The sequence below is a fragment of the Carcharodon carcharias genome, chromosome 8 (genome assembly GCF_017639515.1).
Source record: "Carcharodon carcharias isolate sCarCar2 chromosome 8, sCarCar2.pri, whole genome shotgun sequence".
In the NCBI taxonomy this organism is placed as follows: domain Eukaryota; kingdom Metazoa; phylum Chordata; class Chondrichthyes; order Lamniformes; family Lamnidae; genus Carcharodon; species Carcharodon carcharias.
Window position 1 is genome coordinate 11,982,659 of NC_054474.1, and position 144,179 is coordinate 12,126,837.

Genomic DNA, 144,179 nt, shown 5'->3' on the forward strand with positions numbered 1-144,179 from the left:
TGGCGGAGAGAGGAAAAAGTTCCTAGATTGTGTACAGGAAAATTTTCTACAGCAGCATGTGTCCAATCTAACAAGAAAAGATGCATTATTGGACCTGGTTTCTGGAAATGACGTGGGTCAAATAGATCAAGTGTCAGTGGGGGAACATTTAGTAGACAACAATCACTGTATTGTACATTTTAGGATGATGATAGAAAAGGACAATAGGCAATCCAGAGTAAAAATAATTAACTAGACAAGAGCCAACTTCGATGGGAAAAGAATGGAGCTGGGCCAGATAGACTGTAACGAAAGATTGGCAGGAAAAACTGTAGCTGAACAATGTGCTACCTTCAAAAAAAAATTGGTTCGGGCAAAGTCAAGATATATATATTCCATCGAAAGGGAAAGGTAGGGCAAACAAATCCAGGGCTCCCTGGATGAAAAAGATGGAAATTAAGATAAAGAAGAAAAAATGCGCTTATGACAGCTGTCAGGGAGAAAATACATTTGAGAACCAAGAGGAATACAGAAAGGTCAGAGGGAAAGCGAAAAAGCGTATTAGAGGAGCGAAGAGGGATTATGAGAAAAGACTGGCAACCAACATAAAGGAGAATCCCAAAGTCTTCTATAGGCATATAAATGGTAAAAGGGTGGTAAAAGGAGGAACAGGGCTGATTAGGGACTTAAAAGGGAATTTACACATGGACGAAGGGGCCATGGCTGAGGTGTTAAACTTTGCATCCATCTTTACCAGGAAGGTAGATGCTAACTAGGCCATGGTGACAGACGAGGAAACTCTTGTCACTAGAAGGGTTCAAAATTGACAAGGAGGTAGTTTTGAATAGACTGTTGGTACTTAAATTCAACAAGGCACTGGGACCAGACGAGATGCATCTGAGGATACTGAAGGAAGAGAGTAGAAATTGCAGGGGTACTGGCCATAATCTGTCAGTCTTCCCTCGGCTCCAGGGGTGGTGCCAGAGGACTGGAGAATTGCAAACGTTACGCCCTTGTTCAAGAAAGGTTGTAAGGATAAGCCCAGCAATTAGACCAGTCAGTTTAACTTCAGTGGTGGGCGAGATTCTAGAAACAATTATTCGGGCTAGAATTAATCAGATGGAAAAATATGGGTTGATAAGGAAGAGCCAGCATGGATTTCTAAAGGGGAAATCATGTTTAACTAACTTGCTGGAGTTTTTTAAGTGGTAACAGAAAATGTTGATGAGGGTAATGCTGTTGATGTGGTGTACATGGACTTTCAAAAAGCATTTGACACAGTGCCACACAACTGACTTGTGAGAAAAGCTATTGCTCGTGGAATAAAAGGGACAGAAGCAATGTGGATACAAAATTGGCTTAAAAATAGAAAGCAGAGCGTAATGGTCAATGGATGATTTTTGGGTTGGAGTAAGGTTTGTAGTGGAGTTCCCCAGGGGCCGGTATTAGGATCCTTGCTTTTCCTGATATATATTAATGATCTTGGTGTGCATGGGACACTTTCAAAGTTTGCGAAATAATATGAAGTTTGGAAGTGTTGTGAACTATAAGGAGCGCGATGTGGAAATTCAAGAAGACCTGGACAAGTTGCTGGAGTGGGCAGATAGACAGCAGATGAAGTTCAATGCGGAGAAGTGTGAGGTGAAGCATTTTGGTAGAAAGAACATGGCCAGATAATGTAAGGGGTGGAATTTTGAAGGGGGGTGCAGGAGCAGAAAGAATTAGATGTATATGTGCATAGGTCATTGAAGGTGGCAGGACAGGTGGAGAGAGCAGTTAATAAAGCATATAGTATCCTGGGCTTTATAAATAGGGGCATAGAGTACAAGAGCGGGAGGTTATGCTGAACTTATATAAGATGCTCGTTAGACCTCAGCTAGAATATTGTGTATAGTTCTGGGCCATCATATTATTGGAAGGATGTGAACACATTGGAGAGAGTGCAGAAGAGGTTTACAAGAATGGTTCCAGGGATGAGAAACTTCAGCTATGAGGATAGATTGGAGAGATTGGGACTGTTTTCCTTGGAGAGAAGGCTGAAAGGAAACTTGATAGAAGTTTTCAAAATCATGAAGAGGCTGGACAGAGAAGATAGGGAGAAGATGACCCCACTCAAAAGGATCAAGAACGAGAGGGCACAGGTTTAAAGTGATTTGCAAAAGCATCAAATGTGATGTGAGAAAAAACTTTTTCACGAGTGGTTTGGGTCTGGAATGCACTGCTTGGAAGCATGGTTCAGGTAGGTTCTATTGAGGCATTCAAGAGGGCATTGGATGATTACTTGAATAGAAACAAGGTGCAGGGGTATGGGGAAAAGCAGGGCAATGGCACTAGGTCATAGTGCTTATTGGAGAGTCGGTGCAGACACAAAAATGGCCTCCTTCTGTGCCATTGAGATTCTGTGTGGCTTGGAGGGGAAATTGCAGGTGGTGGTGTTCCCATGTGCCTGCTGCCCTTGTCCTTCTAGATAGTAGTGGTTGTGGGTTTGGAAGGTGCTGTCTAAGGAATCTTGGGGAGTTTTTGCTGTGCATCTTGTAGATGGTACACACTGCTGCCACTGTGCGTCGGTGGTGGAGGGAGTGAAAGTTTGTGGAGGGGGCTGCTTTGTCCTGGGCGGTGTCGAGCTTGAGTGTTGTTGGAGCTGCACTCATCCAGGCAAATGGGAAGTATTGCACCACACTCTTGACTTGTGCCTTGTAGATGGTGGACAGGCTTTGGAGAGTCAGGAGGTGAGTTACTCGCTGCAGGGTTCCTAGCCTCTGACCTGCTCTTGTAGCCATGGTATTTATGTGGCTATGCACTAACTCTTGCATTGAAATTGCCATGAATGATTGACACAGTAGCAAAGTCAGACAAGCTATTCAAGAAGTTGGGTTTGTTATAGAATTTAGTCCCAACTTCATCAGGATCAGTCATGGTAGGGGGGTACACATTAATGAGAGTTGCTTGCATGTTGCTATGTAGCAGGTGCTTAAGCACGATCGGATAATCATTAACATCCTTGGGAAGGCAAATGATTTACTGATGAGATGGTACGTGACAGCAAAGACTACACCAGCTACAAGCCATTCTTCTTTTCCATGGCCACTCTTTGAACTTATCATCTTCAGGTACAGAAGTCTTACTGAGGGTGGCAATCCAGACATTATACCTACCCAGCTCTATACCGATAAGAACTCTTCTCTCAGGTCAGTGAGATGTGGCATTGTCTATGAGGGTGCGCACACTCCACGCGTCAAAGGTGACCAGTGTCACCTTTACTTATGACAGTGGTTGATGAGAACCCTGCCAGCTACGGCCTGCTGACCAGGGAGGTGAAATCAGACAATGTTTAGGAAACTTTTTACAGCCCCTTCCCCATACTAGGGAGGTGAGCAGTGCTGTCCTGAAAAGTGCTGCTTGGTCACTCAAGAGGCTGCTGAGTTCCATTTCTGCTTCATCCCAGTGCATAACCCTTTGGCTTGAGCTGCCGGTGTGCATGTTCCCAGCTACACTTCCAGTGAATCCATAATTGTAGCTATGTTGGCTCACCCATTGCCACAGGACCTGTGATAGATGATGGGTGACAGATGAGAGGAAGATGATGAATATGACTTGTGCGTGAATTGGATTATAAAGAGGGAGAGTTGCGTATGGTCAGCCTCACTCTCTCATCGTGACCTATCTTTGGTCCACTAGCAAGTTGAGTTTAAACAGCAGGAGATGGATCTGGATGCAGTGGGTGACCAGGATGTCATCTATGTCTCATGCTCTATGTGTTCCACAAAGCAGTACTGACCCACCTTCAAGACTGTTGGACCTTGGATCGGTCTCATCCACCCAGTGCACTGGCATCAGTCATCACATGCCAGTGTATGCAAATCCCCAAGTCACTGAGGGTAGGACACCCGTTGGCTACTCTGACCTGGTTTGGCCCGCCATTGAAGCGGTTTACTGGGGTGTGGCTGCTGTCACATGCTAACAACTACTTGGAGCCATAGGTGAGAGCTGGGCAAAGATGAGGACCAATACAGAATGAGCCCCTCCAAAGAGTGCAGCGAGCGTGCCTGAGAGAGGTGCTATCCCTCCCTTAGACCCTAAGGTTACAGACAAGCATACGGTTAATTAAACTGGCTGGGGAGACTAAAGGGGGTCAGCCTACGGTGAAACCCCTACCCAATAATTTGCACTGATCACATAAGAGAAGTTTCAGGATGGTTGGTGTGGAACATAAGAAACAAGAAAGGCCCCACTTTTACAGTAAAGTCGAGTTTGAGAGTGGGTCAGGGACACATTGTTGAGGTGGAGCTTTGCTCTGTGTTATAACTTGACCTGGGAATGTCGATGGCAACACTGTACCTGAAATGGGAACACAAATAACCCAGCAAAATCATTCCACAGTCAGATGAACTGGTTATTTCAGAAACCATCTATGTAATCTACTCAAAAAGAGCTATGGGGAAAGAGCACAGCAAGTGGGACTAATTGGACCGCTCTTTCAGAGAGCTGGTACAGGCGAGCTGGGCTGAATGGTCTCCTATGCTGTAAGATTTCAATCTTACAAAGGGGGAGCAAAATGAACATGTAAATCTGCAATTAAAAACGAAAACGTGGAGAATATACAGCAATTACATTAGCTTCTTGAAAGAGGCCATAGAAGTTTAAAGTTTTTGGTGAAGACTGATTATCAGAACCACTTACGGCCAAATGGTTAGTCTGTCTATTGTCTCAGGTGCTGATGATATGCTACGGTATTTCTGATCTTTTGTGCATTCCTTCTCCAATCTACGCCTGTGGTTTCAACCACTGGAGTCCAGGAGTCAGTGCCGTAGAACTGTGCTTTAAATGCTCTGTGAATTTAACCTCCAGCTAACAAGCGTAGCCTGTGGATCCTTGGAACACTGACTGGCTACAAACTACAGAAGACTCACACTTCAATCCATTAAACACCGCGAGAGATTTAATCTGTTAAGGTTTTCTACACACGAAGAACAGATGCAAATGTAAAGAGCTCAAACTCTACACCGACAAAACACACAGATTGCTGTAACAAGCCTTCTTTAAAATTTCCCCCTCCCAAATGGATTTCTATCAAGCATTAGAAAAATTCAACTGTTTCAAAATGAAAGTCATTGCAAATCACTCCTTGCTGCATATTTAATACCATAGGGTGATTAGGCTTTGTGAAGATTTTTTATTCGTTCGAAGTTGGGATGACTTTTGCTGCTCTTTCACTGATGTAGGTGGAGAAGGCATCAAAGAAGTGTTTCCGCAGGTCACAGACAAATCGCTGCCATTCAGTGATCAAAATCATGGAATGTAGGAACAGCAACACCACTCCAGCCTTAGTACTTGGGTCTCTTCACCTCAACACTGTCAAACAAAACAGATAGCAGGGTTAATCTTCCATATCTCAGCAACTGCAAGGCACAAGTTCCTGATCTCCAAAAATATAACTTGTTTCAGGAGTACATGGAATAGGTGGTCTTGAAATAAAGACAAGCATCAGGAGCAGGAGTTTAAATAAAAAAGCACCAGAGGCGGTTTGGGGGATGAGTGAAACCATAAAAATAGAAAACTAAGTTACTAAATATTTAGGTAAAAAATAATTTGAAGGGATTATCACAGTCAGGGAACTTGAGGGCAAATTCAGAGCAGGGAACAGGAGATGGAGAGTTACTGAAAGACAGGAGGAGCACAGGTTAAAAAGCGTACAGCGCAGGAATTTGGCAGTGTTAATATATGTAAATGCAAGGAGCATAGCAAATAAAGCAGATGAGCTGAGGGCACAGATAGACACATGGCAGCATGATATAATCGCCACAAAGGAAACTTGGCTTAAGGAGGGGCAAAAATGGCAACTCAACATCCCTGGATTATACAGTTTTCAGGCAGGACAGAGAGGGGGATATAAAAAAGGGTGGGGGAGTAGCAATATTGATTAAAGAATCAAATACAGCTGTGAGGAGGAATGATGTACTAAATGCAGCATCAAATGAGGCCATATGGGTTGAGTGCAGAAATAAAAGAAGGGGCAGCCACACTGCTAGAAGTGTACTATAGACCTCAAATAGTAGAAGGGAGTTAGAAGAGCAAATACGTAGACATATTTCTGAGTGTAAAAACAACAGGGCAGTAATCGTGGGGACTACAATTACCCTAATATCAATTGGGATATGAACAGCGTGAAGGGCACAGTAGGCCCAAAATTTTACAAAGCTGAGAGGCGAACTGGCGAGAGTGGACTGGATACAGCTGTTAGAAGGAAAAACTGTGTCAAATCAGTGGGGGGCGTTCGAAGGTGAGATTCTATGGGCACAGCGTAGACATGTCCCCACAAAGAAAGAGGGTGGTACTGCCAAATATAGGGCCCCCTGGTTATCCAGGAGCATACAGGCCAAGACAAAGCAGAAAAAGAAAGCTTATGACAGTCACAAAAGACTGAATACTGTAGAAAGCCTAGAGGAGTATAGAATGTACAGGCGTGAAGTAAAAATGGAAATTAGGTAAGCAGAGAGAGGATACAAAAAAAATTAGAGATAAAAACAAAAAAACTGCGGATGCTGGATTCTGTTGAAGAGTCATGGGGACTCGAAACGTCAACTCTTTTCTTCTCCGCCGATGCTGCCAGACCTGCTGAGTTTTTCCAGGTAATTCTGTTTTTGTTTTATAAAAAAACATTTTCAGGTAAAATCAAAGAAAATCCTAAGGTGTCTTACCAGTACATGAAGAGCAAGAGAATAACTAAGGAAAAGGTCGGGCCTATCAGGGATGTACATGGTAGCTTGTGGGTTGATGCAGAAGATGTGGCAGGGGGTTCTCAATGACTACTTTGTCCTGTCTTCACTAAAGAGAGGGATGATGCAGACATTCTAGTTAAAGAGGAGGAGTGTGAAATATTAGATGCAATAAGTATAGTGTGAGACGAGGGACTGGCATCCTTGAAGGTGGATAAATCACCAGGGCCAGATGGATTGTATCCCAGGCTACTAACGAAGCCCTTGAGGAAATAGCATATGCTCCGAGGATCATTTTCCAATCCTCACTAGATACAGGCCAGGTCCCAGAGGATTGGAGGTCTGTGAACCTTGTACCATTATTTAAAAAGGGTGTGAGGGATAGGCCAGAAAATTGTAGACGGGTCAGTTTGACTTCAGTGGTAAGCAAATTATTGGAAACAATTCTGAGAGACAGGATAAATTGTCACTTAGAAAGGCACATTGATCAGGGATAGTCAGCATGGTCTTGTTAGGGGAAGATCATGTCTTATTAATTTAAAGTAAAGTTTTGAGGAAGTAACAAGGAGGATTGATGAGGGTAGTGCAGTGGATGTTGTCTACATGGATTTCAGTAAGGCATTTGACAAGGTCCCACATGGCAGAGTGGTCAGGAAAGTGAGATCGCATGGGATACAGGGGAAAGTGGCAGATTGGATCCAAAATTGGATCACTGACAGGAAACAAAAGGTAATGGTTGATGGATGTTTTTGCGAATGGAAATTGGTTTCCTGTGGCATTCCACAGGGCTCAGGGTTGGGGGCCTTGCTGTTTGTTATAAATATTAATGAGTTAGACTTAAATGTAGGAGGCATGATTGGGAAATTTGCAGATGATACAAAAATTGGCCATGTAGTTGATAGTGAAGAGGATAGCTGTCAATTCCAGAATGATATCAATGGTTTGGTTGAGTGGGCAGAGAAGTAGCAAATGGAATTCACTCTGGAGAAGTGTGAAGTAATGCATTTGAGGAGGGCAAACAATGCAAGGGAATACTCAATAAACGGGAAGTTATTGAGAGGGGTTGAGAAAGTGAGAGACCTTAGAGTGCATGTCCACAGGTCCTTGAAGGTGGCAGGACAGGCGGCCAAAGTGGTCAATAAAGCATATGGAATGCTTTCCTTTAATGGGCAAGGTATTGAATACAAAAGCAGGGATGTAATGCTGGGACCGTATAAAACACTGGTTAGGCCACAGCTGGAATTTTATGTACAGTTCTGGTTACCACATTACAAGAAGGACATAATTGTTCTGGAGAGAGTGCAGAGAAGATTTAAAGAATGTTGCCAGGGCTTGAAAATTGCAGCTATGAGGAGAGGTTGGACAGGCTGGGGCTGTTTTCCTTAGAACAGAGGGGACTAAGGGGTGACCTGATTGAAGTGTACAAAATTATGAGAGTCCTGGATAGGAAAGACTTGTTTCCCCTCGTTGAGGAGTCAATTACTAGGGGGAATAGATTTAAGGTGGTGGGTAGAAGGATTAGAGGGGATATGAGAAAAAATAATTTTACCCATTGGGTGGTGGGCATCCGGAATTCACTGCCTAAGTTGGTGGTCGAAGCTGAAATGCTCAACTTATTTAAAAGGTACCTGGATCTGCATCTGAAGTGCTGTAACCTGCAAGGCTATGGACCAGGTGCTGGAAAGTGGGATTAAAATGAGCAGCTAGTTTCCTTTTTCCTCTTTTTTGGCTGGTGCAGACATGATAGGCTGAATGGCCTCTTTCTGCACCATAACTTTTCTATAGTTCTATGCTCAAGTGTTATAAAATCAGAACATTTGACAGCTGACAGAACTAGTAAGTGATAAAAGCACACCAGTGGATGTTGACTATTCAAGAGTAGGAGAAGTGAGCAGGATATTGGGAGTAGAGTAGGCAGCTTAAACGGTGAAAACTCAGGCACAGAATAGATGGGTTGAATGGCCTATCTACCCTAAAGTAATTCTAGAAATTGCGAAACATTAATATTTAACTGGCATTTCAGGGGAAACTAGATAAAGACACAAGAGAGAAAGGAATAGGAGGTTATGCTGACAGGATGAAATGAAGAGGGTTGGGCTCAGGTTCTTGAGGCACAGAAATACTGGCCTAGGCTACTTGGGGCAATTGGCCTTTTTTTCCTGTGCTGCACATTCTCTGCAAGTTTGTCATATTCTTGCTTTTATGTAACACCTTTTCATCTTGAAATGAATATCCATCAATTATAAATTAATATCCAGCAATTATGACTCACGCCGCTAACAGTGACCCACAAACAGCTATACAATGAATAACGTCAACTTATATTTAATAGTTGGTTAGGGGATGAATGTTGGCTAGGGCATAGTAAGAATTCCTACTCCAAATAATGCTGTGGGATTTTTAACTTACACCTGAAACAGGGAGATGAAATCTCACTTTAAAATTTCACTCAAAAAGTAGTGTTTTCAACTACACAGCAATACTCTAGTGCTGCAGTGGAGTCAGTGTAGATTAGGTGCTCTAGTCTGGCAGTGAGCTCAAACTCCCAAATTTCTGACTCACTGCTGGGAGTCAGAACTGAGCCAAAATCATAGCTTTGTCTTTCAGTTTTCCAGTGTTTGGGGCTTGGTGTCAGCCATGACACCAATCAGTGACTGGATAACACTGCTGTCTCGGAATCAAAGTCATGGGTTCAAATCCCACTCCATACTTCAGCACAACAATCTAGGCTGACATTCAGAGGTGCCATCTTTAGGATGAAGCACTAATCAGAGCCCCTTTTTGTCCTCTCAGATGAATGTAAAAGATCCCATAGCGCTGGGAGAAAAGCAGCAGACATCTCTCCTGTGTCCTCAACCAACGCCACCACAACAAATTATCTAGTCATTATTGCATTTTTGGGGGAGTTTGATGTACACAAATTGACACTTGCCTTCCCTACATTACAACAATGAATGTGCTTCAAAAGTACTTAATTAGCTGTAAAGTGCTTGGGGCATCCTGATGTTATGAGAGATGCTTTATCAATGCAATTCTATCATTACCAATTAACTCATTTGTTTAATGATTTCTCAGTGTTGTATTTCTGGTAAATTAAAGTGCCAATTTAAAACAAAAAAGTGTTTTACTTACACAAACACAAATATTTTTCATTCTTTGAAAGGGATTTTATAACCTACTTCAGGCAAAAGGAACACTACTAGCATCGTTAAATGACAAACACATTTAATCTTATTTTCAGGCTTTTGCTGATGCATCATATGTGGAGCCACACAGACCACAAAGATGGGAGAAAAAAATCTTCGGGCTTTGCTGAGATCGCCAGGGCAGCATTAAGGCTCAGGAATGACCACAAAACAGGTTCCTGCCTCTCATCATGATTTCAGTGACTGTTGCTGGACAGGGCTGTACTCACTATTTGAAGTAGACCAAGAATTTGAGGGGGAAGAGAGAGCGCAGGGCGCAGTGGAATTAGTTTTCAATTGCTTTGGCAAAGGGGCACCACAGACGCGAGCAGCCTCCGACTCCACCACAAACCTTATGGGTCTGTCTGAGAAGGCAAGCTGCTGTAAAGTGCATGTGCACTGAAGATGGGAAATCCGGCTGGGCATTAATGCCGCCTATTGCTGAAGGGGTTGTCAACATTCACACGCACAAATAGCCACTTGGGTGAACTGCAAAAGGGAGTCCAACAGCAGAACCCGGCAAGAATCAGCCGCTTAAAGGAATGAAATGTTGAAATGTAGAATCTTTTGAAGATGCCGGCACCACTTACCCATCCGCCTCCAACTTCTTTCTCTTTTCAATGATCTAAAAGTCAAACAGAAAGATGTTTGTAGCCTTTATTTTATTTTTGTACAGTTCTCTGTGATGATGTTATACTGTCAATTGGAAACAGAACAGCGGTGAACTGACCGGATGCCTGCACATCTATTATGAACCACAGAGTTTATTAGCATGATAACAGGAAGGAGGGATGTAGGAAGTTATACTAAAATCACTGGTTTGGTCTCAGCTGGAGTACTGTGCCCAATTCAGGGCATCCTGTTTTAGGAAGGATGCCAAGGCATTGGCCTCAGTGCAGAGATTTACTAGAATGCTACCAGGGATAAGAGACTTCGGTTATGTGGAGAGCCTGGGGAAACTGGAATCGTTCTCCATAGAATTGAGAAAGTTGAGAGGAGACTTCATAGAATCAAAGAATCTCACAGCACCGAAAAAGACCTTTTTGTCCATTGTCTGTGTGCTAGTTCTTTAAAACAGCAAATGCATTTGGTCCCACACCCCTGTATTTTGGCTGTAATCCTGTTTCTCATCCTCAAGTATCCGTCCAGCTCCCTTTTAAAATTACTTATGGTATCAACTTCCAATACCTTTTCAGGTAGATCATTCTTGACAACTCAGTGAAAAAGAGGTGTTCAAAATTATGCATTTTTTTGATAAAATAGGGAGAAACTGTTCCCACTAGCAGGAGAGTTAGGAACCAGAGCCAACAGATTTAAGGTACTGTAGGGGAGGAAACCAGATTTTTAAAAAAATTTCAGCCAGTTATTGTAATCTGAAATGTGCTGCCTGAGAGGCAAGTGGAAGCAGATTCAATAGTATCAGAAGTGAATTGGATAAATACTGGAAAAAGGAAAAAAATATATAGGGCTACGGGAAAAGAGCGGGGGTGAGTAGCAGGATGAGATGACTGGGGCTAAATGGATAGCTCTTTCAAAGAGCTGGCACAGGCACAATGGACTGAATGGTTCCCTTCTGTGCTGTAAGATTGATTATCCATTCATGCAGGGTGCAAGTGTCTCAGTTCTGCAGAGGATACTCGCGATTTCAATACAGCAGTCCTCAATGTATTGAAAACAAACTGGTTTCTGGAATTATGGTGTCTCAAAAATTTCGGTAATAGATGAAGCTGGATGTTTCATGCTGCTATACTATGCAGTAGCAACAGAAGTGGTATTCTCCACTTAACATGATCCTTGTCATCAAGCCAAAAAGATGTTCTGCCTATCACACAGCGCTGATGTGATGCCAAGTATGTAGGCTGTACATTCCAATGATGCGTGGATCATATCAAACAGCATGTTCCTTCGGCTCTTCGTAACAGGCAAAGCAGTGACTGTAGCCAATCAGCTCATACTTGCAAAACTCAAAACACAGTGTCCGACATTAGATGTGATTCCATGATTGGACAGCACTTGCTAAACAATATTGATTGTGCTAAAAATTACACTGACAACCAATTTAAGATCATTAGTTGTGGCTCATTTATGCATGCTAGAAACTATATATATTCATACACAGGGCCGGCCCTTTGCAGACAGAAGAAGTATGTCCACGCATTGGGCCTTTCTCAAATAAACAAAATCTTGGGGCAGCCATTCCCTGGTTCATTCCCCATAGCAATGCCTTGACCAGAGTCGATCTGCCTGGTTTGAATTTAAACGAAAGCTTGGCAGTTAACTGTTCCCTGGTGCATTCTACATGGCACTGCCTCTATCAATCAGAGTCCACTTGCCAACCAATCAGCACTTTCTTCTCATGCATATAAATTGCTGTTCCTTTTACAATTGGTATCCTTGCGAATCTGTCCTAATGCATGCAAGATGAAAAGCTTTAACAGCTTGTTTCTTTCTTCAGCAATGCTCAAGTTCTGTACTACCAAACAACAATTTTATTTCAGATTTCCAGTGTCTGCATTCTTGTTTTAGAATGCCGAGTGCCCTAGCCAAAGCAGCTGGGTGCAAACCTCATGCCATCAAGCTAGTGTTGTACTATACACAGGTCAGGCTACACTTGGAACACTCTGTTCAGTTCTGCTTCAAAGCACATTGGGTAGCAGCCAAGCCTAGAACGTGAGGAAATGGGGCCACAAAGCTGGTCCCCAATGTCTGAGGGCTGAAGTTGTACAAAAGGTTACATAGAGCCCCAAAGGCAGAGAATGTTTGGTAATATAAAGGGTTGAATCCTGAATGCTATTGCAAGTTAATCCAGAATTGTAGACAAAACGGTCACGTTTGCACAAATGGCAAGTTCAGTGCTACTGCTAGGAGAGTAAGAATGTTCTGTCATTAAATCCATTGAAGCAAATATGGACTGATAAAATACAGTGAATATGCACTAACTGTAGAACCCATGGTTGCTTCTTAAAACATGGCCAACTTTGTAATGCCCCACGTTTTACACTATTGGAAGAACTGGGAGACACATAGCAGCCCAATAACAACTGGTCACTTCAGAAACCAGATTCATATCAGCATCGCAATAAAAGACAGTTCATTAATGCACCACACTTTCTAGCCCTCCCCTTGTATTAAGTTATTGATCCTTGTAATTTTAGTAAAATATTTTATGCAGCGTTCATTTGAGCAGCTTCTTCAAGCCAACTGTGAACCAACTGTGAACAGAAAAGCAGAGTAGATGCTGTCTCCCTGTGTTCAGCAGACCCCAAAGTTATAGATTTGTACCACTGGAGAGTTTGAGGAGAATACATACTGCACTGATCTTCTTCCACTGACGATCCAGTTCTGCTTTCTCATTTGTTTCTTTGAAACGTCGCGTCTTGCGTCCCTCAGACATCTTGATACCATATTGGAAAGCAGCTCTGAAGGGAGAGGGGGAGAGAGAGAAATTTATTTTCAGTAAAGACAGCGTCAAGAAGTATAGTATGTCAGTTGCATGCATCCTTACTGACAGCAACTCACTAAGGCTCATTCAACAGCACCTTCCAAACCCGCAACCGCTACCATTTAGCAGCACAAGGGCAACAAATGCAAGGGAACAACTGCAAGTTCCCCTCCGAGCCATGCACCATCCTGACTTGGAAATATATCGCCGTTCCTTCACTGTCTCTGGGTCAAAATCCTGGAACTCCCTCCCTTACAGCACTGTGGGTGTACCTACACCACATGGACTGCAGCGGTTCAAGGCGGCAGCTCAACACCACCTTCTCAAGGGCAATTAGGGATGGGCAATAAATGCTTGTCTAGCCAGCGACGCCTGCATCCCGTGAATGAATAAATGTAAAAAGTACCAACATGGAGGACCGTCGTGATGCCAGAGGTGTCAGCTGTGGTTCAGTTGGTAACACTCTCACCTCAGCTGGAATGCCGTGGGATTAATTCCCACTCCAGGAGCAGAATCTTGCCGTTGGCGAGCAGGGGACGGGGCCCTCTCACTGACACGTAAAATGACGCGAGATGATGTCGGGCGAAACCCCCGACGTCATCCCGCCCCCTTTAACTTTTCAGGAAGGTGGGGGTGCAGCAAAATCAGCTGTGGGCCGGCCGACCTGTCAATGGCCACTTGAGGCCACTGACAGGATCACTGAAACAATTAAAGGGCCTAAGGTTGGCAGGCAGGCCAGGAGCCCCGGCGGCAAATAGAGAAAACATGAAACCCCATCCAGTGGCGGGATGAGGTTTCATGCACGGTTTTAAAAATTGCCATAAAGACGTTCTGTAAATTATGAACACGTCCCAACCCAGGTGACATTGTCACATGAGGGGACATGTAAGGAAATGTTTTTTTCTCTTTTTAATATTTTTCAAAGTCCAAGCGATCTCCCTGAGGCTAAGTGCAGCCTCAGGGAGATGTGCGCTCTTTCGTGTTCATGTGCGAAACAGCGCACTCTCAAATTCAGGGATACCCCGCCCCCGCCTGCACAGGGAGCGCATAGCGCTTCCCAGCAGACGTTACGCTGGGCGGACCAATTAAGGTACCAACATGGAGGATGTAAAATGGCAGCGCGGCCCGCTTCGCCAGTGGCAATTGGCTCCACGCCCGCCGGTCATTGTGTCGGGGCCGCCCGCCCAACAGGCTGAAAATTGTGCCCCAGATACTGGAGCACAAAATCCGACTGACACTCCAGTGCAGTATTCAGGGATTGCCGCACTGTCAGAGGTGACATCTTTTGGACAAGATATTAAACCAAAGCCCTGTGTGCCCTTTCAAGCAGAAAAGAAAAGATCATAGGCATTATTGGAAGAACAGCAGGAGAATTCTATTCTCAACCAAAATCCCTAAACAAATAACCTGGTCATTTATCTCACGGCTGTTTGCAGGAGTTTGCTGTGCTGTAAGAAACTGGGGCATTGAATAAACAAGTATATTCTATCTAGTATAAAACCTTTATGAGATTAGCTAAACAGCAAACAGGAAAGAGAATTTCTAAACACCTTGACCTCTGAACAGTCTTCAGAACCAGCAAGGTCATACGGTTCAGGCTGCCATGTTGAAATTCCTAAGCTGTTATGATAGTGTCCCGTGTACCCCCTTATCTATACAATTGTTTAAAAAGGACCAGGATATGACCCTCAGCAAGATGTAAGCTAAAAAGCTGACCTCAAGCAGGATGATGAATGGAGGCGGGGGTGTGGTGGTGATAACCACCCTGACAGTTTGGGTACACATCCTGTATCCATTGGTCAAAAGGGTTTGTATAAGTGATCGGCACTGGGTAAACCACAAGCCCCCAGAAAAAGGGTATATTAACAAGTGGTCAGGCACAGGGGCCATATCCTAATGAGGTGCTGTGAGGTGGCAGTGCTTGTTGGGCAGCTGCCTCCTTCAGAGGGAAGATGAACCAGAGGAGGAAGAGGAAGATCGTGGGAAGAGTTTCCTAACACTTCGACTAGAGAACAGATGCTGTTATCACAAGCAAGCTACTGACACCAACACACATTGTGCCAACCGTCTGTCCTCTGGGATCAGAGAACTACTTTCAACTGTAACGGGTTGTATACTTTTTCTGTCTAATTAGTTAATGTATCACTTAATAAACCATCTTAAAATTACTTATGACTAGCTGACTGCCTATTTAGCTTTCTGTGGGCCAGAATCCAAAAATCTTACAGTGTGCAAAAAATTGGTGTTTCCTACCTTACATCAGTGGCCAAACTTCAAAAATAGTTTCTTGGCTGTAAAAGGGATTTGGGACAAGCTGAGGTGATGACAGGTGCTAAGGAATCATTGAATGGTTACATCATGGCCATGCCAGCTCTCTGCAACAGCAACGAGACTAGTCCTACTTCCCGCCCTTTCCACATAACCCTGCAAATACTCTCTTCAGATGCTTATCCAATTCTGTTTTGAAAGCCTGAATGAACCAGTCTCCTCTACAATCTTAGGCAGTTCATTCCAGATCCTAACCACTTGCTGTATAAAAAGGTTTTTCCTCATGTCACTGTTTTGCCATTCACCTTAAATCAGTGTCCTCTGATTCTCACCCCTTCTGCCAATGGAAACTGTTTCTCTCTATCTACTCCGTCCAGGCTCCTCATGACTTTGAACACCTTTATCAAATCTTCTCTCAACCTTCTCTTCTCCAAGGAGAACAATCTCAGCTTCTCCAAATAAACCACATAACTGAAGTCCCTCATCCCTGGACTGGTTCTTGTAAATCTTTTCTGCATCCCGTCTAAAGCCTTCACATCCTTCCTAAGAATTGAACACAACATACGCCAGAACAGGGCAGGTGGAATATAATGTGGATAAGTGTGAAGTGATTCACTTTGGTAGAAACAACAAGAAAGCAGAGTGTTTCTTTAATGGTGAGAAGTTGGGAAATGTGGCTGTCCAAAGTGATCTGGGTGTCCTTGTTCATGAGGCACTAAAAGCCAACAGGCAAGTGCAGTAAGCAATTAGGAAGGCAAATGACATGTTGGCCTTCAGCACGAGGGGATCCGAATACAGGAGTAAGGATATCTTGCTGCAGTTATATAGGGCCTTGGTGAGACTTCACCTAGAGTATTGTGCACAGTTTTGGTCCCCTTATCCAAGGAAAGATATACTTGCCATAGAAGGGCAACAGAGGTTCATCAGATTAATCCATGGGATGGTGGGATTGTACTATGAGGGGAGATTGAGGAGACTGGGTCTGTATTCCATATACCTTCAAAGAATGAGGGGTGATCTCACGGAAACTTACAAAATTCTTACAGCATGTGACAGACTGAATGTAGATATGTTGTTTCCCCTGGCTGGTGAGTCTAAAACCAGGGGACATAATCTCAGGATAAGGGGTAGATTAGGATGAGGAGGAATTTCTCCACTCAGAGGGTGATGAATCTTTGGAATTCTCTACCCAGACGGCTGTGAAAGCTCAATCACTGAGCATGTTCAAGACAGAAATTGATAGATTTCTGGAGACTAATGACATCAAGGGATATGGGGATAGTGTGGGAAAGTGGCACTGAGGTAGATGATAAACCACAATCAAATCGCATGGTGGAGCAGGCTCAACAGGCTGAATGGCCTCCTCCCATTCCTATTATACTCCAGTTGAGGCTGAACCAACATTTGATAAAGGTTCACCATGACTTTCTTGCTTTTGTACACAATGCCTCTCTTTATAAAGCCCAGGATCTCATATGCCTTTTGATTCACTTTCTCAACTTGATCTGCCACTTTCAATGATTTGTGCACATATACCCCTGGTCTTCCTATTCTTGCACCCACTTCAGAATTGTACTCTTCATTTTATATTGCCTTTCGTTCTTCTGACCAAAACTTATCACTTCACATTTCTCTGCAAAAGTTTCATCTGCCACATCCATTCCACCAGCCTATGTTCTGTTGAAGTCTACCATTGCCCACCTCACAGTTCACAATACTTCCAAGCTTTGTATCATTTGAAAATTTTGAAATTGATCCCACACTGTTAGAAGAGGGCACTGGTATTCTATTGTTCTTTTATCATCGCCAGATAAATGATTTGCATGAAGGTAATCATATTCCTATCCACCTGCCCTTTTAGTTGGACGAGTTTGGGAGGTGCTGCTAAAGAAACCGTGGCGATTTGTTGCAGTAAGTCATGCAGATGGTACACACTACAGCCAAGGTGCACAGGTGGTGGAGGGAGTGAATGTTTAAGGTGTTGAATGAGGTCAATTGTCCTGGATCATGTTGAACTGATTGACTGTCATCGCAGCTGCTCTCACCCAGACATATGGAGAGCATTCTATCACACTCCTGACTTGAGCCTTGAATGTTGTGGAGAGACTTTGGGGAGGCAGGTGAGCCACCCACTACAAGGTACCCAGCCTCTGGCCTGCTGTACTCACAGCATTTAGGCAGCTGGCCCAGTTCAGTTTCCACGGAATGTTGATGGTGCAGGATTCAATGATGGCCACTGAATACCTAGAGGAAGTAATTAGGCCCTTTGTTGTTGGAGATGGCCAATGCTTGGCGCCAATGTTACTGGATACTTATCAGCGAAGGTTAAATGTCATCCAGGTTGGAGCAGAACATAAGAAACAAGGAAAACAGGGGATGGGCAATAAATGCTGGCCTAGCCAGTGAAGCCCACATCTTGTAAATCAATAAAAATTAGAGATGTATTCTGAAACAGAATAGACTTCAGGGCTGTCTGTGACCCACGGGCTGATATTTGACACCCTATAGCTACAGTGCTCAACTCAGTAATGTTCAGGGTTGCATCATAACTGATGGCAACCTGCCTTCAGCAATCAGTAAGATGATGGACCATCTAAAAGCACTGTGTACTTACTTGGGCAATGCCTCTTTGTTGTTCATGTATTCACTGTATTCCTCCTGTGTGTCAAAATCCCAGCGCCCAAGGGGCCCTTTTTTATTTCCCTACAGAAGAAAGGAATATAAATTAAGAGTTGTCTTGGGCATTTCCAAACAGCATGTTCTGCAAGCTCACTAGGTGGTGCAGTAGGTACACAGGGCAGGGAAGGTCACAGATTGATCCTGCACTGAATGGGTTAACCAGAGTTAAGAGTAGGTCTTAATGGTATGTTAATCATATTGTTAAGGCACACAGGTAAAGTGCATTGATTAATTAAGTACCTAGGGCACTTATAAAGAGAGACTGCTGGAATCACTGGGTGGTAGGTAGAATACGTAATGCTGCATTCGGTGAATAAACACATTATCAAGAAAAGAACTGGCATCTAGTTTCATTCTTCACCATCTGGCTTGGGATCCATTTAACAGTAGGGCTCAGCCAGCCTCAAGCAGCCAAGTTGGGAGATGATGGAATAAAGAAGAACAGCTGGTGGGGGTTGGTGCACCTTGACTACCATTCAGCAAACCCTGCTGGAAATATACATATTACTGAGCATTAAACAGGTTAATGCCTTCAATAAAACAGCAAAGGAATTTTAATCAAAGTAGAAGTTACATTTACATAGCATCTTTAATGTAGAAAAACATGCCAAGATGCTTCACAGGAGTGTAATTAGACACTGAGCCACACATGGAGATATTAGAACAAGTGAACATTAGATTGGTCAAAGATGTGGGTTTTAAAGACCTATTTAGTGCTCTGTGATTGTCTAGTTATTGATGTCTTGATAGTTGCTCCTGTGAAGCACCTTGAGGAATTAGCAACCTTAAAGGCACTATATAAATGAAATTAGTTATTGCTGTATTGATTGGTTACTTTTAAAGTCCTCACAATGGAAATTCATTTGCTGGAAATCCTACTGTGCAACATTACTGCAGAAACCTGTTAATCACCAGATCAAGTACCATTCAGTGACTTTAGAGCACAACCTTTGCCAACAGCATCTTACCTGATCCATTTTACTGTAATCCACCTCTTCGTCGCTGTCAACAGCCATATCATCCAGTCTGTAACAGGAGAGAAATATGAGAGAATATAGATGTCAATAAGACAAATGGTTTGACTGCATTAATTACATGGGAATCCTGTGACTTTAAGAAGCAGTGTTCAACACTATACAGGAGAAACTGCATGCACTGCATTATCATTTGATAAATTTATCCCATTCTGGAGTTACCAGGCTGGCCTGCACTAATCAAATTTCACAATTCAGGAAAGGGCCTGTGCCGACTCTGGAAAAGCTGCCCAATTTGTCCCACTACCCCTGCTCTTTCTCCATAGCCCTATAAACGTTATCCCTTCAAGAATTTGACCAATTTCCTTTTGAAGGTTATTACTAAATCTTTCAGGTAGTACATTCCAGATGACAACAAATCCTGTTCTCCCCTCTGGTTCTTTTGTCAATTCTCTTAACTCTAGGTCCTTTGGTTACCAACCCACCCACCAGCAGAAACAGTTTCTTGTTCCTTCTAGCAAATCCGATAATGCATGGTTATTTGGCGTTGCACATGCCGAAGTTTCCTCCAGAATTTGGAGCATCACTGGTCAATACTTTTAGGACAGGGATTTCCAACACTTACGTGGCAGGGTAGCACTCTGCATAGCTGTCGGATGTTCCAAAGAAATCTCCAAGGCGTTTCTTCTCCTCTTGTCTCTTTGCCTTGATACTCAGTTAAGGAAACACTGATTCTGTCACTTAGCCTGAACATATCCCTAGGGAGGCTAGATACTGAACAGTGCAATTCTACAGGAAAGAACTACAGCATTTACCTTAAGCGCAGCATAATTTCTTTTAAATAAAAATTTAAAGAAAAATCACTTTCATGTTCCATGATTCCACCAATCTATTTCTTTAGTTGGAAACCACCACTGCCCTGTAGTCCAACCAGGACGGAAATGAGAAAGGCCATTCAGCGCATCCCAGCCTTTTCATTCAAAAATAATCTAAAGCCTTCTCTATCCAAAACAACATTTATCTGCTTCTTAAATCACTCTTGGGTTTCCAGTTACACTATCCAGAAATTCATTCCATGTGTCGATCACTCTTTGTGCTAAGATCAGTGTCTTGGTGCCCAGGTCATCTCCAAGTCAAGGTACAGGAAAGTCATGCACATTGGTGCTCAACTCCTTGCAATGAGTTCCTACAGTCTGTAGCTTGGGAAGGATGCAGAGGAGCTGGGTGAAAATACCACACTCCATTCAGGTGAAACAGTAATGCCCTTGTACTTCTTTGTACACTGTATTTGCCAAGCATGGTGTGGTCTCCTCTACAGTGGGGAGACCAAATGCAGATTGGATAATCGTTTAGCTGGTCACCTCCATTCTGGTTGGTAGGCATGACCCTGCGCTTCCAGTCGCTAGCTATTTTAATTCTCCATCCCATCCACACTGTCCTCAGCCTCACACTGTCCCAATGAAGCTCAACAGAAGCTCGAGGAACAGCACCTCAGCTTTCAATTAAGAACTGTACAACCTTACGGATTCAACATTGTATTCAACAATTCCACATCATAACCTTTGCTCTCATTTTTTTCAAACAGCAGGTGCTGGTTGTGACTCTGCTGTTCAATTGATCTCTTCTGCCCTCCATCCTGTCACAGACCTTCCCTTTAGTTCTTCTTTCCTTCCCCTGCCTCTGTACTTGCTTAAAACCTGTCACATCTGTAACAGTTCTGCCAAAGGGTAGCCAGCCTGAAACATTAACTCTGCTTGTCTCTCTACCTGATCTGCTGAATATTTCCAGCATTTTCTGTTTATATTTCAGATTTCCAGTATCTGTAAAATTCTACCATTGAAATACCCAAGGACTCGGTCTGGAATTTCAAGGTCTATAAAAAGGAGGCCAAAAGGATGAATGTAGATAAGAAGCATGAGAAGGATCAATGGACAACATTTAGTCAAGATCTGGGACAGGGCAAATACCAAGCTGTCTGAGAGTCCTGTGATGGGTTAGGCATAAAGTGAACATTGATCATACAAATTTAAACCCAGCAACCATGGGACATTAGCTTACAATCACTAAACACCTTCCCCTCAAAGTCATCTGTCCACTGCTTTGTGCTAAATTAACATAGAGGAATTCCAAATTAACATGTTGCTATTATTGTATCCTGTGGTTTTATTCTCACTCCAGAGACTTGGAGCACATAATCCAGGCTGACACACAATACTGAGAAAGCACTGGGCTATTGGAAGTGCCATCTTTTGGGTGAAATATTAAAACTGAGGTCCTGTCTGCCCTCTCTCAAATGGCACAAATTTGACAGCAAGCAGGGGAGTTCTCCTCAGCGCTCTAGCCAACACCTATCCCTCAAGCAGATTTTCCTTTACTTTATTTAACTTCAAGTTCTGTTTAAGCATTGGCCCCTGCTACACAGAAAAGATATGATTCTGCCCCCTGCCATCCTCCAGCTCCTGCAAATTTTTCATTGATTGATTTAATCAGATCCTTTGCTGACCCAGGGCCTAGATAAAACAAAAAAACAGACACATTAGTCAAATCATAATACATTTTTGAGGACTCATTTCCTCTGGCCAGGTATTTGCAACAAGGTTCATGCAATAATAATTATTCTAACACAAAATGACAAAAATGCATTGTTCTGCTCTTAACTGTTCTAATTTTTTTCAGCCCCTGTAAATGTTGCGCCAGGGCAAATGAATTAGCACTGGAAATGGAACACACTCAATTTTCTGGCAGCTAACATTAGCATCAAGCACTCCTACACCAGGTACAGCAAGGGCTAGATGAGGAGTAATGCTGCTTTTATTCTGACTCCACAATGTGCCACAATCCCCATGTTGGAAGGGTGCTCCCTCCATCCATTACCACCCCCCCACCCCACCCCACCCCCATGGCAGCCCCTACTACTCTAGGAAAACAATTCTCCATTTCCCACACAAGCTGCACAGCGGTCTCTTTCTGAGCAGCTGACATATTTTGTTTGTTCATTCTCAGGACACGGGTGTTGCTGACAAAACATGGTATTTATTACCCATTCCCCGGAGAAGGTGGTGATGAGTCTTTTTCAGCTGAGATGTCACTTCAACGGGCAGTTAAGAAGCAACCACATTGGAGTGGGACTGGAGTCACATGTAAGCCAGAACAGGGTAAGGACAGCAGCTTTCATTCCCTAAACCAGCTGAGTTTCTCTGACAACGTCAACTTTATAATCACTTTTACTGAAACCAGGAATTTGAAAAATAGCAAGTTCAAATTCTCAATCTATCATAGTGGGGGAGGATCTGAGCTCACATTCTCTGATTAGTCCAGGCTTCAGGATTTATAGTCCAGTGACATCAGCGCCACTCATCCATTCCTACTGAACAATTTTCTGCTGTGTTTACATGGCCACATGGATCTGGATCAAGTGTGCTATAATTCATGTTGCAAAGAGTGTTACAGTCAGCAGACAGAGGGACATTCATTCTATGATCAGGCACAGTTGGATTTGAACCCAAAGATTACCCGATCTTTGATGAATAGAATCCTGTATACTATCAAATGCTAAGAACATGTCTCAGTGCTGCTGGGGCTATTTTATGAAATAATACATGAATTAGGTCATTATCTTGTTTATTTACACTGTAAAAAAACACACCCACAGTTAAGAGAAAATAATTTGCAATAAAACAGAAATGTTAAGTGTTCAACCAGTGATAGGGATGGCACAGGTGCAATGGGCTGAACGGCCTCTTGCTGTGTTATACTACTAAGATTCTAAACTATAACTCTATGGTCAAAGGGTGTGCCAGGGCAAAATAATAAGGGGAAAGGCGAAGGGAAACAATTAAGAGAGCTTCACACTGTAATCTAATGCCAAGCCAAGACACGAAGCTGTACTCTACCTATGAAATAATCCTGAGTCATGATAATTCATCCCTAAAAAACTACTCACCAGTCTCCAATTCTGCTGGCTATTTAAAGGAAAGAAAATGGAAATGAATTAGGATTATTACAGTCAGAATAATTATTGACATACTGCACACATGCTAACTAATCAACTACAATTATAGATTTAAAAAAAAACACAACACGATATGCAGTGAAAAGGCTGAATTTTGTGAAGAAGCTGTTGCTCTCTTATTCCCAAGTGCTTGGCACTTTGGAGGTTCAATTACACGTTCCTAAATTACAGAAAGGATTCAAATTATGCCTTCCAGCAAAAGCTCGAAACTAGAAGGGCACAATTTTATTCAAAACTTTTCAACACAGAGTCTAGCGGACCACCTGTATCTTACATTTAGTCATCTTTGCCCTTTTCTATTTTTATTTTGCAGCTTTTGTTTACTTTGAAATATTTCCAGACAGCTACAAAACTTTAAAACAAAAACAGAATTACCTGGAAAAACTCAGCAGGTCTGGCAGCATCGGCGGAGAAGAAAAGAGTTGACGTTTCGAGTCCTCATGACCCTTCAACAGAACTTGAGTGAATCCAAGAAAGGGGTGAAAAATAAATTTATTTTTCACCCCTTTCTTGGATTCACTCAAGTTTTGTTGAAGGGTCATGAGGACTTGAAACGTCAACTCTTTTCTTCTCCGCCGATGCTGCCAGACCTGCTGAGTTTTTCCAGGTAATTCTGTTTTTGTTTTGGATTTCCAGCATCCGCAGTTTTTTTGTTTTTATTACAAACCTTTAAAGTTGGTCAATTTTTGAAACTTCTGTTAGCAAAGACTCGAAAAGTATTAAAAATTGGTAGTTTATATCTGTTGTGCCTGGGTCAGAAACTGATACGAGGCCAACAGTGCAACCAGGATCCAAATAACAGTGGCATCAAATTAAGTCCTGTACTACGGCATATCTTTATAGATTGTAAACATTAAATAAGGAACCCACACTTGGATATTAGTCCTAAACAGAAATGTTAACGCCAATGTCAGGTCCCACACACTTACTGAGGTCTTCAAAGAAAACCTCCAATGTAGGACTAGAGACACATTTTACAGACATTATTTTCAGAATGGCTACACTCTCAACAACATTGGCAAATAGAGTATTTATTGGATCCACTTCTGTTTAGATTGCCAATTGCTTTCAATCAGTTTCCCTCCAAAGGTTTTCAGTTTTGCATGACACAGGAAGCTACGCTGGCTCTTTATCCCCAGGGACATCAATTTCAGAAACTTCAGCATTAAATAAGAACATAGGAACAGGAGTGGCCCGTTGAGCTTGCTCCGTCATTCAATTAGTTTATGGCTGATCATCTGCCTCAACACCATTTTCTTGTGCTGTCCCCATGTCCCTTGATGTCATTAGCATTGAGAAATCTATCAATGGCTTGAACATGTTCAATGATTGAAATTCCACAGCCCTCTTATGTAGAGAACTTCAAAGATTCACCAGCTTCTGAGTGAAGAAATTCCTCCTCATCTCAGTTCTAAATGGCTTGTCCCTTATTCTGAGACTGTGCCCTCTGGTTCTAGACTCAAAGCCAGGGGAAACATCTTATCCACATCTACCGTGTCACGTCCTGTAAGAATTTTTAAAGTTTCTAGGCTGACACACCAATACCAGGAGAGCGCTGCACTATTGGAGGTGCTGTCCTTTGGACAAGAAGTTAAACCGAGCCTGTGTCTCCCTGATCTCAGCTGGATGATTAAGATCCCTATTTACAGAAGAGCAGTGGAGTTCACCCAAGTGTCTTGGCCAATAATTTTTCCTCAATCAACAGGATTAAGAAATCAAGAAACTGATTATCTGGTGATTAATCCCATTGCTGTTCGAGAGTGTTTGCTGTGCAGAACCTAGTTGCTGTGTTTCTTACATACAACGGGACTACAATTCAAAAAGTACTTCATTTGCTGTAAAGCAACTTTGAGATGTTCTGTGGGGTTCTGAATGGTGCTAAACAGGTTCCTTCTTTCAAATTCATCTTTATTTACAAATCCTTCCATTGCCTCATTTCAGTCTACATCCCTTCACCCTGAAGTTTCTGCACTGTTAATTCGACTCTATTGCGATCTATCCTGCCCCCCCCACCCCCCGTTCTCCCTCCTTCCTCTGTTCCATCAGTGAGCCAGCCTCCACCCATCGCACTCCCATTGCGCTGAAACCTGTACGCCTCCAACTCAAAACCTAAAAAGGCACTATAGAAGTGCAAGATTTTCCCCTTTTTCTTCACAATGAAATGTTAACTCTGCTTCTCTCTCCACAGAAGTTAACATTTCAGATTGTTGTTGTTTCACCAGAACTGATGAGAAGTCAATGACCTGAAATGCTAACTCTGTCTCTCTCTCTCCCCATAGATGCTCCCTGACCTGTTGAGTATTTCCAGCATTTTCCATTTTAATTTCAGATTTCTAGCATCTGCAGGATTTTATTCTTCTTGCAATGTTAACCTGATGGATTAGTTTTGATTCACCTACCTCAGTAGCACAGGGTCAATGCTTGAGCAGAAGATGGCGATGGATGAATACTGATGCAATGATGGATGAATGTTCTCGGATTTTGTTTAGTTAACTTTGGGGAATCAATAGTTACACAGAACATTCCCATGGGAGATTAAATGGGTGGATGAAGTCTAAGATAGGAGAGAATGCACATGGACTGTGGAAGGAGACTAAATGGTTTGTATAGTCCATGGCAGGGTATCATGCAGAAGGATGGGGTTGATGGACCAAATAGAACCATAGAACACTACAGCACAGAAAACAGGCCATTTGGCCCTTCTAGTCTTTGCCAAAATATTATTCCGCTAGTCCCATTGACCTGCACCTAGTCCATAACCCTCCAGACCTCTCCCAACCATGTATCTAATTTATTCTTAAAACTTAAGAGTGAGCCCGAATTTACCACGTCAGATGGTAGCTCGTTCCACACTCTCACCACTCTCTGAGTGAAGAAGTTCCCCCTAAACCTTTCCCCTTTCATCCTAACGCCATGTCCTCTCGTGTTTATTTCTTTTGGAAAGAGCCTACTCGCATTTACTCTGTCTATACCCCTCATAATTTTGTAAACTTCTATCATATCTCCCCTCATTCTTCTACGCTCCAAGGAATAAAGTCCTAACCCGTTTAATCTTTCCCTGTAACTCAACTCCTTAAGACCCGGCAACATCCGAGTAAATCTTCTCTGCACTCTCTCAATCTTACTGATATCCTTGAAACACCTATTTCCTCATTCCAAATTTTATATTCTTATATTTCTCTCTTTCATTCAGAATTAGGCCATTCCTTTCCTACCAGTTAACTCAGTGTCCTTTGCTGTAAAGAGTTTATTACAGAGACACCTCAATCAAATCTATCAACAGCTCATAGTTTCTTAACACAGTCCTGTCACTTATTAAATGATTAATTTGATCTCAAATTTTGTTACATAGATACGGCTCTTAGAGAAACACAGAAACTACTTTGCAGGTTTTACTAAACGTTTCCATATTTGGAAGATAAATGCAGAAAATTCCATTAATCTTCATCACAGCTCTGTAACTTATTAAGCTTCTGCCAAGGGCACAAGTGGATTACTCAAAGGTTCCATCCCTAAGGAATGCTACCATTGTGCTGTACTGTGGAGTGATGGGGACATCAACCTCTGCATGGGGAAGGGGTTGGGGTGTAGGGGTGAACATATAGCCCCATCTGCTCACAGCATTCCAATCCCTTGCTTGTTTTCTTGAAAGGGGAAAAGTGTTGAGTGTCTGGCAAGGCGACACCCCACCACTTGAGAGACAGTGAATCGAGGCCCAGAAACAGATGGAGGACCACCAGTTCAGTTGTTGGACATAAATGAAGAGACAGTTAAGCTATGGTTGGCCACAGGGCTGCATTACAAGTTTCACTGCCTTTGAAGCTGGACCTTGTGGTACAGTTAATACCGAGTGATGAAAGCGCACCTCATCATCCACTCTTGGCTTCTCGAAGTAGTTGTGTCTGGACTTTTTCTCCTCGTCCCTTTCTCTTTCCCTTTCTCGTTCCCGTTCTCTCTCCCTTTCTCTTTCCCTCTCCCGTTCCCGCTCTCGTTCTCTCTCCTTCTCACGGTATTTTTCACGCTCCTTTTCTCGAACAACCTTTGCAGTTGTTGGTACATAGTCACCAATGTCATCAAAGATGCTGCAAGTAAATATTGAAAGGTAAATGCACAGCATTTCACAATGTTATGTAAAAAGATAAATAGATTTGGCGGGGGGGGGCGGTGTGAGGGTCAAGGAGGTTGGTCAGGGGAGCGATCGGGTGCACAGCGGGGTGGGGGTTGGCTGCACAGAGTGAGGGAAGTCAGGTGCACAGAGTGGGGGAGGTCAGGAGGAGTGGACAGTGGGGTGTGGAAGACGTGGGGCAGAGGTAGTGTCAGCCCAGATTTTGTGCTCAAGTCTCTGGGGTAGGACTTGAACTCATAATTTTCTGACTCAGAGGTGAGAGCACTTTTAATGGAGCAGGATCAACATCTGGGATGATTGTCCACAACTGAGTAGGAATTCTATTAGTTCTGGCCAGAATTGTTAAGATTCTGTGTTCTGGTCCCAAAAGCAGTCAGTTCCAACTGCCCAGCCCAACAGCATTCTCCAAGTTATAAATCATGGTATTTCAGAGTGATTTTCTGCCTGTTGGACTGCATATTGCGCTTTAGTGCTGTTTGTGCTGGATGCTTTCCACTCACAGCTGCTTGCTAAATTAGTAAACTGTTGATGTACCATGTTCATTTGACTTTCATTCTCCTCTGTGACTTCTTATAGGATTTTTCTACTATGATGATCTGCACACATCATCTAAATTTCACCTTGACCTGGCAATCTTTTGAAATAACCAAGTCAGGTTTTTTTAAAAAAACACTCTGAAGGATGCTCCTAAGCCAATGGTTCGACAGACAGTAATGGGCGAGACTGGGGCACATAACCCAGGCAGTAGTGAGAATTACTATATGATCAGCAGTGCTGCTTTTCTGATGAGATGTTAAAGTGAGGCATGATCTGCCTGCCCAACTATCCCGTGCTGTCATTCAAAGAGGAACAGGGAACCTCCCCTGGTGCTCTTGGCTAATGCTCTTCCTTTAGCCAACACCAATGAAACAGATTATGCGGTTGCTCATGAATCACTCTTTTTACCTGCTAGTTTCCTGCTAACATCTGCGGCTGCATTTCCAAAGTAAGATATTGTGTCAGCCTTGGCTTGGCAAATAACACTCTCACCTCGGAGTCAGAAGGTTGTGGGTTTCAGTCCCAGTCCAGGAGTTAAGAGCATAGAATTTAAGCTGATGCACATAGTGCTAAACTGAGGGTGTGCTGCACTCTCAGAGTTGCTGTCTCTTGGACAAGGCAGAGGAGGCTCTGTTTGCCTGCTCAGGTGGACATAAAAAAAATCTAATCTGAAGAACAGGACAGTTCTGCCCGGTGTCCTGACAATTTTTATGCCTCATTCGACATCACAAAATAGATCATCTGGTCATGATCACACTGCTATTTGTGGGAGCTTAACAGTGTGCAAATTGGCTCTGTGTTTCCTACAGTAAACTGTGACTACACTTCAAAAGTACTTCATTGACTGTAAAGCATGTTGGGCGTTCTAAGGTCATGAAAGGTGCTATAGAAATGCAGGTCTTTCATTTGTTTTAAAACACTTCAGGCATCCCAAGGATATGAGAAGGATTATAAAACTGACTTTTTTCCCCATTCACTCAATAGGATTTGACAATACAAGTCTTGATGCACAGATAATACCATTTTTGTCATTCGTTGATCACTTTGTGGTACAAACAGCCACATATGCAGTCAGTCATTAGCAACTTTAAAATATCTGTCCTTCAGCCAAAAAGGATCTTTGTCACACTCTCCCTCATCCTTCCCAACAACAAAGAAATGTCCTGTGGCATTTAAAAAAAACAGTACCTTATATCAGCCTCTGGTGGTCTCTTTTCATCCCCTCCCAATTTCCCTGAGAAAAGAAAGATGAAAGCCAAATCAATAAAGAATCCCTGTCACGGTTTATGGAACACAATATTTTTCTCCTCTGCATCTACAAAAGTTAGGACCACTGTAATGTACAGATAACACTGATCTGGGATAAGTTGTGATATTGAGCTATAAGGTTAGGATACTATCTCAATCTCTACATTTCTGAACTGGTCAATACCATTTATTAACGTGTGTTTATGTCTTCATGCTGCAGTTGAATATTACACATTTGGTGTTGTTACAGGGTTTCATTAAATGGTAAATGGTATGCAAGTGTGTGAATATTTTGAACTATAGCTCTTGTGTTGTGAGCTATTACCCAGCGATAGAATTTTGTTTTTTGTTCAAATAGACATGGCCTGTGTCTGCAGCATGCATTTTAAACCATAACCACTGTGGTGAAACACTGCTTGTTACATGTTTGTTACTTGTGGCAATTACGTTTTGAGCTAAATTAGGAAACTCAGATGAAGGATCGAATCTTGTAATCAAGAGGACCAGTCAAGAGTGAGACATAGAAAGAAAAGAAATTTGTTTTTGTTAAAAAACGAACAGTAATCAAAATGCTTTGCTACATTTATACGGTGTGCTAAAATAAAATCTGCACATTTTGTTTAAGCTCAAAGCCTTTTTAGGACACTGAACAGATTTTAAAAATGAAATCTTGTGGGTGAATCTAGAATCAGGGGGCACATTTTCAAAATAATGGGTCTCCCATTTAAGATGGAGGTGTGGAGGAATTTCTTCTCTTAGAGGGTCATCAGTCTTTGGAATTCACTACCCAAGGCTGATTTAGACAGATTTTTGATTCACAAGGGAGTCAAGGGTTATAGGGGAACAGGCAGGAAAGCGGAGTTAAGGTTGCAATCAGATAGGGCATGACCTTAGCGAATGGCAGAGCAGGCTTGAGGGGTCGATGGCCTACTCTTGCTCCTATTTCTTATGCTTTATTTTTTAAATCATGTGAAAACAGTGCAAGGCTGCATTTCTCAATTTAATGAAGGTGCTTGAATTTCCAACTTGTAGAATTAGGTTATGTAACTAATGCGATACAAGTCTTAAACCAGTAGCTACAGAGTAGAGATTGGAATCATAGAATTGTACAATACAGGTGACCATTAGGCCCTTCATACCTGTGCTGCATCTCTGAAAGAGCAGTCATTTTTAGTCTCCCACTCACATTTTTTGTTTGCAGCCTTACAAGTTCGTTAAGTAACTGTCCAACTCCTTTTAAAAATTATTTATCAAATTAGTTTTTGACATCTTTTCAGGTAAAGCATTCCAGATCCTGACAAATCTCAGTGGAGAGATTCCTACTCATGTCTCCTCTAGATCTTTTGCCAATGATTTTAAATCTATGGCCTCTAGATATTGACCCACTCACTAGATGGAATACTATTTCTCGATGCTATCAAAATCCCTCCATCTTGAAAACCCTGTTAGGTCAGCTTCTCTGTTCCATGGAGAACAGTCCTAAATTTTCCAAGTCCTCCTTATAACTTTAGTCCCTCATCCCTGGTAACATCCTGGTAAACCCCCTCTGTACTCTTTATAAAGCCATTACACCTTGCCTAAAACGTAGTGCTCAGGAAAGCTGGGGTTTTAAATGCTTGCCTGCAATATCTTGCTTTTTGTATTACCTTTATCTTTCTTTTTCAGCTTCTTGTTACGAGTTCCCTGGCGCAGGTAGGACAGGATCTGAGTCAACTTATTGATTACGATGTCATTCGTGGTCAAGGTTGTTTGTGCCTGAAGAGGAAGTACAGATTGATCATGACAAGGTGACATAAATTACATCAACGGTACAAAGCAAGCAAAATCAACAATGTGCACAATCCCATGGGGGTCAAGTTTTGCTTCAGTGGGGCATCTTGCAGCGTGCATCTTTAAGACTTTTGCCTGCACCTTGCAGTTCAATATAATTTGCACTGTAACTCGCTGGAATTGCAAGCTGACGATGGCCTATATGGCATCTGAAACCTTAGTGAACAACAGTATCAACAATGATGGGTGCAAGAGCAGAGCGAGTATATGTGCATAAGTAATTGAAGGAGGCAGGAAAGGTTGAGAGAGCAGTTAATAAAACATAGCGTATCCTAGGCTTTATTAATAGGGGTGGAGAGTCCAAGAGCAAGGACGCTATGTTGAACTTGTATAGTCGCTAGAACAGCCTCAGCTAGAGTATTGCATACAGTTCCGGGCACCGCACATTGGGAATGATGTGAAGGCATTAGAGAAGGTGCAGAAAAGATTCATGAGAATGCTTCCATGGATGAGGGACCTCAGTTATGCAGATAGGTTGGAGAAGAGAAGGCTGAGAGGAAATTTAATAGAGGTATTCAAAATCATGAGGGGTCTGGACAGAGTTGATAGGGAGAAACTGCTCCCCATTCGTGAAAGGATCGAGAATGAGAAGGCATGGATTTAAAAGTAATTAATAAAAGAAGCAAAAAAATGATAGAAGGAAAAACTTATTCATGCAGCCGGTGGTTAGGGTCTGGCATGCACTGCCTGAATGGAGGGGTACAGGCAGGTTCAATCATACGGGAATTAAACTGATCTGAAAAGGAAGAATGTGCAGGGTTACGGGGAGAAGGCAGGGGAATGAAACTAGGTGAATTGCTCAATTGAAGAGCCAGTGCAGACACGATGGGCCAAATGGCCTCCTTCTGCACCATAACCATTCTGTGATGTATCAAATACATCTGCATCAGTTCGATTCTGTCTCTATTGCATATATTTTCACAGCTGGGTCTCTGAATTTCACATCAGCCAACAGGGGACATAGGGGCATATATAAGCACGAGAGCGTGATTCAGGTGCAAGCTTGGTATTGTTCTCCCAAAACCCAGCATTAACGTAAAAGTTCCCAAGGTTTCAAAGCTCTTTTAAAGCCACTCAGGTAAATAACAAATGCCTGCTGTTGCAAGGCTAATCTTCACCTCCATTGTGGGGCAGTCAGCTTTGCTTCTGATTAGTGTTGTGGGTACATCTGTGTCTGCATATTCATCATCCAGATCCACGACATATGCCATGCGCCCCGGCAAAAACAGCTCATTTCGCTCTTGAGGCTTTATTTTAAATAGGATGCGGTATGCATTACGGCCTGGAAAGGGACAGAATATCAAGACTAAGTTGTTAAATCAGTACTGAACAACACTGAATTCTTAACATGGTTTTAAAACCACCTTTGTAATTGACTCAACGTTGAAGTCAAATGAGTCCAATGTATGTGTCTGTGCCTGATGAGCACAGAGTATGAGAGTGATGGGCTCTGTACTTGGTCATTACTGCACATGACCAGAATAGGGAATACACTGAGTTTGCTGTGGACTGGCGTGCTGTGCCCACTGTTGAGACAGCAGCCTGGGTTTCCTGATTTAACACTTATGGTGACCAATGCGAAATGAATGGGTCGCCATTAGTAAGAGGAGGAGGAGGCCATTCAGCCTTGAGTCAGTTCCAACATTCAATTAGATCAAGGCCAAACTGTATCTTAATCACATTTGCCTGCCTTAGTTCCATAATCTTTAATATTCTTACCTAACAAAAATCTATCAAACCGAGTTTTGAAATTTTTCACTGACCTTCCCCCACCCCCCACCTCAACAGCTTTCTGGGGGAGAGGGTTCCAGATTTCCACTACTCTTGTGTAAAGGAATGTTTCCTAACATCACCCTTGAACTCTAGTTTTAAGGTTCTTTCCCCATGTCCTATATTCCGCCAGCCGAGGAAGTAGATGCTCTATATCTACCCTGTCAAATTCCTTAATCACGTCAAAAACCTCAAGTTAAATCATCATTTTATCTTATATATTCAAAGGAATACAAGCCTAGTCTATGCAACCGGTCCTCATAATTTAACTCTTTTGGTCCCATTTAGTATCGTTGGCAAAACAACCAGGAACCCCAGAGATAAAAACAAAAAAACTGCGGATGCTGGAAATCCAAAACAAAAACAAAAACAGAATTACCTGGAAAAACTCAGCAGGTCTGGCAGCATCGGCGGAGAAGAAAAGAGTTGACGTTTCGAGTCCTCATGACCCTTCGACAGAACTTGAGTTCGAGTCCAAGAAAGAGTTGAAATATAAGCTGGTTTAAGGTGTGTGTGTGGGGGGCAGAGAGAGAGAGAGAGAGAGAGGTGGAGGTGGTGGGGGTGGTTGTGGTTGTAGGGACAAACAAGCAGTGATAGAAGCAGATCATCAAAAGATGTCAACAACAATGGTACAAAAGAACACAAAGGTGTTAAAGTTAAAGTTGGTGATATTATCTAAACGAATGTGCTAATTAAGAATGGATGGTAAGGCACTCAAGGTATAGCTCTAGTGGGGATGTTTTTTTTTTAAAATAATGGAAATAGGTGGGAAAAGGAAAATCTTGATAATTTATTGGAAAAAAAAGGAAGGGGGAAACAGAAAGGGGGTGGGGATGGGGGAGGGAGCTCACGACCTAAAGTTGTTGAATTCAATATTCAGTCCGGAAGGCTGTAAAGTGCCTAGTCAGGAGATGAGGTGTTATTCCTCCAGTTTGCGTTGGGCTTCACTGGAACAATGCAGCAAGCCAAGGACAGACATGTGGGCAAGAGAGCAGGGTGGAGTGTTAAAATGGCAAGCGACAGGGAGGTTTGGGTCATTCTTGCGGACAGATCGCAGGTGTTCTGCAAAGCGGTCGCCCAGTTTACGTTTGGTCTCTCCAATGTAGAGGAGACCACATTGGGAGCAACGAATGCAGTATATAGTATAAAGATTTTCCTTTTCCCACCTATTTCCATTATTTAAAAAAAAACACCCCCACTAGAGCTATACCGTGAGTGCCCTACCATTCATTCTTAATTAGCACATTCATTTAGATAATATCACCAACTTTAACTTCAACACCTTTGTGTTCTTTTGTACCATTGTTGTTGACATCTTTTGATGATCTGCTTCTATCACTGCTTGTTTGTCCCTACAACCACACCCCCCCACCCTGCATCTCTCTCTCTCTCTCTCTCCGCCCCCCCCCACACACACCTTAAACCAGCTTATATTTCAACTCTTTCTTGGACTCGAACTCAAGTTCTGTCGAAGGGTCATGAGGACTCGAAATGTCAACTCTTTTCTTCTCCGCCGAAGCTGCCAGACCTGCTGAGTTTTTCCAGGTAATTCTGTTTTTGTTTTTGTTTTGAACCAGGAACCTCAGGCTACTTTGAGCACTGGCTCTCTGAAAGAGCATTCTGCCTAGTTTCACTCCCCTGCCTTATCCCCATAACCTTGCATGTTCTTTCATTTCAGATAGCAACTCAATTCTCTTTCGAATACCTCGATTGAACCTCCTCCACTATCCTCTCAGGAAGTTCGTTTCAGACTCCAACCACCCTCTGGGTGAAAAAATTTTCCTCCCATCTCTTTTACTCCTTTTGCCAATTATTTTGAATCTGTTCTTGATGCTCTCTTGAATGGAAACAATTTCTCACTATTTACCATTTCCATACCCCTCAAGATCTTGAAAACCTCTATCAAGTCTCCTCTCAGCCTTCTGTTCTCCAAGGAAAACAGTCCCAACTTCTCCAATCCATCCTCATAGTTACAGTTCCTTATCCCTGGAATCATTCTTGTGAAACTCCATCAAGTGCTTTTGAAAATCCATATACATCACATCAACAGCGTTTTCCTCATCAGCCTCCTCTGTTACTTCCTCAAAAACTCCAGCAAGTTAGTTAAACATTGTTTTCCCTTAATGATTTCATACTGGCTTTCCTTAATTATCCTGCACTTGTCCAAATGACTATTGATTTTGTCCTGAATAGTTTTCAGAAGTTTCCCTACCATTGAAGTCAGACTGACTGGTCTGTAGCTGCCAGCTTTACCCTTGCACCTTATTTTGAATAATGGTGTAACATTCGCAATTCTCCAGTCCTCTGGCACTGCCCCTGTGTCTAAGGAAGACTGGAAGATTATCATTAGTGCCTCTACAATTTCTGCTCTCACTTCCCTCAGTACCCCTTTATGCTTCTTATCCAGTCCTGGTATCTTATCAATTTTAAGTAAAGATAATCATTCTAACACCTCCTCCTCCTCAATTGTAAATTCTTCTAGTGTACCAGTTACCTCCTCTCCCTTCAGCCTGGGTAGCATCTTCTTCCTTTGTAAAAACAAATGCAAAGTTTTTTTTATATTCATTCACGGGATGTGGGCTTCGCTGGCTGGGCCATCATTTATCGCCCATCTCTAGCTGCCCTTGAGAAAGTGATGGTGAGCTGCCTTATTGAACCGCTGCAGTCCATGTGGTGTAGGTAAACCCACAGTGTTGTTAGGAAAGGAGTTCCAGGATTTTGACACAGCGACAAGTGAAGTAATGGCGATATGTTTCCAAGTCAGGATAGTGAGTGACTTGGAGGGGAACTTCCAGGTAGTGGTGTTCCCAGCTGTCTGCTGCCTTTATCCTTCTAGACAGTAGTGGTCGTGGGTTTGGAAGGTGCTGTCGAAGGAGCCTTGGTGAATTCCTGCAGTGCATCTTGTAGATGGTACACACTGTTGCTGCTGTACGTCGCTGATGGAGGGAGTGAATGTATGTTGATGTGGTGCCAATCAAGTGGGTTGCTTTGTCCTGGACAGTGTTAAGCTTCTTGAGTGTTGTGGGAGCTGCACTCATCCAGGCAAGTGAGGAGTATTCCATCACACTCTTGACTTGTGCCCTGTGGACAGGCTTTGGGGAGTCAGGAGGCACATTACTTGTCACATGATGCCTATCCTCTGACCTGCTCTTGTAGCCAGAGTATTTATGTGGCTAGTCCAGTTCAGTTTCTGGTCAATAGTAACCCCCAGGATGTTGATAGTGGGAGATTCAGTGATGGTAATGCCATTGAACATCAAGGGGCGATGGTTGTATTCTCTCTTGTTGAAGATGGTCATTGCCTGACACTTGTGTGGTGCAAATGTTACTTGTCACTTGTCAGCCCAAGCCTGGATATTGTCCAGGTCTTGCTGCATTTGGACATGGACTGCTTCAGTTTAACTTATTTGAAGGTTAGTTTCTTCTATTTCTGGGCCAGGGTCCGACTCATAATCTAAAATTAAACTTGCGAAAGACTTTACCAGTTGAATTTCCACTTTGAATCAAATTCCCCAAGTACTCACCCAGTCTTCCTTACTGACCGTGCCCCTTACTCTTAATACCATGTAGGATCATTTATGAAATCATCAGGAGTGCTAATCACACATTCTCCAAGGTGTCGGCCGCTATTGCTACTTACCTAAACGAGTCTTAAATTCAATTTTGTTTTCTGGGTCTTCATCTTTTCTGAAAGAGAATTTCTAAAAGTTAATATTCACATCCATATTGAAAGCACTCCATGGCAATGCTCAGAACGGATTATTTCACTTTAAATATGCAAAGATAAAACTGGCTCCCACCGAAAGGCATTATTAAAAATACTTAAATTCTATCCAGTTCTCTCTTCAATTTGGTTTTGTTTATAACAACAGGTTGGGACAACTGATTATGAAACTTAAACTTATATGTAGCACTAACTGACCAATGTAGACAATTCCAGGTGCATAGTGTCATGGGAACAGAAAGGCAATCAGCCACTCAAGCCTGTTCCACCATTCAACAGGATCATGTTAAATCTGTATACTAACTGCATCCACATACTTTGATACGATTTTTGATATGGAACCAATCTTAATTTTGAAATTTTTAATTGACCCACAGGCTCAACATCTTTTTTGGGGGAGAGAATTCCAGATTTCCATTCCCCTTTGTGTGAAGAAGTGCTTTCTGACATCACCCCTGACTGGTCTAGTTCTAATTTTAAGGTTACTGGACTCTCCCCACTAGTGGAAATGATTGTCTCTATCTACCTTATGAAATCCTTTAATTATCTTGAAAAGCTCACTTAGAGCATCCCTTATTCTATACTCAAAGGAACACAAGTCTCATGAATGCAACCAGTCCTTTATCATTTAACCTTTAATCTCAGCATCTCGCCATGGATCTTGGTAAGGTTTCCCTCCATAGACTGCCACAAGGGAGTTTTCACTGGAGGTACACAATGAGTGCAGTCGATGGTTGCATCAATTTTAAAAAGTTAAACAGATTTTCCTTGAATGAGTCCTAAGAGGGCATGTAGATTAAGGCTTTTGGGAGGCTGTTCTGGTCCTTAGCTGTCACCTCATTGTGGTTTTGATAATACTGCTTACCATAGAGGGAGTGCAGCAAAGTTTCACCAGACTGATTCCTGGGATGACAGGACTGTCGTATGAGGAGATTGGGCCGATTAGGCCTGTATTCACTGGAGTTCAGAAAAATGAGAGGAGATCTCATTGAAACATATAAAATTCTGACAGGGATGGACAGACTGGATGTTGGGATATTTCCTCTAGCTGGGGGGTCTAGAAGAAGTCGGCACAGTCTCAGGATAAGGGGTTGACCATTTAGGACTGAGATGATGAGAACTGTTTCACTCAGAGGGTGGTGATACTATGGAATTCTCTACCACAGAAGGCTGTGGAGGCCAAGTCACTGAATATACTTAAGAGGGAAATAGACAGATTTCTAGACTCTAAAGACGTCAAAGGGTATGGGGAGTGTGCAGCAGTACGGCGTTGAGATAGAGGATCAGCCATGATCATAGTGAATGGCACAACAGGCTTGAGGGGCCAAATTACCTACTCCTGCTCCTATTTTCTATGTGTCTATGTGTTCTGCCAATGAGCATCAAGCAGCATTCAATTCAGTTTGGTTGCGAAAAATACGAAATAATTTCTTTAAAAAGTAAACAAAATTAAAGGTGGAGCCAGGATCTGATTGACAGATTGGGGATCAATCCCATCAATCAGCTACTGAAAGAGTTGGCTGGCATGAAACATTGGCACATTGTTCACGTATCCCCTTGTGAACACTTCATAGAAAATATTTTCCATTTTGTGCTATCCTTAGTTTTAAGTCAACTGCTACCTTTTTAATGGCTCTAACCACCCTCCCTACTGTTTTCTTGCTGTTAAAGTACATAAAAAGATTTTTTACATTTTGTCATTTCGACATTGTGTCTTTAAAAGTGTTCCACTTGTCCTGCACTGAAGTGCTTGGGAATTTCTCCACTTCTTATTCATTTAAAAATCACCTATAAAGGTTACATGGTTGGTTTCTGACTCTTGTTATTTCTGAATATAAAATAATGCTGAAGTTGCCCTTTCAATAGTCACAGTCTCCCATGACTGCCACGTCCTGTACTTCAATCGAGGGGTTTAAAAAGGTAGAGGTCAAGGATGCACACATGCTTCTCGTGCTTTCCTCGACATACAATGCATGAAGTGATCATGAGTTCCATTAACAACTTTGACTTTTAACCACGTGTTTTTCCAAGTTATATTTAGTTGTTTGAAGCTACCCATTAAAGCAACTATTTTGCTCTCACATAACCTTTCCTGCGCTGGTCTGGTAGTTGATAGCATATCCCTTGTGTTCATTTACATTTTTTTCTCCCTACATGTTCCTTTCAGTTGAGTCGGCACTTGGGAGCTTAATACTTAATTCATTAGTTCAATTGTGGGGTGGTGGTGGCATAGTGGTAATGTATTGGCCCAGGCGTAATGTTCTGGGGACATGGGTTCAAATCCCACCATGGCAGCTGGTGGAATTTAAATTCAATTAATAAAACTTGGAATTGAAAGCTAATTTCATGGTCATCATTACTGAGGCTATCAGATTGTTTTAAAAACCCATCTAGTTCACTGTCCTTTAGGGAAGGAAATCTGCCATCCTTACCTGCGACTCCAGACCCACAGCTTGACTCTTAACTGTCTGGCCTCTGAAATGACCTAGCAAGCTACTTAGTTCAAGGGCAATAAAGGGATGGCCAATAAATGTTGGCCTTGCCAGTGACACTATGCAAGAGTTAAAAAAAGTCTTTCCTCAGTTGTACTAGAAAGATAGCTAACAACAGGGAAATAAACTTGCAGGACTGCGGGGACAGAGAGGGGGATGGGACTGACTGGATTGTTCTACCAAGGCCAGCAGAGACTCGACAGACCAAATGTGCTGCAATGACCCTGACCTCTACTAATTTTATCTTGTTCCAAATGTTCTTGCTACACAACCCAAGTTTGCACAACCAAAGTCAATTAAATGCATTTCTTCCCCCATGCCACAGTTGAAGAAGGCAGACACTTATGAATCAGATTTCAGTAAAGTGTGATATCAGTCTTCACACCCAATCCAACCGAATCCTTTCTTTTCACTACTGTTGTAACATCAGTTCAAATCACTTACTTCACTTCCTTCTGCACTTTCTCAATCAGATCTTCTTCTTCTCTCTCTTTGCTGGTGATTTCTGCACGGACCTAATAAAAATATCAGGGGGAATTAGTTAGCCTAAGTTGAAATGTTTCCTGAATCCGATTTGTTCACTAAAAACAAACAAGAGCCAGATGCACCGTAGGTTGAAAATGACGGTGAATAGCTGCATTAGCCCTTACAATCCCAGCAGCTGAAGAAACCTGGCTTCATCAAAATGGGGAATCCATCTACCAATTAAAAGGTAGTCAGATGCCGGGAGTTTATCACTCCAATTGAGGGTTAAAATGTTCTTTTTAAGATTGCTTTTGAAGTTTTAAATCCCAATTTCTACTCTGCCCTTCTTCTATTTTTAGGTTTTTTTTGCTTGCTACATCCCACTTTCCACCCTGAAGAGTGGGTCCAAATTGTTAAAATGTAGCCCTGAATCAGCTGAAAGGTGATCCTTCAGCCGAGGAGCAACAGCACTGAAGTTAACGATGTTGCAAGGTTTGGCATATGTCCTTCTGCAGGACACATGGCAAATCCACCAGGTCACGTTAGGATAAGTTGGGCAGCCAAGCTTGTAGAAACATGGAGACACACAAAAAAATAATAAAAGTACAGATGAAGGTCAGGATTGTGGCCATCTGGTGCTGGAAGAGTCTTCCTGCACTGGAAGGGCAATACAGTGAAGACTCACAATGACCAAGAGGGCAAAAGAAACAAGACTGAGAACTCATCCCCATTAAGCTGCGCCTTCATTTTTCCCAGGAGGCATCACTCTAATCAGAAGTGGACCCAATGGATCTTGCGGCAGTTCATAGCAACAGGGAGAAAGGACTTGCATTTCTTTAGCACCTTTTGTCACCTCAGGATGTCTCAGAGCGCCTTATAACCAATGAATTACTTTTGAACCATAGCCACCAATGAAGGAAAAGGCAGCAACCAATTTGCAGACAGCAAGCTCCCACAAATATCCGTAACCAAACAATCTATTTTTTTTTTCGGTATTGGCTGAGGGATACATATTGGGGCCAGCACAAGGGGGGGAGCTCCACTGCTGTTCTTTCCACGATGGGGGCAGACGGGGCCTCAGATTAACTCATCCTCATTTGAAAGATGGAACCTCTGACAGTGCAACACTTCCTCAGTACTGCACTGAAGCGTCAGCCTAAATTATATGCGGAAGACTCTGCAGTGGAACTCTCAACCTTCTGACTGAGGCACAGCAAGCACTTAAGGAACAAGTGATTCAAATAGCTTCCACTTCCAGTGCAGCTGATGGCAGAACTGCACCTGGTACATCAGCTGCGCCCAAGTAACCTGGAAGGTATCTGGATAAAGTTCCCTCTCCCGTGCATTAGCCAGTGTTTCTCTCTCCAAGCGGACAGGTGCTGACCTTTTGTAGCAGGGCGAAGTCCAACCCTTTCACCAAGTGAGTGTGCTCCATGTCACCACCCAAGAACTTGGACTCCTGAATCAGTTGGCGCCGCTTCTCCGCAGCAGACTTATCACTGTGTCAGAAAGAAACAAAAAAAGGAATGAACTGCAGGAAACTCCTGATGTCTCTCAGAACATAAATTAAAAATAGAGCATTATGTTTGCTCAAAATGCTTTCAAATCAAGAATTCTTATAGATATTTGTACCTTTAAAAAAGAAAATAATGATTTCGTAACAGCCGCATTGATGTTCAAAGTTGGGTCCAGAACGTCCCAGAAAGACTCAGAGGAAAGGAGGGTGATTTTAAATTTCCCTAGGTGCCAACCAGCCTTCACCAGCCCCTTTTCCACACATCAATCAAGCTATGCCATCCAGATGAGATGCAGATGTTCTCAGCCTTCAGCAGCATCTCCTTAGGGTTGGGGATATTTTCACGTTAAACAGGAAATAGTCCAGCCACTTAAAGCAGGTTCGTGCAAAAGCGAGTTACCTGCTAGGGTCCCTAGAGAACAGCAATGTTCCTCTGTCTAGTGACTGTTTGGCCAATTGTTTCAAGTTGCACTCTGACCTGCAGCTTTATTTAAACTCATCAGTGCTTACTACTAACTGTAGCCCCACACCACTTATGATGGGAAATTAGAAGGGCTTAAATGCACAAGAGGCAACTGAACATTAACAAGGCAATACTTATATATGATTGTTCTTGTATTTAGTGCACCTTAACAGGATGGAGATCTAGTTGTGTAAGCACAGCCATTTCTGCCAAACTGCCATAAAATCAACAACTTTGAAACTGACATTAATTAAAATGGAAAACCATTGTTGCTTTCTGGCCGATATAAAGCCTGGTTTAAGAGATGAGGACTAATGCTCCCTCTAAAAATTTCTTCTCGTTCACAGCCAGTTTTATTCAATGTACAGCACCTTTACATTTTTTTGCACATCATTTAGCACAGAAAAAGGCCTTCACAATGCCTTTCAGGATGCTACATGGATGCGTACGTGAGCAGTTCAGCAGGGACACTGGTAAGGGCTATGTCAGTGCCTTGGAAGGCTTAATGGAATCAATCATGCTTCTGCACTTACGCCTCAGCAGTTGGCCCGACTGCTCTATAGTTTGCTGTTGTGCTGATGAGCTCAGTTTCTTCGTAATCTTTGTTCACACCATCTCGTCTCTCCCTTGCTCGATCACGGTACTTCTCTGCTAGCTCACGCTCCCTCTCCAACTCCTGCTGTCGCAGCTTCGCATAATAGCTGAAAGTGAATCAGGGGAAAGTTCAGTTGAATGATGGTACAGGGACTTCCATCTCTTTGATCCTGGTCCAAACCCCACTCTGGAGGGTAAAACTATCTTCCCCTATCTGCTAGCTACAATGGTCCTAAACCAAGTGTGTTCAAACTGCCTCCATCCAGTTCCTAGTGGACAAGAGGTCACAGCATAAAATTGTCCTGAATTGGAAATAAAAAAACTGGAGACTGGCGCAGTAGAAGATTGCAGCCAATGCTCATCACAGAGGGCAGTTGAGGAAGTTTTAGCCCTCACCTAAATCTGATGCAGACTAAATTTTTATCTGGAATGTACTGCCTGAAAGGGGGGAGTGGAAGCAGATTCAATTGTAGCTTTGAAATGGGGCTTGGATATATATTTGAAGGGAAAAAAAGTCACCAGCTATTCATCCACCCATCCACTTTGTCATGGCAAGGATGTTTAATAATCAATTAAGGCTTGCAATCCTCTCGGATACAGTTTCCTTTTACACAAGTTTCATTCATGTGTTGACCAGAAAAGCCACGGCCATGTTATTATGCAAATCCAAGAAAGAGCTGTTCTGATAGACGACCCTGTTCTCTAAAACTGCTCTCTGTCCCATCTTAACTTTATATGTCTCTGATGCTACTCTGACCTTGGCGCCTCTGCATTTTACCCTCTTCATTTTTCTCCATCTCCAAAAATCACCATTCTACATGGTGTCTGCCATCTCCTCATGTAAACTCATTATTTGAAATCAAAATGTATTACCTAGACTCCCAATGCATCGCACCTCAGAACCATATTTTTACTCTTTCGGTGAGTGTCACTGGCAAGTACAGCATTTATTGTCCATCTCTTAATCACCTTTGAGAAGATGGTGGTGAGCCGCCTTCTTGAACTGCTGCAGTCCATGTGGTGTAGGTACACCTACAGTGCTATCAGGGAGGGAGTTCCAGGATTTTGACCCGGCGATAGTGAAGGAATGGAGATATAGTTCCAAGTCAGGATGGTGTGCGGCTTGGAGAGGAACTTACAAGTGATGGGGTTCCCATGCATTTGTTTATCTTGCTCTCCTATATGGTAGAGGTCAAGGGTTTGGAAGGTGCTGTTGAAGCAGCCTTGATGAGTTACTGTGGTGCACCTTATATATTCTAAACACTGCCACGGTGCATCGGTATTGGAGGGAGTGAAAATTTAAGGTGGTAGTTGGGGTGCTAATCAAGCAGACTGCTTTGTCCTTGATGGTGTCCAGCTTGAGTGTTGTTGGAGCTGCATACATCCAGGAAAATGGAGATAATTCCATCATACCCCTGGCTTGTGCCTTGTAGATGGTGGACAGAGTTAGATTGATTCCCTTGCCTAACAAGAACCTGAGGTTATCGGGGGTAGATGGGAATGTGAAATTTGGAACACAAGCAGATCAGCTGTGACCTTATTGAATCGCGGAGCAGGTTCAAGGGTCCGAATGGTCTACTCCTGTTCCTATTTCTTATGTTCTTATGGCAGGCTTTGTGGAGTCAGGTGGTGAGTTACTTGTTGCTTCAGTGAGGCAGTAGCATAATGGTAATGTCACTGGATTAGTAAGCCAGAGGTCCAGGCAAATCCCCTGGGGACATAGGTTCAAATTCCACCACGGCAGCTGTTGGAATTTAAATTCAATAAATAAATCTTGAATTGAAAAGCTAGTCTCCATAATGGTGACCATGAAACCATCACTGTCGTAAAAACCCACCTGGTTCACTAACATCCTTTAGTGAAGGAAATCTGCCTTCTTTACCTGGTCTGGCCTACATGTGACTTCAGACCCACAGCAACGTAGTTGACTCTTAACTGGTCTCTGAAATGGCCAAGTAAGCCATTCAGTTCAAGAGCAATTAGAGATGGGCAACAAATGCTGGCCTTGCCTGCGACCCCCACATCCCATGAAAGAATAAAGGGAAAAAAAAAAGAATTTTCAGTCTCTGACCTGCCCTTGTAATCACTGTATTTATATGGCTGGCGCAGTTCAGATTCTGTTCAATGGTAACCACCAGGATGTTGACAGTAGGAGATTCAGTGAAGGTAATTCCTCCCTTAATTGTTCCTTCCATCTATTCCAAGAACCAAAGTTGGCATTTTCTAACCACTGTTTCCTGATCTATATCCATATCCCTCCTACTCTTGCTGTATCCTGCACTCTGGCCTTTGACCCTTCACCCGTGTTGCTCAATTGCAGGGAATGGGTGCGAAATCACCATCAGCATAACATGTAGATGTGAATTTTTCCAAATAACTTGACCCATTCTACAGGAACCTCTTGATAATACATTACTGGGAGAGGGAGGGAGACAGCCAAGCATAATGCATCAAGCATACCTTTTCTTTCTCCTCCTGCGGGCAGCTGGATCATCCTCCTCGTTGTATTCTCTTGGCATCCTGCGGCAAGATATTACCAAATGTTATATCACAAACGTATAATATGTACCCAACCGATCCATCAGATTCATTAAATGTCAATGGGAAATGGTCAGATTAAGATCCTGGATCACATTACATAGAATTCACAGAGCAAAACCAGGCCATTTGGCCAAACTGGTCTATTCTGGTGTTTATGCTCTAGACGAGCTTCCTCCCACCCCTCTTTATCTAACACTATCAACATTTCCTTCTATCCCTTTGTTCCTATTTTCCACAATCACTTGCTGTGGTAGAGTGTTTCACATTCTAATCACTCTCTGGGTAAAGAAGCTTCTCCCAAATTCCTTTAGTTACTTTAATTTTAAGTGGCTGCATTACTCCACTGCCATCGAGTACACCCCCACGCTCACGTCTGGAGTCTTGTGTACACCTTTTGGGCCTACCCACGGTTGAACTTTCCTGGGCAGCTCCTCTTACGTGAAGTGGAGACTATAACTGACGTTGCAATTTATTGAGAGTCTTTGGCCTGCTTTCTACATTTGCCTGTGATTATACCTTGGGATCATCACAAAGTCTGCCCTAATATTTTAATGCTAGCTGCTGCTAAGTTTATGTCAATATCTGGGTGGAACTACCCACCCAACTGGATAGGATTGACAAGTTATGTTTAAAAACTAATAATTTTTACATCATCATCGTCAAGATTTGGACCCCTTGCTCATGAACAATAAGGCAGGAGAACCTTGCTGATTCTGTACACCGTGTTGCTTGCAGCCAGACTGCCCAGATACTCTCCAGGGATACTAGAACTGAGAAGCTGAAGGGCTTCTACATTTGAGGGGATGAAGGGAATGCAAGGGGGAGAGGTCTGAACTATTGCCCCTTTTCTTCTCCCAACAAAGGGCTGGAAATTCTCTACTATTGGTGTCCCTTCTGCAACAGCCTGTCAGTTTGGGCAGCTTTTTCCTGAGGGGTTGAGAGTGATTATTACCTCCTTCTATGGAGAACATCAGTCCAGACTTCATGTGAATCCAATTCTAGTGCTCAGAGTAGCTCCTTCACTCTCTAGCCACCACCTATTTACTTATCCAATGCTTCCATCCATCCACCCACCCACCCATCCATCCCTGATCTAGCACTTCCTCACAAGGAGGGAGAAAAACCTACAGGACTAATAGTTGCACATTTTGCTGGAAGTTAAACAGTTCACCATCTCATTGTACTCACTCATGTTGACGGGTTTTTGAAGGTGGAGCTGAGGATGGTGTTGACCTTGGGGTCATCAACAACTTTCGGAAGTCCTCATTGGTCAGCTTCGACCTATGAACAGCAACATTACAATATAAATAAGTGTGTCAATATTCCTCCATGTGGGTGACATCCTGTAGTTAGATCACCAACCAAACCCTAACCATAACACCACATAAAAACGTATGTGCATCTGCTGAGCTATCAAGATTCAGGCTCGAGAATTGAAAAATGGGGAACAAAGGTTATGGAATGACATGCTACCCGACCAACTTCAATACACATTCTACCAATACCAATACCAACACCTTCCCCCACCCCACACACCCCATTGACCATAACCCCAGGAAAGAGAAACACCAGCATTGCACTATAGTACCCCATACTCTGGAAAACTGGAAGGAGCTCAGTCCTGCACCGCCATGCCAGTGGGCATGCTGGCTCTCTCCCTGCTGAGTCATCAATGTTGGTGTGGAACTGGAGACACACATCAGCCAGACCACAGAAGGACAACAGGTTTCCTTTCCTAAAGAACATTAACAAACTAGTTGGGGTTTTACGACAAACTGACAGCTTCACTGTCTCTTCAAACTGAATTCAAAATTTCAAGTTGCCTTTGTGAGTTTCAAACTCATACTATCTGGATTATTAATGATGGAACCTTGGGTTACTAGTTACCAGCTGATATAACCACTACACCGCCATACCTGATGTTCCTTCTAATCTTGGTTCCGGTTAGTTAATTTCAAATTAATGCCCTCATGTTCAGATTACAATTGAAAGGACTATTGTATTGTATTTATCACCTTCCAAACCTGTGATCTATACCACCTAGAAGGACAAGGGCAGCGGACACATGGGAACACCACCACCTGCAAGTGCCTCTCCAAGCCACACACCATCCTGCCTTGAAAATATATCGCTGCTCCTTCATTGTCGCTGGGTCAAAATCCTGGAATTCCCTTGCTAATAGCACTGGGGGTGTACCTATACCACATGGACTGCAGCGGTTCAAGAAGGCAATTCAGAGAAAAAAAATTCTACTCATCTCTCTCCTATAAGGGCGACCCCTAATTTTAAAACAGTGTCCCCTAGTTCTGGACTCTCTCACAATAGGAAACATTCTTTCCATGTCCACTTTGTCAAGACCATTCAGGATCTTATATACCTCAAGACCATTCAGAAACTTATATACTTCAATCAAGTCACCCCTCACTCTTCTGAAACAAGCCAGCCTGTCCAACCTACTATCATAAGACAACTTGCTCATTCCAGGTATCAGTCTGGTAAACCTCCTTTGAACCACCTCCAAACACATTTACATCCTTCCTCAAATAAGGAGCCCAAAACTACACACAGTATTCAAGATGCAGTCTCACCAATACCCTGAATAACTGAAGCACAACATCCTTACTTTAGTTTAGCCTATTTCGATCCCTTCCCCCCACCCCGCCCCCACTAGGGCTATCTGTACCTTGCTCGTCCTTTCTACCCTTAATGTCACCTATTAGCACATTCCTTAGACAATATCACCACCTTCAACAGCTCTTTGTCCTTTTGTCTAAGACATCTTTTGGCTATCTCCACCTATCACTGGCCCTCTATCCAGCTCTACTTGTCCCAGTCCCCTTAAACCAGCTTATATTTCACCTCTCATCTATTTTGCCTTTGTTCTGTTGAAGAGTCATACGGACTCGAAACGTTAACTGTGTTCCTCTCCGCAGATGCTGTCAGACCTGCTGAGTTTTTCCAGCTATTTTTATTTTTGTTTTGGATTTCCAGCATCCGCAGTTTTTTGCTTTTATCCTTACTTTTATGTTCATTTTGTTTGTAATAAAGGATAGCATCCATTAACCTTCTTGCATACTAACCTGCACACTAACTTATTCATGCACAAGAGCACCTAGATTTCTCTGCACCTTTGAATTCTGCGGTCGTTCTCCATTTAAATAATAGTTTTTTATTCTTCCTGCTAAAGTGAACAACTTCACACTTTCCCATATTACACTTCATCTGCCAGATTTTTGCCCACTCACTCAACTTATCTATATCTGTCTGCACACTCCTCACCTTCTTCACAACATACTTTCCTACCTACCTTTGTGTAGTCTGCAAGTTTAGCTACCATGCCTTCGCTCCCCTCAGTCACTGATGTAAATTGTCAAAAGTTGAAGCTCCAGCACAGACCCCGGTACGAAGACAGTAATTGGGTCCTGAATATTGATGCGTATATGACCTTCAAGAAGAATAGGAAGCTAGATAAAGGTGGAGGGGTAGCACTGTTAATCAAGTATAGCATTTGTGCAATAGTTAGATATGACTGTGGGTCAGGAGATCTGGATGTAGAATTGGTCACATCCTACCAATCAGAAAAAGACCCATTTATGCATACTCTGTTTTCTGCCAGCAAGCCATTCCTCTTTCCATGCTAATATGTTACCCCCTATACCATGGGCTTTTATTATGCATAATAAACTGAGGTGGCATCTTATCAAATGCCTTCTAGAAATCCAAGTTCAGTACATCTACAGGGTCCTCTCTATCCACCACGCTACCCTTCAAAGAACTCTAATAAATTGGTTAAACATGATTTCCCGTTCAAAAAACCATGCTGAATATGCCCCGATTACCTTCTGTTTTTCTAAGTGCCCAGCTATAACCTACTTAATGATTAACTCTAACATAACCTGCTCCCTGGTCAGTACCAGAACATGCTGCTCTAAGAAACTATCTCGAAAGCATTCTGTGAACTCCTCATCCAGGCTACTACTGCCAATCTGATTATAATCACCATGATTATTGGTGTCCCTTTATCACAAGCATCCAATATTTCTTCTTGTACACTTTGGCCTCATTGTGGTTATTGTAGGGGGCCTGCAGACCACTCTCATTAGTTACTTCTTTCCCCTGCTATTCCTCATCTCCACCAAAACCAATTCTACATCCAGATCTCCTGACCCGCGGTCATATCTAACTATTGCACAAATGCTATACTTGATTAACAGTGCTACCCCTCCACCTTTACCTAGCTTCTTATTCTTCTTGAAGGTCATATATGCATCAATATTCAGGACCCAATTACTGTCTTCCTGCAGTCACATCTCCATAATGGCTATCAGATCATATTTATTTACTTCAATGTGCGCTATCAATTTGTTTACTTTGCTAAGGATGCTACATGCATTCAGATACTGAGCCTTTAGTTTTGTCTTTTATATCTTTGTGACATCTAGTTTTGATTCTTGGTGCATTCTTAGGTTTTTTTCTCTGCCCCATCTTGCCACTCGTTGACCCTCATTTCCCATATTACATTTCTCCTCTCTTACCTTGTCTCTACTCTTTGTTAGGACACATCTTTCCACATTTGATCCCTTGCCTCCACTATTTAGTTTAAAACCCTTTCTACTTTCCTAGTTATGTAGTTGGCAAGAACACTGGTCCCAGCATGGTTCAGCTGTAGACCATCCCAAAGGTTCAGCACCCACATTCCCTGGTGCCAGTGCCTCACAAACCAGAACCCACTTCACCCACATCAGTCTTTGAGCCACATGTTCATCTCTGCAATTTTATGTATATTATGCCAATTTGCACACAGGTCAGGTAATAATCCAGAGATTATAACCTTTTGAGGTTCTGCTTTTCAATTTAGTACCTAGCTCCTCATACTCTCTATGCAGAACTTCTTTCTTAGTTCTCCTATGTCACTGGCACATACAAGGACCACAACAACTGGATCCTCCCCCACCACACTGCAAGCTCCTCTCCAGCCTTGATGCCCCGAAACCTGGCACCAGACAGGCAACACAGCCATCTGGACTCTCACTCTTTGCTGCAGAGAACAGTGTCAACCCCCCTTACTATACTGTCCCCTACTACCACTACATTCCTTTTTGCAAACCCCACTTGAATGGCTTCCTGGACCACAGCGCCATGGTCAGTTTGCTCATCCACCCTGCAGCCTCCACGCTCATCCAGACAAGCTGAGAGAACTTCAAACCAGTTGTACATTTGCAGAGGCTCACATTCCTGCTCTCTGGGTCCCCTTACCTGCCACACCCTCCTGTCCCTGACCACTGACCAAATCAGAAGATCCTATCCTAAGTGGTGTGACTGCCTTATGGTACAAAGCATCCAGGTAACTTCCCCCCTCCCTGATGCGTCTGCAGCTCAGCCTCCAGCTCAATGACTTGGAGTCGAAGTTCTTCGAGCCACAAGCACTTACTGCAGACATGTTTGCCCTGGATCACAATATTATCCAGGAGCTCCCACGTGCTGCAGCCCTGACACATCACCTGTCCTGCCATCCTTAATGTGTTTTAAATGATTACTTAATCGTGTTATTCACTTATTTATGTAGCTTTTTAATATATTTTATTAACTTTACCACCAATCTGTATGCTATTTAAAACCTTAGGAACAGAATAGACCTTAGCCACTTACCAGATACTCACCAAACAGTTAGCTCCTTTCCCTTTAGAGCAAGAACCAATTCCTAAAGCGTGATAAAGATAGAACAAGGAAATGAACACCTCCTTCCCACCAACCCCCCACCATTTCACCAAACTCCAAGTCTGCGCTCAGTTTCCTCAGCTGCACTGGTTTGCCAAGGTTGCACTAAAGATGCCTGAACTGGGGCTAGATTAACCCGATTCAACCAGTTAGCTGATTAACTATGCAGCTCTCATAGCAGAGAGTGCATTTACCCTGTCTAAGCTGCAAGAAAAAAAATAACTTAGCCTGCTTATACAGTACTTTGCAGTTACAGACTAGATTAAATTTTAAGAGCTAAATTTAAGAACCTCAGCTGTGGGTAATACTCACTGATTCAGAGACCGAGTATCTTCTATCTCATGTGAATCTGGAGCCAGAGGATTTGAAAACGGTTCACCTGTGGAAAGAAATCAGGTAAAGATTTTAAAAAATAATCCTTCTTGGTTCTGCTTATACAGAAACTAAATCTAAACGCCTGCTGGAAGAGTAGTGACAGTTTCCTGGTGTCCGAGGTAGACTGTATACAGCTAACCTGGGCCTCCCGCACAAGGTGAGATTGTTGAAAACATCCTTTCTGACATTAAAAACATTTACAGCATAGGAAGTGCTTTCATGTTAGAAATGACTGAAAAAGACATTCCCAACCTAATTCCACCTTTCAGCTCTTGGTCCATAGTCTTGTACTTTATGGTATCTCAAGTGCACAACTCTTTCAGACAGCAAATTCCACACTCCGAGCACCCTCTGGATGAAAATAATGCTCAATGCCTCTCTAATCCTCTACCGATTACATGTCCCATGGTTATTAACCTCTCACCTAAGGGAATCCACTTGCCCTCGGCCCCTCAGTTTTATACATTCAATTAAATTTCCCTTCAGCTTCCTTTGTTCCAAAGAAAACAAACCCAATCCAATCTTTCCTCATTGGCTAAAATTCTCCATTCCTGGCAACATCCTCCTAAATCTCTTCTGTACCCTTTCGGATACGATCACATCCTTCCTGTAATACAGTGACCAGAACTGTATGCAGTACTCTAGCTCCCTCTAACAAGTGTTTTATAAAGTCCTGGTGTTCTGTAGACCAAATTTCAAATATCAATATGGCGATGGTAGTAACACAATGTTCTTTTAGGTTGAGAATCTGGCCTTAGATTCACCCAGATATCAAAGTCAAATGTCTTCTTCTGTCAGGGGTTTTAATAGAGTAATTAAGGAGAAGCTTTTCCCAGTAGCATCAAGGTCAGTAAGCAGAGGCCACAGGTTTAAGGTGATTGGCAAAAGAACAAGAGGGAAATCAGAAGAATCCTTTTCAAACACAGCGAGTTGTTGTGATCTGAAATGCACTGTCTAAAAGAGTGGTGGAAGTGGATTCAATAGCAATTTTCAAAAGAGAATTAGATACATACTTGGAAAGGGAAAATTTGCTGGGCTAAAGGAAAAGGGAAAATTTGCTGGGCTAAAGGAAAAGGGCAGGTGAGTGGGACTGATTGAATTACTTCCAAAGAGTAGCACCAACAAGATGGGCCTAACAAATATAAATAAAAACAAAAAAACTGCGGATGCTGGAAATCCAAAACAAAAACAGAATTACCTGGAAAAACTCAGCAGGTCTGACAGCATCGGCGGAGAAGAAAAGAGTTGACGTTTCGAGTCCTCAGATGGGCCTAATGGCTTCTCTGCACTGCATCACTCTTTTTGTTAACAGTCCAATTGGATAAATGTTTTTCACATAAGACACTAAGTTGAGGCCCTGTCTACCCTCTCAGGTGGATGTAAAGGATACCATGGCACTACTGTGAAGAAAACCAGCAGAGTTTTCCTCAGAGTCCTGGGGCCAATACTTATCCTAAAACCAACATCACCGAAAGGGGTTATCAATTCACTACCCAAGTGCTGCTTCTGTGACTTTACTGTATGAAAATCGATGATTTGATTATTTGGCCATTATCACATTACTGATTGTGGGAGATTGCTGTGGCTGGTGTGTTTGCAACATTATAACAGTGATGCACTTCAGCAGCATTTCATCTTTTGGGATCTTTCTCTCCAGCTGAGAGTGAACAAGGCCTCAGTTTAATGTCTCATCTGAAAGACAGCACCTCCAACAGCGCAGCGCTCCCTCGCTACTTGGCCCCCGACAGTGCAGCGCTCCCTTGCTACTTGACCCCCCCCCGGACAGTGCAGCGTCCCTCACTACTCGCCCCCGACAGTGCAGCACTCCCTCACTACTCACCCGACAGCGCAGCGCTCCCTCGCTACTCGCCCCTGACAAGGCAGCGCTCCCTCGCTACTCGTCCCTGACAGTGCAGCGCTCCCTCACTATTGACCCTCCGACAGCACAGCACTCCATCAGTACATGTCCCCCTGACAGTGCCGCGCTCCCTCAGTGCTGACCCTCCGACAGTGCGGCGCTCCCTCGGCGCTGACCCTCCGACAGCGTGGCGTTCCCTCGGCACTGACCCTCCGACGGTGTGGCGCTCCCTCAGTGCTGACCCTCTGACAGTGCGGCGCTGACCCTCCGACGGTGCGGCACTCCCTCAGTGCTGACCCTCCGATGGTGCGGCGCTCCCTCAGTGCTGACCCCCGACAGTACAGCACTCCCTCACTATTGACCCTCCAACAGCACAGCACTCCATCAGTACTTGTCCCCCTGACAATGCAGCGCTCCCTCTGTGCTGACCCTCTGACAGTGCGGCGCTGACCCTCCGACAATGCGGCGCTCCCTCAGGGCTGACCCTCCGACAGTGCGGCGCTCCCTCAGCGCTGACCCTCCGACAGTGCAGCGCTCCCTCAGGGCTGACCCTCCGACAGTGCAGCGCTCCCTCAGTGCTGACCCTCCGTTAGTGCAGCGCTCCCTCAGTGCTGAATCTCCGACAGTGCAGCACTCCCTCAATGGGAGAGTCAACCTGAAGATTTTGTGCTCAGGTCTCTGCCGTGGGACCCAGGGTCCTCCCATTAAGAGAGAGGGTCATGTATTGAGCAGAATGGGGTGAGGAAGAGGTCCCTGGAGCGGCTGCTAAAGCTGCTCATCCCGGGCCTTATCGAGCAGGCCGGGGGGACCAGTCTCCAAAGCGCAGGCCCAGGCCTCGGGTTTACAAAACCTCCCCAACCCCAGCGGGAAGCTCAGCAACGCCGGTCACTTACTGTCTCTCTCAGGCATCTTGGACACGTTCCCGACCCGCTCACTCACAACAAAAACACGATTTGATCAACCAAAAAAAACACCAAAGACCGAGACAAATTGGACGATTCCTCCCAGCTCCAAGCCTATCCCACAATCCCTTGTAACACAGCACACCGCCCCCGCCCCCCCCAAGTCTATCTCATCATCCATTCCGTCAGGCATCCTCATTCCAATTGGTCAGTCCCGATGTCAATCATCACACACGGTGCCGCCCGGCAGCTCCTATTGGTGACCGTGCGCTGTCGGTTCTCCACCACAATTGTCTGTTGCACCGTCAATCAGAGTCGTTGTCCCGCCTCCTAATGCTGATAGGTTGGGCGGCGAGCCTCCTTTTCGCCGAGTGGTTGGATGTCGCTGTCAATCAATTCGGTGGTTGGATTGGATTGGTGGAGGCGCAGGGACGAGCTTAAGATGGCGGCGGCTGGTGCTGTGGTGAGAGGCATTGGCTCTAAACTGAGCCAGAACCTGCGGGAACTCCGCATCCACCTGTGTCAGAGCTCGGCTGCCAGCAAGGGCACCAGGTCAGTGCTAGCCGGGGTTCGGAGGAAGGATGCGGCCCGGGGGACTGGACGGAGTGTGATTGTCGGGGGTGGGTTGTGTGAAGGGCACCGGAGGGCGCTGGAGTCCGAGTGCAGGGCTGAGTGAGCAGCTCCAGGGCTCAAGTGGACCCCACCATAATTGAAAACATCTCGGCGTATTGGGTGGGGGTGGGGGTGGGGGTGGGGGTGGTCTGCCCCATTCCATAGAGCTTAGCATGAAAATCCAGGCTGACACCTCAATGCGGTACTGAGGGAGTGCCGCACTGGCTGAGGCGCTTGGCGCTGTCACAGGTGCTGTCTTTCTGATGAAATGTTAAATCAAGGGCCCCTCTACCTTCATCTTCTGAAAAAAACATTCATTTGAACTGGAAAAATTAGTGTGCATGTCCATAGATCCTTGAAGGCAGCAGGACACCAAGGTTGGAGGAGTTGCAGATAGTGAAGAGGATTGTCAGAGGATACAACGGGACATAGATCGGTTGGAGACTTGGGCGGAGAAATGGCAGATGGAGTTTAATCCGGACAAATGCGAGGCAATGCATTTTGGAAGGTCTAACACAGGCAGGAATTGCACAGTAAATGGCAGAACCCTTAAGTGCATCGACGAGCAGAGGGATCTGGGTGTACAGGTCCACAGGTCACTGAAAGTGGCAACGCAGGTGGATAAGGTAGTCAGGAAAGCATATGGCATGCTCGCCTTCATTGGCAGGGGTATTGAGTATAAAAGCTGGGAAGTCATGCTGCAGCTGTATAGAACCTTGGTTAGGCCACACTTGGAATATTACGTGCAATTCTGGTCACCACATTACCAGAAGAATATGGAGGCATTGGAGAGGGTGCAGAGGAGGTTTACCAGGATGCTGCCTGATCTGGAGTTTATTAGCTATGAGGAGAGGTTGGAGAAATTCGGATTGTTCTCACTAGAGCGATGGAGATTGAGGGGCAACTTGATAGAAGTTTACAAAATTATGAGTGGCATGGACAGAGTAGATAGTCAGAAGCTTTTTCCCAGGGTGGAAGAGTCAATTACTAGGGGACATAGATTTAAGGTGAGAGGAGAAAACTATAAAGGTGATGTGCAGGCCAAGTTTTTCACGCAGAGGGTAGTGATTGTCTGGAATTCGCTGCCAGAGGAGGTGGTGGAAGCAGGTACGATAGCGATGTTTAAGAGGCAGCTTGACAAATACATGAATAGGATGGGAATAGAGGGATACGGACCCCGGAAGTGCAAAATGTTTTAGTTGACGGGCAATATGATCGGCGCAGGCTTGGAGGGCCGAAGGGCCTGTTCCTGTGCTGTACTTTTCTTTGTTCTTTGACAGGTAGACAAGGTGGCTAACAAGGCATATGGGATACTTGCCTTTATCAGTTGAGGCATTGAATACAAGAGCAGGGAGGTTATGTTTTAGGTGTTAGATCGCATCTGGAGTATTGTGTGCAGTTCTGGTTGCCACATGAAATGAAGGATGTGATTGCACTGGAGAGGGTGCAGAGGACATTCACCAGGATGTTGCCTGGGCTGGAGTGTTTCAGCTATGAGGAGGGACTAGATAGGCTGGGGTTTGTTTTTAGAGTAGAGAAGGCTGAGGGGGACCAGATTGAGGTGTACAAAATTATGAGGGGCATAGATAGGAAGAAACTTTTCCCCTTAGTAGAGGGGTCAATAACCAGGGGGCATAGATTTAAGGTAAGGCCAGGAGGTTTAGTGGGGCTTTGAGGAAATGTTTTTTACCCAGAGGGTGGGGGTATCTGGAACACTCTGTCTAAAAGGGTGGTAGAGATGGGAACCCTCAACATACAAGAAGTATTTAGATGAACCTTGAAATGCTATAGTATACAAAGCTATGGGCCAAGTGCTGGAAAATGGGATTAGAGTAGATAGGGGCTTGATGACTGACACAGACATGATGGGCTGAAGGGCCTCTTTCTGGGCTGTAAAACTCTGACTCTATGGAAATGTTAACATTTTTACTCTCTACAGTTGCTGCCACACCTGAGTATTTCCAGCACTTTCAATTTTTATTTCAGATTTCCAGTATTTGTGGTATTTTTCTTCTGTTAAATGCCTGTTTACCTTGCCCAGCTGACATAAGAGATCCCACGGCATCATTTTGAAGTCAAGCAAGAGAGTCAGTGTCCTGACTAATATTTTATCTTTCAGTCAGCATCACATAAACAGAATATCTAGTCATTGTGACATTGTTTTTTTTGTGGGAATTTGCTGGTGCAAATTGGTTGCTGCATTTCATATCACAACTGTGACTACACTTCAGAAGTGCCTTTTTGGCTATATGGTGCTTTGGAATGTTTGGTCATGCATTCATATAGAATGTTTCAAGTCTTTTTAGGGGGCAAGTTAACAGAGATGAGGTAATGGGGAGAGGGTGAAGGGATGAAGTGTTGTTTTGGGTGAGGAGTTGGGAAAATGTGGGGTGAAGAGGTAGACGGATGTACAAGGTGAGTTCAAAGATTCCAGCATTGCTTATTTCCTCAGCATGTGTGTAAATGGGGCCTGCAAAAGCTAAGAGCCCATGTGAAACGCAGCAGTTCGCAACTGTAGTTTAACACTGGGGGTATGGTGCATTGTCGGAGGTGTTGTCTTCTGGATGGGATATTAAGATGGATGTCTCAGATCCTGTGGGACTATTTCAAGGAAAGTGGGGAGGGCTTGTTTTTCTAATGTCCTGGCTAACCTTCATTCCTTGAATAACACCAAAAAAAGATTAACTGGTCATTCATCTTGCACTTGGTTTATGGGATCTTGCTGTATTTAAATTGATTGTTGCAGTTGGTTATACAACAAAGTGCTGGAGAACTCAGCAGGTCTGGCAGCATCTATGGAGAGAGAAACAGAGTTAACGCTTCAATTCCAATATAATTCTTCAAAGCCCCTCAGAACTAGAGCCATTTTGGATTCAATGTTAACTCTGTTTCTCTCTACGCAGATGCTTCCAGACATGCTGAGTTTTTCCAGCACTTTGCAGATGCTAGAAATCTGAAATAAAATCAATGTTTTGCTTTTATGATCTGGGATGCACTGCCTGAAAGGGCAGTGGTCAATCAAAACTTTCAAAAGGGAACTGAATTTTTTGAAGGAAATATTTGGCAGGACTATAGGTAAAGAGCAAAGAAGTAAGACTAATTAGGGAACTTTCAAAGAGCCGCACACACTCGACCAAATGTCCATGTTCTATGCTGTATGATTCTATAACGGTGACTGCACTTCAACAGCAACCGGCTCCTTATGATGCACTTTGGGTTGTCTTGAGAATGTGATGTGCTCATTTGTAGTGTCTAGATCTCAGATGAAGAGATGAAAGAATGTTAATGGCTATCAACAACATTGTGACCTGCTTTTGCAAAAAGAGCCTTATCACATTTGACACCAATTCACAAAGTTCTTCACATGTGAAATTACTTTTTGAAATGGAGCAGTTGTTGCATGAATAAACACAGCCGCCGTTCTACATCCGAAATGACAGACAAACAACAAAGATATCACTTAATCTCCTCTCGATATTGGCTAAGGGCGGACTCCTGCCCAGGCACTGGCAGAACTGCAGGCTTTTCTAAATGGTGCTGTTTTTATGTCCAGCAGAACAGGCAGATGGAGCCTCCAGTTAATGTATCTTTTGAAATAAAGTATCTCTCCGTGTAGCCTTCAAGTTTCAACCAGTTTTAATTTTGGTCTGATGGACTGAATCCAGAGGTTCTGAGACAAACTGGTACACGTAACTTGAGGTCATGAATTTACTGTAACTAGTTCCTGATTATCAGTCAGTCATCTTTTACCACGTTCTTTCTCATTAAGTGCAGAGTACTCATTTAAAAACCATTCCTGTTTCCTTGTGGTTTTGCTGCACTTTTTTCTTTTGAAACTGTGGCCCAGTTTTGCTTGGGTCACTTCTCCTCCAAATGGATGAAGGTATAAATAAATCTTTAGCCAGATGGTGGGAGGCAGATTTACTTCTGATCAACGTAACCACCTGGGGTCCAACCCAAATATTACAGAAAACTCCCAAAAGAACCATCTGGTGTGACAGAGGGGGGGGGGGGGGGAAATTGGAAAACGCAAATTGTAGAACAGGAAAATATTTACCGTGAATTATATTTGTTTTACCATGAAGTCAGTTTAGGAGTACTGAGGGAGCGTTGTACTGTGTGTTACCATCTTTTGGTTGAGACATTAAACTGAGGACTCATCTGCTCCCTCGGGTGGACAGAAACGGATCCCTTGGCCACTATTTTTGCAGAAGATCTGGGGAGTTGTTGCTGGTGTTCTGGTGCCAACATTTATCCCTCAACCAACATCAGTAAGACAGATTATCTCATCAGTTCTTCACTGCATTTTGTGATACTGTGCATAAATTGTCTGCTGTCTCTCCTACGTTTGAAGAATAGTGTTGAGAATTGACTGAAAAGAAGAGTCGAGAAGGGAGATCCAGAGAAGAATAATGAGAAACAGATGTGCTATAAGAAACTGGCCCTTGGGCCAAATAATCCATATAATGTACTTAACCAACACATGGCAAAAGCAATTGAGAAAACATTTCTGTCACTGTAATTTTAATTGATATTTTGTTGACAATTTTGCAGCTGATATTGCAGTGGTCTTGTGTCAGCTATTCTGCCACTTGCAGAAAGGATGAATTGCTTGCCAGTTTTAAACTTGCTATGAGAAATGGGTGGATGATATCGGGCAGAGCTTGGCCTTTTAGCAAGATTTGCAGCAGTGGCTCAGTTAGTAGCACTGTCGCCACTTGAGGTAGGTTGTGGGTTCAAGCCAACGCCTTGGGGCATGTAATTTAGGCTGACACTTTAACGATAATGCTGAGGGAATGCTGCACTGTTGCAGTGGCTGGCCTTTGGATGAGAGGTTAAACTTGAGGCCCTGTTTGCCACCTCAAGTGGACGTGAAAGATCCTAGAGCAAATTTGAAGAGGAAGAGTTTTACCCAGTGTCCTGGAAAATATTTATTCCTCAGCCATCACCTAGAACAGTTGACCTGGTCAGCTATCTCACTGCTGTGGGACCTTGCTGTGTGCAAATTGGCTGTAGGGTTTTTGAGTTAGAACAATCTAAAAGTCTCAATTGACTGTAAAGCACCTGGGATGTCCTGCGGTCATGAAAGGTGCTGTATAAATTCTTTCTTCATAATGCAGTCACAGAGGACAATACTTTTGAGCAGAGTGCTGATTTTGGGTATTTTAAACCCTCACAAAAACAAGTTAAAGGAATGGTCAACACAAATTTCAGGTGATTGGCAAAAGAATCAGGTGACATGAAAAACTTTATGCAGCAGTGATCTGGAATGCACTGCCTTATTGGGTGGTGGAAGTAGATTCAGTAGTATCTTTCAAAAGGAAATTGGTGAAATACTTGTAGGGTGAAAATGTTGAGGGCTTCAAGGGAAAGGACAGGGAGTGGGACTAGTTGGATAGCTCAAAGAGCTGGTAGGGTGGATCAAATGGTCTCCTGTGCTATATCATTGAATGATTCCATAAAACTGTGGAGTTACTGTTGGTGTTTTTGGTTCAATCAGGGATTTCATCGAGCAGCACTATGTGGCACTGAAAAAGGCGAATCCAGCATTTCCTATTCTAATCCGAGAATGTGCCGGTGTACAGTCTAAAGCTTGGGCTCGATATGGTAAGGAACCATGAACTACAGGTCACAGTATAAATAGCACCTTAAATCAGGCAGACGGTGATGTGGCTTTAGACTTTTTTTATACCTGAGTTTCAATCCAGTCCAGACTGAGGGGGAGTGAGACTAATTGGAGTAGCCCCTTCAAAGAGCTGGTGTAGACACAATGGGCCAAATGGCTGCTGTGCTGTAAACTTCTATAAATCTTCTCTTCTGGCTATGTGGTCCAATTTGTAACGAGTCTGGGGAGTCTGACTGAGCCTGAAGGGATCCAGATCCAGAGTTTGCCCCATATTTACCAAGTGTCTTTCCCAGAGACCACAGGATGACAAATGTGGGAAAGAAAACAATTTATAAGAGGGGCAGCTTTGAGGTTGAGAACTTGTTGGAGGTGTTGTGAAAGTAACTTCATTTACCCTGAATGTAATCATTCTATCCCTAACCATAGTGAATCTGTACAACAGGGCAGCTGCTGAAAATTCCCTAGCAGTAATGACCCTCACCCTAACACTCTGCTGTCTGTGTCCTAACTTGCATCAAATTTTATCATCATCACTTCCTGTTGTCACTAACCTAACCTGGTCCAGAAACACCTTAATTTTAAAACGTTCATGCTTATTTTCAAGAACCTCCATGGCCTCGTCGCTCTCCATCTCTGTAAACTTCACGCTCCCTGTACTCCTTCAATTCTGGCCTCTTGCACCTCCCTGATCTCAATTGCTCTACTTTGGTGGTTGTGCTTTTACCTGGCTAGCTCCAAGCTCTGGAATTCCCTCCCTCAACCTTTCTCTCCTTTTAAGACTCCTTAAAATTTATCTTTTTGACCAAGCTTTTAGTCAACTGTTGTAATAGCTCCCTGTGCAGCTCAGTGTCACATGGGGAGACGGGTGGCACAGTGGTATTGTCACTGGACTAGTATTCCAGAGACCCAGGGTAATGCTCGAGTTTGAATCCCACCATGGCAGGTGGTGAAATTTGAATCCAATAAAAATCTGGAATTAAAAGTCTGATGATGACCATGAAACTATTGCTGATTGTTGTAAAAACCCATCTGGTTCACTAATGTTCTTTAGGGGAGGAAATCTGCTGCCTTTATCTGGTCCATGTGACTACAGATCCACAGGAATGTGGTTGACTCTTAGAAATGCCCCCTGAACAAGGGCAATTGGGGATGGGTAATAAATGCTTTGGGGGGGGAGGGGGCGGGGGCGGGGTGGGAAGGGGGGGAGGAATAATATGGAAAATACAAATTGTAGATTTACTATGAATTTGTTTTTACCATGAAGTCAGTTTAGAAGTAGAGTATTGAGGAAGCATGGCACTGTCAAGAGTTGCCATCTTCAGATAAGGTATTAAACTGAGGCCCCAAACGCCCCCTCAGGTGGACAGAAACAGAACCCTCGGCCACTGTTTTGCAGATGTGGGGAGTTCTCTCTAGTGCCAACATTTATCCCCCAATGAACATCAGCAAAACAGATTATTTGACCAGTATCTCACTGCATTTTGTGACATTGTGCATAAATCGTCTGCTGCGTCTCCTATATTTGAAGTGAAGATACTGTTTCAAACTACTTTATTGGCTGTAAAGTGCTTTGGGACATCCTGAAGTCATGAAAGGTGCTGTGAAAATACAAGTTTTTTGATCCCATTACCCCTCTTTCCCACCTCAACATGATAAACACGGGAAATCCAAGTTCTGCAGGTAAATTGCTATTTGCTCCAAGCGCAATGCTTTTTTTTTACTGAAACTGCTTGACTGAACACGGAATTCTTCAGTAAATGAGATAAGTGTTGAGCTGCTTATGATGCCTGTGTTTTTTTATTTCCCTCCTGTTTCAGAGTTTGGAAGAGAGAGAAATGTGCCGTTGGATAATTTAAACTCTGAACAGGTGGCAAAGGCACTGGAGTCTCTGATTACCAAGCCGTGAACTGTAGAGCAATTGGACTGTGAAGGAATAAGCTTAATAAAAAATAATGGCATGGGAATGTTTGTTCCGTCTTGCCTCGTTTCCCAGTGGAAAGATATGCAACTGTAAAATAAATCTAAATTAAAATGCATTTGAGTCCCGTGTGCTCTATTTGTCAATGTATTCCAAATGCCACTGGCTTTAACATCATGTTCATGAGTGGGCTGGATAAAATATTAAATTTGTTCCCGCTGGCCTGACAGCATATACCATGATTGCATGATTGCTTTCGTTGCTGCAATTTCCCATTACTGGTGTCAGATTTAAAGCCAATTTGTGTTGAGTTGCATTGGGATTTCTCAACCTCATTCCACTTAGTTTCTTTAATGGATTTCGGAGTTCTTCATCCCATCTGCCTGAAGTGGATTAAAACTTAGGTTTTTAGATGTCAAAAAGTTAAACTAAATTCGAAACACAGTTGGAGGTAATTCCAGTGGAGAAGACTAACTCAAGAGACCAAACTATTTCCCTGCACAATTCTTGTTTTGAAAGCTGCCATCTCGATTCAACACTGTTCACCCAACATCCTTGGGTTTCCTGAGGTTAGTAATGCAGGGCTTAATAATCTTGCTTGGTAGAAGCTGAGGAATATCGCCCCATTCCCAGCAGCAATGGGCTGAATGGCACCCTGTGCTGTAAACTTTAGTTATGAGAATTCAAATCTCTCCCAGGGACCCTTATACACACCATCACTTCTAAGCTTGGTTATTCTCAAGCTCAAGCCATCCCATTTTAATCATTCAGGATTCTGCTGCTCATTTTCTATATCAAACTCCATTAGCTTCCTGCCCTCAGGCTGGCAGCTTCAGAAAAACTTAACATCAAAAATCAATTCAGGACCTTGCCTGATCCTCTAAGCAGAATCTGGTTCCACTAGTCAGGCCTCATCATCTATCCTCCATAAAGCTGAACTCATCCAAAACTTCACTGCCCTAATCCTAACTCGCACCACCTCCCATTTGCTCATCATCCCTGTGCTATATGGATTCCTGGTCTGGCCACACCTCTATTTAAAAAAAGTCATGCTTGTTGCCAAATCCCTCCAAGCCTCACCCCTTTGTAACCTTTTCCAGCCCAATATCCCTCAGATCTCTGCACTCCTCCAACTCTGGCCTTTTGTGAATCCCTGATTTTCCTTGTTTCCTCACTTGCAGCTGCACCTTCAGTTGCTTGGATCACAGGCTTTGGAAATCTGAACACAATCGAGACTGCTATTCCAGCACAGTAGTGATGGAGTGCTGCACATTTAGAAGTTCTGTCAGATGAGACATTAAATCATGGCATTGTCTGTCCTCTAGTGGACATAAAAGATCCCATGACACTTTTTCCAAACAAAAGCAGAGCAGTTCCTCCATGTTCCTGGACAATATTTACCCTTCAAACAACACAAAGCATTAACTGAACATTTAAACATGGTAGAGTCTCACTGTGCACACATTAGCTGCCATGTTTTCCTATATTACAACACTGACTGCACATCAAATGTAATACATTGGGTGTAAGTGATTTGGGACATCCGGAGGTCGTCCGAAGTATTACATAAATGCACAATCTTTATTTCTTTCCGATCTTTTGTTCAGTATCCATTACACCTACATTAAAGTGCCCTGGGACATTTTTGTTTTGTGAAAATCACTACATTAAATGTAACTTCTTGGCAAAGCAGATCAGTGGCCATTGTTTGAATAACAAGAGGCCCTACATTTAACATTCAGGAATCCAATATTGGCCGAAAGGGAAAAGAAAGTGATGGATTCAAGAACTTCCCCACGTCCAAGCATCTTAGAGCCTGTAATAAAAAGAATTACAAACATTTACCTTATTTAAAAAAGAAACTCATGATATGTCCCTAAACACTTCTTAACTTAATGATTATTACACACAACAAGGGATACTGAAATTTTATTGCAATCTGCTAAAATTACACTCTGGTTTCTGCCGCTGGTTTTTAGCATTTTAACTGGGTAAGGAAGGAAATTTTTGCACTTGGTTCCCTGTGCAACTCTGCATTAATGAAGCGATATGAATGCAGATTTTGTTGTAAACATCGTTGCCAGGCAACAACAGCCTGAAAAAATACTCGTGTCGAAATTCAGGCTGACTCAGAACCTGTAGAATAATTCTTGTAGGAAACGGATTAAGCCTGTGTTGTAGTTGGGGCCAGTTCTGAACAGTGCAGAGAGAAGCTTTAATCTGAATCGAATGGTGCTACACTAGATGTGAGAGTGCTTGGCTTTTGACACCGGGTTCCTAAAATGGAAAGTGTTCCATCCTCCGACACTAAAATTTACAAGAATACAAAAGTTCGCCAAAAATCTGCAGCTTTCTCATTGTCAAGTGAAAATGACCCAACATTCGCTTTTAAGTTTCTTGCTGTAGAAACCCCCTCCCTCTTCCTCTTGGTAGGGCGCTCTCAAAAATTGTACAATGGCCCCACAATCTTCTCTCCCCCAACTCACTTCTGACAAGATATTCAAGGGGGAGGTATATTACATAGAATTAACAGCACAGAAACAGGCCATTTGGCCCAGTTGGTCAGTGCCAGTGTTTATCCTCCCATCCCTACTTCATCTCATCCCATCAACATATTCCAGAGTACTAAAGGGAGTGGCCATGGAAATAGTGATGTGTTGGCTGTCATCTTCCAAAATTCTGTAGATTCTGGAACTATCTTGGCAGATTGGAGGGTGGCAAATGTAACCCCACTATTTAAAAAAGGGAAAAGGGGAGAAAACTGAATTACAGACCGGTTAGCCCAACTTCAGTAATGGGAAAGTGCTAGAGTCTATTATAAAGAATGTGATAACAGGAGACTTAGAAAATATCAATGGGATTAGACAAAGTCAACATGGATTTATGAAAGGGAAATCATGTTTGACAAACCTACTGGAATTCTTTGAGAATATAACTAGCAGAATAGATAAGGGAGAACCAGTGGATGTGGTGCATTTGCATTTTCAGAAAGCTTTTGATAAAGTCCCACATAAGAAGTTAGTGAGTAAAATTAAAGCACTTGGGATTGGGGGTAATATATTGGTGTGGATTGAGAATTGGAAACAGAAGGAATAAATGGCTCTTTTTCAGAGTGGCAGGTGGTGACTAGTGGGGTACTGCAGGGATCAGTAGTTGGGCCCCAGCTATTCACAATATATATCAATGATTTGAATGAGGGAACCAAATGTAATATTTCCAAATTTGCTGATGACATGAAACTTGGTGGGAATGAGAGTGAAAAAGAGGGTGTTAAGAGGCTTCAAGGTGATTTAAACAGGTTGAGTGAGTGGGCAAATACATGGCAGATGCAGTATAACGTGGATAGGTGTGAAGTTATCCAAATCAGAAGGTATAATGTAGGAGACAACCGACAGTTTGTTAGAATAGTCAAGCCGAGAGGTTTCAGCAGCAAATAAAGATGAGGTAGGGACAATGTGGGGCAATGTTATGGAGGTGGGAATAGATGTTCTTAGTGATGGTGCAAATATTTAGTTGGAAGCTCATCTCGGGGTTAATATGACATCAGGATCGTGAACAATCTGGTTTAGACTCAGACTGTTGCCAAGGAGAGGGAGAGTCAGTAGCTAGAGAACAGAGTTTGGAACGAGCTAATTCATCCAGAGGACTCAAATAATTTCTGCAATGTATAATGGGACATCAAAACCCCTGGGATTTTACCAGCACTGGGACTAGGCTGATATGCAGTATTCGTGCAATCTGTTCTGTCTTAGTAATATGTGGAATACTGACTAATGAACAGTCAAAACAAATGTTTCAGGATCTGTTGGAAAACTCAGCTTTCTAGTAGGCAAAGATTTAATTGAAGCCCTGGTCAGTTGAGCTGAGCTGTACAAAACAGGAAGGTCCTGGGTTTGACTCCTGCCTGAAGCTCAATCAGTCAATCTCCAGTTGAAGTGACGGAAAATTCGACTACAATTGGTGCCCGAGAAGGGGAGGGGAGAATCAGCTGGTGTGCCACGTACAGATATTTGGTAAAGGCCGATCCAGCGGCGGGCCTGGTGCACACTCCCACGACAAACATCTGCCAAAGTCCTGGGGAGTAACAGGCACTTGAAGGGGTGGTGAAGGCTGCCCATCTAACTAGACCCTGGCATGTATTCAATGCCTTCATGGGATGGGGATGTTGGTCGAGAGGAGGTAAAGGAGATTGACCTCAGAGAATGCGACAGGTAAAGAGCTCTCACTTTCCATATATTGCCAGCAAACGAGCTTCATTACTATCCTGGCCAATCCCAATGCTTGGGACGATATCAAATAGCCTGGAGAGAGAAAGGAAATAATTAGTCGAAAGGCAACTGAATACAATGTTTAATGACTGAAGTTTATGCAGTATCAATGAGTTTCTGATCTGATAACTGGTTTCCATGGATACAACAGAAAGGTCTTTAATCGCTGGCTTTCGATAAACCCCTTCAGCCTCCCACCCAGGAGTGTTGCTGTCCTTTAGGACCCGAGTGGAGAATGCCCAGAATCATTTCAGTAGAATGGTATCAGGGGTCAGTGCAGCAGCGAAATACAGCCCCAAACAGATGGGATGAAAGGCTTCTTGAGCAGCTGCCAGAGTGAGAAATCTTTCATCCCCATCTGTCAGCCTTCACTGCCAGCAAGTCACCCACCCACCCCCCCTCCCTTTCCTGCTTCTCTCCAAATTGTAGCATTTTTTTTTGCGAATAGGTAGGTAAGATATTTTACTGGAAGTTCCTCACAATATTTTTCAGCTCTTCAAACACATTCCTGCATTTCAGCTGCAGATTAAACACTTGAATGGCAGAAAACAGTTGTGTAACGACCTTAGGATGTTTCAAAGCACTTTACATCCAATGATGTACTTTTTAATTGCTGTCACAAAGAAAATACGGCACTTAATTTGCGCACAGCAAGCCTGGCTTGAAGTGGTGAGATGTTATGTTTTCTTTTACACAACTGAGGTACTTCCCTTTGTTCAGTATATAACTGCAGTTAGAGAGAAAAAGAATCGCTGGAGGCAGGAATGGATGCTTGAAGAGTTGAAGCTCTGACAAACAGCGAGGTGATAATGACCAGATCATTTTTTTTTTAAAAAATGATGTTGGATGAAGGATAAATATTGGCCAGAACACCAGGGAGAACTCCCCTGCTCTTCAAAATGGTGCCATGCATTTTTTACATCAACCTGAGAGGGACAGACAGGACCTCAGTTTAACGTCTCATATGAAAGAGGTCACCTCGGACAGTGCGGCACTCCCCGCAGTGCACTCCCTGCAGTGGAAGTGTCAGCCTGGGTTATGCGCTCAAGTCTCTGGAATGGGGACCTGAACAGACAATGTTCTGACACAGAGACAAGAGTGCTCCCACTGAGCCATGGCTGTTAGACCTGTTATAATTTTAATCTTTTCAGCAGTATCCCCACACGAACCCCAACTTTGCTGGAATAAGAAAGAAAGAAAATGCTGGAAACACTCAGCAGGTCAGGCAGCATCTGTAGAGAGGGACTGGAGAGAGAGTAAGCACGTGTTTCAGGCTAATGACCTCCCACCCTTGAGTAAGGTTGTATGAAACCTGCTTAGCAGTTCTAGTTTTTATTTCAGCTTTCCAGCGTTGGCTCTGGATTAAGATTACTAGGTTTAGGGGTTTGCCCCTATTTCAACCACTTACACCGAGTCAAAGAGTTGACCTCTTCATGAGCTAATCATTATAAACACTGGACGGTAGATACTGTGCTTCTTTCCCTCCAATGGTTAAAGACTGATTTAATTAAACTTTTCAAAATATTAAGGAATAGATAGAGAGAAACTATTTCTCCTGGTTGGGGAGTCTAGGACTGGGGGACATGGCCTAAATATTAGAGGCAGGTCTTTTGGGAGCGAAGTTAGGAAACACATTTACACACACAGAGTATAATGGTTTGGAACACTCTTCCAGAACAACAGTTGATGCTGGTCAGTTGTTAATTTTAAATTTAAGGTAGATTTTTGTTCATCAAAGGTATGAAAGGATATGGGACAAAGGCAGGTATGTGGAGTTAGGATGCAGGTCAGCCATGGTCTCACTGAATGGTGGAACTGTCTCTAGGGATAAATAGCCTCCTCCAGTTGCTATGTCAGCACTGGATCCTTACCTTGTTTGCGAAGTATTTGTCCATTAAAAAGTTGGCTCGGACTCGGATGTCCTCATTGCTGTTGTACTGAATCGCCTCAAGAGCCAAGATCCCATTTTGATTTGCAAACGATACACAGGCCTGTCAGAATTTGGGATTTGCAAATCAAGCGTTAAACAAGCGCAATAATAAGTGGGCAGATCATAGTCCTTAATTCACAAGCTAAAGTTCTGTGTCATGTGCCACATGGTGAAAGGTCTGAGGATCTGACTTGGAACCAGTCTGTAATTCTAGATGAACATTTCAGAGCCATTCTCCTCTCATATTCATTTGCAACTGCCCAACAAAGCACACTCTTTAAAAATTCCTTCTTGGGATGTGTGTTCCTGGCAAGGCCAGCATGTATTGCCCAACCCAACTGCCCTTGGCAAATGATGGCGAAGTGTCTTCTTGAACCTTTGCAGTCTGGGTAATGTAGGTAACACCCATAGTGCTGTAAGGGAAGGAATTCCTGGATTTTGACCCAGGGACAGTGAAGGAATGGTGATATTGTTCCAAATCAGGATGGTTTGGATTTGGAGGGGAACTTGGAAGATGCTGGGTATTTCTACTGCTGCCCTACGTGGTAGAGGTCATGGGTTTTGAAGGTGCTGCCAAAGAAGCCTTAATGCTGCAGTGCATCTTGTAGATGGTACACACTGCTGCCACTGTTAATCGGAGGTGGAAAGAGTGAACATTTAAAGTGGTGAAAGGGGTTCCGTTTAAGTGGGCTGCTTTGTTCTGGATGGTGTCATGCTTCTCGAATTTTGGAGCTGCACTCATCCAGGCAAGTGGAGAGTATTCCGTCACACTCCTGACTTGTAGGTGGTGGACAGGCATTGAAGAGTCAAGAGGTGAGTTACTCACTGCAGAATTCCCAGTCTCCAACATGCTCTTGGAGCCATAATATTTATGTGGCTGATTCAGATATGTTTCTGATCAATGGTAACTCCCAGGATTGTGGGGTATTCAACAATGTCAAGGGGAGATGTTTAAATTCTCTCTTCTGAGAGATGGACATTAATGACAGACAGGTGCCAGGCGATAATACTTTCCACTTATCAACCCAAGTATGAATGCTGTCCAGATCTTGTTGCACGCAGGCACAGATTGCTTCATTATCTGAGGAGTTGTGAATGGTGCTGAACATTGTGCAATTGTCAGCGAATATCCCCCCTTCTGACCTTATACTGAAGGGAAGGTCAATGATGAAGCAGCTGAAGATGGCTGGGCCTAAGACATAACCCTGAGGAACTGCTGTTGCAATGTCCTGGGTCTGAGAAGATTGACCTCCAACAACCATAACCATCAATTTAACGCTTTGATGCCAGATTTAGTCATTGAAAGCTCTCACCTCACTTCTGGAATTCAGCTCTTTTGTCCTGTTTGGACTAAGGCTGTAATGAGGTCAGGAGACAAGCGGCCCTGGCAGAATCCAAACTGAGCATCAATAGCAGGTCACTGATGAGTAAGTGCCGCTTGACAGAACTGTCGATTACATTTTTCATCACTTTGTTGATGATTGAGAGTAGACTGACGGGGTAGTAATCAGCTGGATTGGATTTGTCCTTTTTTTGTGGACTAGACATACCTGAGCAATTATCCACATTGTCAGGTAGATGCCATTTTTATAGTTGTATTGGAACAACTTGGCTAAAGACCGTGGCTAGATCTGGAGCACATTTCTTCAGTACTACAGCCAGGATGTTGTTGGGGTCCATAGCTCGTTACATCCGGGATGTTTGGTTATTCCTTGATATCACATGGAGTGAATCGAATTGGCTGAAGACAGGCATCTTTGATGCTAGGGACCTCAAGAGGAGGCCAAGATGGATCATCCACTTGGCATTTCTGGCTGAAGATTGTTACAAACGCTTCAGCCTTGTCTTTTGCACTTAAGTGCTGGCCACCCCCATCATTGAGGATAGGGATGTTTGTGGGGCCTCCTCTTCATGAGTTGTTTAATCATCCACCACCATTCATGAAGATGTGGTAGGACTGCAGAGCTATGATCTGATCTGTTGATTGTGGGATCACTTAACTCTGTCTATAGCTTCTAGTTCAACAGTTCAGCATGCACTTGGTCCTGAGTTGTAGTTTCTCCAGGTTGGCACCTGATATTTAAGTATTCCTGGTGCTGCTCCTGGCATGCTTTCCTGCACTCGCATTGAACCAGGCTGATCCCCTAGCTTGATGGTAATGGTAACATGAGGGTTATGCCAGGCCACGAGGTTACAGATTGCAGTTAAATTTAATTCTGCTGCTGCTGATGGCCCACAGCACCTCACGGATGTCCAATTCTGAACTGCTAGATCTGTTATGATTCCACCCCATTTAGCACAGTGGTATAGCCTCACAATACAATGGACAGTACCCACCAGGACAGCGCATTGGTCACTCCTATCAATGGCCAGATGCATCGGTGACAACTAAATTGTTGAGTGTGAGGTCAAACAGGTTTATCCCTCGTGTTAGTTCTTTCACCAGCGGCCATTGGCCCAGTCTGGCAGCTACATCCTACAGGACTTGAAATATTCAGTCAGTAATGGTGCTATGGAGCAACTCTTAGTGATGGACAATGGCATCCCCCACCCAGAGTATATTCCGTGCCCTTGCCACCTTCAGTGGTTCTTTCAGGTGGTGTTCAACATGGAAGAGTACTGATTCACCTGCTGAGGGTGGGTGGGGGGTGGGTAAAGGGAGCTGGGAATGGTAGGTGATAATCAGCAGGAAGCTTCTTTGTCTGTGTTTGATCTGATGCCATGAGACTTCATGCAGTCCAAGGTCAATGGTGAGGACTCCCACGACCACTCCCTCATGACTGTATACCATTGTGCTGCCACTTCTGGTGGATCAGTCTTGCCTGTGGGACAGAACATACAGACAATGTTCCAGACCCCTCCATCACCGGGTAAGGTATGATTCAGTGAGTATGGCTATGTCAGGCTGTGGCTTGATTAGTCTGTGAGACAGCTCTCCCAAATTTGGTACAAGCCCCCAGATGTTACTGAGGGTCAACAGGGCTGGGTGTGTTTTTGTTGTGCTCGGTGCCTGTGTTGATGCAGGGTGGTCCATCCGGTTTTATTCTTATAGTCCCATTCATAGAAGCTTTGATACAACTGAGTGGCTTGCTAGGCCATTTCAGAGACCAGTTAAGAGTCAACGCCATGTGGCTGTGGGTCTGGAGTTACATGTAGGCCAGACCAGGTAAGGATGGAAGATTTCCTTCCCTAAAGGACATTAGTGAGCCAGATGGGTTTTTATGACAATCCAGTAATTTCAGGATCACCATTACTGATTATTCCAGATTTATTTAATAAATTTAATTTAAATTCCCCAGCTGCTGTGGTGGGATTTGAACTATGTCTCCAGCTCATTAGTCCAGGTCTCTGGATTCTTAGTCCTGTAACATAATATCCCGTCCTCTTGGCAGAGAGGAAGACAGCTTGTGCAGTCTTTCCCTGTGACTTATACATGCAAAAACAGCCTGCATCTTTAGTGTAGTAAAACATCCCAAGGTAATTCACAGGAACGACAAACAAAATTTGGACACAACTGTTTAAGAGGGGGCGGGGGGGGGAGGGTGGATATGAGAATTGGTGACAGATTAAGAAAGGATTTGATAGGGTAGACAAAGAGGTGTTTTTCACCTTTCAAAAAAATGGAGGCCATGAATATATGAGAGAGTCACTAATAAGTCCAATAAGGAATTCAGGAGAAACTTCTTTATCACAAGGCAAAGTTGAGGTGAATTGCATAGACGCGTTATGGGGAAGCTAGAGAATTACATGAGGGAAAAAGGAATAGAGGGTTATGCAGATGAGACGGGGTGAATTAAGGTGAGTGGATCATGTGGAGCATAAACACTGGCGTGGACCGATGGGGCCGAATGCGCATTCATTGTAAAAATGGACAAGCAGCAACAAGCTTACCAGTGCTGAGGAGCTGCAAGGTTTCAGCTTGTTAAGTTTCAGCAGAACCAATACACACATGGGAGTCTCTGAGCTACAGTTCTTGCCACTTGCACCTATGTTTGCAAGGTTCAAGTTGTGTGGGATGTATCCCTGTGGGGGAGACACTAAGCACTTTATACAAGCTAAGCATAATCTACCCATTGTGCATGTCTCAGCAAGTTTGGCAAACTAGACACTTGGGTATAATGATAGATTTCTGTACCTGTCAGATACCCAACTGATGAATGAAAATAACCCCCTTGTGCAGTACAGAACAACAATGTATTCACTTCAACACCATTTGAAAATCCATTGGGATAACCTGATGAGAAATCCAACAGGTTCCCAGACCAATTTGTTAATTAACTGTTATGTTATGCCCACAAGGTAACCCAGGACCACGAGTGACCTATCTCACTTCACCTGTAGACTTGCCATTCTCTGTGCCTCTAGCCTTAGGAATGTGAGCTGTGAGGAGGATGCAATGAGGCTTCAAGGCGATTTCGACAGGCTAAGTGAATGAGCAAAAACATGGCAGATGGAATATAACGTGGAAAATGTGAAATTACCCACTTAGGTAGGAAAGCAGAAATGCAGATTTTTTTTTAAATGGTGAGAGATTGGGAAGTGTTAATGTCCAAAGGGACCTGGATATCCTTGTTCATGAGTCACTGAAAGCTAACATGTAGTTGCAGTAAGCAATTAGGAAGACGAATGGTACACTGGCCTTTATTGCAAAAGGGTTTGAGTACAGGAGTAAAGATGTCTTGCTGCAATTGTATAGAGCTTTGGTGAGACCACACCTGGAGTATTACGTACAATTTTGGCCTCCTTACCCAAGGAAGGATATACTGGACATAGGGGGAGTGCAACGAAGGTTCACCAGACAAATACCGGGGATGGTGGTATTGTCTTATGTGGCAAGGTTGAGGAGGCTGGGCAGTTTAGAAGAGTGAGAGCAGATCTGTCATAGGGAAAATGTTTGAAGCTATTATTAATAAAGTTATAGCAGGGCACTTGGATAAGCTCAAGGTCATCAGGCAGATTTAACATGGTTTTGTGAAAGGGAAATCGTGTTTAACCAACTTATTGGAGCTCTTTGAGGAAGTAACATGGGCTGTGGATAAAAGGGAACCAGTAGATGCACTATACTTAGTTTTCCAGAAGGCATTTGATAAAGTGCCACATCAAAGGTTGTTGCGGTAAATAAAAGCTCGTGGTATAGGAGGTAAGATATTGGCATGGATAGAAGACTGGCTGGTTAACAGGAAGCAGAGAGTAGGCATAAATGGGTCTTTTTCCAGGCTGGCAAGATGTAACAAGTGGCGTGCCACAGGGATCAGAGCTGGGACCTCAATTGTTTACAATTTATATAAGTGACTTGGATGAAGGGATGGTTGCCAAATTTACTGATGACACAAAGATAGGTAGGAAAGTTAAGTTGTGAAGAGGACATAAGGAGATGTACAAAAATATACAGATAGGATAAGTGAGTGGGCAAAGAGCTGGCAAACAGTGTGTAATGTGGGAAAATGTGAAATTGTCCATTTTGGCAGGAAGAATAAAAGTGTAGCATATTACTGAAATGATGAGAGATTGCAGAACTCTGAGATACAGAAGGATCTGGGTGTCTTAGTGCATGAATCACAAAAGGCTAGTATGCAGGTACAAGAAGTCATTAGGAAAGCTAATAGAATGTTATCGTTCATTGTGAGGGGAATTGAATACAAAAGTAGGAAGGTTATGCTTCAGTTGTACAGGGCACTAGTGAGACCACATTTGGAGTACTGTGTACAGTATTGGTCATTTCATTTAAGGAAGGATGTAAATTCGTAAGTAGCAGTTCAGAGAAGATTTACTGGACTAATACCTGGAATGGGCGGGTTGTCTTATGAGGAAAGGTTGGACAGACTAGGCTTGTATCTGCTGGAGCTTAGAAGAGTAAAAGGCAACTTGATTGAAACATAAAAGACCCTGAGGGGTCTTGACAGGGTGGATGTGAAGAGGATGTTTCCTCCTGTGGAAAAATCTAGAACCGGGGTCACTGTTTTAAAAAAAGAGGTCACCCTTTTAAAACAGATGAGGTGAAATTTTTTCACTCAGACGGTCATGAGTCTTTGGAACTCTCTTCCTGAAAAGGCGGTAGAAGCAGAGCCTTTGAATATTTTTAAGGCAGAGGTGGATAGATTCTTGGTAAGCAAGGGGGTGATAGGTTATCAGGGGCAGGTGGGATGCACATTTCAAGTTACTATCAGATCAGCTGTGATCTTATTAAATGGCGGAGCAGGCTCGAGGGGCTGAATGGCCTACTCCTTGTTCCTATGTTTGTTCGATCTCATTGGAACATACAAAATTGTTACAGGGCTTGACAGGGTAGATGCAGGAAGGATGTTTCCCCTAGCTGGTGGCAGTGGAGGGGACTCCAGAACCAGGGGACACTGTCTCAGAATAAGAGGGCAGCCATTTAGGACTGAGATGAGGGGGAATTTCTTCACTCGGAGGGTGGTAAAGCTTTGGATTTCTCCACCCAGAGGTTATGGAGAGTTATTGAGTATGTTCAAGGCAGTGATCCATAGATTTCTAGACGTTAATGACATTAAGGGTTATGGGAGTAGTGCAGGAAAATGGCATTGAGGTAGATCAGCCAAACACATGGGAACCTGGAAGTTCTCCTCCGAGCCACTCACTATCCTGTCTTGGGAATATATCGCCATTCCTTCCCTGTAACTGGGGCAAAATCCTGAAATACCCTCTCTAACAGCACTGCGGGTGTACCTACTCCACATGGACTACAGTGGTTCGAAGCAGCAGCTCATCACCACCTTCTCAAGGGCCGTTAGGAATGGGCAATAAATGCTGGCCCAACCAGCGACACCCAAATCCTGTGAACGACTAAATAAAAGGATCCAATTGAATGGCGGCACAGACTCGAGGGGCCAAATGGCCCATTCATGCTCCTATTTCCTATGTCTATTATTGGTCTGTTGGTCTTTACTGTTTCATCACTGGCTACAGTCCCTGGGCCCGAAAACTCTAGAATTCCTCCCTAAATCTCTCTGGCCCCCTCTCTCTCCTGCTTCAGGTCTGTCCTTAAAGCATAATAGGTTAGATTATACCAGCAGGTTTGGATGAGCTCAAGCTTACAGAGGGTACAAGGCAGGGTGCCAGTAAGGAGAGTATTAGAACTGTCACGTCTAGAGGTATCAAAAGCATAGATGAGGGGTCTCAGTAGATGATGAGCTGAGGCAGGGGCAGATTTGGGTGATGCTGCGGAGCTAGAAACAGGTTTTCATTCTTTGACGCAGCGTTCACAAGGGAGGCAAGAGGCTGGTTAAGAAGATGCTGCTAAGTTAATGATGAATAGTATTCTGACATGGCCACTTCCCTTCATATCAGGATGCCTTGTCACAGCAATCCCTTTCTAAGTCAAAATGCCAGACAGCAGCACCACACACCAGCAGCACTGAGGGGCATCTTTAACGATTCAAGTCAGTGCACATACATTTTGTAGCATTTGAATCAAAGTCTAACTGGGGACACTATTTAATGATCAGTTTTTGCCATCTGTTCAAGTGGCACTTGAAAGGGATTCATAAATTTTAAAAGAAGGCATGCAGGGAGCAGGAAATTGAACGTTTGTGTCTGTCCCTGAATATTTTTTATATATAACGAAACTTGTATTGACTGGCAGAGTTCCAATCAAAGCAATGAAGAACGAAACCCCACAGATGGGCCAAATTTTGCTTGAGCAGTGCATCTTACAGCTTTTCCTGCACCCTTCAGTTCAAAGTATTTTTGTGTCACAGCTCGTCGGAAGTGTGAATTGATAATGGGACATCTGGGACCACCAGTCTATCCCCTTTACCAATAGGATTTACGGATCGAGAAAGAGAGGAACAACAGGGAGAAAATAGAGTGAATTAGAGTCAACTCAGGTACAGAAAGAGAAATGGTGAGGGGGAAACAAAGATTGAATTTAAAAAGAGAGAAACACCAAAAGGAAAAGTAAGAAACAAGTCGTCAAAACTTAACACAATGCAGAAAGGGGCACGCGGACGTGAGACTTTGCCTGAGTGAGGAGTCGGGAATTTGGTTCGAGATCTCCATGCACAGGGGGAAAGAGGTGCTCCTTTTTATACTTTTTTTTCAGCCTCCAATGATTGGTGAGTTCCCCTCCTTGTCTCCAAGCTAGGTGAATGCAGCTTTCTATTACTTTATCTGTGTAAATTATTAACAAATTGACTAACTAAATAAGTGAGGGGGAAAATTACTTGGACATTTTGTTCCTGGAGGAAGTCACGTCCCTTAGGTTGGGCCGAACTTTAGAGTTGGTCAACGGTCAGGGACAGGAGAGTGTGATTGTGAGTCACATAGATAAGGGGAACCAGCATATAGTGACAGAGAAGCTTGAGCCTCTGACTTTGTCCAACAAGTATGAGGCGTTTGTTAGCTGTGTGGATGAGAAGGTCTGCAAGATGGATGAGTGGACTGACTATGGCACCATGGTGAAGGATGCCATTCAAGTGAGGGGAGCGAAGAGGAATGCGGTAGTGATAGTGTAGTCAGGGGGACAGATACTATTCTCTGCAGTTCAGAACGGCTGAGTTGCCTGCCCGGTGCTAGGGTTCAGGATATCTGCTCAGAAATGAAGAGAAACTTGCAGTGGGAGGGGGAGGAACCAGTGGTCATGGTCCGTGTAGGTACCGAAGACATAGGTAAGACGAGGAAAGAAGTTCTGCATAGAGAATACGAAGAGCTAGGCACTAAATTAAAAAGCAGGACTTCAAAAGGTACTAATAGATTATTACCCGAGTCATGTGCAAATTGGCATAGGGTAAATAAAATTAGAAAGATGAACGTCTGGCTCAAAGACTGGTGTGGGTGAAGTGGGTTCCGGTTTGTTGGCAACAGTACTGGGGAAGTAGGGGCTGTACCATTGGGATGGTCCACACCTGAACCGTGCTGATGCCAGTGCCTAGCGAGCTGCCGGAACACCAGTCTTTGAGCCACGCATTTGTCTCTCTAGTATGCAAATCCCGCAAGTTCTTATGACTGACGGGAAGGCCAAGGGTGAGGTGCCATTTGCGTTAAGCAAATAGTGGAGCAACATAAATGATCATGCTCATGAAATGAAAACAGAAATATTCAGCACTTGAGGTGTTAACAATTCATAGGACTCACCCACAACATCTGTTATATTTCCTGATTCAGCAGCTGCATGCAGTGCCAGGTTTTATTTTCACACTTTCCACAGTCATCTTTCCCAACCCTCCCCTGATGCCCATTTCCCATCCCACCGGGATTTAACATTCAAAAGAAGGATAGTATGACACGCTGATCCCAACCTCCAACCCCCACTGCAGCATTCGACAATGCAGAGTGTTTGTTGTGGATTAGTTACACATCAGAAGTAAAAGCTGCTTTCGTCGATTTAAAAACCAACCAAAAAAAATACTGCAAATTTGACAAACATACTTACAATTTAACTAAAACCTCAATCGCTTTCCACCTTCACGGCTCGGAGTGAGAAGAACATTTCTGATTTGCAGCTTAAGTCAGCTTTCCAAAGCCCTTGGGGTGCCCCAAACATCCTTAAACAATATTCTGATCACTAAGCTATTCAAGAAACACTGGGACTTCCATTCTGTGCACAACAACTCCACTTTGCCCAATAATCCTCCAGGTCCTATGGGCAAGACAGTCTCTCACTGCCCATTCCATGAACACAAATCGACCACTCAGCCCAAGAACTGTATAACCTAGATTACACATATATTTTTTATTCATTTACGGGATGTGGGTGTCACTGGCTGGGCCAGCATTTATTGCCCTTGAAAAGGTGGTGATGAGCTGCCTTCTTCAACCGCTGCAGTCCATGTAGTGTAGGTACACCCACAGTGCTGTTGAGGAGGGAGTTCCCGGAAGGAAACTCAGTGAAGGAACGACAATATATTTCCAAGTTAGGATGATGTGCGGCTTGGAGGGGAACTTCCAGGTGGTGGTGTTCCTACGTACCTGCTGCTATTGTCCTTATAGATGGTAGTGGTCATGGGTTTGGACGATGCTGCCTAAGGAATCTTGGTGAATTTCTGCAGTGCATCTTGTCGTGGCACACACTGCTGCCTTGTGCGCCAGTGGTGAAGGGAGTAAATGCTTGTGGAAGGGGTGCCAATCAGCAGGCTTTGTCCTGGATGGTGTCAAGCTTCCTGAGCATTGTTGCAGCTGCATTCATCCAGGCAAGTGGAGGGAGTATTCCATCACAGTCCTGACTTGTGCCTTGTTGATTATGGACAGGCTTTGGGAAGTCAGGAGGTGAGTTAACTCACCATAGGATTCCTGGCCTCTGACCTGCTTTCCTAGTGAACTCCTGCAGTGATGTCCTGAAACTGAGATGACTGACCTCCAACAAACACAATCATCTTCCCTAGTGCTAGGTATGACTCCAACCAGCAGAGAGTTTTCCCCCTCGATTCCCATTGACTCCAGTTTTGCTAGGGCTCCCTGATGTCACAATCTGTCAAATGCGGCCTTGATGTCGAGGGCAGTCACTCTCACCTCACCTCGGGAGTTCAGCTCTTTTGTTCATGTTTGACCCAAGGCTGTAATGAGGTCAGAAGCTGAGTGACCCTGGCGGAACCCAAACTGAGCGTGTCTCTCTCTTAGGCAACCCCTCGGGGTTGAGGATGACTTGCTTTCACACTAAAAATGAGTTCTCAGGTGACTGAAGAGTCCAATGCACGGCCTAGTCTCTGACACAGGTGGAGCAGATGGTGGTAGGGGGAATGGGTGGGTGGAGTGTGGAGGGGGCAGGTTGGTAGAGGACCTTTGTCTTACGGAGGTTTAGTGTAAGGCCTATGCTCTCGTACACCTCAGTGAAGTTACTGACAACGGGTCGACCTTGGATTTGGCCCAGAGGCGACAGAGGTTGAACAGGTTCCCGTTTGTTCTATAGTTTAGCTCCACTTCAGAGGGGAGCTTGCTGAGGGCAAGATGAAGCATTGTGGCAAGAAAGATCAAGAAGAGCATCAGTGCGATGACACAGCCTTGCTTGACCCTGGTACGAACGCAGATTGGTACTGTGGTGGATCCGCTGGTCGGGATCACGGTTTGCATGTCATCGTGGAACAGGCGGAGGATGGTGACAAACTTTTCCGGGCAGCAGAAATGGAGGAGGATGCTCCATAATCCTTCATGGTTGACAGTGTCGAAGGCTTTTGAGAGGTCAAAGGCAGCCACGTACAAGGGTTGGTGCTGTTCCCTGCATTTCTCTTGCAGTTGAGGTGCGGTGACATGTCTGTTGTGCCTCTTAGTCGACAGAATCCGCATTGCAACTCTGGGAGGAGCTCTTCAGCCACTGTGAACAATTTATTGCTAAGCAAATGTTGCTTGATAGCACTGTTGATTACCCCTTTCATTTCTTTACTGATGATGGAGAATAGACTGATGAGGCGGTAATTAGCCGAGTTGGATTTGTCCTGTTTATTGTGTACAGGACATACCTGGGCAATTTTCTACATTGCCGAGTAGGTGCCAGTGTTGTAGCTGTACTGGAACAGCTTGGCTAGGGGCGTGCCAAGTTCTGCAGCACAGGTCTTCAGTCCTAGTGCTGGAATATCGTCAGGGCCCATAGCCTTTGCAGTACCCAGTGCCTTCAGCCGTTTCTTGATATCACATGGAGTGAATCAAATTGGCTAAAGACAGGCATCTGTGATGCTCAGGACCTCTGGAGAAGGCCGAGGTGGATCATCCACTCAGCGCTTCTGGTTGAAGATTGTGAATGCTTCAGCCTTATCTTTTGCACTGATGTGCTGGGCTCTCCAATATTTGAGGATGGGGATATTTGTGGGGCCTCCTCCTCCAGTGAGTTGTTTAATTGCCCACCACCATTCGCAACTGAATGTGGCAGGACTGCAGAGCTTAGATCTGATCCGCTGGCTATGGAATCGCTAAGCACTATTACTTGCTGCTTATGCTGTTTGGAACACAAGTAGTCCTGTGTTGTAGCTTCACCAGGTTGACACATCATTTTTAGGTATGCCTGGTGCTGCTCCAGGCATGCCTTTCTGTGCTCTTCATTGAACTAGGGTTGATCCCCTGACCTGGTGGTAATGGTAAAGTGGGGGATATGCCGGGCCATGAGGTTACACGTTGTGGTTGTTTACAATTCAGCTGCTGTTGATGGCCCACAGCGCCTCCAGGATGTTCAATTTTGAGCTGCTCGATCTGTTCGAAATCTATCCCATTTAGCATGGTAGTGCCACACAACATGATTGAGAGTATCCTCAATGTTAAGACGGGACTTTGTCTCCACAGGATTATGTGGTGGTCACTCCTACTGATACTGTCATGGACAGATGCATCTGTGGCAGGCAGGTTGGTGAGGATGAGGTCAAATATGTTTTTCCTTCTTGTTGGTTCCCCCACCACCTGCTGCAGACCCAGTCTAGCAGTTATGTCATTTAGACTCAGCTAGCTCAGTCTGTAGTAATGCTACCGAGCCACTCTTGGTGATTGACATTGAAGTCCCCCACCCAGAGTACATTCTGCGTCCTTGCCACCCTCAGTGCTTTCTCCAAGTGGTGTTCAACAAGGTGGAGCACTGATTCATCAGCTGAGGGAGGAGGTTTCCTTGCCCATGTTTGACCTGATGCCGTGAGACTTCAAGGGTTCGAACCTGACGTTGAGTACTCCCAGAGCATCTCCCTCCTGCTGGTGGAACAGGACATAGGTGTCTGGGACTTTATCTGTCAGGTATGATTCTGTGAGTATGACTATGTCAGGCTGTTGCTTGACTAGTCTGTGAGACAGCCCCCCCAATTTTGGCACTAGCCCCAGGACTGTGCAGGGTTGACAGGGCTGCATTTGCCATTGTTGCTTTCGGTACCTAGGTCAACGCAGGGTGGTCCATCTGGTTTCATTCCTTTTTATTGACTTTTTAGTGATTGGATACAACTGAGCGGCTTGCTAGGCACTTAACAGTCAACCACATTACTGTGGACTTGGAGTCACATGTAGGCTAGACCAGGTGAGGACTGTAGATTTCCTTCCCTTAACGACATTAGTGAACCAGATGGGTTTTTATGACACGACAATGGTTTCATAGTCATCGTTTAGTTCCAGATTTTTGCTGAATTCAAATTCCACCATCTGCCATGGTGGGATTCAAACCTGGGTCCCCAGAGCATTACCCTGGGTCTCTGAATTACCAGTCCAGTGACAATGCCAATGCCAATGTGCCATAGCCTCCTCCTTCATCTTCCTTCTTTCACATACTCGAGACCCACACGAGCCGGAGTCACTCTGTCCAGCAACTGGTGGTAAGGTTAATAAAATATATAAAAATGAAACTAAAATATATAATTGAATAAAATAATTTAGTTAATTAGAATACATGAAGGATGTCAGGACAGGTGATGCGTCACAGCTGCAGCTTGAGGGAGGCTCCTGGGTACCAGTTTGATCTGTCTGCAGTAAGCGTTTGAAGTTTGAGCAGCTTCAGCTCCGAGTTTATGAGCTGGAGGCTGAACTACAGACACTGCGATGCATCAGGGAGGGGGAACGCTATCTGGATTAGTTGTACCAGGAGGCAGTCACAGCTCCCAGGATAGGATCTTCTGATTTGGTCAGTGCTCATGGACAGGAGGGTGTGACTGTGAGTGAGGCAGGTAAGGGGACTCAGAGGGCAGGAATGCAAGAGTGTGAGCGTCTGCAATTGTCCAACAAGTTTGAGGTTTTTTAAGCTTGTTTGCATGAGAGGGGGTGCTGCAGGGTGGATGAGCTAACTGGCCATGGCATTGTGGTACAGGATGCCATTCGAGTAGGGTGAGCAAAAAGGAATGTTGTGGTAGTAGGGCATGGTCTAGTCAGAGGGATTGACACCGTTCTCTGCAGCAAAGAGCACAAGTCCAGACTGTGTTGCCTGCCTGGTGCCAGGGTTCAGGACATCTGCTTGGGGCTGGAGAGGAACTTGCAGTGGGAGGGGGAGGATCCAGTCGTCGTGGTCCATGTAGGTACCAATGACATAAGCAGGACAAAGGAGTCCTGCATAGTTCTGCATAGTCAGTATGAGGAGCTTGGTACCAAATTAAGAAGCAGAATCTCAAAAGTCATAATCTCTGGATTATGTAATTATCTAACATTACCTGGATTATCTAACAACGCCGGAGAAGCAGTCAAAGAATGGATTGACGCTAACCAGCTCAGTATCATCCACAATCCTAAATTGCCAGCCTCCTTCCACAGTGCCCGCTGGAAATGTAGTTATAACCCATCGCTGGCCTCTGCAAGAAGCTTGTCACAGACCCAATACCGTCCTATTGGTATCCAGGTAAATGCAGCAGTGTTACCGTCGTACCATTCAAAAGGCGCTTCAACTTCAAGAAGGCCGATTGGAACAGGTTCACACGAGCACTTGACCGTAAGGTTAAATGCATTAAACCATTACCTGAGCACTATAACCTGTTTGCAAAAGCTGTCCAGAAAACAGCCAGAAGGAAGATCCCCCGAGGTTGTAGAGCACACTACATCTCTGATCTCACCAAGGAGAATGCTGAACTCTAATGGGTGTTTGTCTCAATGTTTGAATCTGACCCCTTCTCAGAGGAAACAATATCTACCGGTGAGAGGGTGATGTTAAGTATCTCTCAAGAGTGTCAAAACACCTGGGACACCTTGATAGAGACAACAGATCTTACAAAAAACAGCAAGAAGGCATGGTCTCTCATACGCAAACTTGGAGACGATCCCAAGAAAGCTGCCCAACATCCAAATGTGTCTGCTAACCAAGTTGCACACCAGTTGCTCCTAAATGTAAAAATCAACAAGAAACAACCAAGAGCACAACTAGATAGGAAGAAGTACAGCGATGACCCTGGCTTCACTGGACCATGCACCATGGAAGAGCTGGAAACTGGTATATCTAGTCTAAAGCACGGGAAAGCAATTGGTCTTGACCACATAGCAACAGAGCAGATAAAGCATTTTGTACAGCAAGCAAAGAAATGGCTCCTACAATTGTTCAACCTGTCTGGCAACACACAAGCTACCTAATATTTGGCAGAAGGCACATGTAATAGCACTATTAAAGCCCGGAAAAGATCCCTCAGCTTCTAAGAGTTTTCGGCCAATTTCGCTGCTTTGCCACACCAATAAGCTGTTTGAACACCTGATACTCAATAGGAAAGCACCAACTGTAGATGAGAAGATCATTCCAGAGCAAGCAGGTTTCCGCCCCGGCAAATCAACAACAAGCCAACTGCTCAACCTCACACAACATATCGAACATGGTTTTGAGCAAGGGATGGTAACAGGTGCTGTTTTTGTAGACCTGTCAGCAGCATAGGATATAGTGAACCATAGACGTCTCCTCTGCAAGATCCTAGAGACGACAAAAGATATTCACTTAACAGAGCTGTTAGAAAGCATGCTTCAGAATCACCGGTTTTATGTTGAACTAGGTTGGAAGCGCAGCAGGTGGCGTATTCAGAAGAACGATCTTCCTCAGGGAAGCGTGCTTGCACTGCTGCTGTACAACATCTACACGAATGACCAACCTATAGACAGTGTCACACACCGTTTTATATATGCTGATGGCTTGTGTGTCACTGCCCAAAGCACTGATTTTAACACGATGGAGAAAACGCTTTCTGAGGCCTTGGAGGGACTAAGATCGTACTATGAAGAAAACCACCTTCGCGCAAACCCATCAAAGATGCAAGTTTGTGCATTCTACCTCAGAAACCGTGAAGCCAAACACCAGCTTAAAGTAACCTGGTGTGGAGCAACACTGACGCATTGACAGCATCCTATCTACTTAGGAGTCACACTTGACAGATGCCTCACCTTCAAGAACCACATTGAAAAGACAAAGGCAAAAGTGAGAGCACGAAACAACATCCTGAATAAGCTCACTAACACAAAATGGGGAGCAAGCTGGAAAACACTGCGAACCAGTGCACTTGCTCTTTGCTCCACTGCCAAATACGCCTGCCCTGCATGGGAAAGATCTACTCATGCTAAGAAGATGGATGACATTCTGAATGCAAGCTGCTGACTTATCACAGGTTGCTTAATACCAATAAACACCAACAGCCTATATATCCTGGCGGGTATCGCTCCCCCTGATATAAGAAGAACGGTAGCCGTCAAACATCAGATGAGAGGCACCCTCTACATGGTCATACACCTACACCCAGCCACCTAAAGTCAAAGAAGAGCTTCATGGATGGTGTTGCTCCATTACAATCAACCCCATCTGAAGCCCGCATTGCCTTGTGGAAAGACTGGCTCGCCAGTCTCGAACAACCCCCAGCGATGGAAATTCTACCGGATGAAAGCCTTCCCCCAAGGGCTAATTGCAACTGGCCACCAGGAAGTGCCTTAACAGACTAGGACTGGTGTAGGTCGTTCAAAGGTGTTACTAAGCAAATGGGGATATACAACCTGCTCGACAACTTGTGAACGTGGAACTGAGCCACAGACTATACAACATCTCCTGCAATGTCTATCGCTAGAGGAGCCCTGCACTGTTGCAGATCTTGCCGAATTCAAAACATGGCGCCAAAATGTGTTCAGTTCTGGTTGGGCCATGTATAGATTGTCCGTGGACATGATAAAAAGAATCTCTGGGTTATTACCTGAGCCACGTGAAAATCGGCATTGGGCAAATCAGATTAGGGAGATGAAGTGTGGCTTAAAGACTGGTGTGGGAGAAGTGGGTTCCGGTTCATTAGGCACTGGCACCAGTACTGGGGAACGTGGGATCTGCACTGTCGGGGCAGTCTACATCCAAACTGTGCTGGGATGGGTGCTCTTGCGAGCCAAATAACGAGGCAAGTAGAGAGGGTTTTAAACTAAATATTGGGGGCAAGAGGTCAAATTGGGGATGTGGTAAACCAAAGAGTAGAGACAAGGCAAAAGAGAAAGGTGCCACCAAAGAAGTGGTACAGAGTAAACTGTTGGCACTGCAGGGTGATAAGAGCCCGGGTCCTGATGGACTTCATCCTAGGGTCTTAAAAGAAGCGTCTAGTGAGATAGTTGATGCATCCTTTTCAATTTTCCAAAACTCCTCGATTCAGGGAAGGTCCCTTAGATGGGAGATAGCAAATGTAACTCCATTATTCAAAAAAAGGGAGGGAGACAGAAAGGAGGAAACTACAGGCCAGTTAGCTTAACATCTGTCATAGGGAAAATGTTGGAAGCTATTATTAAAGAAGTTATAGCAGGGCACTTGGATAAGCTCAAGGTCATCAGGCAGAGTTAACATGACTTTGTGAAAAGGAAATCGTGTTTAACCAACTTATTGGAGTTCTTTAAGGAAGTAACATGTTCTGTGGATAAGGGGAACCAGTGGATGTACTGTACTTAGATTTCCAGGAAGCATTTGATAAAGTACCACATCAAAGATCGTTGCGGAAATTAAAGCTCATGGTATAGGGGGTAACACATTGGCATGGATAGAAGATTGACTGGCTAACAGGAAGCACAGAATAGGCATAAATGGGTCTTTTTCAGGTTGGCAAGATGTAATGAGTAGCGTGCCACAGGGATCAGTGCTGGGACCTCAACTTTTTACAATTTATATAAATGACTTGGATGAAGGGATTAAGGGATGGTTGCAAATTTGCTGATGACACAAAGATAGGGAGGAAAGTAAGTTGTGAAGAGAACATAAGGAGGCTACAAAGAAATATAGATAGGTTAATTGAGTGGACAAAGATCTGGCAGATGGAGTTTAATGTGAGAAAATGTGAAATTGTCCATTTTGGCAGGAAGAATGAAAGAGAAGCATCTTATCAAAATGGTGAGAGATTGCAGAGCTCTGGGGTGCAGAGGGATCTGGGTGCCCTAGTGCATGAATCACAAAAGGCTAGTATGTAAGTACAGCAAGTAATTAGGAAAGCTAATAGAATGTTATCATTCATTGCAAGGGAAATTGAGTACAAAAGTAGGGAGGTTTTGCTTTAATTGTACAGAGCACTACTGAGACCACATTTGGAGTACTGTGTACATTATTGGTCACCTTATTTAGGGAAGGATATAAATGTGTTGGAAGCAGTTCAGGGAAGGTTTACCAAACTAATACCTGGAACGGGTGGGTTGTCTTATGAGGAAAGGTTGGACAGACTAGGTTTGTATCCTGTTATGACACAGCAGTTGGTAAAGCTGAGTTATTTAAAAATCCCAGAGGGAAACTTTAAACAACGGTCATAACCTGTATTTTCAATTGGTATGCTTGAGATGCAGCTCTAAATTCAGGAATCAGACCACCAGAGAGGTTTTCATATCAAGCTAACATGAGACATTTAATAATTTATACAAGTTAAATATATACACATGGTTACAAATTACTATCATAACTTTTAACAAATTCCCAAACTAATCTCCATTAAGGCAACAGCAACCCATAGACTTTAAGCAGACACCTGGCAAAGCATTTTCACCGTACAAATTCAAAATGAGGTTCCTTTCACTTTGGTTCCTTTGCAAACAGTGGTAGCATTACAGGCTTAGATGTTACATGCCTCTGCTTTGCACACACAAAACTGTCCTCGGCTCTACCCAGCACATCTCATTGTATCAACAGCCCCTTTGAACTCCACCTCTTCTAACAATAAAACCCCTTTCATAATACCAACTTTGTTAGTAATATAAACATTGCTTGGTCTCTGCTAGCTAGGTGCCAAATTTCACTTCCCTTCATGAATGCTCTATTCAACTAAATGCAACTGCACTCTCTACCTCTCTTACATCTCAAAGCTAGTATACATCAAAGCACGCAGACTAGCTGGCTTTAATCCAATTAAGACACACCCATAGACTAAACCTCTATTTTAGAAGAAAAATAATTTCCAGTCATATACATCAATAACTTCATGGCAATCGCTGGAGTTTTGAAGAGTAAGAGGTGACTTTATTTAAACATAAAAGATCCTGAGGGGTCTTGACAGGGTGGATGTGAAGAGGATGTTTCCTCTCTTATGGGAGAATCTAGAACCAGGAGTCATTGTTTAAAAACAAGCGGTCACCCGTTTAAAACAGGGTGAAATTTTTTCATTCAGAGGGTCAGGAGTCTTTGGAACTGTCTTCCAGAAAATGTGGCAGAAGCCAAGTCTTTGAATGTTTTTAAGGCAGGGATGAATAGATTCTTAACAAAAACAGAATTACCTGGAAAAACTCAGCAGGTCTGGCAGCATCGGCGGAGAAGAAAAGAGTTGACGTTTCGAGTCCTCATGACCCTTCGACAGAAAGCAGGGTATCCTGTTTGACCAGGAGCTTAATCTTTTCTACAGTGGGGTGCCTAATAGGTTTAATTCTTTCACCTTAAAAACAGCTTTTTAAAAAGCCATATGAATGCATGAAGGGATTTTATGTAGATTCTTGCTAAGGAAGGGGGTGATAGGTTATTGGGGGTAGGTGGGATGCAGATTCGGGTTACTGTCGGATCAGCCATGATCTTATTAAATGGTGGAGCAGGCTCGAGGGGCTGAATGGCCTACTCTTGCTCCTTATTCGTATGTTCACCAGCTACCATTCAAGATGGTCCCCTCCACTGTGGTGGATTATGGAGTTCTCATCGTATAAGGATCTTGCTCAGAAAATCTGGCGGCATGACACACCATGCCATAGGATGGAATGTTTCGTCCCCATTTGCCATTGCCTATGTGTGGCTATGCCAGCCACCATCGGTATGGAGAACTGAGAAATTCCACACTGCTGTTCTGAAGCCAAGGAGGGGATACTGCTCCGCATGGCATACTCCTCAATGACTTAGTACTCTATTGTGTGCCTACAACTTTCACATAGCTCATGCAGGTGGGCATTGCTTTTGTGAAAGGGCTGGAAAATCAGGAAGATGCGGAGTAAGAAGTGAAGCCTGGCACAACCCTATTCCCTTCCTAAGCCTCTCTTTTCTCCTTCAAGGTGCCTACCTACCACTTTAAACAAGCTTGTGGTCACCTGTTCTAATGCCATATGTAGCTTGTTGTCAAAGTTTGTTTGATATCACTCCTCTGAAATGCTTTGGGATGTTTTTACTACTCTAAAAGTTGTTGTTAATCAGTGACTATCAGCAGGAATTTCAAACACATGGGGGTCTCACAACATTTGAATTCATGGAAATGCACTATCCTGCAGCGGGCCATTAGATCTCAAGGAAAGGCTGAAATCCAGTTAACTTTTGCTCTTTTGTAGGCTGGTACCACATAGGCTGTGGCTGTAGTGCCCCAACTGGGGCCGATAGCTCATTCAGCACCTGGGTCTCTGTCAGCTTGTATTTCTCAATACCACACCAGCTCGACATTCAGGACAAAGCAGCCCAATTGACTGGCATCTCATTCACCAGATTAAGCATTCACTCCTCCAGAACCACAGCTCCTTGGCACCATCTACAAGATGCACTGCAGCAACTCACCAAGACTTCTTCGAGAGTAACGTCCAAAGCCCAGGACCTATTCTGCCTGGAAGGACAAAGGCAGCTGATGCATAGACATCAAGTTCCCCTCAAAGTCACATCCTATCCTGACTTGAAACTATATTGCCGCTCCTTCACTGTTGCTGGGTCAATATCCTGCAACTTCTTCCCCTACGAAACTGTGGGTGTATCTATGCATGGGCTGCAGGTCACCACCATCTTCTCAAGGGTAATTAGGGATGGGCACTAAGTGCTGGACCTATCAACAATGGCTGTATCTCTCAAATGAATAAAAAAAACACGAAGTGTGGTTACTAACAGATGTGAAGAGAGCTTTGGGCAACTCTCTGTCAGGCAGCATAAGGAACAGAAGAGATAGTATGGGGAATTGAAAAGGAAAGATGATAATGTAATGCATTGGGCTATTATGTGGGGAAATCTGTTAATACTAATTTAAAAGACTGATTTAAGATTTCAAATGTAACATGCAGAACACTGCAAAATGTAAATTGTGGCAATTAACCTACAACACGCATGCGGAGAGTTTATTAAACACGAGCTGGGCCAGCACTAAGAACAAACAGCTAGTTTTACATTTGAAACAAGAAACAGCCTCACCTGCTCACATCGTGAAAGGATCAGGTTCAGTACTTCGAGTGTCAGGCGTACCGCTTCAGGGTCTGCCGTTCTGAGGGTGATACAAAGGGCAGGAAATATGCCTGTTTGGTGTTGCAGCTTCTCACAGTACTCAAGCCCCATCTCTGCAATGTTACCCAAAAGCATCAGAACCTGTATTAAGTACACGCAAGCACACTCTCAAACATTGAGTAACATTAAGAATTGCATAGTATTAACAACACAAACGGCTCATTCGGCCTAACTGGTCCATGCCACTGTTTATGTTCCACATGAACTTCCTCCCACTGCTACTTCATCTCTATCAAAATATCCTCCTATTATTTTCTCACTCATATGCTTATTCAGCTTCCCTTTAAATGCATCGACGCCATTCATCTCAACCACTCCATGAGTAGTGAGTTCCACATTTTAAGAACATAAAAATTAGGAGCAGACCGCATGGCCCATTGAGCCTGCTCCACTATTAAATACAATCAAGGCTGATTTCAGGCTTCAACTCAATTTTCCCGCCTGCTCCCCATATCCTGAATTCCCTGAGACACCAAAAACCTGTTGATCCCAGCCTTAAATACATTCAATGATGGAGCAGCTACAACCCCCTGGGGCAGAGAATTCCAAAGATTCACAACCCTTTGAGTGAAGAAATTTATCATCTCAGTCCTAAACGATTGGTCCCAGATCCTGAGGTCCCCATGTTTTAGATTCCCGACCAGTGGAAACAACCTCTCAGCGCCCACCCGATCACCACTATTCTGGCCCCTCACTGGGTAAAGAAGTTTCTCCCAAGATCCCTATTGGATTTATAGCAAAAGACATGGGAATTATTGCTCATGTGGAGGTTAAACATCCACCGTGACAGGTTGGGCTAACTGCTCTATTTCCATAACAAAAACAGAATTACCTGGAAAAACTCAGCAGGTCTGGCAGCATTGGCGGAGAAGAAAAGAGTTGACGTTTCGAGTCCTCATGACCCTTCGACAGAACTAGTCTAGTTCTGTTGAAGGGTCATGAGGACTCAAAACGTCAACTCTTTTCTTCTCCGCCGATACTGCCAGACCTGCTGAGTTTTTCCAGGTAATTCTGTTTCTGTTTTGGATTTCCAGCATCCGCAGTTTTTTGTTTTTATATTTTTTGCTCTATTTCCATATTGTAATGTCTATGTAAAGATAGTAAAGAACAAAATGTAAAAAGCTGAGAGACTGGGAGAGTTAGGGTACTAGAGGAATGAATGTTGATTAGCTGAATAATCTATTCTTGTCCTTTTTTAATATACACATATACAACAACATGCATTTAGATGGCGCACAGCAATGGTTATCAGACACCGAGCTATATTAACTTAAGTGGCTGAAAGCTGGTCAGAGTGCTGTTAAGGAGAGTCTCAAAGAAGAGAGGGGTTTAGGGAAGGGATTTCAGTTTAGGGCAGAGGCGGGTGAAAGAATGCCGGTCACTAGTTAAGCAATGAAAATTGGGAATGTGCAAGTGACCAGAATTGGAAGAGCGCAGAAATCTTGGAAGGCTGTCAAGAGATTGGGAGGGGTGAGTGCATGGAGGGATTTGGAAACAAGTATATAATCTCCAGTCTCATGTCAAATTCAAACATACACTGGGGTGCAAACTTACCAGAGTATTTATCCCACCAGAGAAAGGAATTAGCTGGAGGAACACTGGCACCAGATTAAGGCAGAAGATGGCCGAACAGAGTCGTTCATCACCAGCTGCAGTGAGCAACATTGTCATTAAAAATACACACACACACACACACACACACACACACATACACAAACATTCTGTGGGTGTTTCTCACTAAATGGTGTACACGAGCAACAGAAGTTAGAACAAAATTGAGACACAATAACAGAACTGAGAGATTATACTCATCAGGAAAGGACCAACAGGCTGGAGTCCCTTTCTTCAGAGACAGAAAGCTGATGAGTGATCCGATAAAAATCTTTAGCATTATGAAGGGGTTCAAAAGGGTTGACAGAGAGAGGATTTTGAGGGCAAACAAAAAAATAGGGGCCATAAATATAATGGTAAATCACGAGCAGACCCAATAGAGAATTCAGGGGAAACTGGCTTACCCAGAAAGTAGTGAAAATGTGAGACTCACTACCGCAGGGAGTAATCGAGACGATGAGAAGAGATATATTTAAGGGGAAGTTAGAGAAGCAAAGGAGGGAGAAAATGCTAGAAGTATATGGAGATGAAGGAGGGTGGGAGGCTCATGTGGAGCATGGACCAGATGGGCTGAATGGCTTGTTTCTGTGCTGTAAATTTGATGTGATTCCATATTTCAAACATAACCTACAGGTGTTCAGGTCAAGAGCTCGCACACTGAAATCCAGGTTCAGTGCTGAACACATTAAATGTCCCCAGCAATCATTATAGAACAGAGCCTGAATTGTGTGATCGATATCACAGTGTAACTTCATCACCCATGTTATCACAATGCAAGATGCATTAGGAACATGGAAAGGAAACTCAGTAGCCAAATTGGGCACAGAAAGCTCCCACGAACAGCAGTGTGATAATAACCAGATAACCAGTTTAGTGAAGCAGATACAATAGTGGCCCAGGACACTTCCCAGGCCCAGGGGCAGCTCAAAATAAAAACAGAAAGTGCTGGAAAAACTCAGGTCTGGCAGCATCTGTGGAGAGAGAAACAGAGCTAACGTTTCAAGTCCAATATGACTTCTTCAGAACTGGGAGAAATCGCTTGTTCTTCTTTCAAATTGTACTGTGGGATTTTTTTTAACATTCACCTGAGAAAAAGGAGGCTTCAGTTTAACATCTCATCCAAAAGACAGCGCCTCCAACAGTGCAGCACTCCCTCAGTGCAGAAGTGTTAGCCTGAATTTTGTGCTCAAGTCTCTCAAGTGGGCTTAAATCCTTGACCCTTCTGACTCAGAGGTGAGTGTTACCAACTGAGTCAGGGGAGATATCAAGAAGCACTTGACACTAAGGGTCACATAAAATCTGCAACTTGCCCAAGCTGCCCCTCCCTCAACCACCCCCCCACAAGATCTGAAGACTTCAAGACCGAGATTAAACCATTTTATTAGGATATACAGGAAAGTCATGCAAATAGCGTTGAGGTACAGGTTATAGAAACTAACAGCATGGCAGGAGGCCATTCGGCCTTTTGTGCCCGTGCTGGCTATTTGAAGCTTACACCCCCCCCCCGCCACTTTTTGCTGCTAACCCTGTTAAGTTCCTTATCCTCAAGTACTCATTCAACTCCCTTCCAAAATTATTTATGGAATCAGCTTCTCTCATCTTCTCATGTAGAGGGTTCCAGATCCCAACAGCTCTGAGTAAAAACATTTCTCATCTGCTCACTAGATCTTTGCCAGCAGTTTTAAAACTATGCCGGCTGGTGATCAACCCATTCACCAAAGGGGAATGTTTTTCTCTATCTACTCTATCAAAACCTATCAGCTTGAACATCTCTTTGTCACCCCTTAATCTTCTACACTTCACAGAGAACAGTTGTAACTTTCTTCTCAAAACTGAAGTCCCTCATCTCTGGCAAGACCCAGGTTAGCCATGATCTAACTGAAAGGCCGAACAGACTCAAAAGGCTGAACGTTCTAGTCCTGTTCCCATGTACTGAAATAAAAATTTCACCCAATTGCAGTGATATGGAATTCATCTGACAGGAGAACAATACACTACAATGACATTATCTCAGAATTCATTCAGCCGAAGGGCGCAGAGCAGAAGTAAAATACACACGGATGCTGGAAATCTGAAATAAATCAGTATATTCCACAAATGCTCTGCAGAATGGCAGCATCTGCAGAGCGAGAAATATCAATCTGAAAACTTAACTCTGCTTCTCTCTCTCTTTCTTCACCAGTTTAAAGTTTCTGATAGGAATGTTCTCTGTTTTTATTTAATGCAGCTGGCTTAAGACACTTCTTCAATTGTATTTTTTGTTAATTATTTTGACATGGGCCAAGACTCACCAGTGAGGTTGTTGAGAAGCCAGAGGCATTCCCGCGTCACAAACGGACGCGATTGCAGAAACCTGCTGATGAACGCACTCAGTGCCTGCAGTACGTCTCTATCATGGAATTGGACTTTGCACCTGGCTGTTCCATCGCTCACGATTAGGTTTGCCAAGCAACGGGCCACTGGGTATATCAGCTGAAGTAGCAGGAAGAGAGAGAGAGCGAGATTTAGAATTCAAGTGAGATAAATGATCTGCAGCTGATGGGGCAGTTTTATATCGGCTGAAATGGATAGTCAGATTCTGCTGTGTCTAGATCGGTGCTTCCCAAAATTTTTCTCAGTTGACCCCCATCAGACTTCCTGTGACCTAGGGTGAATATTTGAGGGGTATGAGGGTTGTTTGGTTGGTGGTGGGGGGGGGGGAGGTAGGAGAAACTTCAGTTGTTGAGTGGTGGAGGGGGGGAGGAGTTGAGCATGCCTTATCTCCTCCTCTGTCACTTCCTACACCTTTGCCTCCATTTGCTCCTCCACTCCTCATCTCCCCCCCATGAGGGGGGTTGATGAAAAGGCAGGCTTTCTCCAAAAAAAATCAAATGAACACTATACTTTTACAGGCTTTTTTTTAAACAGCGGCTATCAGGCCTCAGGGGGAAGTCCATTAGGCCGCGCCCACCAACAAAAAAAAATGCAAGGATTTACAGGGCCTCGCCGCTCTCAGAAATCAGTCTGAACTTCATGACAGTGATTACTGCTTTGCAGCTCACAACCCCAAAATCTCATCTCAGTGGGGTTGTGACCCACGGTTGACGAAGCCCTGGTCTAAATATTTTTCGCAGCACACAGAAAGCATCAGTTTCTATGACAAATAAAATGGGATTGCTTGGACCCAAGGCCCTCTTCTATTCCTAAACGCCACTCCAGAGACTTGAACACAAAATCTAGGCTGACATTCCCAGTACTGAGGGAGTGCTGCACTGTTGGAGGTGCCGACTTTCAGCTGACACATCAACTGAAAGACCCGTGTGCTCTCTCCGGTGGATATGAAAGCTGGGTATAATTTCAAATAAGAGCAGAGGAGTTCTCCCCGCTGTGTCCTGATAAATATTTATCCTTCAACCAATATCAAAAGAGATGATCTGGTTATTATCACACTTTTGCTTGTGGAAGCTTGCCCTGAGCAAATCTGTTGCTGTGCTTCTCCAAATTACAACTGTGAAAGACAGACTTGCAATGACGTAGCATTTTACACGACTACCAGACATCCAAAACACATGACAGCCAATTAAGCACCTTTGAAATGTAGTCATTGTTGCAATATAGGAAATGTAGCAGTCCCTGCACTTCATGAAATAAGAGGCCGTGGTACCTTTGACGTCCAACTGAGAGAGAAGACGAGACCTCGGTTTAACGTCTTATCTAAATGAAGCCACCTCAGTATTGTACTGGAGTGTCAATCTTGATTTTTGGGTTCAAGTCCTGGAATGGGACTTGAGCCCACAACCTTCTGATCCAGCGGCAAGAGTACTCTCAACTGAGCCATTACACTGTGACTATACTTCAGGGAAAAAAAACAACAGCTTTTCACTGGCTGTTTTGGGAGGCTGTGAAATACACAACATAAATTTGAGTCTTTCCTTTATTCTTTCTATTGTACATGGACCTTCTCCCACACTGAACAGCCACTGACAATGGGCATGAGGGGATAAATTAATGAACTCCCAGCTCTACTTACCAATTCCATGCCATCTGTTGTTGTGCCTGAACCAACGGCTCTGCCCAGTGCAATCAGCAGTATTACAGCTTGGCGTATGAGGCCCTGGGAGATCATGCACTCACTGTTTACACCACTGCAAGAGAGATAACAGATTGTTTTGATCAACTGACCCTCCCAGGTTTTCCTTACAGACAAGGTAAAGTGAACCCCAGTTCTCAGAAGTGCAGAGTATGAATGGGTAACTGGACAGTAAAGATACAGAGAGTGGACAGGGTGATCAATGCCTCAAGGGGAAAACACAGATTAATGCCTATGATGTGGCCTTTCAGTAGAACTGGTTTTATGTAGTTGGGAGGAACCTCTTCAACCGTACACCCAGGGTACAATTGAAGTAATTATGCTCAAACACAAGGGAAGAGAAGAAACTGTCTTGGCTGACGAAGCCTTGCTCAACTTGGCTTTGCAGCCACTTTTACATCTTTGCACCTGAAGTTCCGTGTTGATCCCAGGGCTAAACCCATAGTATGAATGCAACCGTACAGAATTGCCCAAAGCAGAAAGGGTTAGAGGGGACAACAGATAAAGGCCAAACCGTCAAAGCAACAGGGACTGGTTTTGATCATCAATTAGTTTAAAGGCCATTATTTACAATTCAGGTTTAGTGCAGTGCAGGAATCACTGCTCCACTCATCACTTCAGACCTCGAATGGTCCTCAACCCTAGAGAAGATAGTCATTTCAGATTACCTATCCACCTGGCCTGGGCACACTTGTACCAAGGCCATGGGCACAAGGACCTTTAAAAGCAGGATTTAAGGCAGGAAAAGCAAATGAGAATCTGAGTCTTACATGGGGAACACTGAATGTGGACAGCAATGATGTGTTTTTTTGCATAACAGACAATTAGAGTAGCGTGGGCAGTTTTGGTGTCATATAATAGACATGACACCGGAAAAGCTGTTGCATAAATTCATTATGGTACCAAAGATGGAAGGGCATAGTTATGATGAAAGAACTGAAGTATTTTGGCTCCATGTGCAGAAAATGGTGAGCTGGAGCCATGTGGTTGGAGTCATAACTAATACAAAGAAAGATGAATGTGGTTGTTGGAGGTCAATCATCTCACTCCCAGGACATCACTGCAGGAGTTCCTCAGGGTAGTGTCCTAGGCCCAAACATCTTCAGCTGCCTCAATAATGACCTTCCTTCCATCATGCGGATGTTCGCTGATGATTGTACAATGTTCAGCACCATTTGCGACTCCTCAGATACTGAAGCAGTCTATGTCCAAATGCAGCAAGACCTGGACAATATCCAGGCTTGGGCTGACAAGTGGCAAGTAACATTTGTGCCACACAAGTGCCAGGCAATGACCATCTCCAACTAGAGAGAATTGAACTACCACCCCTTGACATTCAATGGCATTACCAACTCTGAATCCCCCACCTACACCACATAGACTGCAGCGGTTCAAGAAGGCAGCTCACCACCACCTTCTCAAGGGCAATTAGGGCTAGGCAAGAAATGCTGGCCTAGCCAGCAATGCCCACATCCCATGAATGAATTTAAAAAAAAGTTGAAATGACTACTGGCTTTTTACCTACTCACGATGTAATGCAGGCACCAGGCACATTCCACAGCTGTCTGCATCCCAAATTCACAATCCAGGTCCAACAAACGGATCAAGTGTGGAGTCAGGTTTGCTTCCAGAACAGAACTGCCAGGAAAACAAATATATATGTTAGCAACAGAAGGAAAAGGAGACAGTGAATGCTAAAACCATGGAATTCTAGAAATTCAGTTACCGGGACAGCATCTAACAGAACGAGCTTGCCTTCACATAATGCCTTTGATGACCTCAGGAAGTCATAAAGCACTTTACAGCCAATGAAGAACAGGTCAAGTATCGTTTATCCAAAACCCTCAGGGGCAAATGCATTTTGGATTTCACATTATTTTGTTTTTCAGGTACCGCATATAAACTTACCCGACAATACCCTAAGCTAGCTATAGTCTCAAGTAAATAAATCGGCTATAAAAATAAGATGCATCACTGAATAATGCAGGATACCTGTAATAAGTTTCTTTTTGACATGTTCATCACAAAAATCGTAAAGGTAAACAGTGCAGACGGACAACTAGGCTTCATGCTAAAGGTCAAATGAGGTTCAAAAAAAGTGCAGTTTTTGGATAAAGGATACTTGACCTGTACTTCTGAAGGGTGCTGTTGTAATGTGGGAGATGCAGCAGCCAATTTGCACATAGCAAACTCCCACAAAGAGCTATCTAATAAATGATCAAATAATCTGTCTTAATTATGTTGGCTGAGAGATAAATATTAGGCCAGGACACTGGGGAGAAATCCCCAGATGTTCTTTGAAATAACGGTCATGCGACCTTCTACACCCAGAGAGAGCAGTTTAAGACTCATCTGTGGGACAGCACCTCCAACAGTACAGCAATTCCTCAGCACTGCACTGAAATTTTAGCCGAGATTTTGTGCTCAAGTCTCTGAAGTGGAAGTTGAAGGTGCAACTTTACGATTCAGAGGCAAGGTACTGAACAGGTGAAAGGTTTATAGTGACATCCTTCGACAGTACTGGTGGGTTATACCCAAAATGTTAATCAGTGTCTTTACCATTCCTCCCTTTCAATGCAGGCTACAGCCTTTATTAACCAACAAAAACAAGTAGCCTGCTTTTGGTTCCAGCTTTTACTACTATGCTGCCGGAACTTCAATGTCATTCACAAAGTGCACTATCACCCTCTAGTGACAGGAAATCAGCACAGCAGCTAAATGACCAGAACTCCTCCTGTGCAATAGAAACTGAAAATACTCAAAAACCTGAAATAAAAAGAGAAAAAGCTGAAAAATTCACACCAGCTCAGTCAGTATGTGTAGAGAAAAGACCCATTCATGTTTCTGCAATGTATCCTTCAACAGAATTGAAGGTTAAAAGGTAACAATTAAACAACCTGTGCTTATGTGGAACTCTTCATGACCTCAGGACATTACAGCCAATGAAGCAGTTTTTTTATTTGAAGTGTAGTCACTACTATAATGTAGGAAACACAGCAACCAATTTGGGCACAGTAAATCCCCATAGAGATTTTGGGAAAATCATCTGTCTTAATAATCTTGCTTGAGGGATAAACTGTACGAGTTAAACAGGGACCTCTATTAGTAAAAACCAAAGGTCAAAATTCTCCAGCCAAACCCTGTACACCATAAGGCCGATATTACATACCAGAATTCTCCAGAAAGATCTTGGAGATCACAGGGGATTAACTAGCGAGGAGACATAAGGTGGGGGGGGGGGAGGAGAAATGAAGATAAACAGATAAGGTAAAGGCAAACAGTACTAGGTTAGAACGAGATAAAGAGGCCTTGCTTGGGTAAGGAAAAGATTGGAGAAACTTGAGACAGGGAACATCTGCTTATTATGTAATTATGTACTGACAAGATTGGAATGTGAAAATAACGCAATATGTGAGAGGCTAACTGTGTAAAAACAGATGGTTTTCCTGTAATCGGTAGAGTTCTGTTTTTAGCTAGTTTAAGACAGACTCTCCTTGTGTTCACTTGAATAAAATGATCGTTAACCTGTATCTGAGTCTCCTGTGATCGATTCTGAGAAGCCACCACAATATAAATAATGAACAGGAAACTAGGGAGAACTACTTTCCCTTCTTCAAAAAATATTACTGACAATGTAAGATTACATCACATGTAATATGCAAATGAGTGTCCTCCGTCAGTAAGGGACATTATACAATGACTTTACACTTATTCATTGCCTTTGCTCTCCTGCAATGCCCTTTCTGGCCTTTGCTCCCTAATGTGAGCTAAAACCAAACATGACGTGTGATGGATGCCTCTGGACCTATTGTTCCCAAAGCTCTCCACCACTGAGAATATTAAGGGGGCAGGGGTAGTCTCCTTGTGCCATCTCCAAGAGGTTCAACATCTCATCTGAATATTGGCAGCGGTCCCTCAGTAATGGAAGGGGTCATCAATAGTGCTATCAAATGGCACTTGTTAACCAATAACCTGCTCACTGATACTCAGTTTGGGTTCCACCAGGGCCACTCAGCTCCTGACCTCATTAACAGCCTTGGTCTAAATATGAACGAAAGAGCTGAACTCCAGAGGCGAGGTGAGGTGAGAGTGACTGTCCTTGATATCAAGGCAGCATTTGACCGAGTGTGGCATCAAGGAGCCCTAGCAAAACTGGAGTCTATGGGAATAAGGGGGAAAACTCTGCTGGTTGGAGTCATGCCTAGCACAAAGGAAGATGGTTGTGGCTGTTGGAGGTCAGGCATCTCAGCTCCAGGACATCACTGCAGGAGTTCCTAAGGGTAGTGTCCGCGGCCCAACCATCGTCAGCTGCTTCATCAACGATATTCCTTCCATTGTGGGGTGTGGTGGCATTGTGATATTGTCACTGGGCTCGTATTGCAGAGAGCCAGGGTAATGCCCTGGAGACCTGGGTTCAAATCCCACCACAGCAGATGGTGAAATAATAAAAAAAATGAATTAAAAGTCTAATGATGACCCTGAAACTGTTGCCGATTGCTGTGAAAACCCACATGGTTCACTAATGTCCTTTAGGGAAGGAAATCTGCCACCCTGACCTGGTCTGGCCTACATGTGACTCCAGGCTCCCAACCACAGCAACGTGATCGGCTCTTAAAAATGCCCTCTGAACGAGGGCAATTAGGAACAGGCAATAAATGCTGGCTTAGCCAGCAAGACCCACATCCCATGAACGAATTATGAAAAAAACAAAGTCAGAAGTGGGGATGATTGCTGATGATTGCACAAAGTTCCCCACCATTCGTGACTCCTCAGACATTGAAGCAGTCCATGTCCAAATGCAGCAAAACCCGGACCGAATCCAGGCTTGGACTGACAAGTGGCAAGAAACATTCACACCACACAAGTGCCAGGCAATGACCATCTGCAACAAGAGAGAATTTAACCACTGCCCCATGACATTTAATAGCATTACCATCACTGAATCCCCACTATCAACATGAACTGGACTAGCTATATAAATACTGTGGCTATAAGAGCAGGTCAAAAGCTAGGAATTCTGTGGCGAATAACTGACCTCCTGACTCCCCAAAATTTGTCCAAGGACAGCCAAGGACAAGGCACAAGTCATGGGAGTGATAGAATACTTTCCATTTGCCTGGATGAGTGCAGTTCAAACAACACTCAAGAAGCTCAATACCATATAGGACAAAACAGCCTGCTTGATTGGCACCACATCCGCAAATATTCATCCCTCCCACCTCAGACAAACTGTGGCAGCAGTGCACCATCTACTGGATCTACTGTGCACGGCAGGATCTTGCCAAGGTTCTTTTGATCGCACCTTCCAAACCCACAACCTCTACCATCTAGAAGGGCAAGAACAGTGGGCACATTTGAACTCCACCACCTGCAAGTTCCCCTCCAAGCCACTCGCCATCCCGACTTGGAAATATATTGTCGTTCCTTCACTGTTGCTGGGTCAAAATCCTGGAACTTGTTCTCCAACAGCATTGTTGGTGTACCTACACCACAGAGACTGCAGTGATTCAAGAAGGCAGCTCACCACCAGCTTCTCAAGGGCAATTAGGGATGGGTGATAAATGCTGGCCTAGCCAGTGACACCCATATCATATGAATGAATTTTAAAAATCTAGGTGAAAAATGACCAAGGTCTATCTAGAACGATTTCTACCACCCTGGTAGCTGCACGAGATGCTAATAGAATTGATTAATCATAGCAATCAATGTCATCGATTAGCCTATATCAGACCCACATGAGATGGAGAAAGTCCCAGCGCTGGAAAGTTTTGGGGACCATGCTACACCCTCCATGTCAAGTTTGACTTTAGCTCAAAAATAAAATCAAAGCAGTGCGGATGCTGGAAATCTGAAATAAAAACAGCAAAATGCTGGAAAAACTCAACAGGTCTGACAGCATCTGTGGAGAGAGAAACAAAGTTAACATTTCGAGTCCGTATGACTCTTCTTTACAGTTAACTTTAGCTCTGTTTTTCTGTTAGACTTCAGTTCACACCAGAGGTCAATGTGCAGAGCCGATTTCTGGAAGCAGGCACTGCAGGTGAACAGAGACTTTGAGTCAGTGTAAAGACATTGTACAGTATGATGGAATACTCTCCACTTGCCTGGATGAATGCAGCTCTAACAATGCTCTAGAAGCTTGGCAGTATCCAGGACAAAACAGCCCACTTGATTAGCACCAGATCTACCACCTTCAACATTCATTCCCTCCACCACCAACGCACAGTGGCAGCAACATGTACCAGCTGCAAGATGCACAGCAGCAACTCACCCAAGCACCTTCGACAGCACCTTCCATACCGGCAACCTGGAATGGCAAGGGCAGCAGGGGCATGGGAACACCCCGACACAACATCCTGACTAGGAAATATATCACCATCCTTTCACTGTCGCTGGAACTCCCTCCCTAACAGCACTGTGGGTGTACCTACACCACTGCAGCGGTTCAAGAAGAAAGCTCACCACCACCTTCTCAAGGGCAATTAATGACAGGCAATAAATGCTGGCCCAGCCAGCGACACCCACATCCCATGAAAAGAAGTATTCCTAATAAACTACAGACAATTTTTTTTTAAAACAGAGTATGTCCAGGATAGAATCAGGTTATTGAGCTCAACTGGTCCACGGTGATGTCTATGCTCCATACAAGTCTCTTCCCACCCCTCTTCACTTCAACCTACGAGCATTTCCTTCAATTCCTTACTCCCTCACATGGTGCTTTCTAGTTTCCCCTTAAATGCATTCACGCTATTCGCTTCAATTACTCAAAGTGGGGTTGATAATAAGAAATAAAAAGATGCCAGATTATCGAATGTAAATATCTGCAGTCACATTCCGACGTAGGGTATTGGACTGCCCTGAATCAACTCAATCTACATTCCTAGCTTCTATTGCTTTCAAGATGCTTCTCCCTTTCTGCTTTATCTACTGAATTTAAGCTCCAGTTTCCTTTGTGCTGATTGAATGTTATAATATGATATACATTCAGAACATAAGAAATAGGAGGAGGAGGCCATATAGCCCGTCAAGCCTGCTCTATCAGTCAATACGATTGTGGCTGATCTTGGGCTTCAACTCCATTTTCCTGCCTGTTCCCCACATCCCTTAATTCTCCGACACCCCAAAAAATTTGTCTATCCCAGCCTTAAATGTATTCAACGATGGAGCATCCACAACCCTCTGGGGTAGAGAATTCCAAAGGTTCACAACACATTGAGTGAAGTAATTTTTCCTTACCTCAGTCCTAAATGATTGGCCCCTTATCCTGAGACTGGGCAGCATTTTAGACTCCCCGACCAGCAGAAACAATCTCTCAGCATCTACCCTATCAAATGTCTTCAAAACTTTGTAGGTTTCAATGAGATCACCTCTCATTCTTCTAAATTCCAGAGAATATAAGTCCAATTTACTCAGCCTATCATGGGACAACCCTCATTTCAGGGACCAATTTGGCGAACCTTCGCTGTACCATCTCCAATGCAAGTATATCCTTTCCTAAATGTGGAGACCAAAACTGCACACAGTATTCCAGACGTGGTCTCCCCAAAACCCTGTGCAGCTGGAGCAAGACTTCTTTATTCTTTATTGCTTGCTGCACCTGCATGCTAACTTTGAAGTCTCTTTGAACATTAACACTTACAAATTTCTCACCTTTTAAAAAATATTCTGGTTTTCTATTTTTACAAACAAAGTGGATAACTTCACACTTCCCTTCATTAAACTCCATCTGCCATCTTGTTGCCCACTCACTTAACCGGCCTATATCTCTTTGCAGCCTCTCCGTGACCTCCCCACAGCTTACCCTCCCAATTAGCTTGATATCATCAGCAAACTTAGATATATTAGTCTCTACCTCTTTATCTAAGTCATTAATATAGATTGTCAATAGCCAAGGCCCCAGCACTGATCCTTGTGGATCAATTAGGGATGACATGTTGGCCTTTATTGCGAGGGGATTGGAGTACAAGAATAAAGAAGTTCTGCTCCAATTGCACAGGGTTTTGCGGAGACCATGTCTGGAATACTGTGTGCACTGTTCACTGTTTGCCAACCTGAGAAAGCTCTATTTATGCCCACTCTGTTTCTTTCTGTTAACCAATCCTCTATCCATGTTAATATATTACCCCCAACTCTAGAAGCCCTTATTTTGCCGATCAACCTTTCGAGCCTATCAACCTCATCATACTGTGCAATGGGCAGTTGCTTCCACATTGAAGAACAAGATTTAATGTTATTGGAACAAATTAGAAACCAGTGCAGTGGCACAAATGAGTAAGAAAAGATAATGCATGCTGGTAAACTGAAACATAAACGAGAACTTTATGTTGCAGGAGACGACAATGTTCGGAAGTGAAGAGATTGGTTACAGAATTCTGAGTTGGAGACCTGGTGTAGAGTTATCGCCCTAATCACTAACGGGTTTTCAGGATAACAAGAATTATTCCAAAATGCTCTGCATTTGATATCATCTGGCAATGGCAGCTGGAGAAAGGCTGAATGGTTGATGTATGTAAAGGGAAACTGGATAAGTAAAGAAAGGATTATGTCAATAAGGATAGATGAAGCAAGGTGGGAGGAGGTTCATGCGGAACAAACACACCAGTAGAGATCAGTTGGGCTGAACGGCCTGGTTATGTGCTGTAAATATTACATCACTCTACTGGAGTTTTCTGAAGAGACATACATTCATTGTGGGCCCAGATACATACAGACCTGGCTGGGTGCTAACTTACGGGATGATCTTCTCTCCTGCTTCCTTGGCCTGCAGCATTTGGGACAGTGAATAGGCTGCGGCCTCCACCACAGCTCCATGAGGTGACTGAAAGAGACAGACAACTGCTTTAGGAACGCATTACATTTTCATACTGGCTCTTAGAAGAAATGGCCCAAGCTACCTGGCAATCAAAGCTTGAGGTTAAGACAGAAAGGAAAGTGCAGTCAGACATTAAGTTTTAAAGAGTATTTTGAAGGATGAGTGAAACACCGGGGCAGGCAGGATTAAAGGAGGAAAAAGCACTTGCATTTATATGGACCCGGAAAGACCCATAACAGTTTAAACAGAAATTCACGGTTATTAGCTGAAGGGATGACATTTTACATTTTAAAACTTTTATTGTATCAATGACTAAACATGAAACACTATAACTTAAACAGTATTAACTTTTCATAGGCAACTTACACTTTAAACAGAACAAAACTTGTCCCTTTCTACTTTTAATGACAACCGGAAACACCAATTTTGTTACGTCACTTGGTCTCTTAAGTAGACATTCACTGTCCTGGACCCACTCCAAAATGTTTTGCAGCTCCTAAGGGTTTACTTCTGTTCTTTTCCTTTCCCTGTTCCTGGGGATTCTCCCTCTAGTTTCCACTAGGTGAACCTTGTAGCCTTGCTTTAACTCCTTACAATCTAGATTTTCAAACTCTGATTGCAAGCTCCCACCTGCATTCCACTTGGTGAACAACAGAGTCGACATTTTCTCTGCTTAAGGTGAAGGCCTGGCTAACATCGATCTCCTGCTCTCCCCATCTTAGCTGGCTGTAGATCAGTCAAGACCAAAACTGCAACCCCACCTCTGTACGTGATAGCTGTAGGTTTATAGGGAAGCCTGTAACATGACCACAGAAGGCTGTGCTTATTTGTGCCACAACACCAAGGAAGCACTCCTTGCATACGTGCAGAGATAATTCAGCTGCAAAGAGTGAGAAATGCTTTTGTGTCTTATATCTCATTTTATCATTTGCAACTAGACAGAGAGCCTAAATCATGTTTCGAGATACAAACTGGAACCTGGTATTAAGAAGTAAATTAAAACAGAATATTAGGATTGGCTGTCCCCTAAAATGTTCTGTTCATTTGCAAGTCATTATTAAAATTCTCATCAGAAATACATCGGGGTATTGCTTTTTTAATAAGAATTTTTTGCAGATGATGTTAAAAAGACTGAGAAGCATCAAAATTTATTAGCTTACTCCATCTTGCATTATTTATTGTTTACCATTTTCTACAAACAAATGTATTCTTCGGTAACTGGGTTTTCCCGGGAAGTCCAAGTACACTTTTTATGATTCTTGTACTTGCGGCAAAGGCCTTTATTCACCACAATTCACCAGAGAAAAAATTTAAATAAAAGAAAATCATTGCCTAATGGGGGGCTGCAGCCCATAACTCTGGGACTAGGAAGCCAATTAACTATCAAATGAGCTAGCCAGGTTGTGCAGTAGTTGGGATTTGCCATAACATAGTCAGCACCTGCCACTGGCAGAAAGACGTCAGAATCAGTTGTGCATGACTCGGCAGCTGCAGTGCGGGCTGAGTGCACACGTGCATCTGTTCCTGTCGCATTTCTGGTGGGCAGCAGGCGTTACAGTGATCTGAAAATGGGTTCCTCCACCCTCCTCTCCATGGCAATGGGAAACACACTAGCTCTGTACCCAAGTAGAAAAAATAATCATAAAGGCAAAATACCGTGGATGCTGGAAATCTGAAACAAAAGCAAAAAATGCTGGAAGAACTCAACAGGTCTGACAGCATCTGTGGAGAGGAAGACAGAGCTCTAAAGAAGAGTTACACAGACTCGAAACGTTAACTCTGTCTTTCTCTCCACAGATGCCGTCAAACCTGCTGAGTTTTCCCAGAAATAATAATCGGCTATCTCCAATTACCACTGCTTTTCATCTTAGAAACAAAGGGACAGATTCCAGCACAACTATTTATCACTCAATGCCGATAACACCATTCTGGGTTTTAGGAGACTAAGGGTCTTTTGATTGTGGAATTAGCTCTCATTGTCCCTGGGTGTTAACATCTGGGACCTTCCTCTCAATAACACAATGCAAATCTCCTTTTGATCTCACAACTAAACTACCCAGATTACGACCTTGGGATGTCCAAAAGTGCCTTACAGTCATTGAAGTACTTTTAAAATATAATCAATGAAAAACGTTAGAGGTAATAGGTTTTACACAAATACAGAGGCGGGGAAGGGAGGGAGGGGAGAAGAACATCAAAATGGAAGTTAGAAGAGATTAGAAATGGCAAAAAGGCATGATGGAGCAAGGCAAAATGAGATAAGAGTGGGGCAAATGCTCCTTCAACAACACCTTCCAAACCCATGATCTCTACCACCTAGAACGCAAGGGCAGCAGATGCATGGGAACACCACCACCTGCAGGTTCCCCTCCAAGTCATACATCATCTGACTTGGAACTATATCACTGTTCCTTTACTGTCACTGGGTCAAAATCCAGGAACTCCCTCCCTAACAGCAATGTGGGTATGGACTAAGCGATTCAAGAAGCTCACTATCACCTTCCCAAGCGTAATTAGAGATGAACAATAAATGCTGGTCTAGCCAGCATCTTGCCACTCAACCTCACAGGAGCCAAGTTGTGCACAAACAACAAATGAAAGAAATATACTTTGCGTCATGTCAGTTTAGGGTACAACTTTGGCCAGAACATCTGGAGAACTCTCCTTAAATAGTCACATGGGATCTTTTACATCCATGATGAATGGACAGCTGGGGTTTCAGTTTAACATTTCACTGCAATTCGATCCCTTTTAGTACTCAGCCAACCAGAAAAGGCAACACCTCTGACAGTGCAGCATTCTATCAGTACAATGCACCCTCCAAACTTTTCATAGTGCATGAGCAATTTATTAAATGATGGCCCTTTAAAATTTTTTGCATGGTAACTTAAAGGGTCTGACTTGTACATGGCCTAAGTGGAAACTTTTGCACTACTGCATGGCCACACAGCTTAGAGGGAACATGGATCAGTGCCGCATGTAGTGTCAGCCTAAACGATGCATGAGACCATTGTAAAGGCTTGAACCCACAACCAATCAATCAATAGCTCAGTGGCACGACTACTATCAAATGAGTGTATAAATCCAATAGAGACCCATTCTGCAGGGTACAGATCCCCTTGTTACTCGTTTAACCAGAAAACAGGTGTTGTCAGCTGCTCAGTTGGCAACATTCTCAACTTGGTTATGGTTTCAAGTCCCACTCCAGAGGCTTGAGCACAAAATCTAGGCTGACACTCTCAGTGCGGTGCCCAGGAAGTGGTGCACGGTTGTAGGTGCTGTTTTTTGGATGAAACATTAAACCGAAGCCTAGTTTTCCCTTTCAAGTGAGCATAAAAGCTCCCACAGCAGTATTTCGATGGGGAAGTGGTCCTGGCCAATGTTTATTCTTCAATTATTGCTAAGAAACAGATTATCTAGGTCATTATCACATTGCTGTATGTGGGAGCTTGCCATGCTCAAATTGGCTGCCGTGTTTCCTACATTACAACAGTGGCTACACTTCAAAAAGCACTTATTTGGCAGTAAAGCACTTTGGGACATCCTGAGATTGTGAAAAGTGCTATCGAAATAAAGTCCCTTGCTTTCTTTTTAATGGCACTACTGTGGTGACAGCCCAATGTAATAGTTTCCAAACCTCTCCGCATGGGGGAAACCATCCGTGAAAACTGGGCTCCCTGTCTGAACTCTACTCATAAATGGATAGTTGACCAGAAAGGAAAGCAATGCAGTCTGGGCGGAATTCACTGACCAGAAGACAACAGAGTCAATGAAAATATACAGAAAAATATACAATGCAGTGTCTGTCAGGCACAGGGCTCACAAGATGGCCAGCCCCAAAGAGACTAAAATCAGATGGTCTATCAGCTCCCTCCCTTGCCCGAGTCTGTAAATACATGGCTAAATATTTCCATAATGCAGTACTGAATAAATTAATAGTTTCATTTGCAGTTATGCTAATGAGAATATCTCACCTGTAAACAGATCGCCAGAGCTTGGATCACACCTTGTACCAGAAGTTGATTCCGAACAGCTTCATTCTCCGCTGCCAGGTTCCCAAGAATGTACAGACACAGCTCCTGCAGCAGAGTGTTTCCAACAAAAAATAATTACTTTTTAATCAGAGAATTATCAGCACCAATATACTTTTCAAACATCAGCTCATAGACCAATAATGAATTCCGCCTCAGGCTCTCCGATGGATTACTTGGCAAATTTAATTCTCAGTATGATACTGAGCCAGGGTGCCCAGTTCATGCACTGGTCACATACCAGACCATGAAGTATCAGGTTAGATGTACCCAGGTTGGGATGTTCAGGAGGTATTGTGAGAACCAACATAGAGAACATAAGGAGTAGGTCATTCAGCACCTCAATTCATGCTCTGGAGTGGGACTTGAACCTGCCACATTCTGATTCAGAGACAAAAGCAGTACCCACTGAGCCACTGCTGACATCTGAAAATATCGTAAACAGCGTTCTGCAATCAATTGCTCACCGTGAACTTTGCACTCTGGCCCGAGAGGTACGTCAGGAGGTAGGGTGTTGCTGGCAAACAGACAAGTGAGATGCTTTGGTCATCGGAATGGGAAAGTTCAAGCAAACACCGTGTGGCCTCAAGCTGAACTGATGCCAGGTTGCTGGTGAAGAGGCTGATGAGGACATGGATACTGTTTTCAAACCTACATAGGGGCAGAAAACAACATGGGAGTTTTCCACTTTCAGAGAACCTTTGGTTTATCAGGTTAATAGACCGTACAGTTGCTCCAATTTTCTATGTGGATGAGGTACCCACCAGGTGTAGGATACACGTATTAAAGGAGTTGAATTCTTTCCCATTTCAACGATCCAGTTTAATTATCGCACATATCACAGGCCAGGAACAGTTGCAAAATACAGCTTTTTCCAATTTCACAAGAGGGCCCACTCAACAAGAAGCAGATTATTCCACTGGGCAGCCAGTAGCCTCAGACCATGAATAACAGTTTGGTGCTAATTTGTGCTATTTAAGGAAGAGTTTTGCGCTCTGAGCCCATCAATAACAACTTACACTTCTGGAGTGTTTTAATGTAGTAAAAAGTCCCAAAACACTTCACAGAAGTGATTATCAAACACAATCTAACACTGAGCCACAAAAGCTTAATCAAAGATGTTTGTTTTAAGGAGCATCTTAAAAGAGGAGAGAGATACAGAGGGAAGGGACAAAAATTTAGGGCTTAGGCATGGCTGCCAACAAGTAGCGCAGAGCAAACATCCAAAGAGGCTAGAATTGGAGGAGTGAAGAGATCTGAGTGTTGTATGAGGATGGAGTTAGGGGAGAGATGATACCCTGAAAGGATTTAAAAACATGAATGAAACTGGAAAAATTTGTATCCTAGAATGCTAGAGCACAGAAAGTGGCTAATCAGCCAGTCATACTCGTATCAACTCTTTGAAAGAGCTATCCACCCACTCAGAATTAAATTGAAAGCACGCAAACTCAGTGCATTTGGCTGCCTTAAGATCCTGGGCTGGTCCCACACTCTGTGGCTGGCTCAAGATTACCTGATTACCCCAGTAAAAACGCTCAGTTGTACGAAGATGACTGCTCACCAGCCCTTCTCAACCTAAATTGGCTGGGCAATAAATATGGCCTTGCCCTCATCAAGAGAGAACAAACTGAAAAAGGGGCCAGGAGATAGATGAAGAAATTGTAGTTAGGCGACCCTGCATCTGAGTGGACTGTCAGTGAAAGCAAAAATGCCATTTGACTGCCAGTACCTGACAAACATCTGCTGTGTCTCCTTCAGTTGGAGCATTTGACGTAGAGAGCGTAAAGCAGCGAGACGATCATCCGATCCACGCTGAATCCTCTGGAAAAGCTGCAAAACCTGTGGAAATTAGGCATACAAGACAAGTCAGATTGGACATGTTAGTGAGCAAGCTACACTTTCAAATTAAAAGCGCTCTCAAAATGTTTCTCAGGGACAAGGCTAGATACACACCAGGACTGATTGTCTCACCTCCTCCTTTGTCACCGACGTCTCTCTGATCTCCATTTCCTCTCCATCGCCCTGCAGACCCCTTGGCAATCTTTTGCTAACCAGCTGCTTTTCCTTGCGTGCTTTCCGCAGAGCTGTACATAGAAGGGAAATTCCAAATAATTTAAAGTCACGCGCTATGAAGGAGCTTAGCAAGAAATTTAGTAAAACAGTAATCTGGGGTCACGTTAAAAGCTTGCAGAGTAATTATGCAAGTTTATTTAACTTAAATGGCACCAACACAAGGGGAAGCATTTGCACTGTGCTAACAAACATCATGTATTGTGCTTAAGTAGTAGAGATAAGATAAAAGATGATAACTTCAAAGTACAAGAAGAATGTAGGAACAAAACGCAAATAGAAATTAAGTGAAAGATCAATTTACACATAGCACTTACAACACAGAAACAGGCCATTCAGCCCAACGATGATGTTCGTGATCCACACGAGTCTCCTATTCCATTTACTTCATTTAATCTTTAACTTAACCTATCCAGTTGTCCTTCATGTACTTGTTGAGCTTCCCCATAAATCCATCTATACGATTCACCTCAACTACTAGGGTAGCAACTTCCACATTCAAGCTGTGCTCTGGGTAAAGACGATTCTCCTCAACTCCCTATTGGATTTATTAGCAACTATTTTTCATTTATGTCTTGGTCTCACTCAAAAGTGAAAACATCTTCCCTGCGTCTACCCTATAAACCTTTTCCTAAAGCCTAACTAGACTTCTAACCTCATCCCTCAGTCTTCTCTTTGTAGAGCAGATATGATAAAAACCTCAAGAACTCTTGCTGAAAACAGAGACATGATGCCTAAGCGTTTCGTCTGGCACTCATCAGGACAAATGCAAGAATGCCAAATTTCAAAAGATCACTATAGGAGAAAAGGGTGCTGATTGGTTGGCAAATCAACTCTATTTTGCCGAGGCATTGCCATGGAAAAACAGCAGGGAACTACTGGCTCCTCAAGCCTCCACATAATTCCAAAAAGGCACAGCAATTGAACATTTTTCTTTTGTTGGCAGAGAACGGGTCCTTGCATAAGAATGCAAATTGCTTCAGGCAAGCACGAATGAGCCATCTTATGGGCACGACTGATTATCTTAAATAGGTTTTTAGTGTAGCTATATGCGCACTCAGGATTGTTCAGCGAGTGCTGCAAGACCACTGAAACACAACTAAATGCAGATATTTTGTTATAGGTTTTTCAAGTACGGGCTTGAACGAATGTTGTTTGATTCAATCAGTCAAGCATTGGGATGTATGGCCTATGTACCTGGCATCGCGCCTACACTGAAATTCATTCAAGATATTGCAATACGAGTTTGGAATAATAATCTTGAGGTTCTTCAAAATGTAACAAGCTGCTAGGATGGAAGAGTTTGGAGGAGCAGACTCCTTAAAATACATGTCACTTCAGGAGCCTTACAGCCATCAACCTTCATGTTCTTTGAATCTTAACAGCTGAGTAGGCCATCATCCAACTGGCTGCTCCATCCGGTTCCTCTTCACTAATTGCTTTTCGCTAAATAGGTTTAGTTCATCACAGGTGAAGGTGTAACATTGGAACAGATAAAGTGATGAGGTAAGAGCATCCCACAAGGATTGTATTACACACTACGGCAAACTGGATTGAAGTAAAGTTTACTGAATAGCCCATTGGCACCAATTGTTTAATCTCTAGCATGGACAGCCATGGCTAGCAGGCCCTGAGAATTCCCTGTCTAAAGCTCTCTATCTTACACTTTCCTACTTCAAGACACTCCTTGAATCTCATCTTTTGGCAAAACATTTTGCCACTTGTCCCAATATCTCCTTAAGCCACTGAGTTCCAGATTGTTTCATAATTGTCCCTGTGAAGCATCTTGGGTCAATACCATGTTAAAGGTGCTGCAAATATGCAAGTTGTTGCTGATGTTATTATGAAGAAACTGGAAGATAGTCACAGATTTGTAGAGAGGAGTTTGGAATCCTTTGCATTGATGTAACAGACAACATTCTGAGAGTAAATATAGCCCTCAGCAAGAACAGATTCACAGAAACTGTGTGGACGTTTAACACTCCCACCATTGAGATAAATAAGAACCTTAATGCTTAGCTCTCCTGAAACCAAGTGAGCGACAATCACCAAGAAGTTCCAAAACCGTAATATTATTTTGCTGGAGCCTGCGGTGAGTTCAGCAAATGGATATAAAGAAAGACCCCCTCCCAACACACAGGGAGAACCGAGACCCCCTCCCAACACACAGGGAGAACCGAGACCCCCTCCCAACACACAGGGAGAACCGAGACCCCCTCCCAACACACAGGGAGAACCGAGACCCCCTCCCAACACACAGGGAGAACCGAGACCCCCTCCCAACACACAGGGAGAACCGAGACCCCCTCCCAACACACAGGGAGAACCGAGACCCCCTCCCAACACACAGGGAGAACCGAGACCCCCTCCCAACACACAGGGAGAACCGAGACCCCCTCCCAACACACAGGGAGAACCGAGACCCCCTCCCAACACACAGGGAGAACCGAGACCCCCTCCCAACACACAGGGAGAACCCCAGACCCCCTCCCAACACACAGGGAGAACCGAGACCCCCTCCCAACACACAGGGAGAACCGAGACCCCCTCCCAACACACAGGGAGAACCGAGACCCCCTCCCAACACACAGGGAGAACCGAGACCCCCTCCCAACACACAGGGAGAACCCCAGACCCCCTCCCAACACACAGGGAGAACCGAGACCCCCTCCCAACACACAGGGAGAACCGAGACCCCCTCCCAACACACAGGGAGAACCGAGACCCCTCCCAACACACAGGGAGAACCGAGACCCCCTCCCAACACACAGGGAGAACCGAGACCCCCTCCCAACACACAGGGAGAACCGAGACCCCCTCCCAACACACAGGGAGAACCCAGACCCCCTCCCAACACACAGGGAGAACCCAGACCCCCTCCCAACACACAGGGAGAACCCAGACCCCCTCCCAACACACAGGGAGAACCCAGACCCCCTCCCAACACACAGGGAGAACCCAGACCCCCTCCCAACACACAGGGAGAACCGAGACTCCCTCCCAACACACAGGGAGAACCGAGACCCCTCCCAACACACAGGGAGAACCAAGACCCCTTCCTAACACACAGGGAGAACCGAGACCCCTTCCTAACACACAGGGAGAACCGAGACCCCCTCCCCCCATTACACAGGGAGAAGGACACCCACCCCCCACTCAGTGAGGGAGCGGGGGTCCGGCTGGTGACTCCCCGGGCACGGGCACCGCCTCCTCCTCCTCCTCCTCACCCCTCTCCTGCTGCCGTCTCCTGGCTTTAATCTCCTCCACGCCGCACGCTCGGTTTCGGCTCCGGACCTCGGCTCCTCTCCCCCGGATCATGTCCGCGTTATCCGGGCGCCCCGAACCCGCTCCTCACACTCACACCAAACGCGGAGCCAGGCCACCGGCGCCGCCTTCCTCCCGCTCCCGTCGCTCTCTAATCGTCGCGCAGTGATGACGCAGACCCTCCTGGCACAGCGCCACCCGCAGCCCGGGAGGCTCCGTTGCAGGTCAGTGCCGCTACTGACGGTTACCTACTGCATTTGCAAAGCGCCTATAACATAGTACAGTGGCCCCATTAGTTTTGCAGAGTACAGCTAAATAAAAGAGCTGGTATTAGGACAGGTTTTAGACAGTGACTTTGAAAAATAAAAGATTTGCATTCTGTCATGCCTTGGATGGCAAAGCATTCCACCATCAATGAATTGCTTTTGAAGTGCATGTGGTAATGTTGGAAGTGGCAGCCAATTTGTGCACAGCAAGCTCCCACAAACTGTAATGTGATAATGACATAATGTGATAGTTGTTTTCATGATGTTAATTGAGGAATGAATATTGGCCAGGACACCAGGGATAAATCCCCTGCACTTTTTTTCCAAACAGTGCCATTGGGTCTTTCACACATGCTTCAGAGGGTCAACAGGCTTTTAACATCTCACCCATAAGACAGAACCTCCAATACTCACCCCAAACTGCACTGGAATGTTAGCTTTGACATTTGGTGCTGAAGTGCTGGAGTGGGAACTGAAGCACAACCTTATACCTCAGATGCAAGAGTATGGTCAACTCAGAGGAAAATGGAGAAGTGGAAAGATTTAAGGAGAAAGCCATGGCAGCTGAAGGCACGCGGTTATAATTGGGAACGCTCAAGAGGCCAGAATTTAGAGGTGCTCAGATATTTTGGAACGTTGTGGGGCTGAAGGAGGTTACAAAGATAAGGAAGGCGAGGCCATGGGGAATTTGAAACTAAGTAAGAGAATTTTAAAAGTCCCAATTGGGTAGTGGCTAAACAAGCCTTTTTTTAACCCCACCTCCAATGTTTTTATAATCAGCAAACAAATGAAATGTAACTTAATTTATCTGATGAAAATTTAAAAATACATTTTTTTAATGGCCCAATGATTGTTCCCTCAGGTTATATGCTTGCAGTTATGTCCTGGAGATTCAGCTTTATTTCCTGGAGACCCCAGAACAAAGCTGGAGAGTTTGCGATCCTCACCACACTTCAGGAGCGCTCCCCACAAAGTTTCCTTTTCCCTTCAAAATCAATTAAAGTTGATCGATGGAAAGTTGTGGGGAAGCATGGCTGGAATTTTCTGATTTACGCGCCCATTGTATGAGACTACAGACCGGGAGTGCATCCAAAGAGGCTGAACCACGGGGCAATGCATGCGTCAGAAGGTCGTGGGTTTAAGCCCTACTTCAGAGCGCAATCTAGATTGATACTGCCAGTACTGAGGATCTACTCCCACTGTCAAAATGGCATGCTTCACTCAAGATTCATGTCATGAATCAGCCAAAGTTCTTCAAGTTGTATTGTTTCTGCATGGCAGACGCTGAGAGTACACAGCCAGTAACAGGAAGTTGGATTTTTGAAAATTTATGCTGGAGCGCAAAAGCTATTTTTTCTGAAAGCAATCTATTAATGTCTTTGTTATTAAAAAAAATGAATTATCCTGATGATATTGGGAAACAAAATGTTGAGTATTGCTGAAAAAAGGAGGCATTTTTTGTTGTAGCTTTTTGTCTTGCGCTCATCAGGACAACTCACAAGAAAATACCAATGTCAGGGGAAACAACATATTTATACTGTATGAGAAGAGAATGCTGATTGGATGGCAAGTAGACTCTGATTGGCAGAGGCATTGCCTTGGAAAATGCACCAGTTCACTGAATCACAGAATTTTAACAGCACAGAAGGAGGCGATTCGGCCCATCGTGACTGCACTGGCTCTCCATATGAGCATTATGACCTAATGCCATTGTCCTGCCTTTTCCCCATACCCCTGCACCTTGTTTCTATTCAAATAATCACCTGATGCCCTCTTGAATGTAGGTTGAACCTGCCTCCGCCACATTTCCAGGCAATGCATTCCAGACCCGAACCACACTTTGTGTGAAAAAGTTTTTTCTCACTTAACATTTGCTTATTTTGCAAATCACTTTAAATCTGTGCCCTCTCATTCTTGATCCTTTTTTGAGCAGGAGCAGCTTCTCCCTATCTACTTTGTCCAGCCTCCTCATCATTTTGAACATCTCTATCAAATCTCCTCTTAGCCTTCTTCTCTCCAAGGAGAACAGCCCCAACTTCTCCAATCTATCCTCATAACTGAAGTTTCTCATTCCTGGAATCATTCTTGTAAACCTCTTCTGCATTCTCTCCAATGCGTTCACATCCTTCCTATAGTTTAGCGCCCAGAACTGTACACAATACTCCAGGTGATGTCTAACGAATGTCTTATATAGATTCAGCATTACCTCCTGCTCTTGTACTCGATGCCCCTATTCATAAAGCCCACGATACTGTTTGCTTTATTAACTGCTCTCTCCACCTGTCCTGCCACCTTCAATGATCTATGCGCATATACACTCAGGTTTTTCTGCTCCTGCACCCCTTTCAAATTTCACCCCTTATTTCATGTTGTCTTCATGTTCTTCCTACAAAAATGCATCACCTCACACTTCTCCGCATTGAACTTCATCTGTCACATATCTGCCCACTCTACCAACTATATCCTCTTGAAGTTCCACACCGCCCTCCTCGTAGTTCACAACACTCCCAAGCTTTGTATCATCCACAAACTTTGAAATTGTCCCCTGCACACCAAGATCTAGGTCATTAATGTCATGACTCACTGGGGATAGTGCACTGCAGTATCAAGCCCCACTACTCCCCATTCTGCGAGAAATGTGAAAATGTTTGATCAGCTACCTAATTGTTTAATTTAGGTTAACAGAGTACGAGCACCAAGCTTATAAACTTAATAAGTAAATAACTGTTTATTGAACAACTTGTCTTTAACCAATGGCAAAAGAAAGAGATATGAACTGCTTATTTCTAACTCTATAACTTAAACCCTACCCCTTTTTGAATCCCTATACACACACATACAAGACACATAAGACACACAACAACATTGATTTTTAGGGTGGGATAAAACAGTTCAATAGCACCAATTCCAGAGGACAGGATTCGATGGGTTGATTTTGATTGATGTCTTCCAAATTCCTTTCAGTTCCTTGTTGATGACACGAGGTGGGTCTTCCAGCACTTTCAGTCTTTAGTTCACTGGTTGAGCACTTGCCTTTCAATGCCTCTAACAGTGATTTTTCCCTTTGACAGGTGTTTTCAGAGAGAAAGAGAGCAGGTTATAGAGATATGAGGAGAAAAAAAAAACAGTTAGCTGTTATTGTAGAGTTACTGGAATCTTACATGCAGAAAAAGGTTTTCGGTCTTTTCTCTTTTCAGGCTAGGAGCTTTTTCTGCTGCACTGCTCTTACACAAACCCTGGTCACCTGGTCAGGAGCCAATTAAAGTGTTGTTGCCAGGCAGTTCACCATTAGACCAGACTCCTCTTCGACACCATCCTGTCTTTCATGGCACACTCTGTTCCAGAACAACAATTTTGTATATACCCTTCATACTGTTCCAGTAGACATGTCCTTCAAACTGCAGCCATTGTAATTTTAATCCACAGTCCAACAGAAATGCAAAGACATGTTTTTTACAACAGTCCACAGAAATAAAAAGATATGTCATTTACATTAATATATATCGGGAAAAGCAAGAGTCCCAATATCGACCCCTGGAGAACTCCACTACAAACCTACCTCCAGCCTGAAAAATATCCATTGACCATTACTCTCTACTTCCTATTTTTCAGCCAATTTTGTATCCATCCAGTTGATGGTGACTATCAGTTAACTTCCAAACATTGTTTGAAATTTAAATCAGACAGCTTGACCCTGACTGGTTAAGATATTGGCCTGGGGAATTGCAGACAGAAAAAAACATGTACACACAATGTACCTGTTTCAGCTGAAGAAAATAAGTGATAACCATTCGCTGGTTAATTCCCCAAAATTTGCTGCACATTTGCTGTGGGATCAATAGTTTCAATCACTGAAGTTAGAAAAAGGTTTTGAGAACATGAGGGAAAATACGATTATGGCAGAAGTCCAGAATAGTTTCCCAGTAACCATTAGGACTTATTTAGATGAGCGTCAAGTATCAAAGATCCGAGAAGCGGCAGTTTTGGCTGATACCTATGATATCTCTCACAGACAGTTACATGTGGAGAAATGGTCATATGAGAATCAACAGGGAAACTGGATGAACAGGAAATAGTCTAGCTTTATGGAGAAGGCAGAAGATGTTCCAGTCAGTGAAAATGATAGAGAATAAAAGTGGTGAAAAGAAACCAGTATGCTTTTAATGCCATAGGACAGGGCATCTCAATGCCCATTGCTGGAAGCTGAACAGTAAACTGGTGGCAGTAATAGGAACACTTAAGGAATCCTCAGAAAAGGCCGTACCAAAAAAGGAAATGGGTATTAAAACCGAAGCAGTGATATGGGTGAAACATGTTCCCTCAGAGCCTACTAGAAAGAGGGATATGGCCCAGGATAGTCCAGAGAATTCTTCCTCGATTACTGCTAAAGAGAGTCAGGCCACTGGAGGTTCTGGATGTTGTCAGGAAGATACAATAATTCTCATCATGTCATTGGAATTTATTGTAAAATAGTGGTTTCCCTGTCTGTATGTGTCTGTGTGAGACTTAATTGGATTAAAGGCACCTTGTCTGAAAGCTTTGATGTGGTAGAAGATGAGGTAGATTTGAAATGTTAAGGAGGTAAACATTTGCATTTTTAAATAAATCAGACTAGATTGTTTTCAAAGGAGGGGTTGAAATGTGTCACTTTGCCAGGTGAAGTTCAGAAACAGTGTGTTTATTTTTCTCACAGATTAGTGGTAAAACTTAGTACTATGAGAGGTTTTTATTATCAGAAAGGTGAAGTCCAAACTCATAGTGAAACAATGGGAATTTGCATTCAAAGGGGAAAATATGTATAAATGGGTGAAGGCTTTGTGTAAGGGTAGGCATTTTAAGATCTAACAAGCGTGAAAAACCTTCAGCATCTATGCCTCAAGCTGCTGCCTTCAAATAACTGAAGTTAAGAGAACTCACTTTGAATTTGACTAGTTCAGGGTATCATTTTTCTTTGCCTGGGTCTTTTATGTGTCTTACTGCAGTCTTAATGAAAGTGTAACTGGGAGTCAGATTAAGTAGAGGATTTAGAAGTTATTATAGTAGTAATTTGTAGACGTATTTATGTGCTTAAAAATTATTTTTCTCATTAATAAATCTTTAAACTAGTTTTGTAAAAATCTATAAGACTCGATGGTCTTTTTACTACTGAATTAATATTATTATTACTGAATTCAAGGCACACATCTCGAAATTTATAAAAATTGTAAAATAAGTTGTGGCAGTTGTTTCAAGTTTCCCTTTGGGATTTGAACAACTCAACATTTACCATCGGCTGTGCCATAACATTGTTTTATCTCGAAGGAGAAGTGTTCCCTTACTCCTCCCACAAAATAAATAAACAAATTGAAATTTTGAGAGACACCAGGGCAGATCAGTCATTGATGGTGGCTGATCTTGCAATTTGTGTTCCAGATAATTTGAGGAAGGAAAAGGTATTAACAGGAGATATTCATGGAGTTTCTAAACCCGTTCCTTTGTGTAAAAGTCAATTTATGAAGTGACTTTGTAAATAGCAATTGTTCCTTGTTCGCCTGGTATGAAATGATAGATTTTATTCTGGGTAACGAAGGGGAGACAGTAACATGGCGACGACTGTATGACAGGTGCTTGATCATGCTGACCCTACCAAAATCCAAAGAATTACTGTGTCCAAACATGAGAAGTTTACTGCCATTAACAAGGAATTGAAGGAAAACCTTATCAGTGTAGAGAAGCAATTTTCACACACAAATGTGAATGAGAAACGAGAATTGATGAGAACAATTGAGCATCAGTCACAGGAAGTAGAACACTTGACTGAGGACTTGAAATAAAAGCAAAAAACTGCAGATGCTGGAAATCCAAAACAAAAACAAAAATACGTGGAAAAACTCAGCAGGTCTGGCAGCATCTGCGGACAGGAACACAGTTAATGTTTCAAGTCCAAATGACCCTTCAGCAGAACTAAGTAAAAATAGAAGAGAGGTGCAATATAAGCTGGTTTAAAGGTGTGGGGCGGGGGGGGGAGGGGTGGGGGGGGTGGTGCGGTGGTGGACAAGTAGAGCTGGATAGAGGGCCAGCGATAGGTGGAGATAACCATGTAACAAGGCAAAAGAGAGATACGAAAATCCTGACGGAGAGAAAAGCAAAACTTCTTCAAGGTAGGCATTCCTTGAAGAGAAGTGGCAGTCAATTAAACACTAAGATAAAAGCAAAAAACTGTGCATGCTTATCTTAGTGTTTAATTGACTGCCACTTCTCTTCAAGGAATGCCTACCTTGAAGAAATTTTGCTCTTCTCTCCGTCAGGATTTCCGTATCTCTCTTTTGCCTTGTTACATCTTTTGGTTATCTCCACCTATCGCTGGCCCTCTATCCGGTTCTACTTGTCCCACCACCACCCCCACCCCCCCTCCCCTTAAACCAACTTATATTTCACCTCTCTTCTATTTTTACTTAGATCTGATGAAGAGTCATGCGGACTCGAAACATTAACTGTGTTCCTCTCCGCAGATGCTGCCAGACCTGCTGAGTTTTTCCAGGTATTCTTGTTTTTGTTGAGGACTTGAAATGTCTCTGTCCATTTCAGTTGAAGGATTTTCCTTCCTTCCAAGTTATCTCCGTTGAACTGCCAGTGACCTCTAGGCTCATGTACTCAGAGCGCATATGCCTTAAATTAAGGGCCTTATTTTAAAAATGGCAGGGAGGAGGAAAGAACTCACTACATTTCAAGAAAGAAAGATGATGAATTTGTGAAAGCGTCCTGAGGGAGCATGGAAATTGAAAATGGAAGAAAAGAAAGTCCAGTTACAAAAGGTGAGGAAAGCTTTGAGTAGTTTAGAGCGAGAGGATGACAGACAGAGGAACAGAACAAAATGAAACAAGTTATTTATAATTTAACCAACTGGCTTTTCTATTGTAACATAATTCCCTGCCTGCTAAAAAATTGATTGTAAATTTGCAGCAGACGAACACGCCATCTTTTAATTATTAACCTGTTGAGTATTGACTTGTGTTTGCAGACTCCCAGTTCGAAGTACTAAAGGCACCGGTTGATGCTTAAGAGTACAAAAGTGGAACAAGCCAATATTCTCTCCAGTGAGTGGGCAGTCACCGGACTGAATAAGGTTCTTTATCCATTTATTACTTAACGTCTGCTTTCAAAGAGAATCTTAAATCTTGATAAATATTAGATTTAGAACAAAAAAATGTTAAAATGCATAGTAGGCCAGTTAGCATCTGAAAGACAAGCCCGCATCAACCTGCATTTATATAGTGCCTTGAATGTAGTAAAACATCTCAAGGAGCGTTATATAGAATAAAATTGACATTGAGCCAAAGGAGGAGCAATTGGGACAGATGACCCAAAGCTTGGTCACAGAGGTAGGTTTTAAAGAAATTATGGATAACTTATTTCATTTTGTTCTGTTCCCCTTTCTGCCTGAGCAGCGTGAAAATTGTAAATGGAAGAAAAGAAGGTCCGGTTGAGGGAAGTTTTGAGTAATTTGGAGTGGGATGTTGAGAGATATTTTTCTTTTTGATGGATAAGCATTTGCACAGGACACTGGGGAGAATAATCCTGCCCTTCCTTACAGGAGCTAGTGCCATGGGATCTTTCCCGTCCACCTGAAAATGGCACCTCCGACAGTGCGACATCCACTCAGGGACTACCAGCCTAAATTTTGTGCACAAGTCCCTGCAGTGAGACTCGAACCCACAGCCTTCGAACTCAGGGGCAAGAGTGTTTTCCACTGAGTCACGGCTGATTTGTTCTAAATCATTTCAGCCATTCAACCTGGTGAGTCGGCAGCGGCTATTTTGAAAAGCAATCCAGTTAATCCCCCCCCCACCCCACCCCACACACCGCTCCCACTCTTTCCCTCTGTCAGGAAAATATAATGATTCTAATAATGTTATCGGAATTTATTGTAAAATACTGGTTTCTGTGTCTGTATGTGCCTGTGTGTGTGAGAATTAATTGGATTAAAGGCAGCTGGTCCGAAGGCTTTGATGTAAACATGGTGAACGTGGGGGATGTTTGGAATGTAAGGTGAAAAAGGACATTTGCATTTTTAAATAAACCAGCCTGGATTCTTTTCAAAGGAGGAGTGAAATGTGTCACCTCGCCAGGTGAAGTTTAGAAACAGTGGGCAAAACTTTCGGTGCCCGCTGGCAGCGGGTGTGATGGGTGGCGTGAGCGGGCAATATGGTGCGATGGGTTTCACGATGGCGGGAAGGCAGGTCGCAATTACCCGCTCAGCCTGCTGATGGCAGGCGGCGTTTCCCGCCATTGGTCATTGGGAACCTCATCGTAATACAACTGCATATCATTATCAGGCCGTCCCGCCAGGCTCTTGCACCCCCGCTGGATCGTCCGTCCACGTCTCCGGTGAAAGCACGCCGACGTGTTTCACAACAGCACACAGGTGATGGGCACTTGGCGGCCTTCACTTTGGGTGAACTGGAGGTGATTGCGCAGGCTTCATGGGCACTCTTGTGGCACTCATATCTCCATCACAACACACAGTGGACTACAACAACTGCAAAGGGTTCATTCAATGAATGTGCAGCTGGTGTGCGTGCACCACTAACACAACCTGCAGGTGTGAGCACGGTTTCCAGGGAGTGTGCACAACTCCTACATCCTGCCGTTGGTCACAGATCCCTGGAGTCTTCCAGGCTCCACAGAAGCTGCAGGGTTGGCTCCTCAGGGACAAGGGTTACCCGCAGAGGCTGTGGCTGATGACACCCGTGCAGTGGCCTCAGACTGCAGCAGGGCGACGCTTTAATGAGGCTCAGACAGCAGCTCGCAACCTGGTGGTGCAGACCATTGGGATGCTGAAGATGAGGTTGTGGTGCCTGGACCGGTCTGGTGGAGCCCTGCAATATAGTCTGCAGAGGGTGTCACACCCCCTCCAATGAGGAGAATGCTGATGGGGATGAGGGTGAGGAGGTCCTCGGAGGCAACGATGATGGGTTGAGGCCCCTGTACTGGCCAGTCAAGGCAGGCGTGCTCGGGAGGGCCTCATAGTTGCTAGATTTGTGGAGGATGATGACAACATGCAGTGAGGAGACACCATAGATCCTCACATCGCATTGCGAACGTTTGATTCCAGTCTGGATTCTGGCAGGGTGAATACCCTCTGTGATAATGGTCCTATCATGGAGACGCAGTGGAGGCCCTAATAGTTGCTCGATTGCAGGAGGATGATGACAATGTGCAGTGAGGACACTCCGTAAATCTTCACGTAGCCTCTGAGAATGTCTGATTCCTGTCTGGCCAAGGGAAGCTCGCTTATGCTCTGCGATCAGGGTCAGATCATAGAGACACAGCCATGAAACTTTTGAAGCATCTGATGCTTTGTCCAACTTCAGCACCTGAGCTCTTTGGGAACTGAAGCACAGCATCAGTGGTCACAGATGCTGAAGAGATGGGGGCCAGCTCTTCCTTAAAGGTGCTGAGAGCTCACCAAGAGAATGAGAGAACGCTGTGATTCCTGCCCACTACATTCTGGCAGCAAAGACAAGCATCACTGAACTGCAGGCATCAGTAATGTCTCCATGGAGTGTGAGGCCGGACCATCATTTTGGACTGAAGGCTGCATTGAGCATAGGGAAGAGGCCCTGGATAGAGACACCTGCCTTTATTTTGTGCAGAAAGTTTTCATGTCTGAGTGACAAGAACACTACCCATCAGAACAAGGAGCCATAGGCAGGGAGACATTCTTGGAAGTTTATTGACAATAGTGAACAATATGTACAAGTGGTTAACACCTGTGCCCAGGCTGTGCAACTAATTCTCCTTAACTGTCCTAACCCTGCCGCTACGTCTTGTTGCTCCCCGGGCATCCACAGCAGAGGTGGAGGCAGCCTGCTGACTGTGACGCCCTGTCTGTGATGACTTTGGCAGGTGTCCTCTGGAGGGCGAAGACTTGGAGGGACCCGGCCTGCTTTTTATGGAGGTGTGGCAGTGGCACCCTCCTTGGCCTGTGGAGCTGAAGCTGCTGAGGTCACAGGAAGAGGGGAGTTGGATGGTCCGGACACTCTCGGAGTCACCTGGATGGATGGGCCCAGAGTGTGTACCTGCTGGGATCCTCCTCCCTATGGGTGCCTGGAGGCCCCAGGCTGATTCCTTGAGGAGCAGAGGTAGCTGGAGTGAGATCGAGCTGCCCAGCACCATTCTCACGTACACACTGTTGGAGACCAACAATGGCATCAGCAATGGAGTTAAGCCCACGCTGCAGTGCAGGGGTGAAGTCCTGGACCCAGGTCTCTATGGCAGCCATCATCCTACCAGTGTTGACCTTGGTGCATTGGCATGCTGGCGCTATTACCTCAGCCTGAAGGCTGACGGATTCCTCCATTGTGCCTTGCAATCTAAGGAGTGCAGCTGACATCCCTTCCTGATGTTCCTGAGCTTGCCTTTGCAGCTCCAACAACTGTGACATGACCAAGTCCAGAGGCTCATCATCTGACTTGGACTCAGAAAATTTCTGGCCTCCAGCAGTCCTCCGAATGCCGGATGCCAGGGAGGTCCCTGCCACCACCTGCTGTGGATCAGGAAGTGCAACGTGCTCACCAGATTCTGATTCCAAGGCTACTCTAAAGCTAGGTCCCACTGAGGTGTGTGTCTCTGCGCTGGTGGAGGGTGTGGGTGAGCTCTGTGACGGGACTTCAGGGAGGGTGCCTTCAGATTCCTCTTCAGAGGTTTCTTCAGGGCTTGATTGGGGTACCTAGATTCTGGTGACTGTTTGGCAGATGTGCTTGCGAAAGCAAGGGGAGATAGTTAGTGCTTGGCAGTGGCCTGTGAAACAGGACACATCAATCATGGCATGGTTGTCTGATGGATGTTGCACTGCTGGGTCCCCACAGAGCAGTGCCAACCTCACCGTCAGCACAGGACTGGTCTCAGTCATTGCCGGTCAGCTGGATGGCTCTGTTTTCAAAGTCCATGAGGACCTTGATTTCAGGCATTCAGCCACTGGTCTGCAACCTCTCTCTCTTGTTTTGTGCCAGCTTGTCCTGCATGGATAGAGATGGATAAAGTCTAAGCAGGATGCCTGCCTGGCCAGATGGTAAGTATGCCTGGCCTGCGTGGGTGTTGTGCGGTCCCATGGATGGGACGAGGCCAATGACGGTGTGTGTGAGAGAGTGAATGGTGATGTCCCTTGAACTGGCAGTGAGTGCAGGCCCTGTGGATGTGTGGTGCTTTTGTGAGTGCGTGAGTTGAGTGAAGAGATGTGTGACTTACCCTGGCGGAACGGAGGAGATCATTCATCCTCTTGCGACACTGGGTGGCTGCCCTCTTTTGCAGGGCCTTGTCACTGACCACCGCTGCCGCCGCCTCCCAAGCCTGGTTAGTGCTGTTGCTGCCCATCCTGCGGCCAGAGCGGGGGTAGAGGACATCCCGTCAGACGTCCATGGCACCATGGCACCCAAAAGTCACTCGAGAGACACGTCGCTGAACCTGGGGGCTACAGTCTTCTTCAGTTTCAGGATCATGTTTTCCTGGTGGTGGTCTGGAAGCACTGAGATGTGTGCTTGCGGCTGGACTTTAAAAATGGTGCCCGGCGTGATGCAGCGGCAGGTGGTGGCAGGTGGGCGAATGAGAGCCGACCCGCCATCGAAACAGCGTGTTCCCTGGGAGTGCATAAATAATGAGGCAGGTCGGGATGATACAGTGTGAAAACCCGCCATCACAGCCAGCGGGTAAAATGTCATTTTACCCACCCGCTACTGCACTTAGTGCAAATTTGGGAAAATTACACCCAGTATGTTTATTTTTTCCAAAGATTACTGGTAAAACTTAGTACTATAAGAGATTTTTATTATCAGGACGATAAAGTCCAAAGACACAGTGAAACAATGGGAATCTGCATTCAAAGGGGAAAATATACATAAAGGAGTGAAGGCTGTGTGTAAGGGTAGGCATTTTTAAGAACTAACAAGTGTGAAAAGCCTTCAACATCTATGTCTTAAGCTGCTGTTTTCAAAGAACAGAAGTCAAGAAAACTCACTTTGAATTCGACTGGTTCAGGGTATTGTGTTTCTTTGCCTGGGTCTTTTAAAATCTACGTGTCTTCCTGCTGACTTAACGAAAGTGTAACAGGGAGTCAGAGTAAGTCAGGGATTTAGAAGTTATCATGGTGGTAATTTGTTGATCTATTTATGTATTTAAAGTAATTTCTTCTACTATTAAATGTTTAATCTAGTTTAATCTGTAAGACTTGGTGGTCTTATTACTACTGAATTCAAGGCACGCATCTCAAAATTTATACAAATTGCAAAACAAGTTGTGGCTATTGTTTCAAGTTTCCTTTTGGGATTTGAACAGTTCAGCATTTCCCATTGGCTGTGCCATAACACCCTCCCATATTCCAATCACTTAAAAACTCTGGCTGATAAAATACTTCTCCAAAGGTTAAGGCAGTACACCTCTGCAAAATTCAAAGGCAATTTTTATTCTCTCCCTCACATGGAGAATGTCACATCTGTACCAAATTTTGTCCCTAACCAAAGTCCACACATGTAAGAGTCAGCAGGAACCACAAGCTAAATTATTCCTCCTTTTTTAAGTCAGGTGTGTGCAGTTCACCACTGTCCCAGCTGATACCAACCAATTTAGCCTGGACCTGAGATTGAACTTGATCTCCACACCTGATTGAGGAATGCAGGGGCCAGCTTAGCCACTGTAGGACAGTTAATATTTCCAGGTTCAATCTGACTATTGTCAGCATGTTGTGGTGGGTCTGTTTATTTGACTGGGGTTATATACAGGGGAAGTAACTCGCATAGTTTCAGGCAGGGACTGTGCAGTAGACAGAGGCTTGTCTATGACCAGGAGTGAGAGTTCAAAGCACAGGAGTCAAACACTTGCAAGGATTCAAGGGGCATATACTCACAGACAACACCCCTAAATACACCATGAGGAAAAATCCAGGGCTAATAAGGGAAGAAACATTTCTGGAAAATTGCTTTTTGATCCCTTGACAGGAAAGCCATTTAGGACTGAGATGAGGAGAAACTTCTTCACTCAGAGGGTGGTGAACCTGTGGAATTCTCTACCACAGAGGGCAGTGGAGGCCACATCACTGAATATATTTAAGAAGGAAATAGATAGCTCTCTGGACAACAATGGTGTCGAGAGGTATTGGGAGAGAGTGGGAGCATGGCATTGGGATAGAGGATCAGCCATGATCAAATTGAATGGTGGCGTAGGCTCAAAGGGCTGATTGACCTACTCTTGCTCCTGTTTTCTATGTTGCTATGAGGCAATCAAAACCAGTCCAAGAGATCACGCAGACTGTGTTACAATCCCATTTCTTTTACATTTTATTCCATGACCTTTGCTCACTTCGTGCCAGCTCCCAACGATTCTTATCAATAAGTTCCAGATTCTTGTACATTTGTCATCTCTTCCCAGGTCACAGGAACCACTAATATTAAGGTTAAGCAATGCATCCGATGTGTACCTGTTACAGCGGTGGTGAAGACATGTTAGCCTCTAAGCATTGTGAGAAAGTTCAGATCTAAATGTACAAAGCAGATGGAGAGAATATATTTCCACTGATGGGAGGATCCAGAATAAGGTGGCATAACCTTGAAATTAGAGCCAGGTAATTCGGGGGAAGGTCAGGAAGCATTTTTTCACATAAAGGAAATCTAGTATTCTCTCCTTTGAAAAACTATAGAGGACGGGAATCAACTGAAAAGTTCAGAACTGAGATTGATAGAGCAAGGGTATCAATGGTTATAGAACCAATGTGGGTAGATGCAATTAAGATACAGGTTCGCCATGATCTAATTAAATGGTAGAACAGGCTCAAGGGGCTGAATGGCTTCTTCCTCTGTTGTTTAGCTGGTGTTGGCGGGGGTGGGGGGGGGAGGTCAGCCTATTTGTGACCTCTGTTCAAACTGCTAAAGTCAGAAAAGCACGGCAGGCTTTTAAACATAGGGGCTTACAACAAAATGGATTCCTCACTTGCTTGTTATTTGTTTCAGGCAATGGAACTAGTTCCTGTGCAGGTTGCTGTTGGATTCCAGTATGTTTCAGGTGAGGAGTTTCTATCTTCTGAGTCTGGTGCTTTGGGATTTTGTCCCACGTTGTGTCCGCATCACACTTAACTGTGAGAACTTTCTGAGGATTAGCAGCTGTTCTCCTTGCGGGAGAGTGATTTTGGGGGTTTAGGTGACTCCCCGGTGACCCACCTGTTGTAGTCTGTGAATTGGGGGGTGGGTGGCAGTATAGAGGGTCTGATCTAGCTAACTGCACTGTCCAGAATGACATTTTGGGACTTGAAAAATTCAGCATAAATGTACGTTCTTTATTAGCTCCATACACAAAAATAACCTGCATTGTATTTGAAACTTGAAGTAATTATAAGTAGTGTTTACATTTCATGAAATGGCACTATTTTACATTTACGTTTTAAGCCGTACATAACAGCAGCACAGTCTGCCCATCAGAAATTTTTGATAAGGTGAATAGCCTGGGTTCAGGGACATCAGCATTTTCATTGACCTCTTTTCTCTCTGAATTTTGGTTTGGGTTTATAGATGAAGATGAGGGAAAGTTAACGTCAGTGACAATCAAAGGTTCCAAGAGTCAGTCCATCATAAATCAGAGCGCCGGAGAAAAGGTCAGTCAAAAATGGCCACTTGGCTGCTTAGGATAAGCTTTATATTTTGATCAAGATTTATGTGCTTGGTGCTCCTTCCATGCTCCATTAACACTTCAAATAAGTTGTCCTGCACATCCTGCCTCCTCCCTATGACCTCACTGTACAAATGGAATCATGGCCTTTATTGGAATATAAAAGTAGGGAAGTCTTGCTGCCACTGTACGGGACGTTAGTATGACCACACCTGGAGTACTGAGTACTGAGTAGTTTTGCTCTCTTTATTTAAGGAGGGACTTACATGCATTGGAAACAGTTCAGAGAAGCAGGGGGGGAATGGCAATGGGGAAGGAAGGTTTGGAGTTAGAAGTGGTTAGGAACAGATGTAGACCCTTGAACCTGCTCCACGGTATCATTCTGGTGGCGCCAAGTGTGAAAAGTTCCAAGAACTCTGAGCCTCATATTTGGTTGGTAGCCCTTGCCCTGAGCCCTGTAGGACTTTGTGTTAATCTGGTTCTGTAGATTGTATATTCGATGTGGAAGGAGCGAGCTTGATGAATCACTGAAAAAATTCTGTTTTTCCAGGAACGCACATTCAGATACGATGCCGTCTTCAACCAGGACACGGACCAGGTGAGACAACAAAACATTGCACTTTCAGCAAGATTTCTCTTTCTTTCACCAGTCCTTGGACTTCAAACAGCTATAACTTTTTCACTATGTTGGAAGTTGGATGGCCCCTGTTTATACCATCGGAAACTTCAAATGCATACATTTAAACTAGACATCAGCATAAAGAGGATGAAATTGGTCCTGCTGAGAGCTCAGAACAAGCAATAGTGAATTGGCTCAACCACCACCTGCCTTTGCTCCATATGCCCTGATATCCCTGCTTACTAATAACTTATTTCACCTTGAAAGCTCCGATTCACCCCTCACAATCCACAGCCTTTTGAGGGAGAGAGTCCCTGACCTCCACCACCCTTTGTTATCGAGAAAGGTTACTTGGTCCAAGGGATCCATGCCAGGGCTTTTGCTCCACATGAGCCTCCTTTTTCTTCATTTCACCCTATCAACATATCCTTCTATTTCTTTATCCTTCATGTATTTATCTAGATTAACCAGACATACTGTTCACCATAACCTTTGTGGAGCGAACTCCACATTCTTAGCACTGTCTGGTAAAGAAGTTTCTCCTGAATTTTCTGTTGGATTTTGGTGATTACCTTATATTATGTCTCTTAGTTCTGGCCTCCCCAGCAAGTGGAACTCTTAGGGTAGAATCGTCCCAGGTTTGCACAAAGTGTGGTAGCAGACAGGAAAAAGGATGTTTTACCTGCCAACTGCGATGGTGGCTTTTCACGCTGTATCATCCCATTCCCGGTGTCCCCTGCCTCATTAATAATGCATTCTTGGGAAACACGCCGGATTGCTGGTGAGCAGGCTCGAATTTGCCTGTCACGCCATCACCTCAGCGCTCCCTCACGCTGGGCACCATATTTAAAGTGTACCAGAGCGCATGCTTACTTCATGTCCACAGACCAGGACCATTCCGGGCGACAGATGTCCCCGAAAGCAAAGAAGATGGCAGCCTCCAAATTTAGCGTGCCTCTCTGGGGTGTCTGCTGGACACATTGGAGGGCCACCACGATGTCCCCTACCCTTGCCCTGGCCATAGGAGATCTACCAGTGTTACCAATCTGGCTTGGGAGGCAGTGACAGTGGCGGTCAGCGCCACCAGAGCACAGAGGAGGTCAGCCATCCAGTGCAGGAAGAGGATGAATGCTCTCATCCATTCTGCTAGAGTAAGGCAAGCACCTCATCATTCTCAACTCACACACTCACAAACCCATCACACATCCACAGGGATCTCACACCTCAAGGGACAACACCGCTAACTCCCACACACACCCTCACATCTGCATCAGACTCATACCCTCACACGCTCGTGCCCTCATCCTGGCCATGGCTCTGCTCACCACACAAACATTCCAAACAGTGCCATGCGTCCCGCTCACACTCTCCCCATCTGTTTTCACACAGGAGAAGCTGGCTCACAACAGCAGGGAGAGGTCCCAGACCAGGGGGTAGTGTGGCCCACATTAGGCCCCTCACTCACTTGGAGGAGTGTTCCATTACACTGACTGGTGAGGACAGGGACCATGCCTCTGGCGACAGTGATGTCAGTGGCGAACACTGTTTGGAAATGGAGGTAGTTTAAGTTAAGTTATATGTATATTTGGGCATGTTAGGAATAAGGTATGTCTTTCAGTTTAATTTCAATTTATATTTTTTTCTATTTGTGGGTTAAAAGGTGAAACCTCCTGCTTTTGACTCTGCTGCCACGCACTAATTACCTCTACTTTGGTTCACAGGGAACTCTGCCAAGCGACCGACACCCTCAGCCAGCCAGTCCCTCAACTCTATCCACATCCTCACCTCCAGCCAAGACGATCCTTCCTCCTTTAAAGAGCTGGAAATAAACGGCCTGGAAGACCTGTCACATCACCTACCCACACCCTCCACCAGCGCAGAGGCATGCACCTTGGTGGGACCTACATCCAGAGCAGGCTCAGATTCACAATTTGGTGCTCCCCACCCGGACACGTGTCCGCAGCAGGAGGAGGCAGATTCGGCCGAGCTCCCTGGCACTTGGCGGTCTACTGGGGAAGAGACATCTGTGAGATCCGAGTCAGATGACGGGCCTCTAGATTCGGCCTTCCAACTAATCGTGGAGAGTCAGCAGAAGGCAGGGGAACATCTTGCAGACCCCGTGGAAGCCCTCAACAGGTAGCATGTGAGTCAGAGGAGAGCGCCTGCCTGCTCTGATGAAGTGGTGCCCATGTGTGCATGTGGAGCTCCCCCATGGGAAAGATAGCGGTTACCATGGAGACCCTGGTCTAACAGAACATGGAGATGTGCGCAGAGTCTGCACTCCATCGCAGTAGCCATGGATGAGTTCCTGCAGGGGCAACACGAGAGGGAAACAAGGCACCTTGATGCCCATCCAGGAGCTCTTTTCCCTCCGGTTGTCAGGCCGGGGTCTTCAGGCACCCAGAGGAAAGAGTAACAGCGGCTGGGCACCCCTGGATCATCCACTCAGGAATCTCAGAGCCTGTGACCTCTTCAACCTCATCCTCTGTCACCGCAGAGGGAGCAGCTGGCCCACAGGAGGACGGCCAAAGCAAGCTGGGGTTCTTAAGGCCTCAGCTTTCCAGAGGGCCCATGCCAAAGTTTCTCCTTAACTCCCCATCCTTTCCCCACCCCCAGTCACCCACGTCCATTCCGACATCACTGTTGACCCCCTCGGCATCATTGTCCAACCCATCACCTACCAACCTGTTGTTCCAGGGGATGTCCAGGTGAACGTGCATGTTCCCTACCTTCCTGAGAATCCCACCCCATCCACATTGGCCTCCCTGACTTCCTCCGTCCCACCCCCAATTTCCATGTCTACCTCCGAGCACCCAACAACTACCCTCGCCGTTCCTTCCATTGCTCCTGTTGCACCCTCCCACCCTTCTGGCTCACTCTGCCTCCTCTCATACTCACCATTCCCTCCTACCACACCCACCCTCAGTTCGCTCCCTAGGATGCATCGACTTCACAGATCCCTCCCTTGCACATTTACATGGACATCACCCCCCTTACTCCATCTTCCACCCTTACTGCCTCCCCCACCCTTACTCCCTCCTCCCCCCGGATTCCTTCCTGCCCAAGGACTCCTCTCCCACTTCGATATCCATCTCCACTCTGAACTCCTTCCCTTACACCTACCTTCCCCTTACACCTATCTCCCCACTTACTGCATTCTCCCCATTACACCCCCCTCCCCCGTACTCCCTCCTCCCCATCCCAACCTCAGCCCTGACACCTTCGTCCCTCCCCCAACCTCACCCCCCTGACACCTTTGCCCCCCACTTCCCAACATCACCCCCGACATCTTTGTCCCCCTTTCACAAACTCATCCCCCCAATACCTTCATCCTCCTCCTCCCAGCCTCAAACCCTGACACCTCTGTTCCACCTCCACCCCCACAACTTCACCTCCGCCCCCCCCAACTGGTACACCTCCCTTTCCCATTCACAGCTAGACCTTCCTCTCCCCTGCCCCATCACCGATCATCCGTAGCAGCCCATGGCCAAGACTGTGATGTTCCGAAGCAAACCCAAGATATCAACAGAGACGTCCCACCTTCCGTGAGCTGCTTTGCGGCGGAGCCATGTCCATGAGAATCCGCCCAGAATGCAATGCACATGTTCCTCCAGGGTCTGGCAGCTGTCAGGCTCCAGCATCTTCTGCTCCTTGGATGTCCGTGATCTGAGCAAGGCCCTATCAATAAGTCACGACTTCTGCACATCACACTTGTCCAGACCTGCTCTGGGTCGGCGTGTTTTCCCGCCAGTGTAATGGAAAATCTGACGTCGGGGGACGAATCTGATCAGGTCCTACTTTGCACCCCATTAGCCCTCGCCCACCATGATGCCTAACGCCAACAGGCCTGGAGAATGCTAGCCTATGTCTACATTCTAAAACCCATTCATAATCTTGAAGACCACTATCAGGACACACCTGAAATTGGCGATGGTGGCATTGCGGTAATGTCACTGGATTAGTAATCTGGAGGTCCAGCTTATTGTCCAGGGGCATGGGTTCAAATCCCACCATGGCAGCTGGTGGAATTTAAACTAAATTAACTAAAACCTGGAATTGAAAGGTAGTCTCGGTAATGGTGACCATAAACTATCATTGATTGTCATAATGACCCATGTAGTTCACTACTGTCTTTTAGTGAAGGAAATCTGCCATCCTTGCCCCAGCTGGCCTACCTGTGACTTCAGACCCACAGCAATGTGACTGACTCTTCGCTGTCCTCTGAAATGTTTAGTTCAAGGGCAATTAGCAATAAGCAACAAATGCTGACCTTGCAAGCAATGCCTACATCCCATGAAGGAATAAAAAAAAGTTCAGCCTTCTCTTCTCTAGAGAAAAGAGCTTCAGCCTGTTCAACCTTTCCTGATAGGTATAACCTATCATCAAGGTCGCATTTGACTGAGTGTGGCATCAAGGAGCCCCAGCAAAACTGGAGTCAATGGGAATCAGGGGGAAAACTCTCCACTGGTTGGAGTCATACCTAGCACAAAGGAAGATGGTTGTGGTTGTTGGAGGTCAGTCATCTCAGCTCCAGAACATCACTGCAGGAGTTCCTCAGGGTAGTTTCCTCAACCCAACCATCTTCAGCTGCTTCATCAATGATCTTCCTTCCATGATAAGGTCAGAAGTGGGGATGTTCGCTGATGATTGCACAATGTTCAGCACCATTCGCGACTCCTCAGATGCTGAAGCAGCCCATGTCCAAATGCAGTAAGACCTGGATAATATCCAGGCTTGGGCTGACAAGTGGCAAGTAACATTCACGCCACACAAGTTTCAGCCAATGACCATCTCCAACAAGAAAGAATCAAATGATCGCCCCTTGATGTTCAATGACATTAGCATCACTGAATTCCCCCACTATCAACATCCTGGGGGTTACCATTGACCAGAAACTGAACTGGACTAGATACATAGGGAAGAACTTTCCCCCCATTGGCGGGGGGGGAGGGGGGAGACCAGGACCGGGCACATGCAGATGTGCCTCCGATTGGCGCCCCCAATTGGGGGCATGCTGCCCTTTTACGTGGGTGGGCAAATTAAGGCCTGCCCATCGTGACGTCCACCAGGAAACGCTATGCGCTCTCTGTGCCTGGGGGGGGTGGGATTACCTCAGCCAGGAGTGTGCGAAAGAGCGCACTCATCTCCTTGAGGCTAAGTGCTGCCTCAGGGAGATTGGCGCCAAATTCAAAAATGGTCAATGTACAAAATTAAAATTTCCCTGACATGTGCCCTCAAGAGACATTGTCACATCAGTTGGGACATGTCCATCACTTTCATTCAAACTCTTATTAAATTTTTAAAAACCTAAATGAAACCTCATCCGGCCTATGGATGAGGTTTCATGCTTTTTCTGAAGCCCACTAGGGCTCCCAGCCTGTTCGCCAACCTTAAGGTTGGACGGGCAGGTCCATTAACTAGTTCAATTACTTTTTAACAAAAACAAAAATACCTGGAAAAACTCAGTAGGTCTGATAGCATCTGTGGAGAGGAACACAATTAACATTTCGAGTCTGTATGACTCTTCAACAGAACTAAGTAAAATTAGAAGAGAGGTGAAATATAAGCTGGTTGAGGGGGGTGGGACAGGTAGAGCTGGATAGAGGGCCAGTGACAGGTGGAGGCAAAGAAGAGATTGCCAAAGATGTCATAGACAAAAGGACAAAGGGGTGTTAACGGTGGGGATATTATCTAAGAATTCACAATTATCACCCCTTTGTCTTTTTGTCCATGACATCTTTGGCAATCTCTTCTTTGCCTCCACCTATCGCTGGCCCTCTATCCAGCTCTACCTGTCCCACCCCCCTCAACCAGCTTATATCCTGGCCATGAATACTGTGGCTACAAGAGCTGGTCAGAGGCTAGGAATCCTGCGATGAGTAACTCACCTCCTGACTCCCAAAAGCCTGTCCACCGTCTATAAGGCACAAGTCAAGAGTGTGATGGAATACTTCCCACTTGCCTGGATGAGCGCAGCTCCCACAACACTCAAAAAGCTGGACACCATCCAGGACAATGTGGCCCACTTGATTGGCACCCCATCCACAAACATTCAATCCCCCCACCACCAAGGCACAGTAGCAGCAGTGTGTACCATCTACAAGATGTACTGCAGGAATTCACCAAGGCTCCTTCAACAGCACCTTCCAAACCCACAACCACTACCACCTAGAAGGACAAGGACGTGGAAGTTCCCCTCTAAGCCCCTCACCATCCTGACTTGGAAATATATCGCCGTTCCGACACTGTCGCTGGGTCAAAATCCTGGAACTCCCTTCCTAATAGCACTGTGGATGTACCTACACCAGAGGTTCAAGAAGGCAGCTCACTACCACCTTCTCAAGGGCAACTAGGGATGGGCAATAAATGCTGGCACAGCCAACGAAGCCCACATCCCGTGAATGAATAAAAAAAACCTCTCAGTTCTGTTACCATTCTAGTAAATCTTTTCTGCACCTTCTACAGTGCCTCTGTATTTTTTTATAATATGGAGACCAGAACAGTTCACAGTTCTGTAAGTACAGTCCAAGCAAAGCTTAACCAGTGTAACCTAGCTTCTCTGCTTTTCAGTCCTATCCCTCTGAAAATGAACCCTGGTGTTTGTTTGCATTTTAGTGACCTTTTTTGGTGTGATGAATTTCTTCCTGACATCACCCTTGAATGGCTTAGCTTTGATTTTAAGGTCCTGACCCCTTGGGCGGAATTTTATGGCAGCAGGATTTCACCTTCCTGGCAAAGTCTATGTTGTTTACAATGGCTCGCCACATTTTATGGCCTTCTCACCCCCCCCCAACAACGGGATCATAAAATTCATGCCGTTGTTCTGGACTTCTCCCACCTTTGTCTTGATCCACATTATCAACTTCTTTAATCATGTTAATCACCTGAATTAGATCACCCCTTAATATTCCATGGTCAAGGGAATACAAGCCTATTCTATGCAACCTGCCATCATAACTTTACCCTTTTAGTCCCTGAGTATTAAGATGATAGTGGACTATTGCATGTACCATTCTTCAAAATACAATAAGTCAAGATTTGACCATCTGTGTTGACTTTAAAGGAGACGAGCAAGGAGTTCTTCAGGCATCCTGGCCAACATTCCTCCCTCACTCAGCACAGCAGCAACAACAACAGCAATGACAGTTTGCATTTATCTATCGCTTTTAACATAGTAAAATATCTAAAACATCACAGGTTCCTTATCAAACCAACTTTGACACCGAACCACATCTGGAGATATTAGGACAGGCAACCAAAATGGTTGGTCTTAAGGAGTGTCTTAAAAAAGGAGAGATAAATGGAGAGATGGACGTTTAGGGAGGGAATTTCAGAGGTTGGACTATAGCAACTGAACAGGTTCACTGATCATTCATCTTACTGCTGTTTCTGGAGCACTCCTGGAGCTAAGTGACTGCAGTGTTGGCCCACATACCCACAGGCAGTGAAGTCCACAAAGTAATTCTTTGTGCGAAGTACAACTAGTTGAAATTGCTCAAAGGTCCGATTTTGAAATCAGCAGAGTTTTTTTAAATCGTTAATTACAGGAAACAGTAGTATAGTGCTTATGTTACTAGTCTAATAATACAGTGGCCTGAATCTACAATCTGGAGTCATGAATTCAAATCCCACCACTGCAATTGAGAAATGCAAACTAAACTGATTTAAAACATCGGGAATAAACAGTTGCTATTGGTAATGGTGACCATATAACTATTGGATTGTCATAAATATTCATCTGGTTCACTAACGTCCTTTCGGGAAGGAAATCCGCTGTCTTTAGCCGGTCTGGCTTACATGTGACTCCAGACCCACAGCAATGTGGTTGATTCTTATCTACCCTCTGAAATGGCCTAGCAAGTCACTCAGTTGTCAAGAAGGCAATTCACACACCACCTTCTCAAGGGTCATTAGGGATGGGCAATGCTGGCTTTATCAGCAAGTCTCACATCTGTGAATAAATAAAAGAAGGATAAGGACTTATTGAATCGCCTAAAATAGCCAATTCTCTTAGCATATTATTAGCAATGTCTTATCCATTGATTTGTACAGTGGTGGCAAATGGTTTGTGCCATTTATCCAATAAAGTGCAGATGGTTTATGTGATGTGGTTCCAGTACTGCACCCAGAGGTTTATTTGCCAATTGAGCCAAGATAAGACATTCCTCTTATATTATTGTTTCTATGACATTGCACATTAGGAGGTAGTCTACGAGGGATTGGTAAAACCGCTGCTTTCCAGGGCAAAGCTGGGGTACAATGTGGCTCTTGTTGTGTCTGGCACCTTTGCGTCTGGTAAGAGCAGGCTGCTACAGGGAGATGAGAAGCGGGATGGCATCGTGCATAAGGTAAGACGGTCTTTGTCTCACACTGCCCAAGGAGAGAGTTCATCAAACCCCTGCGTGTGTCATTGAGCCCAGCATCTCATTATCCTTGCCAATGTTTGTTTGAGGCATTATGTTGTCTAACTTATTTGCTTGCAGGTAAAGAAATAGATGACAGTTATATAATTAAAGTAATGTTTAAGGTGTCTCATCTTCAACCCGACGACTTAACTACTCAAGGCCTTTGTTGGAACAGGTCACCAGTTCCTGGTGTTTGTGCCCTACACAAGCCTCCTCCCACTCCCCTTCATCTATCCCTGCTGTATTACATTCTATTCCCTTCTCCAGCACATATTTATCTAACTTCCCCTTAAATGTATCTACGCTATTCACTTGGATGGGAAATTGCCTGAGTGACAGGAAACAGAGAGTAGTGATAAACGGTTGTTTTTCAGATTGGAGGAAGGTCTGTAGTGGAGTACCCCAGGGGTCAGTGTTGGGACCCTTGTACTTCCTGATATATATCAATGACCTAGGCTGTGGAGCGCAGGGCATGATTTCAATATTTGCAGATTATATGAAGATTGGAAATGTTGTGAACTGTGATGGGGATAGCCATGAACTTCAAAAGAACATAGACATGTGGGTGGATTGGGCAGACAAGTGGCAGATGAAGTTCAATGCAGAGAAGTGTGAGGTGATTCATTTTGGCAGGAAGAAAATGGAGAGACAGTATAAGATAAAGGGACAAACTCTGAAGGAGGTGCAGGAACAGGGGGACCTTGGTGTTTATGTACGTAAGTCATTGAAGATGGCAGGAAATGTTGAGAGAACAGTTAATAAAGCATGTGGTATCTTAGGCTTTAATAATAGGGGCATTGAGTACAAGAGTAAGGAGGTCATGCTGAACTTGTATAAGAAACTAATTAGGCCTCATCTAGAGTACTGTGGCCAGTTCTGGGTGCCCTACTTGAGGAAGGGTGTGCAGGCTTGGAAAGAATACAAAGGTGATTCAGAAGAATGATTCCAGGGATAAAAAACTATAGCTATGAGGATAGATTGGAGAGGTTGGGATTGTTTGCTTTGAAGAACAGAAAGCTGGGAGGAGACTTGATAGATGTATTCAAGATCCTGAGGGGTATGGACAACGTAAATAGTGAGAAATTGTTTCTACTCAATAGAGCATCAAGAACTAGAGGGCGCAGATTCAAAATAATTGGCAAACGGAGTAAAATTGATGTGAGGAAAATTATTTTCACCCAGAGGATGGTTGAAGTCTGGATTGAACTTCCTAAGAGAGTGTTGGAGGCAGGTTCAATTGAGGTATTCAAAAGGGAATAGGAGTGCTACCTGAAAAGAAAGAATATGCAGGGTTAGGGGATAAGGCCGGGAGTGGGACTGGATAGAGTGCTCTTTCAGAGAGCCAGTGCAGACTCAATGGGTTGAATGACCTCCTTCTGCACTGTAAAGATTCTGTGATACTTCAGCTACCATCTTACTGAAAGGTGAAGCAGGCTCGAAGGCCTGCTGTCCTCACTCAGTTCAGGCCTGATAATGACTTCAGACCTAAAACGATGTGGTTCACTGTTAACTGCCCTCTGAAATGGCCTAGCAAACTATTCAGTTGTCAAGAAGGTAGCTCATCACTTTCTCAAGAGAAGTTAGGGATGAACAATAGATGTGGGCCTTGCCAGTGTTCCTACATCTGGTGGATGAATTTTAAAACGTTACTTAAGTATTAACATTTACCATAGTGCTAGGTGTCAGTTACATGGTTCAGTGGGCAACTCATTCATCTCTGACTCAGAATTTGTGGGTTCAAATCCCACTCTCAGAGACATGAATGCGAAATCCAAACCATAAGATGTAGGAACAGAAGTAGGTCATTCGGTCCATTGAGTCTACTCTGCTATTCAATGAGATCATGGCTGATCTGATAATCCTCAATTCCACTTTCCTGCCTTTTCCCCATAGCCCTTGATTCCCTTACTGATTAAAATTATTTACAATATATATTAATGACTTAGATGAGGAAAGTGAATATACTATCACCAAGTTTGCAGATGACACTAAAATAGGTGGAGGGCAAGTGGTGAGGATAACACAAAAAGTCTGAAGAGGGAGATAGACAGGTTAAGCGAGTGGGCAAAAACGTGGCAGGAAGAATATAATGTGAGATTAAAAATCTGTCTATCTCAGCCTTGAATATACTCAATGACCCAGACTCTACTGCCCTCTGCGGTAAAGAATTCGATCGATTCACTACCCTCTGAGAGAAGAAATTCCTCCTGTCTTAACTGGGCGATCCCTTACTCTGAGATTATGCTCTCTGGTCCTAAACTCTCCCACAAGGGGAAACAGCTTCTCAGCATCTACCTTGTCAAGCCCCTTAAGAATCTTATATGTTTCAATAAGGTCGCCTCTCAATCTTCTAAACTCCAAAGAGTACAGGCCCAACCTACTCAACTGCTCCTCATAAGAAAACCCCTCCATACCTGGGATCAACCTAGTGAACCTTCTCTAGATTGCCCCCAATGACAGTATATGTTTCCTTAGATAAGGGGACCAAAACTGTTCACAGTATTCTAAGTGTGGTCTAACTAGTGCCTTGTAAAGTTTTAGCAAGACTTGCCTATTTTTATACTCCATTCCCTTTGAAATAAAGGCCAAAATTCCATTTGCCTTCCCTATTACCTGCTGAACGTATATGCTAACTTTTTGTGATTCATGCATGAGGACTCCCAAATCCCTCTGTGCTGCAGCTTTCTGCAGTCTTTCTCCATTTAAGTAATATTCAGTTCCTCTATTCTTCCTGCCAAAATGCATAACCCCACAATATCCCACATTATATTCCCTCTGCCAAGTTTTTGCCCACTCGCTTAACCTGTCTATCTCCCTCTTTAGACTTTTTGTGTCATCCTCACCACTTGCCCTCCCACCTATTTTTGTGTCATCTGCAAACTTGGCGATAGTACATTCACTTTCTTCATCTAAGTCATTAATATATATTGTAAATAATTGTGGCCCCAACACTGATCCCTGTGGCATTCCACTAGTTACAGGTTGTCATCCTGAAAATGCCCCCCTTATCCCAACTCTCTGTCTTCTATCAGTTAGCCAATCCTCTATTCATGCTAATATACTACCCCAACACCATGGGCTCTTATCTTATCAAGTAGCCTTATGTGCAGTACCTTATCGAATGCCTTTTGTAAATCCAAATATATTACATCTACTGGTTCCCCTTTATCCATCCTGCTTGTTACCTCCTCAAAGAATTCTCATTAATTTGTCAGGCATGATTTCTCCTTCATGAAGCCATTCTAACTCTGCTTGATTATATTATGCATTTGTAAATTCCCTGCTATTACATCCTTTATAATAGACCCTAATATTTCCCCAATCTCGGATGTTAAGCTAACTGACCTATTGTAACCTGTTTTTTGCCTCCCTCCCTTTTTGAATAAGGGTGTTACATTGGCAGTTTTGCAATCCTCTGGGATTTTTCCAGAATCTAAAGATTCTTGGAAGATTACAGTCAGTGCATCCACTGTTTGTGCAGCTACTTCCTTTAATATCCTCGGAAGCAACCCATCAGGTCCAGGGGACTTATTGGCCTTTAGCCCCTTTAGTTTCCCTTGTACTTTTTCACTAGTGATAGTTATTGTATTTATTTCCTCCCCCACTTTTTCCTCTTGATTATTTGGTATTTTTGGAATTTTGGAATGCTATTAGCATCTTCTGCAGTGAAGACTGATACAAAGTTTTTATTCAACTCCTCTGCCATTTCCTGGTTCCCCATAATTATTTCCCCAGCCTCATTCTCTAGGTGTTCTCATTTTGGCCTCTCTCTTCCTTTTTATATGCTTAAAGAAGCTCTTACTGTCCATTTTTATATTACTTCATAGTTTACTCTCAAAGTTTATTTTTTCCCTCTTTATTATTTTGTTGGTCATCTTTTGTTGATTTTTAAAAATTTCCCAATCCTCTGGCTTACCACTAATATTTGCCACATTGTATGTTTTTTCTTTCAATCCAATACTATCCTTAACTTCCTTGGTTAACCATGGTTGGTTTATTCCCTTCTTAGAATCCTTCTTCCTTACTGGAATATATCTTTATTGAGAGTCATGAACTATTTTCTTAAGTGTCCGCCATTGTTTATTAGCTGTCTTTTCTGCTGAACTCCTTTCCCAGTCCACTAGAGCCAACTCTACCCTCATTCCTTTGTCATTACCGTTATTAAAGTTTAGCACAGTTGTTTCCGACCCAGGCTCCTCACCCTCAAACTGAATGCTAAATTCTACCATGTTATGCTCACTGTTTCCTAGGGGATCTTTTACTCTGAGATCATTTGTTAAACCTACCTTATTACACATTACCAGATCATAAATAGCCTGATCCCTGGTTGGATCCACAACATATTGTTCTAGCAAACTGTCCCAAATACACTCTATGAATTCTTGCTCGTGGCTGCCTCTGCCAATTTGATTTTCTCAATCTACTTGAAGATTAAAGTCACCCATGATTAATGTACTGCCTTTTTTACATGCCCTCATTATCTCCTGATTTATTCTCTGTTCTACAGTATAGCTACTTGTAGGGGGCCTATGGAGTACTCCCACCAGTGTCTTCTTCCCCTTGTTGTTTCTTACCCCCACCTATATGGATTCTACATCTTCTGATCCAAGATAACTTCCTGCTATCATACTTCTTCCATCTCGTACTAAAAAAGCTAAATCACCACCCTTTCCTTCCTGCATGTTCTTTCAAAAAGTCACATATCCCCTGAATATTTAGTTCCCAGCTTTGATCTCCTTGTAACCATGTCTTCGTAATGGCTATAAGATCATGCCCATTAACCTCTATTTTTGCCGTTAATTCATTTATTTTGTTTCGCATACTACATGCATTTAAGTAAAGAGCCATTAATTTTGCCTTTTTATCATTTTTTCCCCTTTGAACCCACTTGCTGCTTTTTTTAATGTTTGTACACTCTGTCCCTTCCTGTCACACTCTAGATATCATTACCTAAATAGTTGACCTGCAATGCTGCCATATCCTTTTGCTTTGTAAGCCTACATATCCCTCTCCAGAATCCTCCCCCCTCTATTTAATTGAAAGCCCTCTCTACAGCCCTAGTTATTCAATTCATCAGGACACTGGTCCCAACACAGTTCAAGTGAAGCACATCCCACCAGAACAGCTCCCTTCTACCCAGCACTGGTGCCAGTGCCCCATGAACTGAAACCCATCCCTACCACACAAATCTCTGAGCCACACATTTAACTCCTTGACTTTACTTATCCTATGCCAGTTTGCCCATGGCTCAGGTAGTAATCCTGAGACTATTACCTTGGAGGTTCTGCTTTTTAATTTAGATCCTAACTGTTCAAATTTTTTCAGCAGAACCTTCTTTCTAGTCCTATCAATGTCGTTGTTACCAACATGGATTACGACAACTGGATCCCTCCACTCCCACTCCAAGTTCCTCTCCAGCCCTGAGGAGATGTCCTTAACCTTGGCATTGGGCAGGCATCACAGCCTTTGGGATTCATTCTCACAGCTGCAAACATTCCTACCAGTACTGCATTCCTATTTCCTCCCCCTACTTGAATGGCTCCATGTACCTTGGTGCCGTGGTCAGTTCCCTCATCCTCCCTGCAGTCCCCGCCCTTGTCCACATAGCTTGCAAGAACCTTGTAACTGTGGGACGATTGCAGGGGCTGAGGTTCCTCGAATGCTTAGCCTTGGGTCCCCCTACCTGCTTCACCTGAAGTCACACCCTCCTGTCCCTGGTCACAGACTGAATTTGAATGACTTAATCTGAGGGGTGTGAGTGCCTTCTGGAGCAAAGTGTCCAGGTAACGTTCCCCCTCCCTGATGTGGCGCAATGTCTGCAGCTCAGGCTCCAGCTCTTTGACTCGGATCCAAAGTTCCTCGAGCTGCAAACATTTATTTCAGATGTGTTCCCTCTGGATCACTTAAGTGTCCAGCAGACCCCACATGCTGCAGCAGCAACACGTCACCCGTCCTGCCATCACTATCATATTTAATTTAATTTATTTTATTAATTAATTACTCTAGTATCCCTGCTCTTTACCCTTGAAGTGTCCCCCGCTCTTTACACTTTATTGTAATTAATTTTTTTTTACATTAGTATCGATCCTATACTTAACAGGCTATTTTTAAGAAAAAGAGGGGAAAACAAAGACCAGAGACCTGAACACAAATTAAAGACTTTACTTTTATTCTAAAGACCAGAATTGCTCACCAATCCTTCTCACCAATCAGTTGCTTTCCCTGCACTCACGTCACGTTGTGGTTGGTGACGTCACTCTGCCACTAGTCTCACTGCAGGTCGGCCTCTCAATCCACACCTTTTATCCTCCCCCACTCACCTCTCACTCAAAGTATACCAATTTGAGCCTTAGGAATAGAATAAACCTTAATCACTTACCAGATACTCACCAATTAGCCAGCTTCTTCTCCTGTAGCAGAGCAAGAATCAATTCCTGGAGGCTGAAAAAGCTTAGGAAAAACAACCAAGCACCTCTTTCCCTTCCTCCGCTTAACTCCCTGAAGCACTCAACTCCGGCACTCTATTGTACGTCACACTCAAGTGCGCCGACATTCTCAGTGTTGCACTGAAGGAGTGCTGCACTGTTGGAGGTGTTGACTCTCAGGTGAAGTGCACGTAAAAAATCCCATGGCAATATATTTAAGAAGGCCAGGGGGAGTTATCCCAGTTGTTCTGGCCAATGTTTACCCGTCAAATCACATCACTGAAGAACAAATGACCTGATCTTTATCACATTGTTGTTTGTGGGAGCTTGCTGTGCACAAACTGGGTGCCATATTTCCTACATAAGGTGACTACACTTTTTTGCTTAATTGATTATGCAACTTTTGGGATGTCGTGAAAGGTACTATAGAAATGCAAGTATTTATTTTACTAGCTCCTCCTCTTTTGAAACATTTATTAAAACTAAGGCAAGATAAACCATTATTTTCCTCAGAAGGAAAAAGTAGTTCAAAATTTTCAAATTCCAGTAAAAATCAGTAATACTGGCACCAGTAATACTACTCTACCATTTTTAAAGTATACAAGACCAGTTCAGACCAGTTCTACTGGTATCCTTCATTTACTGGTCTTGCCTTTTACAGTTAATGAAGAACTTGTTTGAAGAGGTGGAGAAGGATGAAGATCATCAGAAGCAACTCATCACAGTTTCAAACATTCAGGTAAAATCAGTTGGATTCTATAATAATTTTCTAAAATTAATTAAAAGAAAGCTAAGAATAACCATCACCCGGTGGATGCAGGAAACTGGCAGAGTGCTCCATGTATTAAATCTGCTGTAACCTCATTGCAACAGGCCTGGAAACCTTGGGAGAAGTGCCATTTAAATTGTTTTTCCCGGCTTTCCGATGAGGATATGGCAGTTAACAGGGAGAAACCCTGGGGAAATTCTATCCTCAATGAGTTTCTGTCTCTTATAGGATGATGATGAGTATGTTCTAGCACAGAAAAAGGACACTCGGCCCTTCTTGCCTGTACTGTCATGGTCTCCCCAATGGTGGCGGGTTCAACTGGGTGTGCAAACGCTAACCTCAAGTTACACTGACCAGCTCCCGCCCCCACAACCATCCCCCCATCCTGCCTCCCCCACCCTCTACCCAC

The 144,179-nt window shown here is 44.1% G+C and overlaps 3 protein-coding genes across 13 annotated transcripts; 1 reads left to right on the plus strand and 2 right to left on the minus strand.

The window, feature by feature from the left end:
- Nucleotides 1-4,896: 4,896 nt before the first annotated feature.
- Nucleotides 4,897-53,557, minus strand: ik (IK cytokine). The gene is made up of 20 exons (XM_041194136.1): nucleotides 53,405-53,557; nucleotides 50,591-50,657; nucleotides 45,749-45,841; nucleotides 44,480-44,539; nucleotides 41,959-42,126; nucleotides 40,831-40,945; nucleotides 39,426-39,496; nucleotides 36,406-36,452; nucleotides 32,115-32,278; nucleotides 30,813-30,921; nucleotides 29,107-29,152; nucleotides 27,121-27,337; nucleotides 23,187-23,205; nucleotides 21,675-21,753; nucleotides 19,869-19,949; nucleotides 19,238-19,295; nucleotides 18,205-18,293; nucleotides 13,191-13,299; nucleotides 10,471-10,505; nucleotides 4,897-5,331 (listed from the first exon to the last, which is right to left on the minus strand). The coding sequence occupies exons 1-20, from the start codon at nucleotides 53,418-53,420 to the stop codon at nucleotides 5,304-5,306; spliced, it is 1,671 nt and encodes a 556-aa protein (XP_041050070.1). The 5' UTR covers nucleotides 53,421-53,557; the 3' UTR covers nucleotides 4,897-5,303.
- Nucleotides 53,558-53,814: 257 nt separating this feature from the next.
- Nucleotides 53,815-61,685, plus strand: ndufa2 (NADH:ubiquinone oxidoreductase subunit A2). The gene is made up of 3 exons (XM_041194078.1): nucleotides 53,815-53,965; nucleotides 59,526-59,632; nucleotides 61,469-61,685. The coding sequence occupies exons 1-3, from the start codon at nucleotides 53,856-53,858 to the stop codon at nucleotides 61,555-61,557; spliced, it is 306 nt and encodes a 101-aa protein (XP_041050012.1). The 5' UTR covers nucleotides 53,815-53,855; the 3' UTR covers nucleotides 61,558-61,685.
- Nucleotides 61,686-63,131: 1,446 nt separating this feature from the next.
- Nucleotides 63,132-112,799, minus strand: tmco6 (transmembrane and coiled-coil domains 6). 11 transcript variants are annotated; one of them, XR_005943840.1, is made up of 14 exons: nucleotides 112,619-112,799; nucleotides 109,293-109,405; nucleotides 109,051-109,160; nucleotides 107,789-107,972; nucleotides 107,265-107,369; nucleotides 103,211-103,296; nucleotides 96,000-96,116; nucleotides 94,419-94,533; nucleotides 92,701-92,881; nucleotides 90,353-90,447; nucleotides 88,709-88,879; nucleotides 67,709-67,828; nucleotides 65,796-65,870; nucleotides 63,132-63,385 (listed from the first exon to the last, which is right to left on the minus strand). XR_005943840.1 is itself a non-coding variant. In XM_041194070.1 (13 exons), the coding sequence occupies exons 1-13, from the start codon at nucleotides 112,707-112,709 to the stop codon at nucleotides 65,862-65,864; spliced, it is 1,497 nt and encodes a 498-aa protein (XP_041050004.1). In that variant the 5' UTR covers nucleotides 112,710-112,799; the 3' UTR covers nucleotides 64,792-65,861. The 11 variants fall into 11 exon arrangements, 7 of the variants coding, with proteins under 7 accessions (XP_041050009.1, XP_041050005.1, XP_041050004.1 ...); XR_005943841.1 differs by having other exon boundaries at nucleotides 65,764-65,870; XR_005943842.1 differs by having other exon boundaries at nucleotides 63,325-63,385; nucleotides 65,800-65,870.
- Nucleotides 112,800-144,179: the final 31,380 nt, after the last annotated feature.

Excerpts from the sequence above, each read along its gene's own strand:
- ndufa2 (XM_041194078.1), top strand. The coding sequence starts at position 53,856 with ATGGCGGCGGCTGGTGCTGTGGTGAGAGGCATTGGCTCTAAACTGAGC. Across the intron at positions 53,966-59,525 it reads GCTGCCAGCAAGGGCACCAG|GGATTTCATCGAGCAGCACT; the intron begins GTCAGTGCTAGC and ends TGGTTCAATCAG. Across the intron at positions 59,633-61,468 it reads TAAAGCTTGGGCTCGATATG|AGTTTGGAAGAGAGAGAAAT; the intron begins GTAAGGAACCAT and ends CTCCTGTTTCAG.
- ik (XM_041194136.1), bottom strand. Across the intron at positions 32,279-36,405 it reads TGAATTTAAGACTCGTTTAG|GCCGTAATGCATACCGCATC; the intron begins GTAAGTAGCAAT and ends GTCCCTTTCCAG. Across the intron at positions 19,296-19,868 it reads GCAGAGTGCTACCCTGCCAC|ACTGGATGATATGGCTGTTG; the intron begins GTAAGTGTTGGA and ends CTCCTGTTACAG.
- tmco6 (XM_041194070.1), bottom strand. The coding sequence starts at position 112,709 with ATGATCCGGGGGAGAGGAGCCGAGGTCCGGAGCCGAAACCGAGCGTGC. Across the intron at positions 96,117-103,210 it reads GCAGGAGAGAAGATCATCCC|TTCTGTTCTGGAAGCAAACC; the intron begins GTAAGTTAGCAC and ends TTTTCCTGGCAG. Across the intron at positions 92,882-94,418 it reads CAACAGATGGCATGGAATTG|CTGATATACCCAGTGGCCCG; the intron begins GTAAGTAGAGCT and ends CTGCTACTTCAG.